Below are 144,179 nucleotides of genomic sequence, written 5' to 3'. Positions count from 1 at the left end.
TAATTCTTTGCTAACTGGCCTAACAGGTTTCTTGCTGAAGGTAGGGTAAGGTGATCAGATATTACCTAGGAGATAAGAAATTTTGCCAGATTATCGAGGGTGATGAGTTATGGAGTATGGGGGATTCAGGTGAAACCAATTTAGTAGAATTCTTGCTGAAACTGGTCTCTGCAAGTATGGAGATGGAAGGCCAAAGTTGGGCCTGGTCCAGTAGAGGGCTCAGAAGAGTCTGACTAATTTTTGGTCAGGGAAGGAATCTTTGTTACTGGTGCCCCTTATATTCACAGGATGGCTTCAACAACTCCAACATTCCTATCCAGAACTGGTAGCCTTCAGGGGAACTTAAGAAAGTGTCTCTTTCTTGAGAGTCTTTTTTAAGTGTGAGGAATGTTCTTCTGGAAGTTCCCATCCCACTTCTTTCATATCTCAACAGTTGGATTGAATCTTTTGCCTATTCCAATTAATAACCAAAATGAGAAATGTATTACCATGATTGACTTGGACACAAAATCATGCTAAGTCAACCAGTAGAACTACCAGGAGAAGCATGCTTTTTTTCTAGCTTTGAATTAGAAATCCTATAACCTTTCTATACTGAATTCAAAATTCTCTTTTGATTACTAGGTTTAGTGAAACTCTACAATGACATACTTGGTAATAATATGATTTAGGTATAACACATTGGCAGTTGGCTCCTGTACTCCCCAGAACCCCCACTCTCAAGTTGAATGGGCTAAATTCTTATCTTCTGGGGGAGGAGGAGGGATGCAAAGTGTAGAGAAGGGCAAGATTGAGTGGAGATACCCAGGTATTTTTGGAAAATGGAGATAATAGTCCTTACATTCTCATTATTCTTTCCACTCAATCTCTTTACAGCAGGCTGATGAAATGGGTACCAAACAATCAGGGTATTCCTGGAATTACTGCCACTCAGCTGTCAATTCTAGCTGGCCATAGAGTTCAAATTGTCTCTACTGAAATTTCAAGTGGAGTAGAAAATGACAGCGAGTTGGTGACAGGCTACAAGTACAACCAGGGTGGATTTAGAAGACACAGCCAGTTTTCTATGAACTTCTGATTGGCTAGACAGGGTGTAGCCACTCCTTGCCATTGCAATGATCTCACAATAATGCAAAATGCATTAGGTTTCACTTATTACAAGTTTTATTGCATTTAGTTTCTAGTCATCATATTGGTTGTGTGGTGTTGTGGAAAGAAGACTGACTGCTAAAGCATAGTTTTTCCTCTAACTTGGGGACATTATTGACTCTTCCTATATATAAGAAATTCTGAACCAGGTGAGAAAGAAAGTAGTAGGATAGAAGAAAGAGAACAAAGAACCAGGCACAAAGTATAGAGGCTATAGGACGTTGCTCCAGGGAGATTATCACAGAGAAAAAAGACTTTATTTTAGACATTCTTTCCAAATAATCATAATTAGTAAGAAAGAAAGCTTAATCGACCATGTCTAAGATTTTATTTTACTTTTTTAAATGTTTATTTTTGAGAGAGGGAGAGAGAGAGAGAGCATGAGCAGGGGAGGGCCAGAGAGAGAGAAGGAGGCAGAGAATCTAAAGCAGGCTCTGAGCTGTCAGTGAAGAACCTGATGCTGGGCTCAAGTCCACGAACCATGAGATCATGACCTGAGCTGATGTCGGACACTTAACGGACTGAACCACCCTGGCTCCTCAACCATGGCTAAAATTTTAAAGGAAGAAGAATTTCTACCAAAGATAAAAAGCTGTTTAGGTATGGACATGAATAAATTAGCTTGGATAAGCAGTTAAATAGAAAAGAAACTTGGTAATAAAGTGCCATCTTTGGTTGATTTATAGCCAAATGTTCTCAATTTTCTCCATATTTATTTTCAATCTTGATGAAATATGTGATTTTTACACTGTTGCAGAATAAATAGAACAGAACTTATGGTACATAATTTATGTAGCTGATTTCATATGTGTGTGTATTTTTTAGAGTTTTAAAAATAATTCTTCTAAAAATAACTTCATTGAAGTATAATTTATGGCATAAAATTCACCTATCATAAATGTACAATTCAATAATTCTTAGCAAATTTACAGAATTCAGAGTAAAATTTACTGTGACTCAGTTTGAGAATATTTTTCTCACCCACTAAAAGATTCTTCAATGTTATTTGCAGTCAGTCCCTCCCCTCCTTCCCAGCCTTAGGCAGTCATTTATCTGTTCTCTGTAAATTTGCCTTTTCTGGAAATTTCATATGAATAAAACCATATAATATGTTTGGCTTCTTTCACTTAGCATAGTGTATTGGGTGTTCATCCAAGTTGTAGTATGTGTCAGGAGTTCATCCTTCTTTATTGCTCAGTAGTATTTCATTATATACCTAGCACATTTGGTTTTACCATTTACCAATTAATCAACATTTGTATTGTTTCCACTATTTGGTTATTATTGAATAATGCTGCTATGAACATTTGTATACAAGAGTTTGTGTAGACATGTGTTCATTCATTTGGGTATATTCTAGTAGCGGCATTGCTAGGCCATATGGGAATTCTAGGCTTACCCTTTTAAGAAACTGCTAAACTGTTTTCCAAACGGCTATATACTATTTCACATTCTTACCACTAATGTATGAGTGTTCCAATTTTTCAAAATCCTTGCCAAAATCTACTATTGTCACTTTTTTTTGCTTAAAGTCATCCTATATTTTTTAAAGAACTTTTTAAGTTTTATTTTTATCTTTGAGAGAGGGAGAGAGAGAGAGAGAGAGAGAGAGAGAGAGAGAGAGAACAAGGAGTTAGGGAGGGGCAGAGAGAGAGAAGGGGACAGAGGATCTGAAGCAGGCTCTGTGCTGAAAATGGAGAACCTGACTCGGGGCTTGAACTCATGAATTGTGAGATCATGACCTGAGATGAAGTCAGAAGCTTAACCAACTCAGCCACCCAGGCATCCTTGCTTAAAGTCATTTTAATGTGTAGATGTGGTATTTTACTATTGTTTTATTTTGTATTTCCCTAATGACTAATAACATTAAGAATGTTTTTATTTGCTTATTAACCATTTGTAATATTTTCTTTGGTAAAGTGTTTATTCAAATCTTTTGAGTACTTTTAATTGGGTTATTTTACTTCTTATTAAGTTGTAAAGATCTGTTATGTATCTTTTCAGACATGTAATCTACACATACTTCCACCAATCTTGTCATTTTTCTTATTGGTAACTTTTGAAAGCCAGTTTTTAATTTTGATGAAGTCCAATTTGTCATTTTTTTCTCTTATATATCATGGCTTTTGATATCATATCAAGAAATCTTTCCCTAATTTAAGTTTTCTTCTTTGGTTTCTTCTGGAAGTTTTATAACTTTAGCTCTTACAATTATGTCTATGACCTGTTTTTATTTTCTCTTCTCTTCTCTTCTCTTCTCTTCTCTTCTCTTCTCTTCTCTTTTTTTTGGTAAGCTTTATGCCCAGCATGGGACTCAAACTCATGACCCAAGATCAGGAGTTGCATGCTTTACCGACTGGGTCAGCCAGGCATTCCTCTATGATTTGTTTTAAGTTAATTTTTGATTATGGTCTAAAATGAGGATCTAAATTAATTTTGTTGCAGATGTGTATCCATTTGTCCCAGCAACATGTGTTGTAAAAAACAAAAAAAAAACCCACAAAAACCCATAATGTTCCCACTGACTCATTTGACCATAATAGTTGATAAACACAATAATAGAGTTTATTTCTGGACTCTGAATTCTTTTTCATTGATTTATACATCTATCTTTACACTAATCACATTGCCTTCATTATTGTTGTTTTATGGTAAGTTTAAAAATTAGGTTTGTATAAGTTCTCCAAATTTGTTCTTTTAAAAAGGTGTTTTGGCTAGGGGCGCCTGGGTGGCTCAGTCGGTTAAGCGTCCGACTTCAGCTCAGGTCATGATCTCGCGCTCCGTGAGTTCGAGCCCCACGTTGGGCTCTGGGCTGATGGCTCGGAGCCTGGAGCCTGCTTCCGATTCTGTGTCTCCCTCTCTCTCTGCCACTCCCCCGTTCATGCTCTGTCTCTCTCTGTCTCAAAAATAAATAAACGTTAAAAAAAAAATTAAAAAAGAAATAAAGAAAAAAATAAAAGGTGTTTTGGCTATTCTAGGTCCTGTGCATTTTCATATAAATTTTAGGATCAGGCTATTTCTTCAAAATGACTTCTGGGATTCTGACTGGGAATTCATTGAATCTATAGACCAATTTGTGAAAAATTACCACCTTAACAGCCCATGAACATGAAATATGACTTCATTTATTTAGATCTTTAATTTCTCTCATAATGTTTTATAATTTTCAGAGCATAAGCCTTCCAGTTCTTTTGTTAAACTTATTCCTTAGTGTTTATTTTTATCGATTTTATTGAGAATGAAATTATTTCTTAACTTCCTTTTTGGATTTTTTTTCTAAGAAAACAATCAGAAGTAAAGTAGTTAATTTTTGTATATTGATCTTATATCTTGTGACCTTGTTAAATTTATATATTATTAGTTCTGATAATCTTCCTCTCCTGTCCTCCCCTCTCCTCTTCTCTCTCTCCCTGTTCCCTCCCTTCCTTCCTTTCTTTCTTTCTTTCTTTCTTTCTTTCTTTCTTTCATTCTTTCTTATACCTTAACATCATATTATCTGTGAACAAAGATGGTTTTACTTCATTCTTTTCTATCCATAGTCCTTCAATAGCTTTTTCTTGCCTGATTGTGCTGGATACAACCTATTGTATAATGTTGAATAGAGATGATAAGAGTTAATATCTTGCCTAGTTCTTGATCTTGGGGGAAAAGCATTGTCTTTTTTTTTTTTTAATGTTTATTTAATTTTGAGAGAGAGGGAGAGAGAGAGCACGAGTGGGCAAGGGACAGAGAGAGAGGGAGATGCAGAATCTGAAGCAGGCTCCAGGCTCTGAGCTGACAGCACATAGCCTGACATGGGGATCAAACTCACAGACTGTGAGATCATGACCTGAGCTGAAGTTCAACACTTAACTGACTGAGCCACCCAGGTACCCCAATGGTCTTTTACCATAAAATATGATGTTAGCTGTAAGTTTCTCATAGATACATTTTGCCAACATGATTCAGTTCCTTTCTATTCCTAACTTGAGAGTTTTTATTGTAAATGGTTGTTGGGTTGTCAGACACTCTTCTGGTACCTATTGAGACAATCATGTGTTTTTTGTCCTTTATTTTATTATATATCCATTAATTGATTTCTGGATATTAAACCAACCTTGCATTCCTGGGACAAATCTCATTTGGTACTGGTGTGTAATCTTTTTTATATGTTGCTGGATTTGGTTTGCTAATATCTTGGTAATGATTTGTGCATCAGTGTTCGTGAGGGGTATTAGTCTGTAGTTTCTTTCTTTAGATGTCAGTGAAACTCCTTTTTTACCGCTAGCCCTGCCCTGGTAGAACTGCGTCACTGGTAGAATTGGGAATGGTGGAGAAGATACAAGAAGCCTTAGGTAAGAACACCAGTCTTCCATGATTCTTATAAAGTTCAGTATTTTCTTTTTTCTGAATATGTACTAATCTTTTGTTTGGTCAATTTCCAGAGCCTTGAAATGATTGTTTCTGATAATGTTGTCCAGTTGAATAGTTGTTCTTGGGGAGAGGATTTATTGCCCTCTTCTCTACTCTGTAGCTGGAGTTCCATTACACGTTTTAGATGGGTTTGCCATGTTTTGAAAACTGATGGATATGTGTATATGAGACTGTAATAAGGAGTTAATGAGACAAGTGCCTCTGATTTTCTGGCAATTGTTATTGAGGAATATGTAATCAAAGCAACTTCTGAAGTCTCTATTGCATTGGGTAAGAGGGCTTTTATGTCTCATTCTTTTTTTTTTTTTTTTTTTATCAGTTGCTTCAATTTTAAAACTTATTCCTTGAACATATTCCTGGAAACTTAAGATATAAAACCCTTCTCATGAGCACTAAAAATTTTCACAAGGATTAAAAAAAATCACTTCAAGATCTTGCCTCTAAGATTAGCTAGACTTTGGGTTTATAGGTATCCTTTCCTTGTGACCAAAATCAATGGATGAGATGAATACTTTGTTGGGAGGAACACTTTTCCTCTACAATTTTAGGTCTTAGTGTTTAGGGCCTGTGAATTAACTGACAAAAGACAAATTAACTAGAGAAAAGTTTATTAAACATGCAGAAGAGAGTAGCTTGCTGAATAGTTAGGATTAAATGTTTATATGCCAGCTTAATGGAGGGGTGTGTGTGTGAAGAAAGTAGGGGTTCAAATGCTGGAAGGTTCTGAAGATGCTTGTTTACACAAATTTTTTTTTGGAATTTCTTGGTGCCCAAGGTCAGGTTTCTCTCTGCCTGGAGACCTCCTAGAGATGGGGAGGCAGTTTGTGGTAGTTGACTCTTGTAAACTCTACAAAGCTTTCTCTTTTCTTTTCTTCTCTTTTCTTCTTTCTTTCTTTCTTTCTTTCTTTTAAATCAGATAAGATGTTTCCTTTTCATGAGCTATAGTTCCAAAGTTTTCACTTTGATATCATTTTGGTAGGTTTTTGGTCCCTTCAACCTACTTATTGGTTTTACACAGTTGTTGTTTTTAATAAATAAGAAATAGCAATTAGTAGAATCCTAACAGTGGCTAATGTGGAAATAAAGATTAGGGAAACATAGATTTGACTTTGGAACTTACCTAGGATGGGTTTTTGATATAATTTACTATAGTTTTTTTCAATTCTATTTGATTATACCTCCTTAAGTACCCTGGAACTCTTCAGAGGTTATGTTGAGGAGTTTGGCTTTTATTTGATGACACTACAGAATCAAATGTTTTTATCAACGAAGTGGCATGATAAGAGTTATCCTTTAGAAAGTTAATTCTTCTTTTTTTATGTTTATTTATTCTTGAGAAAGAGAGAGAGAGAGAAAGAGAGAGAGAGAGAGTGTGAGTGGGGGAGGGTCAGAGAGAGGGAGGAGGCACAGAATCCCAAGCATGCTCCAGGCTCTGAGCTGTCAGCACAGAGCCTGATGCAGGGCTCGAACTAAAGAACTGTGAGATCACAACCTGAGCCAAAGTCGGAGGCTAACCAACTGAGCCACCCGGAAAGGTAATTCTTAAGAGTAATAATGTGTGAGAGGGCACAGAATAGGAAAGTTGGAGATTAGAAGGCCAATTAAAAGTTATCAGCAATAATCCAGGTCAGATGGTTCTTGAATTTTAGCACACATCAGAATGACCTAGGGGTCTTGTTAAAAACAAATTGCTGGCCTCACTACCAGAGTTTCAGATTAAATAGATCTGGGGTGGGGCCTGAGAGTTTTTATTTCTAACAAGTTTCAGGTGATTCTGATGCTGTCAGTTCACTTTGAGGACCAACTGGTCCAGACAAAGGAAATAAATCCTTGAACTAGAATGCTGGTTATAGGCTCAAAAGATATCAGAATGGGAGAATCTGCATGCTCCAGTAATTAATAGGATACGGAGAATGAAGGTGGTAGTTCAAGATGATGGAATTCAGACTTGGATGTTTGGTGGTTCTCTTAATGGAAGTAGCTGTAGCAGGTAATTTGGAGAGGTAGGTTGATGATGAACTTATTTTGGACATAACTGAATTTGAGATGCTAGAAAGACACTTAGGTGGAGTCTCAGTAAACATTTGGAAATATGGCTTCTTATCTGTGAGAGATTGGGGTCATAAATGGAAATCTTGAAGCTTTCACATTAGAAGTGAACTTGAGGCTGAGGGATTGGTTGAGGCTATCATGGGACTCAAACCCTCAAGCCAAGAACAGAATTGTGGAGATTCTTATCTTCTGGAGGTGGGAGAAATAGGAAACAGGGGTGGCCTGGAGAGCGCAGCGTTACAGTGTGGGAAGGAAGAAGAAAGTGTCAACAACAAGCCACCAGGATCCAATTCTGCAGAAAAAGAGGCGTGTCTTCCAGTGTCATTAGATTCTGTTACGAGGAGGTAATGGGTGACCTTTAAAGGAGAAATTTCAGCAAAGTGGAAGGGCAAAGGCAAGGTTATAAAAGTTTAGGGAGTGAGTAGATGGTTACAAAGTGAAGATCATTAGTGGCACCTTGGGTGGCTCAGTCGGTTGAGCGTCCAACTTCGACTCTGGTCATGAACTTGGGGTCCCTGGGTTTGGGCCTGCATTGGGCTCTGTGCTGACGGCTCAGAGCTTGGAGCCTGCTTTGGATCCTGTGTTTTCCTCTCTCTCTGTTCCTCCCCTACTTGCACTCTGTCTCTCTCTCTTTCAAAAATAAAGACTAAAAAAAAAAAAAAAAAATTAAAAAAAAAGTGAAGATCATTAGATCTTTATAAGCAAATATGAAGTTGAAACTAATGGGAATTCAAAACAAAACAAAAAAAGCAATCCTGAAAACTCAATAGGACTTCAAACATGCCACTCCTGGACAATGAAAACTAACTCCATACTTCTAGGGAGTTTGAAAAGCTGATATTTGGAAGTTTGGTGAAGCCAGAGAAGACTTGTGATTAGCAGCAAGGTGAGGGCCAACAAATGGTAAGGAAGAAATGGAGCAGTGGTTTAGTAAATACAAATTCCATTGCATGCACAGAAGTAAGAAAGGTGGGAGGAAAAAAAAAGAAAAGTGGGGAAAGAAAAGGGACCAAAATGTGTCACTGAAGGGTGTGTATTTATTTTATTTTATTTTATTTTATTTTATTTTATTTTATTTTATTTTATTTTAAAGTTTATTTATTTTGAGAGGGAGAGAGAAAGAGTGCAAGCAGGGGAGGGGCAGAGAGAGAAGGGGATAGAGAGAGAGAGAGAGAGAGAGAGAGAGAGAGAGAGAATCCCAAGCAGACTCTGTGTTGTCAGTATAGAGTCCAACGCAGGGCTCCATCTCACTAATGGTGAGATCATGACCTGCGATAAAACCAACTAAGCCACCCAGGTGCCCAGAAGGGTGTGAATTTTTAAGGAAATTTTAGCAGGGACATTATTGTCCTATCTGGTTACTTAATCACCTGGTAATAAAAAAGATGGAATTTTCATATTGCCAGAATTTACTCATATATGTATCTGATTCTTTTTTTTATAATTTAAATTTTTTTAACATTATTTTTGAGAGACAGAGAGAGAGAGAGAGAGACAGAGAGAGCAGGGGAGGGTCAAAGAGAGAGGGAGACACAGAATCCGAAGCAGGCTCCAGGCTCCTAGCTGTTAGCATATAGCCCAGAATGGGGCTCGAACTCAGGGACATTGAGATCATGACGTGAGATCATGACCTCAGTCGAAGTCGGAAGCTTAACCGACTGAGCCACCCCAGGTGCCCCTGCATCTGATTCTTTCTTAATCACACCTGCCAAACTTAAATAACCAGCTATTTTTACCACCAAAATGGGTTTATTTGGGAATAGCAGAGGAATTGCGATTCAGGATGCACAAAGTATGGCAAACTGAGGCAAGTCTGGAGGTTAACGGAGAGGAAGTCTACTTTATAGAGAAAAGGAGGAAGTTGGGAAGGGCTACTTTGAATGAAGTTCATTGGAGGATATAAACAAGAGTTCAGGGTGGTAACTGTTTCCTGTTGGTTGAGTTGTGGTATTTTCTTACTGGCCATGTTTATTGCTGGGCAAGGAGAAAGTCTTCTTTCTCCTGCTGGGGTAGTAAAGTCAGCCTCTTCTTGTGGGGGTCTGCAATTGACCTTGAGTGATAGTGGTGCAAGCTTCCACTGCTGTGCTCTGGATTCCATTTTAAATGAGTTTTTCTTTATTCAGTTTCACAGGCCAAAAATTAATAGCACTTTCTCTCATCTTCAAGTGTAGTTCACAGGAGTCTAAAGTGTGCAACTGAAATATTTTATTTTCTTAGTATCGTAAGTGTAGTGATATGATGCCCCTTTGCAAATGCCACTGCTATTTTTATTGAAAATACTCTGGGTTTGGGACTAATGAGAATGGTGGGGATCACTCATGTAACTCAGTGAAAAAGGAGTGCAGACACAGATGTATACAGAAAGTACTTTCGTCACCATTTGTACTCCCTTTCCCTCTTTTAGGTTGTTTGAATAAGTAGTTAGAAACATATGTGATTTCGCACCAGACCTTGTGATTCTTTTTTCTTTTTTTTCCAGGCACAGAGAAATTTTTTTTAGCTGAACTGTTTGCTTAGTGTACATTAAAGAACTGATGTTCACAGTATAGCTGATAGCTAGTGGAAATGAAATAATCTGTATTGACACATTTGGAAGTTTCACATCTTTTTCCACTTAACATGCTAACGTGATAATTGCCAGACTGATGATTTTTCCAGTGACACATCTCCCTTTGTCAATATTTAGACCTGTGTATAGAAAGCTTATTTAACACACCTGGCTAATTTTCACTTCGTTTAAAAATAAATGGAACATGTTTAGCTCGCAGGGTTAGAACAAAAAAAGAAAGAGGTTTCATAAATAATCTCAAAACATGTTTTTGACAATAAGAAAAAATATATAAGAAGTAATTTTCTTTATTAATGGTATTTGATCAGATTTAAAAATCTTAACTGAATTATGTATTAAGATAATTTTATGGATTTTGAGAATTTTTTTTTCCCCTTAAAGAAAGTTCTTTGGAAACTCAAAAAACTCACTTGGAATATTCAAATGGGATACTCTGATTGGGATTTTGCAACTTTGAAAGGCCATTCCAGAGTTTGGTCAATTTGTTATTGTTTTGTAATCTCCACTTGTAATCAATCACTGGTGCATCACCATGTCCACCAGGCAGAAGAATCTTGGTCTTGATTTAGTGTCTCGGATGATTACAACTTATTGTAGGGTAGCTAGCTTTCCTGGGATATGCTCAAAGCGACCCATCTTCTCTAAGACTCCTGGTGAATCACTTAAGAAGAAAAAGCATAAAAGCGACCCAACTCAAAGTACATTGTTTCTGACTGGGTGGGTGGTCCATGTTTTACTCATTTTTCCTTTGGTTTGGAAAGCAGGTGTTTCAGTTTAGCATATGAATCCCTTTGGTAGCCACTTCTGATATCCCCCAGGTCTCTGTGAGGCTGATAAAGTGGAGGGTGCTAAGGACAGGAAATGCTTATTTCAAAAAGCTGGGGAGAATGGAGATCCTAACCTGCTTTCTGATTGGTTTTTCATTGGCATGCTTTTGAGGGTTTTGATGTTCTTCTCACTCCTTCTTCTTCCCTTTTCATAAAACATAATTGCTGTTTAAAATGTTAGCCTAGCTTTCTTTTGAAAGTAGAATTGAACTGACAGTAACTGGGTTAACTGTATTGCTAGATTTTTCTGGTTTCCAAAGAATGCTTCAAAAGTGTGGAAATAAAGCTCTTTTTCTTTTTCTTTTTTATGGCTAACAACTTCCCAGCCTTCTAATTTGCTGTCCTGTTACATTGGAGTTCATTATCTTTGTATTACAGTTTAGTCATTCTGTTTGAGTTTCCATCCTTTCATTCGTTCCTGAATTCTTGCTGAAAACGGCAATAAAAGTAACACAGCTGAGGCTTGCATACAAACTGAAGACATAATGAGAACAGTACTTTCATAGGAATTCTATCCTACATCATGGGTTTTATTTCAAACATTTAGAATGAAAGGCACGCTTTAAGTATAGTGAGATCTTTTTCCTTCTCTTACCTTCCCTCCTTCCAAATTCAATTATACAACATGGCACATAATTTTCAATTATACAACATGGCACATAATTTTTATCTTGCTTATAGAGTATACATGGTTATATAAAACCTCTGAAGATTTGGAGTAATAGCCCAAGAAATCATTGAATATGATGGGTTTTGTTGCGTCAAAAAGCAATATATTGCAACGCCAATGTTTTAAATTATAGAATAAAGTTGTAATTGCAGATCAGAGATGAATGGTTAGACTTGGATAGTCGTTCCAGAAAGTTAAGTAGAAAAATGACTATTAATTGGTATTTGCAAGCAGATGCAATAGCTAACTAAGGCTAGCCATAGAATGAAGACCATATAGTAAAATGTCACTACTTATTTGATTCAGAATATCCCATGAGAAGAGATCCTTCAAAATAGTGCCCGCCATTCTTTTTGTGACCTCATGGCAATGAAACCAGATAATTAAAAATAATGTACGCTTTAAAGTAATATTAATATTCCCCTTAACTATGTGGGATTACATTTTTAAAGAGAAATAGAAGTTCCTGGCATTTCTAATTAACAAGACCTGGTTTTATATTGCCTATTTTGGCAAAATAAGTTTGGCAATAAAGCTATAAGCAGAGACTTTTAGAGAGTTGACTTTAAAAAAAAATTTTTTTTACATTTATTAATTTTTGAGAGACAGAGACAGACAGAGCACAAGCGGGGGAGGGGCAGAGAGAGAGAGGTAGACACAGAATCAGAAGGAGGCTCCAGGCTCCAAGCTGTCAGCACAGAGCCTGACGCGGGGCTCCAACTCATAAGCTGTAAGATCATGACCTGAGCTGAAGTCAGACGCTCAACCGACTGAGCGACCTAGGCGCCCCTTAAGAGTTGACTTTTTTAAAGATTTTATTATTTTATTATTTTTATTTTTATTTATTTATTAAAAAAATTTTATGTTTGTTCATTTTCAAAAGACAGAGAGAGACAGAGCACAAGTAGGGGTGGGCGGAGAGAGAGGGGGGACACAGAATCTGAAGCATGCTCCAGGCTCTGAGCTGTCAGCACAGAGCCCAACATGGGTCTCCAACTCACAAACTGCGAGATCTTGACCTGAGCCGAAGTCGGATGTTCAACTAAGCCACCTAGGTACCCCTTTATTATTTTTTTTTTTAAAGTAATCTCTACACCCACTGTGGGGCTCAAACTCACAACTCTGAGATCAAGAATTGTGTGCCCCACGGAGTCAGCCATGTGCCTCTAGGGTTGATTTTTTTTTTTTTTTTTTTTTTTTTTGAGAGAAAGAGAGGGATAGAGAGAGCCAGAGAACGCATGTGTGTGTGTATTTGTGTGCAAGTCAGGGAGGGGCAAAAGGAGAGCGAGAGAGAGAAAATCTTAAGCAGGCTCCATGCCCAGAGCACAGGCTTATGGGGGGCTCAATCTCATCAACTGTGAGATCATGACCTGAGGCAAAATCAAGAGTCAGAAGCTTAACCTACTGAGCCACATAAGGGTCCCAAGAGTTAATTTTTTTATTGGAACATCACAGGTCTGGTAATTAGAAAATGAAAATGAAATAAAAACAATCATTTCTAGAAGTGGGTAGTGAGTAAAAAGAATGGCATAATTTGAATGAAATAAATTACATGTCATACATGGTGTTTTTCTTTTTTATTTTTTTTATTTTTTTTATTTATTTTTATTTTTTTTATTTTTTAATATATGAAATTTACTGTCAAATTGGTTTCCATACAACACCCAGTGCTCATCCCAAAAGGTGCCCTCCTCAATACCCATCACCCACCCTGCCCTCCCTCCCACCCCCCATCAACCCTCAGTTTGTTCTCAGTTTTTAACAGTCTCTTATGCTTTGGCTCTCTCCCACTCTAACCTCTTTTTTTTTTTTTTTTTTTTTCCTTCCCCTCCCCCATGGGTTTCTGTTATGTTTCTCAGGATCCACATAAGAGTGAAACCATATGGTATCTGTCTTTCTCTGTATGGCTTATTTCACTTAGCATCACACTCTCCAGTTCCATCCATGTTGCTGCAAAAGGCCATATTTCATTTTTTCTCATTGCCACGTAGTATTCCATTGTGTGTATAAACCACAATTTCTTTATCCATTCATCAGTTGATGGACATTTAGACTCTTTCCATAATTTGGCTATTGTTGAGAGTGCCGCTATAAACATTGGGGTACAAGTGCCCCTATGCATCAGTACTCCTGTATCCCTTGGATAAATTCCTAGCAGTGCTATTGCTGGGTCATAGGGTAGGTCTATTTTTAATTTTCTGAGGAACCTCCACACTGCTTTCCAGAGCGGCTGCACCAATTTGCATTCCCACCAACAGCGCAAGAGGGTTCCCGTTTCTCCACATCCTCTCCAGCATCTATAGTCTCCTGATTGGTTCATTTTGGCCACTCTGACTGGCGTGAGGTGATATCTGAGTGTGGTTTTGATTTGTATTTCCCTGATAAGGAGCAACGTTGAACATCTTTTCATGTGCCTGTTGGCCATCCGGATGTCTTCTTTAGAGAAGTGTCTATTCATGTTTTCTGCCCATTTCTTCACTGGGTTATTTGTTTTTCGGGTGTGGAGTTTGATGAGCTCTTTATAGATTTTGGATACTAGCCCTTTGTCCGATATGTCATTTGCAAATATCTTTTCCCATTCCGTTGGTTGCCTTTTAGTTTTGTTGGTTGTTTCCTTTGCTGTGCAGAAGCTTTTTATCTTCATAAGGTCCCAGTAATTCACTTTTGCTTTTAATTCCCTTGCCTTTGGGGATGTGCCGAGTAAGAGATTGCTACGGCTGAGGTCAGAGAGGTCTTTTCCTGCTTTCTCCTCTAAGGTTTTGATGGTTTCCTGTCTCACATTCAGGTCCTTTATCCATTTTGAGTTTATTTTTGTGAATGGTGTGAGAAAGTGGTCTAGTTTCAACCTTCTGCATGTTGCTGTCCAGTTCTCCCAGCACCATTTGTTAAAGAGACTGTCTTTTTTCCATTGGATGTTCTTTCCTGCTTTGTCAAAGATGAGTTGGCCATACGTTTGTGGGTCTAGTTCTGGGGTTTCTATTCTATTCCATTGGTCTATGTGTCTGTTTTTATGCCAATACCATGCTGTCTTGATGATGACAGCTTTGTAGTAGAGGCTAAAGTCTGGGATTGTGATGCCTCCTGCTTTGGTCTTCTTCTTCAAAATTACTTTGGCTATTCGGGGCCTTTTGTGGTTCCATATGAATTTTAGGATTGCTTGTTCTAGTTTCGAGAAGAATGCTGGTGCAATTTTGATTGGGATTACATTGAATGTGTAGATAGCTTTGGGTAGTATTGACATTTTGACAATATTTATTCTTCCAATCCATGAGCAGGGAATGTCTTTCCATTTCTTTATATCTTCTTCAATTACCTGCATAAGCTTTCTATAGTTTTCAGCATACAGATCTTTTACATCTTTGGTTAGATTTATTCCTAGGTATTTTATGCTTCTTGGTGCAATTGTGAATGGGATCAGTCTCTTTATTTGTCTTTCTGTTGCTTCATTGTTAGTGTATAAGAATGCAACTGATTTCTGCACATTGATTTTGTATCCTGCAACTTTGCTGAATTCATGTATCAGTTCTAGCAGACTTTTGGTGGAGTCTATCGGATTTTCCATGTATAATATCATGTCATCTGCAAAAAGCGAAAGCTTGACTTCATCTTTGCCAATTTTGATGCCTTTGATTTCCTTTTGTTGTCTGATTGCTGATGCTAGAACTTCCAGCACTATATTAAACAACAGCGGTGACAGTGGGCATCCCTGTCGTGTTCCTGATCTCAGGGAAAAAGCTCTCAGTTTTTCCCCGTTGAGGATGATGTTAGCTGTGGGCTTTTCATAAATGGCCTTTATGATCTTTAAGTATGTTCCTTCTATCCCGACTTTCTCAAGGGTTTTTATTAAGAAAGGGTGCTGGATTTTGTCAAAGGCCTTTTCTGCATCGATTGACAGGATCATATGGTTCTTCTCTTTTTTTTTGTTAATGTGATGTATCACGTTGATCGATTTGAGAATGTTGAACCAGCCCTGCAGCCCAGGAATGAATCCCACTTGATCATGGTGAATAATTCTTTTTATATGCTGTTGAATTCGATTTGCTAGTATCTTATTAAGAATTTTTGCATCCATATTCATCAGGGATATTGGCCTGTAGTTCTCTTTTTTTACTGGGTCTCTGTCTGGTTTAGGAATCAAAGTAATACTGGCTTCATAGAATGAGTCTGGAAGTTTTCCTTCCCTTTCTATTTCTTGGAATAGCTTGAGAAGGATAGGTATTATCTCTGCTTTAAATGTCTGGTAGAACTCCCCTGGGAAGCCATCTGGTCCTGGACTCTTATTTGTTGGGAGATTTTTGATAACCGATTCAATTTCTTCGCTGGTTATGGGTCTGTTCAAGCTTTCTATTTCCTCCTGATTGAGTTTTGGAAGAGTGTGGGTGTTTAGAAATTTGTCCATTTCTTCCAGGTTGTCCAATTTGCTGGCATATAATTTTTCATAGTATTCCCTGATAATTGTTTGTATCTCTGAGGGATTGGTTGTAATCATTCCATTTTTATTCATGATTTTATCTATTTGGGTCATCTCCCTTTTCTTTTTGAGAAGCCTGGCTAGAGGTTTGTCAATTTTGTTTATTTTTTCAAAAAACCAACTCTTGGTTTCGTTGATCTGCTCTACAGTTTTTTTAGATTCTATATTGTTTATTTCTGCTCTGATCTTTATTATTTCTCTTCTTCTGCTGGGTTTAGGCTGCCTTTGCTGTTCTGCTTCTAGTTCCTTTAGGTGTGCTGTTAGATTTTGTATTTGGGATTTTTCTTGTTTCTTGAGATAGGCCTGGATTGCAATGTATTTTCTTCTCAGGACTGCCTTCGCTGCATCCCAAAGCGTTTGGATTGTTGTATTTTCATTTTCGTTTGTTTCCATATATATTTTAATTTCTTCTCTAATTGCCTGGTTGACCCACTCATTCGTTAGTAGGGTGTTCTTTAACCTCCATGCTTTTGGAGGTTTTCCAGACTTTTTCCTGTGGTTGATTTCAAGCTTCATAGCATTGTGGTCTGAAAGTATGCATGGTATAATTTCAATTCTTGTAAACTTATGAAGGGCTGTTTTGTGACCCAGTATATGATCTATCTTGGAGAATGTTCCATGTGCACTCGAGAAGAAAGTATATTCTGTTGCTTTGGGATGCAGAGTTCTAAATATATCTGTCAAGTCCATCTGATCCAATGTATCATTCAGGGCCCTTGTTTCTTTATTGACTGTGTGTCTAGATGATCTATCCATTTCTGTAAGTGGGGTGTTAAAGTCCCCTGCAATGACCACATTCTTATCAATAAGGTTGCTTATGTTTATGAGTAATTGTTTTATATATCTGGGGGCTCGGGTATTTGGCGCATAGACATTTATAATAGTTAGCTCTTCCTGGTGGATAGACCCTGTGATTATTATATAATGCCCTTCTTCATCTCTTGTTACAGCCTTTAATTTAAAGTCTAGTTTGTCTGATATAAGTATGGCTACTCCAGCTTTCTTTTGGCTTCCAGGAGCATGATAAATAGTTCTCCATCCCCTCACTCTCAATCTAAAGGTGTCCTCAGATCTAAAATGAGTCTCTTGTAGACAGCAAATAGATGGGTCTTGTTTTTTTATCCATTCTGATACCCTATGTCTTTTAGTTGGCGCATTTAATCCATTTACATTCAGTGTTATTATAGAAAGATATGGGTTTAGAGTCATTGTGATGTCTGTATGTTTTATGCTTGTAGTGATGTCTCTGGTACTTTGTCTCACAGGATCCCCCTTAGGATCTCTTGTAGGGCTGGTTTCGTGGTGACAAATTCCTTCAGTTTTTGTTTGTTTGGGAAGACCTTTATCTCTCCTTCTATTCTAAATGACAGACTTGCTGGATAAAGGCTTCTCGGCTGCATATTTTTTCTGTTTAGCACACTGTAGATATCGTGCCAAGCCTTTCTGGCCTGCCAAGTTTCAAAGGAGAGATCAGTCACGAGTCTTATAGGTCTCCCTTTATATGTGAGGGCACGTTTATCCCTTGCTGCTTTCAGAATTTTCTCTTTATCCTTGTATTTTGCCAGTTTCACTATGATATGTCGTGCAGAAGATCGATTCAAGTTACGTCTGAAGGGAGTTCTCTGTGCCTCTTGGATTTCAATGCCTTTTTCCTTCCCCAGTTCAGGGAAGTTCTCAGCTATAATTTGTTCAAGTACCCCTTCAGCACCTTTCCCTCTCTCTTCCTCCTCTGGGATACCAATTATGCGTATATTATTTTTTTTTAGTGTATCACTTAGTTCTCTAATTTTCCCCTCATACTCCTGGATTTTTTTATCTCTCTTTCTTTCAGCTTCCTCTTTCTCCATAACTTTATCTTCTAGTTCACCTATTCTCTCCTCTGCCTCTTCAAGCCGAGCTATCGTGGTTTCCATTTTGTTTTGCATTTTGTTTAAAGCGTTTTTCAGCTCCTCGTGACTGTTCCTTAGTCCCTCGATCTTTGTGGCAAGAGATTCTCTGCTGTCCTGTATACTGTTTTCAAGCCCAGCGATTAATTTTATGACTATTATTCTAAATTCACTTTCTGTTATATTATTTAAATCCTTTTTGATCAGTTCATTAGCTGTTGTTATTTCCTGGAGATTCTTCTGAGGGGAATTCTTCCGTTTGGTCATTTTGGAGAGTCCCTGGCGTGGTGAGGACCTGCAGGGCACTTCCCCTGTGCTGTGGTGTATAACTGGAGTTAGTGGGCGGGGCCGCAGTCCGACCCGATGTCTGCCCCCAGCCCACTGCTGGGGCCACAGTCAGACTGGTGTGTGCCTTCTCTTCCCCTCTCCTAGGGGCGGGATTCACTGTGGGGTGGCGTGTCCCGTCTGGGCTACTTGCACACTGCCAGGCTTGTGTTGCTGGGGATCTGGCGTATTAGCTGGGGTGGGTAGGCAAGGTGCACGGGGGCTGGAGGGGCAGGCTTAGCTCGCTTCTCCTTAGGTGATCCACTTCAGGAGGAGCCCTGTGGCAGCGGGAGGGAGTCAGATCCGCTGCCGGAGGTTTGGCTCCGCAGAAGCACAGAGTTGGGTGTTTGCGCGGAGCGAGCAAGTTCCCTGGCAGGAACTGGTTCCCTTTGGGATTTTGGCTGGGGGATGGGCGGGGGAGATGGCGCTGGCGCCTTTGTTCCCCGCCAAGCTGAGCTCTGCCGTCCGGGGCCTCAGCAGCTCTCCCTCCCTTTGTCCTCCAGCCTTCCCGCTTTCCGAGCAGAGCTGTTAACTTATGACCTCCCAGACCCTAAATCGCGCTTGCTGTCGGAACACAGTCTGTCCGGCCCCTCCGCTTTTACCAGCCAGACTCGGGGGCTCTGCTTGGCCGGCGAGCCGCCCCTCCGCCCCGGCTCCCTCCCGCCAGTCCGTGGAGCGCGCACCGCCTCGCCGCCCTTCCTACCCTCTTCCGTGGGCCTCTAGTCTGCGCTTGACTCCGGAGACTCCCTTCTGCTAATCCTCTGGCGGTTTTCTGGGTTCTTTAGGCAGGTGTAGGTGGAATCTAAGTGATCGGCAGGACGCGCTGTGAGCCCCGCGTCCTCCTACGCCGCCATCTTTCGGAACCCTCCATGGTGTTTTTCATACATATTATACAGAATATAATAAAGTTCTTTTTTTTTAAATTTTTTTTAGAAATCGTCAATTTCTTCCAATTAGGCAGAACCATGTGGCAACCCAAATTATCATTACAAAGTTGTTTGGTGGGCAGCGTATCAAATAAACGGAATGAGGTTATTTAATATTTAATGGCTGCAGGAAGATATCAGCAACCATCCTTCTTAGGGGAGGGTGAGTTTTTTCAAAGAAAAACAGAATACCTGAAGTCCTTTGAGTACTGTTTCCTCTGTCCTGGAAAAAAGCTTAGAAAAGCCACGTTTGGATGTTTGATCTTTCATTCTAGCTACCCTCTCCACCAATCCAAATGTTCATTGTTTAGATGTTTAGGGTTGACCATTCTGATTCCTTCAGTTCATTTTACATGTGTAATTTTTGGCCCAGTTAGTTCATGCTCATTTTATAGTTTAATCTTTTAATCCTGTAACTAAAAATTATAGTATCACCAGAGGACCTTTAAATGTCCATTTCTGGATCTCTAAGAGATATCTTTCAGTGGGCCAGGGGTAGGGTCTAAGACAGGTGACTCTGTCACAGAGATACTAGAATAACCCTTCAAAAACCATTGTTAAAGAGTATTTTCATATTTAATTTTTGAATACGTAATCTATTTATATGGCTCAAAAATAATGATTCCAACTCCACATTTGTGTCATTTTCCACCCCTCAAAGGGTAACCTTTGTCCATCGTGAAGTAGACACCAAAATAGGATTAGATGTGCAGGTCTGATATCTGGAAGGAGAGAGAAGGAAAGAGAATTGGGATTTCAGAGTGTAACGCAGTTCCATGAAAGACAAGCAAGGCTGGTGGGGAGTTTCTTGTACCAGGGACCCTCTGACTTGCTGGAATGGGTTTGGTTGGACATTGTCTGGGAAGTTGGCCTTGGCACAAACACGGTGGTAGAGCCAGAGGGCCCGCAGCTAAGGCCATATGTCAGGTATGCTCCCTGCAGCAGCAGGTCTGAGTGACGGACTTATTGGCTGCTACACATTGTTATTAGTTTCTTGTGAATGGTTTCCAAGTATTTTTTTTTTTTTTTGTACATATAAGGAAAGTTCTATTTTTCCATTTTTTTTAACACAGAAGTTAGGATTTTAAACACTTTTGTGCATTTTTCCACTTGGGTTTTTCATTTAAATGTTGGAGATCTTTCCACAGCAGTACATTCAGAGTACCCTAATTCTTCTTTTACAGTTGCCAAATGTTCTACAGTATGGCTGTACCATGGGTTTTAATTTTTTATTTTAACCAGTCATCCCTGATGGATATTTAAGTTGTTTCCATTCTAAATAGTGTTGGGGGAATAAACTTGTACAGACATCATTTTGCACATTTGTGTATGCAAATGTACATATATGTACATATATGCACGTATACAAATATGAAAAATGCAAAAATGCAAATTTATATGTAGGATAAACTCTAGAAAGGAACTGCTGGGTCAAGGATATATATAAGTAATTGTGACAGGTGTTGTCAAATTGTTCTCCATAGAGCCTAGAGCCCATAAATAGAGTTATACCTATTTATATTCCTGATGTATAGAGTTCCTGTTTCTCCATAGCATTGCCAATTGAATGTATTTTCAAATGTCTGAATTTTTGCCAGTATAAGTGAAAAATTGAATCTCAGTGTAGTTTTATTTTGCATTTGTCATCTTATAAAGAATAGTTTTGAAGATAGGTATTTAAGAGTCATTTGTATTTCCTTTTCTGTGATCTGGCTGTTCTTATACTTTGTTTTTCTATTGAATTATCTTTTTCTTACTGTCTTTCTTATTTTTCTTATTCTTTTTCTTTATGTGACTTAAAAAATATATATATGATTAGTCCATTATCTGTGATATGAGATGTGAATGCTTTTTCAAGTTTCTTGGTTATATTTCTACTTTGTGTATATAATGTTTTACATGTGGGAGGAAAATACATATATACATAGTATATACATATTTAAAGAGTTCTAAATTTAGCATCTATTTTGGGGAGGGACTTCAGGATTTTTAGTAATAGTTAGAAAGGCCTTCCCTACTTCAAGTATGTAAAGGAATTCTCCCAGATTTTTATCTGATACATATGTGATTTCATTTTTTACAGTGAAATCTTAAAGCCATTTGGTCTAAAAGTGTGCGGTATGAATACAGCATAGTATTCTCTCCAGATTTATCCCAATTCATTTAATGAGCTATCTTTAATCCAAAGATTTAAGGTATCACCCTGTTATATTTCAAATTATGCTAAATTCCCTTATGTATCTGGGTCTCTTTCTATTAGTTAAATTGTTATATCTATTTATTCTTTTAAATTATTGAGACTTTATAATGTGTTTTAATATTTGGTAAGACTAATCCTCATAGCCCTTCCCTTTTATTGGTTTCCTGACTATTCTTATTTATTTTTTCCAAATGAACTTAGATTTCAAAGATCAAACAAACAGCAAATAACAAAAACAAGAAAAAACTTGATGGCACTTTGTTAAGATTCTGATAAATTTATACATTAACTTATGAAAAAGAAAAACTTACGAAGAATGACAACTTTAACACATTGAATGGTTGTGTAAATGAACATAATATAGTTTTCTTTTATGTTCTTGCCAATAATCTTATCTGTCTCTTTTACAAACTCTTGAGACATTTCATTGTAGTTCCCAAATACTAAAAGTGATAACAGATCATTGACATGTTAAAATATAATTTTCAAAAAGGCTAAATCATGACTCTTATGGATATGTAGAATGAAAACAGGTCAAAGAGGTGCACTTGGGTGGCTCAGTTGGCTAAGCATCTGTCTTCGGCTCAGGTCGTGATCTCACAATTTGTGGGTTTGAGCCCTGCGTCGGGCTCTGTGCTGACAGCTCAGAACCTAGATCCTACTCCTGATTCTGTGTATCCCCCTCTCTCTCATTCTCTCTTCCCCTCTCTCTCAAAAATAAATAAACATTAAAAAAAATTTAAAAAACATGTCAAAGATTTCATTCATCTTGGGGTACCTGGCTGGCTCAGTTGGTACAGCATGTGACTCTTGATCTTGGGGTTGTGAGTTCAAGCCCCATGCTGGGTGCAGGGATTACTTAAAAAAATAAAATTTGTCTTTTACTTTATCTCATAAGTTAATAAGGGGGGCGCCTGGGTGGCGCAGTCGGTTACGCGTCCGACTTCAGCCAGGTCACGATCTCGCGGTCCGTGAGTTCGAGCCCCGCGTCAGGCTCTGGGCTGATGGCTTGGAGCCTGGAGCCTGTTTCCGATTCTGTGTCTCCCTCTCTCTCTGCCCCTCCCCCGTTCATGCTCTGTCTCTCTCTGTCCCAAAAATAAATTAAAAACGTTGAAAAAAAAAAATTAAAAAAAAAAAAAAATAAGTTAATAAGGGAACCAGTTAGATGTTACATTAGTACAAAGAGCTTTGAGAAGCTAGGTACCTATAGGAAATTTAACTGATTGCCAGATTAGATACAAAATTAGTTAATGTCCAGTAAGATCACAAACCTTGAGGTCATCTGTTTCATTGGACAGAAGTTTATTTGCATATTTATGGAACAAAACACCTACATGTTAACCTCTGCCCCTACAGAGGTAGAAAATAACCCACAGTATAAAGCCAAGCCTAGCTTTGCACTTAAAGAATACCCATCTCCTTAGGCTATTTCCAAGTTTTATACATTTTTTTTCCTGACAAACACATCATTAAATAAAATTGTTGGAATTTTTAAATTAAAAATTCATTTGGTTGCCTTTGTTATTATTGTTGTTGTTGTTTGTAGTCAGCATGGGTAGTCCCTTCTCTTGGAGGATTTGTTTTTTCTTACAGTGAAATCCTAGTGATATTTCTGGATAAACAAGTTAAAAAAGATATTGCCTCAATTCAACAAATATTTATTATGTTGGGCACTGTTCTGGGTTTTGGACACAACATTGAACAAGACAGAGAAAGCTCTCTGTCTTCATGGGCCTTCTTATTTATATGGGTAAGATGGAAAATAGCAATAAACATAAATAATTAAAAGGCATAGTATTTAAGAGGTGATTAAAATAAAAACAGAGCAGGGTAAAGGGCATCAGAGGTGTGAGGAGAAGTGTTGTGAGTTGCAATCTTAAACAGATTGGTTAGGGTAGGTTTCATTAAGAAGATGATGACATTTGAGCAAAGGCTTGAAGGAGATAAGGGAATCAGCCATTCCGGGGTAGGAGCATTTTTGGCAGAAGACACAGCAGTACCAAAGTTGAAATAAGAGTGTTTGCCAGGCCTGTTTGAGGAACATCAAAAAGACCAATGTGATAAGAATGAAATTAGTCAGAGGAGGTCAGAGGCCATATCACTTAAAGCCTTGCAGTCCATGTTAGAATATTGTATTTTATCTAGAGTGAAATGAGCAGATGAGTAACATGATCTGACATATTTGAAAGGATCCTTTGGCTGTAGTCGTGAAAACAGACTTAGAAGGGAATTCAAAAATGGCACAGGGAAACCAGTTGAAAAGCTGCTGATATAATCCAGGAAAGAGATTTTGGTTACTTGGACCATTGGGATAATAGAGAAGGTAAGAAAAAGTTGGATTTTGGATATTTTTTTGAAGATATTACCAATATGGTTTTCTGGCAGATTGGACGTGGTGGGGGAAAGAAAGGAGTAAAATATGATTGACAGATTTTTGGTTTGGGCCACTGGAAGGATGGAGTTGTCATCAAGTGGGATGGAGAAGGCTGTGGGTAGAACAGGTTTGGTGGAATAAAATCGGGAGGTCAGTTTTGGGAGCTGTTGTCTTTGAGATGGCTATTAGACTTCTAAGTGGAGATCTTAAGTAGGCATTTGGGTATATGAATCCTAAGTTTGGAGGTAAGGGCTGTGTTGAAGAAGTAAACTTGTGAGTCACTGGATGACAAAAAAGGATTTAAAGCCAAGATACTGGAAGAAAAATTATAGGTAGAGACCGAAGGATTGCGCCCTGGGGCCCTCCAACATGAAGGAGTTCCTTTCTTGAAAGGACTAAGCAACTTGTGTTGGGTGGTATCAGCTTAGATTTGATCTCAGTATCAATAGCAAAAACATAGTTGGGATTTTTAAATGACCTTTTTTTTTAAAGTTTATTTTTTTGAGAGAGAGACAGAGAGTGCAAGTGGGAGAAGGGCAAAGAGAGAGGGAGAGAGAGAATCCCAACCAGGCTCCTTGCTGTCAAGTGGAGCCTGATATGAGGCTCGATCCCAGAAACCATGAGATCATGACCTGAGTTGAAATCAAGAGTCGAATGCTTAACCAAATGGGCCACCCAGGAGCCCATATACCCCCTACTATTGACTAAAAGTTAAATCAAACATTTGTTGAATCAAATCCTTCTGTAATCTCAATAAGTAAAATTCTAAATGAGCAATTAATACATGGTTCTTTAAAAATAAACAATATTTTAGCATTTGGTAATAAGCCAAAGAAGTTAATATCTCTTATAGAGAAACATATATTCTGTTCTCGGTTTCATTTACATCATATTAAGCTTCTTAGGCTCATCAGAGAAATATATTTGATATGCATTATATACCTTGACCTTTGGAACTCATTGTGTAAATGTTACACAGGTTCACAGATGCAATTACAGCATTTTACTCTCTATGATATTTGATAGGCTTTGCAAAAAGAGCTGGTAGTTAACAAACACTCTATTATTTGTACCATATAATTATATGGAGGGCGTGGACTGTCTTTTTGTTTTTTTTTTTGTATGTGTGGTCTATATACAGCTCTCTGATTTGATCAGGTTGAATAGCATTTGAAAGAGAGCCAAGCATATTCTGGGGATAGCAGGCCGCTCCTGAAAACAGCTTAGCACTTAACATGGGAATTTTTCTTCTTCTAAAAGATCACTGTTTTCTGAAGCCCATCAAGACATAGTGTGGCAGTTCTGAAGGCCCCCTGCTCTCTTATGGGTTGGCTTAGGGTTTTCACACCCCAGTTTTACTTATTCCTTCTGTTTAGAAACATGACTTTCAAGTCTGAAAATTGTCTTCTTTTGCTATCAACTGAAAACTTTGTATACCATAACTTTATTTTTTAGAGATCACAGCAACATGATTAAGACAAATCACAGAGATAAAAATGGGGGAGAAAGCATTTCTACTCCATATGAGTAAAATATATTCTATTCTACTTTGGAGTCTTCATCATAAATTTTATCATATTAAAATCCACAGTGATGTTAGTAGTCAACTATTGCGCAGCCATACCTGTTCTGAGCATATACTGAATAAATTTTAGGGCTAAATTCCTTACTGGTTTGAACAGTATAAGCTCAATTTCTATAGTTGTCTATCCCTTTACCCTGTGCTATGGACTGAATTGTGTGTCTCTCCAAATTCACATATGATTCCTTAACTCCCACTATGACTGTATTTGAAGATAGGGCCTAGATGGAGGTAAATAAAGGCTAAATGAGGTCACAAGAGTGGACCCATAATCCTATATGACTGGTGTCCTTACAAGAAGAGGAAAACTCACCAGAGCTCTTTCTTTCCACAGAGAAGAGGCCATGTGAGGACATAGAGAGAAGGTGGCTATTTACAGGCCAGGAAGAGAAGTCTCACCAGAAACCAGCCCTGGTAGCAACCTGATCTTGGACTTCTAGACTCCAGAACTGTGAGAAAATAGATTTATGTTGTTTAAGCCACCCAGTCCATATATCTTATGGCAGCCTGAGCAGACTAATACACTCTGCTTCATTTTTCCTTGCAACACTTATAACCACATGATCTGTGAGTGATCATATATACATTAGAATGTAAGCTGGGACTTTTTGATTTGTTACTGTGCCATTGCCTGGCATGTAGTAGGTGTGCAACAAATATTTGTTGGATGAATGAATCAAATGTCTAGGGATAAGAGATCATAAGCAAAGAAACAAAACATCACATTTGTTAACACATGGTATCTGATCAACATGATTACATTTACCATATAATTGATCTTCTCTTCTCCTCTCCCCTCCCTTCCCCATCCTTTTCTCCCTTTCCTCTTATTTTCTCTCTGGTCCTCTCCTATTCTCTTCTTCTTCTTTTTTTTTTTTAGTTAAAAAAAGTTTTGTTTTTTTAAAATGTTTATTTATTTTGAGAGAGAGAGAGTTCAAGCAGGGGAGAGAAGTGGAGAGAGGGGGAGAGAGAGAATCCCAAGCAGGCTCTGTGCTGCCAGCATGGGGCACCATCTCACAAATGGTGAGATCATGACTGAGCCAAAATCAAGAGTTGGACGCTTAATTGACTGAACACCCAGGTATCCCTCTCCTGTTCTCGACTAATCTCATTTGTCCAATCAGATGGTGTGCCCTTTTAAGGCAGCTACCTTGTCTTTATTTGGGTTTCTCAAGAGTAGATTGTGAGACAAGGAGTGATACCTTGCAGAAAATACCTGTAGAGAAATAGGGAAGTGATTCAAGGAAGGAAAGGCAGCCAATAAAGGATGTGGTAATAAGCTAGCTACCTCTGTGGGCAACTGGAGCTAATCCTGTAGTGAAACTCTGGAAAAGGGTTTAAAACACATGTTGCAAATTACCCCATCTGAGGGGTAAGGTAGCTGGGTTAATTATTCATCAACTTTCAAGAGTCATTGGCTTGCCACTCTAGGCAACATGGGTTTTCTACAGTTCTAGGAAAAAACCTCAGGTACAGAGGTGCTGATGCTGCTGGCAGCTAGAAGTCTTCTGATGAATTGGGAGGGTCTTAGGAATATGGGTGGGACCCTCGTGGTGTCTGATACAATCCTCATTCATTTGTGTGCAGACCAACTGCTAGTAGCACCCAAAAATGTATTGCCACAATATGAAACATCACATCTTTCTTGTCTTACCAACTATTAGGGGGAATACAGTTCCCTTATTCATCTCTGGTTGCAGAAAAATAGAACTTTATCCCTAAAAAGCAATGAAAATAGACCTAAAACTTTCCTGTCCCCAATTCATTTAAAACCACTTCATTTTTTATTTTCATACACACCTGCAAAATGTATCCCAATTATCTATAAATATTTATGGGATAGATGGAGTATGCTGATCTCCAAGTTAATGGTGATGGGATCAAACTTCTGGGTTCCATGGCCCTGGTTTGACCTCCCATTTAGGCATTGATGTTTTCTCTTAAACTCAGTACTGGCATTTTTCCAACACTGGGTGTTATTCAATATGAGGTTTTACAAAAAACTCCACCTCCTTTTATTTATTTTTTCTTGGACAAAGCTTTTAAAAAATGTTAATCTATAGATCCTCCTCCTCCATAATTACACTTGCCAGAGGAGTAGGAGCCAAACAATTAAATTCGCCATAGGTGTTGGGTGTAATAATTCCTCGTGAATCAGAAGATTAAGCATGGAAACAACAAATGGAACAAGATGGTCTAAGCTCTGTTTTTCCTGTAGAACAGCAAATAGTTGCAAATCAAAAAGCGGTTCTCCTTAATTACCACTGTATGAGGCAGTGGGCTAAAAGCAGGCTCATTTGGTAATGTTTTCTGTGTGGCTACAGTATGTATACACAGTGTAGGCCTTTATGCACTGTCTAATAGACAATATTATATACTAGGGTATTGCTGACATTCATTTTACGTGGAGATACAACTGGTATGCCCAGGACACTGGCCTCCAAGCTGTGTGTGCACAGAACTAAAGGAACAGTTTTACTTGCTCAAGCCAGGCAAGACTATTTATATGTAAACACTTTCTTCACAGCTTACAACATGCCCTGCTAGGTTAAGGTCCAGGATCAGGACAGGTTGCAGTCATAGCCTGTAATCTCAGGGAGGCATGCAAACTATAGTTTGTAGCAAGCTTTACCAAATTGATATGATTTCCTCTGTCTTTACCCTTGAGTCAGTTACCCTGCAGACCTGGAGGCCTTTGGGTCACGAACTCTGGTATCAGGAATTAAAGAACTGATGTAGGAAAACAGAGCTGCAGTGTTCTATCCCCTTTTTGCTCCCCAAATTAGACCTGCTTGTTTGCTGAAATTGGTCAAACAGTTTAATTAGTGTTTCATGTTTGTTATTTCTTTTAATCAAAGTTTCAAACAGAACAAGGCAACAAGCCAGGCCAGTAATGAGTCTCTTTCACCAACTCTTAAGTTAAATACTTGCTGAGATTCCCATTCATTTCCCAGGGATATCTCATCGTTGATGTACTTTCACTTATCATCAGGGTTATTGGGCACTGCTTGTAAGTGCATACTAATTGGCAGTAGGTGATGTATATATTTATGTTAATTTATAGTTATATATAGGTACCATTAAAATATGCATTTTTTAAGGGAGAAGAGTTGAACGTTTTTCTGATGGAATTTGTGAGATCGCGAGGGCCATCGATGAGGAAAAATGATTCACAGTATCTACTGACTCATGTTTGAAAGCCCATAAATTAACCCTCTTACTTTTATAAAGTTCATTTAAGACATAATAAGCAAGGATATAAAACAAATATTCTCTGAAAAAGTGCTCAAGTATCTAATTACTTGAGTTCCCATAACAAATTGAGAGGCTTAAGAGAAATGTCAAAGATCAGGTCAGCTTGGCAAATGGATTCATTTTGTTTCATCCAAAATATTGTCCTACTTTTAACTGCAAATGTGGATAACTTAGGCAGCGTTAAAGAAATTATGCAAATCCTAACTGCAAACAGTTTTCCTTTTAATTTTTTTTACATTTAGACTAACTGTAGTAATTATTTGAAAACCTTCTTGAATCCCACACTTAATAAAAGGAAATTATATGCAAACAATGAAAGAGAATTTCAAAGCAGTAAGTGAGGGTGATGCTGGTTTGCCTTCAGAGCCTAGTGAACTGGAGAAGAGTTCATTTCTGATCTTCCTACTTTCAGTATCACAACCTACTGAGGTTTTGGCAGCTCTACAAAGAACAGCAAAGGGAGCAAAGATGAGTTCCTGCATCTTTGCATCGAGATGAGGTACTCGAGGGGCAGGCTGTGAAGGATGAAGGGTCACAGTCCACTGAGTGGCTTCAACAGCCATTTCAGCTTTGTAGGTATACTAGACACAATAGAATAGAGGATTAGAGAAACTAGAATTGGAGATTTTGCCACCATATCCCATCTCTGCATTTTGTTGGCTGTGTGACCTCACCTCTCTGAATCTCACTTTCCTCATCTGTATGAGGACAATACTACAACCTATGTCATGTGATTGTTTGGAGGACTCAATGTGTCAATATATACAATGCAAAGCCCTTGTAATGGTGTCTGGCACGAATCACAGGCTATGTGCCCCTTATTATTATATGGGTTGTGACTTTTAAAATGTGAACTAATGAAAGTATCCAAACATACCCCTAGTTGGAGCTACTTTTTGGGAGTGAGTAGTGTCTATGGCTAAGTGTAATGATCTGTTAAGGGAAGGCTGGGCATTTGAACTCATCTTGGTGGGACTTGGGAGGGGCAGTAGTGTGTGGTTTCTGAGTCAGGTAGATCTGGGCTTGGAGAGAGGCTCTGCTACTAATGGGCTGTGTGACACTGGGACAAGTTACTTAAACTCTGTAAACATCTATTGTCTTCATGTGTAAAATGAAGATAATACTAATGTCCACTTCAAAGATTCTTGTGAAGATTACATGAAATTAGGCATAAAAAGCATTTAACATTAGTACCTGGCATAGTCTAAGTGCCAGATAACGTAGAGCATTGTTTGTCACCCTCAGTACTATTGACATTTTGGGTCAGTTAATTCTTTGTTGAGGAGCCTATAGGTTGTTTAGTAATATCCCTAGCCTCTACTCAGTAGATGCTAGTAGCATCCCCTGCTAATTGTCACAACCAAAATACCTCTAGACATTGCCCTGTCTCCTGGAGGGCAGGAGGGAATTTGCCTGTGGTTGAAGGAGAGGAAGTGTATTAAGAAACAGGGATATCCAAATATGATTTTCCTCTTTGACAAAGCCAGCCTGCTGTCAATAAGAGAGGAAAAGGGAAGGGTGAACTCAAAGGAAGCACTTATTGTGTCCAGTTTGTCCTAAGTTCCTGGGGACTCTCTAGAGGTTGGTAGGTAAGGATGTTTTATATCTCTGCTCCTCTCACTAACTTTCTTAGTAATTGATGGGGGCCTCCTGATTACCCTTCCCTTGGTCCTAGAGAACATCCCTCACTAGGGTAAGGCCTGCTGAATAAACCTGTGCCTTTTATCTCCTCCAACAAAGCAAATTGCAGGAAGCAGGTAAGGAAATTGAAGCCATATCTTAAATTTTCAGGCTAATTTCATTTGGATTTGCTAACTCTTATTTTTTAAAAATTTTTTATTTTTTTAACTTTCTATAATTTATTTATTTTTTATAATTTACTTCTAAGTTAATTAGCATATGGTGCAACAATGATTTCAGGAGTAGATTCCTTAAGCCCCTTACCCATTTAGCCCATACCCCCTCCCATAACCCCTCCAGCAACCCTCTGTTTGTTCTCTATATTTAAGAGTTTCTTATGTTTTGTCCCCCTCCTTGTTTTTATATTATTTTTGCTTCCCTTCCCTTATGTTCATCTGTTTTGTATCTTAAATTCCTCATATGAATGAAGTCATATATTTGTCTTTCTCTAACTGACTAATTTCGCTTAGCATAATACCCTCTAGTTTCATCCACATAGTTGCAAATGGCAAGGTTTCATTCTTTTTGATTGCCGAGTAATACTCCATTGTTATATACCACATCTTCTTTATCCATTCATACATTGATGGACATTTTTGGGCTCTTTCCATACTTTGGCTATTGTTGATAGTGCTGCTATAAACATTGGGGTGCATGTGTCTCTTCAAAACAACATACCTGTGTCCCTTGGATAAATACCTAATAGTGCAATTACTGGATCGTAGGGTAGTTCTCTTTTTAACTTTTTGAGGAACCTCCATACTCTTTTCCAGAGTGGCTGCACCAGTTTACATTCCCACCAGCAGTGCAAAAGAGATCCTCTTTCTCTACATCGTCGCCAACATCTGTTTTTGCCTGAGTTGTTAATGTTAGTCATTCTGACAGGTGTGAGGTGGTATCTTATTTTTTAAAATAAATGTTTATATATGTATATATATATATATACACATACATATATATATATATATATAGAGAGAGAGAGAGAGAGAGAGAATAGGGGAGGAGCAGAGAGAGGAGATAGAGAATCCCAAGCAGGTTCCACACTGTCAGCACAGAGCTCGACATGGTGCTCTATCCCACAAACCATGAGATCATGACCCGAACCAAAATCAAGAGGAGGATGCTTAACTGATTGAGCTACCCAGGCTCCCTGACTCTTTTTTTTTTTTTAACTTTAAAAAAAAGCTTGTTTTTGAGAGAGAGCGAGAGAGAGCAAGTGAGTGTGAGTGGGGAGGGGAAGAGAGAGAGGGGAACAGAGGATCCAAAGTGGGCTCTGCACTGACAGTACAGAGCCTCATTCAGGGCTGAGCTGAAGTTAGATACCTTACCGACTGAACCACCCAGGCGCCCCAGGGATTTGCTTACTCTTATTAATGTTTCTTTATTCCAGGTACTAATTTATAGCCTAATAGGCTATCTGCTTTTTCTAAACAAAGATGTAAAGATTTAAAGAATAATATTGCATAAAATGGAATTAAATGGCTTTATTCATATATTCAACAATATTTATCAAGAGTTTACCATGTGCCAGGCACTGTTCAGGAGGTTTGGGATACATCAGGGATCAAAACAGGCAAAACTCTCCACCCACCTTTTAGGGCAGTAATAGCCCCAATGAACAAGGATGTGCTACTGGCCAAAATACCTCAAACCCAATTAATTCCCTTTTTTTCTTTCACCTCCATTCTGCTCTCAATTTTCTTTCTCCTCCAGGCTTCCTGCTTTTATTTCCATACCATGGAAAAGAAATGCAATAGGTGAATTGAATACGACTGTATGTAACTCCCAATCTTCTTTGCATCAGTCGTAGGCTCTCAAGATGGAAAAGAATCATCCTGTCTTGATCAAAATATGTTTGCTTCTGGGTTAGGAGCCTGGTCATTACACTACAGGCTCCAGGGTGCTTGAATCTCTGTGATTCTCAGAATCACGGTTTCAAGGATTATAAATACTGGTGAACCCTCCTCTCTCCCACCTGTGTTATGCAGTCTGTATGGGTGAGCCAGCCCTTGGGTTGTTTCCCACCCAAACTCCTTCTGCTCTAGCTATTCTATGGCTTAATAATAATAATAATAATAAAAGACAGAGCAAAACATGACCTCAGTAACCAGGCCAAACTCTGGGGATAAGATTCTGGACATCTTGGAACATTAATCTCTAAGGAATAAGAATATTCTTGTAGGGAATGGTCCATTATCTTGGATCAAAAGCTTGTCTACTTGTCTGTAGGTTGGGTATTAAATGTAATGAGAACTGGATTAAAAAAGAAAAAGATAATTATGAAACAGGCCTTAGACTAGACTTCCTGTTTGTGAGAATAATGCCTATAAATTCATCACTGGTGTGTCAAGCAAAAATGGCCAGCATTTCAAAAAACATCAATGGGAGGAGAGTGTTTGAACCCCAGGTTTGGGGTGGGAAGAAAAGAGAGATGAAATTGGCGTTTGATTTTATGTTGAGTCCCAGTTTCTGGGCTTTTTACTTTGACATCTTTTTTAATGATAACATTTACCTAGCACAGTCTGTAATGTACTACAGTTAGAGACTGTCCTTTTATAACTTGTCTAGAACACTGAACTAAAAGGTACTAATGAAGTTTTTCACTCTACATTATCCCCCAACAGAGTAAGCACAATTCTCCTTTCAAAAGGGCTGTTAGCTGACTTGGAAAAATTGGTAAATAATACTGAGTATAGGGATTTCTCAGAATCATTTCCTCTGGGACATCTTCATCTTTTCCATAGTTCTCTAAGTCAGTTTAAAAACACTATTTGATCTTATAGTCAGCCTCTAGTAATTAGCCACATGTGGTTATTCAAACAGCCATTGAACTTTGTCCATGATTGTGCCATATTTTGGGATTATTTCCTTCACACTTTAATTAAAGGGAAACATGTTTAGACAGTCTGTAGAGGAGGGAAATGTGTATCTTTAATTTTTTTTTTTTTTTAGCCTTTTTCTTTCTGTGACTCATCTCCTCTTCCTTCTCCTAAATCTTTAAGAAGTCAGGCTTTACTTAGCTCTTTGCAGCAAAGCAACATTGTCCAGGCAGAGTTTATACAAGAAGATAGGCTTCTGTGAGCAGAGGGAATGGTATAAAGGGTGTGCCCCCTATGGGGAGCGGGCAAGTCAGATTTTTCAAGTTAAACAGATATTTGCTGCAGTAATTACCCTTTATCATTAATGACAGGCAATTGCCATAGCAACTGGCTGCCACCTGTCTCTCACACACCAGCTCTGTATGCTCTGAAACAAAATAAGAGAACACTGCAGTCAGTTGTGTAGCTACACGTCTGAGGAAGGAAGGAAACTCTATGTTGATATCAGAATCTAGCTACTGGTATGGATGGTTCCTTATGTTCATAAAAGCATTCGATAACAATAAAACTTAAGAGAACTTGAGTTTTTGAACAAATGAATGAACAGTGCTGACCTAGGACAGCGTAATGGGTAAGGGTACAGATCTGGAGTTGGAGAAGAGTTTGAATCCTAGCTTCTCCACTTACTGGCTGAGTGACCTTGGGCAAATGGCTTAACCTCCCCCTAAGTATCATAGGGTTAAACTCCTAGGTTGTTGAAAGGATTAAACTGGAGAATGTTTGTAAAGCACTTAGCCCAAGGTGAGCACTCCATCAGTGGTAGCTAAAAACAGCTACTGCTTGGCAGCAGGTGACTCGAGCACATGGTAAGTGCAGGACACATGGCTCCTGTTAACTTAGTAAATTTGATTGCTAGTGGACCGCTGCTCCGGGAATCCACGTCTTCATTGCATGCTCTAAAAGCTCTCCCTCCACTTTGTATGTATGGAGGCATATGCACAGAGGCACGTAGATGTAGCTTTTGAATAATATAATTTTGATCTCTACATTTTAGAAATGTCTTCTTGATACCCAAGAGTTCAGCAGGTCATTTACTCTTTCTAATGACACTGCATGTAGACAAATCTCTGAGACAGCTGAAATTGGTTTTTTCCTTTGAATCTCCTTGATTATGTCTCAAACCTCTTTAGCACTCCTCCTTCCCCGAGCCTTGGCTTGGTGCTAAGGCCAATTAGAGACGTTAATCACTCCTCGCCCACAGTGGAGGCATGCGTCTATCTATCTATCTATCTATCTATCTATGTACCTACCTATTTATTTAATCATTGGGGTAATGAGGACATGCCAAATTTTCTTTTTCTTTGACCTCTGTTAAAGAAAACCTATTCAATAACCAGAACCAGCCTGATAAGGTGTGCATACAAACCTCTTTCCCTGCTATCTATCATATGATCATAATATAAATTAAGATTTGTCCAAGCTTACACATGTTGCAGTGTGCAATCTAAAAATCACACGTTTCCTCCTTAACTAGTAATTGTTTGAATGCTGTTCTAGGTATTAGTGACCTAAAGCAGGATTCAGGGTCATTCTTAGTACCTAGGTGTCTATCATCGAGCATATTTGAATTCCATGACTTGCCCCCTCTTAAAGAACCTTCCACTGTTTGTTTTCTGTCTAAACTCACTGCTCTTTCTCAGTGCCGGCCTCCCCATTTCCCTTCTGAATTGCTGCGGCAGTCTACCGGCTGGCCCCCTCCTCTCCTATTCATCTTCCACACTGCAGTCAGCATGATTTTATAAAATGCTAATGTAATCATGTTACTGTCCGTAAAAAAGAACTTTTAGTGGGTTTCCATAACCTCCATGATAAAGATCCTTCACCATCTGCCATCACCTCTCTAGTCACATCTTCTATCGTTACTTTTCTCTAGGGATGCCAACTTACACCAAGCTATTCCATGCTTCTTGCCTCAGCTAATACCCTTCATCCTTCTTCATTCTTCAAAGTCCTGCACAGCTGTCATCTCTTCTTGGAGGGTTTCTCCATTTCTTTTCCCCCTAAAGATCATAACTTCCTCCTTTGTACAGTTCTATATATTGGTTACAATATTATTTATTTGAAAAATATTTAATTCTTCCTTATTAGGCTACTTGTGTTTCACAGGTAAGGTATGGGGTTTCATTCATTTTCAATACCCTTGGATCTGGTAATACCCTTAATAAGGTTTTTTATTGATGTAAAATACATATTTAGCATTTCTATGGATAGGTCTTTTAAAAAACAGTGCTAATGAAAGAGCTTTACTGAAATCATGTTTTTGTATCATTCCTGGATCCTCATATAGAATTCACAAAATTATACGCTTGTATCCTACTCTGAAAATAAAAAATATTAATGTTCTCTGTTTCTCATAATTAAAATTATTTCTTTATCTGATAACATGCTCATAAACATTTTATGTGATAAAAAGGCTCACACAATGTGAAAAAATTAGAATATAAAATTGTATATCCAGGAACTCCAAATTTAGTAAAAAAACAAATATATATAAGCTTAGAGAAAAAGGCACACTATATCAATGAGTGTTTTTTTGGGGGGGGGGTGGAAGGATTATAGATAATTTTTGTTTTCTTGTATGTTTATATTCTAAATTTTTTGCCAAGACCATGTATTTTCTGATCAGAAATTTTTTTTAATGTAATCGACATGGATGTTAAGTTACTTTTCCACAGAAAGATTACCTAAATGTGCTCATTTTTGTTACTTAGGACAGAAGGTAGGGAAATGTTTTCAATTGTTTATCCATGTTCTTGATCCCCAAACCATTCCCTTTTGCTATGGGATTTGAACTTTATTGTAGGTTACAAATCACTATTTCCACTAGATGTCACCAAACTACTGACAAAAGTAGCTCATATGCTCCGTGCATATGCAAATACATAGGTATTATAAAAACATTAAACATCCCTTGTATTCAGTATTCCTTGGTATCACACAAAGCATTCAGAATTTGAAGAATTAGTAAGAAAATGCATATTACATAAGGTCTGGCCCCTTACATAACAAGTGAGGGCTTATATGGATCCTCTGGCTTTATTTAATCTATATTTTATTAGCTTCTTAATATAAATGTGAAGAGAAAATTGGTATCAGGGGCCTTGCTTAAATTTTTTTTTATTATTTCTAGATGATTTCAAGCTCCCTTTTTATATAATAACGAAGTAAAAGAAGGTCAGAATCCTGAAACTCCTTTCTGAAGAATACTTTTTAACCTAATACAACTTTTATCATTCAGAATGAGTAGCTCCTTGGTTAACGAGTAGAGATATCTTTCAGTATTAGGATTCTTTTCAGAACATTTTAATTTATTGTAAAGCTGTTTGCAGCTCACTTTATGTTTAAGAAAGCAAAACAAGTAACTTTTCCTTGAGGAATGAAATAAAGCATCTCTAATCTAACAAAGGCAGTTAGAAAGCCACGTTTCTTTAAATGTATGAACCTATTTACTCTGTAGGTTCAAAACTGGTCTTTTTAATGATTGGCTCAGTTAACAACTAAAGTGGGGGGTTGGAGAAAGCTTGTTTCCAATCATTTCTGCTTGGGAATGAAAATGATTGGCCAATCAAAAGACATTTAAATTAGTCAGTGAGATCTTGGAAAGAAATCCATGTACTGTCTCCTACATTACTGCTATCTTTTTAAAGTTGTGATGCATTATTTTTCTTATGCTTTACCATGGGATGACAAGGAATAACATAACAGTATATAAACCAAAAACTCTGACAAAATTTCTCAGATTTTTTCTTTCTCTAAAATATTTTTTTAATTGTTACTCTTTTAAAATAGCACATACTAATCTTTTAGTCTTAATGATTTTTAACTACTGTCTATTTAAAATTTCCTCTGTCCCTTTTAATGGCTATTGTACCATATTAATATTCTCAGTGTTAATTCAAAAATAACAGAGCACTACTGATGATAAACCTGGGTTTATCTATGGGAAGGTAGTCACTCTTAATTTCAAAAGGAGAGAAACCGAACCAAACCAAATCATCCTACACATACATATCTTAGATAATTTTGGAAGCACTTTTAAAGAAAAAGACATTGGTCATCATATTTCAAATGTTATCAATCCAAAGTAAATAAATATGCATTTCATTATGGATCTTAACTTTCACTAGCTGAGGAATATTAGGGTTAGCACAACAAATTTTTATTTTGTTTTGTGCAAAAATTATGAATTACAAACACTATGGATATATATATCATGGTAGGGAGAGTAACGTCAGTATTACAGGATTCTGGTTTCTACAAGCATTCATCAGTTACAACCTGAAACTTGTGTGGGTTGTGCCCTGAACACTGTTTTGCTGATTACACATATACAGCTTCATTATAGAATAAAGTCAGACCTATGTTAGATCCTCTTGCAATACTGTAATATGTAACCGTAATTTAGTTCTGCTGCTCTAGGCATCTCCTTCAAATTTTTCTACTTGAACCTTTCACATGAAATATTCATCTGAGTCCCTCTGATATGGTGACAAGCCTCAACTGTAAAGTGGAGAAGCTGTTTTTGAATGTCCTTCTCCAGATATCTGGATTTCCTTTTCTATAGTACTTGAAAAATGAATAGCTTCCATCAGCTATATATAAGACCTAATAAACTTATGCCCTTGCCATGTTTTACAATGTTAGTATTCCGTTCCTGTGGCCACCAAAACTTCTCTATTTGAGCTCCAGAGAATACTGCATTTACTCTAATTATGCTATTTTCATATTCCCTGCCTCCTTGCTATAATTAATTACTGAATATAGGTAGAGACAGGATTTTATTGGTGGGCCCTCATCCATGAAATTACTCTGATTCCTCAGAGTCTAAGACTGCAGCTCTTCATCTTTGGAAATGAAAGTTCATTTTAGGGTGGGTTAATTTCTTTAAAAATATTTGTAGTAATTTGCTGCAGTTCTTTAACTTTCCATATTTTAAAGAGTATTCCAGGGCAGATTTGCTGTGAAGGAGTTAGGTTTTATAAATGAAAGATACTAGTATCCACACAATTTGGTGAAAAAGAAGTCCGGCACTAAATTTTATATCATTGTTTGCTTTGGGAGTCAGCCATGAAAATTTGCTCAGCTCATTGCTAAAGGATATCGAAACACATTTCTTGCCGACATGGCGTCATCTGTGGTGTGGATAGAACCTTCATGCTGACAAATACTGCATACATGGCTGTTAGAGCCAGTACGCACTCCTGATGATTAACTATAAAAATGTTTTTGACTCTGGTTGCTGACAAGAATGACAATGCTTTGGCCAGACTGGCCTCCTTCTGGACACCAAAGGATGTTCCAGTCTTGGTTTTACCATCTGGTTTCAATACAAGCCAGGAACGATGGAAAGAAGAGAGAGAGTCTTTTAAAGAGGCAGCAATAGACCAATTCTTCTGGCTGTCTCATCTTTCTTTGGTAAATGAAAAATGCACTTAGGCTTGGAGAAAAAAGCAACAACTTCAGAAATTTTATTTTCTAGAACAGATAGAGGTGTTTTGAACATCCTCATAAGGCAAAGGAATCTGTGTGAGTCACAAATAAGTTTTATGTGGAAAAGACAGTTAAATGCTTATATTACAGAGCTGAAGTTTAGTATGCCTGAAGGGAGACCAAGCATATATTTTATAGGAATCATTTACTTCTAAGCAAACTTAAATTTATTCACCTGATGTAACAATACCTAGTTCAGCAAATGATAATAAAAGCAGTAATAATAATAATAATAATATTTCTGTAATCCTTTCGATTTCCAAAAGGCATTCGACTAGATTATTTCCTTTAATATTCACAAAAATTTTCTACTACAGGTATTATTTTTATACCTTCAATTAACACACAAGGAAACAAATTCAGACTAAATTATTTATCCATGGTCACACAGCAAATGGCAGGGGTGGAGGGAATGGAGGAATTCTAATTCTGGTGACCTGTCACAAAGTCCCTATACTTTCCACTACCTCAGATTGCATCATTTCTTCATGGCAACATTTTCATTGTTCAAGGAAAGTCAGGTTAATTCTATGACTACAACTTAAAGAATAAAATACTCTTTTTTTAAATTTAAGTTTTATAATTAAGTTTATTTATTTATTTTCAGAGAGAGTCAGAGGGAGCTGGGGAGGGGCAGAAAAAGAGGGAGAGAGAGAATCCCAAGCAGGTTTCACTCTGTCAGTACAGAGCCAGATGCAGGGCTCGAGCTCATGAACCATAAGATCATGACCTGAGCAGAAATTAAGAGTCAGACATTTAACCAACTGATCCACCCGGGTGCCCCAAGAATAAAATATTCTTATTCCTCATGTAATTTGCCATGATTTTGCATGGAAGACTTTTTTTTTTTCAATGCCATGGGCTATTTTATCAATAAATGATGAGAAGTTGAATTGTGTAGGAAGTATGGTCCAGGCTATAATTGACTTGTGTGGGAAAGTACAGATAAAGCCTGGTATGCTGGAGTTCAAAAGGGCTTATTTGGACAGTGGTGTTGCTTGAAAAATGCATGAAACAAATCCCTACATTTCTCTTGTCTCAGTTGCTTCTTTTCCCACTCCTCATATCTGTAATGTCCTTGCCTCTATGCAAACTGAATTGTTCTTTCATAAAAAGGAAGAGAGTAATGATAGAGATAAAAGATAAACCTATCTCTATTTAGTATAGTAACTGACACATAGTAAGTAACGTATAGATGTTTTTATTTCAGAGCCAAGATTAAACCCTGACTATTCCTTGAAGCTTTCTTTGGAAATTCAGACCCATAGCTTTCTCCTTTCTTTGAATTGCTACCATACTTATTGATGATCCAGAAGATAATTTTTAATAAATTAAGTTTTAATAAATTAAGTAATAAATTAAATTACTTAATAAATAACATTTAATAAAATTTTATTTGTCCTCCTGTTGCTATATGCATGTTCGTTTTCTCTTTCCTATCAGATTATAAATTGATTGAGGTTATAAATCAAGAGTTATATTTTTATTATAAAGTCCATAATGAATATGCTGGTATTTAATGATGTTTTGAACAAATTCTTGTTGGTTACTTAAAAATTAAGACATAGAGATATGTGAACTAGCAGTCTTATTTAGATACAGAAGGACAGATTTGGGAGTGAGGATGGGTGAAGGTAGAGAGGAAGAGAGAAGGAAAATGACTGACCACCTGTATTATGTAACAGGCATTCTGCTAAGTCATCAAATGTAATCCTCCTAACAACCCTATCTTTATTTTATATAAGAAGAGAAAAGTGATGTATGATAGCATTTGTTTTCTTATCTGAGGCGTGGGGTAGGTGGGTAATTGGGAACCATTCTGAGAAAAGCTGGATATAGATGTACCAAGAACTACACAAAGCCAAAACTACATGAAATCAAGCTTAAGAGAGGCTCTTTACTAGTATCATTTGTCTTTTTCACTTTGAATGCTCTTTTCTCAGGAGCATTGGCTTCTAGGTCTCAGTTGCTAAATTTCTTGGTGACCCTCGACTTTTCCTTGAAGAACTTTCTGAGGGCCACCTTCTTCAAACCTTCACTTGGGCCTGTTGGTTTTGGGCTGCTCACTAAGGACAGCAAGAGACAGGAAAGCTGTTTAGCTCTGCCTTCATGGGTTTTCATGTTGGTACCCTCTTTGGAGGCCACTTCCAGCCCCTCTGTGGGCATTTGGATCAAGGAGAATGATATGGAGTGATAACATAATGTTTACTTTTGGTCAAAATGGAGCAGACCAACTCGGTTCCTGCCATGCAGGGAATAGATACCAGGATGGAATTTGGCATGTGTGGGCAGGTACCAGGATAAACTATTTGTCTTTGTTTCACTTGTTCTTCCCCCAAATCAGCAGAAAGCCTGGCTAGTTTAGCAACAATGCATCTTTTAATAATTATCAAATATTATGGATAAGTTATAAGGCCTCTGAGCTTGTTTTGATGGGTGATGCCTTTAAAAAATACATTATAGAGTCACAGGATTGGAAGGAACCTAAAGAACTCTGGCATTGTGAGGCAAAGACTATAGAGATCAGTGGTTATCAGGATAGAACACATACACTACCTGTGTCAGGAATGGTGTTGGTTGGAAGGTGGTAAATAAAGATTAGATTCCTGGGCCACAAATGGAACTTCCTGAATCAGAATCTCTGCAAACGGAACACAGAAATCTGCATTTTAAAATACGTTCCCTAGATGAGAACCACTGCCATTGACTGTGAAGCCCACTTGTTCTATTTGCCTGCAGTGGTGACCTCCAGAATTGATGACAAGGAGGGCCTTGTCTCTGAAAAGGTGGTGCTGTTTTTAAAAAAACAAAAAAACAAAAAAACCAGATGTGCTTATTCATATCAGAAGGAAAGGTATAGATATTCACTAAACAAACAATGATTGGAGCATGTGCTGTGTATATGTCCCTGTGATAGGTACCCACATGAAACGAGACCTAGAACTCCTATTGATGACTTCACAGGTTAATTCTAGATACAAACCAACACATACCTTATTACAGCATAATGTGATATTGCTATTGGGAGTTGTATACTATGAGGGCAATTAGGCAACATGGGTCAAGGACCTTAAAAATGTACATTAACAATATAATTTCATGTCTATAAATTCATCTTTTTTCAAGTTTATTTATTTATTTTGAAAGAGAGAGAAGCAGAGAGGAGAGGGAGAGAGAGAATCCCAAGCAGGTTCTGTGCTGTCAGCATAGAGCCTGATGCAGGGCTCCATCTCACAAACTGTGAGATCGTGACCTGAGTTGAAACCAAGAGTCAGATGCTTAACTAACCAAGCTACTCAGGTACCGCTATAAATTCATCTTAAGGAAATAAGTATAGGTAGCTAATTAAGAGCAAACTAATTTATTTACCATGAATTCACATGTACTTCCTCACTGGATGCTCTTAAAATCCCTAGGAATTAGGTCAAATTATCTGCCTTTTACAGATGAAAGAACTAAAGCTTTGAGATGTTAAGAGATTTATCCAAAATTACACCATTAGAAAGTGACAGGACCCAAATCTCCCTCTGCTGGGCACCAAACTTTATGCCCTTAACCACTGAGCTTTATCCTTTCATGAGTACAACTGCATGGATAGTTATGGCAGAGTGGTGTTTTAATGTTAAAATGAAAATATCTTAATTTTCAGCATCAGGGGATTGGTTAAATAAATTATACTATGGCCACATAATAGGATAACATATTCAGATATTCAAAATTGCACTAGAGATAGTGTGTCCTAGAGATAATTTAAGCCAAAACATGAAATATTTTCAAACAGTTCATTATATGTTATATATGTTTCAACGTAGTCATATTAAGATAGAATTACAAAATTGGAAAGCTGATAATGTAGCCAGAATTAACCAAATCATCCTGGTCTCCCACAGTGGAGAAGTTCTTGATCACCTGAATTCCACCTGTCTCCAATGGAGGCGCTAAATGCCATGGTGGTACAGAGAGGTAATTATAAATAAAGAATTGGGTTCTTGTCAATCTAACCTAACTGGATTCCTGATATTCTCCAAGGGCCTCGCTTAGTAGAATGACTCTGACTCTGAACCCTGTTTGACTGAATGAAGGATGATGAAAAAGGATATGTCCAAGCCCAGGACATCATCAGTGGTCACCTCGACTACCAGAGTGCAAATTGTATCTGACCACCAGAGCCAAGAGCTGATCGTATAATGGGTTGTCAGGTCAGTATATACCTGGCCTTGCTGTCTAACTGTGTACAAGATTTTGACATAAATGCTGGGAGTATGCTTTATTAAGCTCTCTAGTGGGCCAGGAAGATACTAACATTTAAAAATTCAGAGGTGCCTGGGTGGCTCAGTCAGTTAGGTGTCTGACTCTTGGTTTCTGCTCAGGTCATGATGTCACAGTTTGTGAGTTTGAGCCCCACATCAGGCTCCGTGCTGTCAGTACTGAGCCTGCTTGGGATTCTCTCTTTCCCTCTCTCACTGCCCCTCCCCTGCTCTCTCTCTCTCTCTCAAAACAAACAAACAAACTTAAAAAATTAAAAAAAAACAAATACTTAAAAAATTTTTTAAATGCAAAATACTGTATTTGTAAAATATAAAATTAAGTAAGAAGCTGAGATACTTATGGTATATTCTCAATTTGCTGGAATTTAACTACTTAGAGCCCTCTGTTAACTGATGTGCATGTGTGTGTTCACTCATGGGATCTCAGCAATATTATGAGAAAGAAGTGATTGATAATCAGTAAACTTGTGTCAGGACTAGAATTTTTTTTTAATATCAAGACAAAGGTATATTCCAAGTTCAGCTGATCTTTACCAGGGATAGAAATTGTTTTATATATTTAACTGAATTATTTGCATTTTTAATTTCATGGGTTAAAGGAGAAAGTATGTACTACTTAATGCTGAATTAATCAGACTATTAAATTAACATTTCAATTCCATAACCATTCTAGATAATGGAAGGTTTTTTTTTTAACAACTAAAAAATACTTTATTGCAGAAAAATGCTGTTATCTGAGCTTTTATTTATTTTTATTTATTTTAAGTTTTTATTCAAATTCTAGTTAGTTAACATATAGTGTAATATTGGCTTCACGAGTAGAATTTAGTGATTCATCGCTTACACGTTAACACCCAGTGGTCAAAACTGGACAGCAACATGCGGAAGAATGAAACTGGACCACTTTCTTACACCATACACAAAAATACATTCAAAATGGATGGAAGTTTTATTATCCTAGCCAGATTCATTGTCTTACCCACATCTGTTTTTAAGAAATAAAAGAGGGAAAACTGAGAACAAACTGAGGGTTGATGGGGGGTGGGGGGGGTAGGTGATGGGCATTGAAGAGGGCATCTTTTGGGATGAGACTTGGGTGTTGTATGGAAACCAATTTGACAATAAATTTCATATATTAAAAAAAATAAAAGAGGGATATGAGGGACTTACGTCTCAGGTATTATCAACAGACAGTAATTCTATCAGATAATGCCTCAGTCTTTTATTTTCCTCTGCCTGTGAAGACTGTATATATGTGTATACATAAATACATGCATCTCCTTGTTGTCAAGAGATAAACATATTTAAATAAGGACATACAGAGCTCCCCCTGTAATTGTAAGCTGCAACAGCACTGAACTTTCTGTGACTTAAGACGAAGCACTTCATTATCCAAGTCACATTATCATCTGGAAAGAGTTGGCTGTGTTTAAACTGTGCTTAACTGTATTTAAAATGAAATACAACATATTTACATGTTCTCCCCTACTTTATTATAAAGTTTACACTTTAAAATTCTTAAATAGAAAATGTTTCCCAGAGCTAAGATTTGTATGTGTTCCTTTGACTTAGCTGCAAGAATCAATCAGATCATGTTAAGGTGCACAATAAGGCTCTTTTTTGAAGACTGTTATTAAATATACATAAGAATAGACACTTTTTTAGTGTTCAGAAATAAAGAGAAAGAAAGTGCTCTGTGTTTTTGAAGATTGAAATCCTTCAAAGCTCTTTAGTGTGCAAGAAAACAAAAGGCTATTGTAAACTGAAGCTCTGAAACAGCGACAGCGGCTAAGTAATTAATTGCTCATTCATGAAAGAGAAAGTATAAGTGAGAGGCAAAAGTTAACCCCTCGAAATGAAGTGTGCAGTTAACAAAACAGATACCAGCTTCTCTGTTTTTAAACATGATGATCCGCTTTGTGCTGCGGTTGCTCTGTTTTGAGGACTAGTGGCAATGGTTGATGTCACCACACCCATCTTGCAAAAAAAAGACACCAACATGCATCTAAAGACTTAATTTTTTCTCTCAGAGGAAGAGCTTGGTGTTGATGGTACCATATTGTGAAAGCCAAGCTAAAGGAATATTCTGTAACTAATGTCTAACACTTTTAATACAGTATATTGATGATGATCTCTATGATTAGAGTACCTAATTAAAATATATATGAATGTATGTACCCACATATATGGTAGAAATAATTAATAAGCTTCCAGGAAGCTGTGAACAAATGCTGGAAATTGAAGACTATGTAGGATTTTCTCTAAAACAGTCAAATTAAGTGATCAATCCTATTTAGAAAGGCTTTTCAATGTATTTCATGCCTCAGGGAATCTTGCTCCAACCAAGAACTGTGGCTGGTAGCTACTCTGCCTACATTTGCAACAGCTTGAGCTATGCCATCTCACAGGGTTTAAGGAAATTGCTGCCAGCATAAAGCAAGTAATTCCCTCCCTTCGGTCCTCAAGAATTGCAGGAATCTATAATTTCTCATTATCAAACCGTCTGCTCTATACCATCCTGCTGTACCTTCGAACTGTGAGCCTTATTCACAATCACCTTTTTGTCTTAAGCGCAGGTGTATATGTATTTTGATGTGACAAAATCACACCTAGTTGTCAGCAGTATAACATCTTCCTAAGGTGATGTAGAGAAATCTAAAGCAGATTGAAGGGTGCCTAAAAAGTTCTCATCATGTTAAATATTAAAACCTTGAATGATTTCACTTTTAAAAGTTCACACATTTAAGTTAGTTGGAAAATCAAGTACCTACTTGGGTTTCACCCAAAATATTTGTTCGCTTTGTCCAAAAGAGCCTAAGGCACTGTTTCCTGAATTTAAAACTCAGAAGCCATTTTTCCATGAAAACATTGTAAAAAGTGGTTATGGAGTTTCTTGGTTGACATGTGAAGGTAATTATTATCTTCAATAATATATCTATGAGAAAATGTATTCAGAGTGCCCTAAAATGTCAGGGCAGGTCATTCTCCCCATCCTAAGTCAGAGCCCTTCCTAGTCTGCAACCACAGGACTTGGAGTGTTGGGGACTGAAGGCACCAGTGGTGGTTCCTGTCGCCAGAGAAGAATTTTTAGCAGGATAGGGTGTTGAATGAGCATGGCTATGGGACTGGAACGGGAGTCAGGGGGCTGAGATGCCCAGGGTGATAGGGATGATAGGAAATGGCTGGGGGAAATGATACCCCCCAGGGGCCTAAAGTTCTGACCTCATCTTCACCAATCCCCTGTGCATGGCAGAAAGTGGGGGGGGGGGGGGTGCAGTGGCAGTGGTTTTCTCCCTCTGAAGGGATAAGAACTTTGTGGTAGCAGTAACAGCAGAGGGAAGGGGAATTCCTATTTTAGTCTAGATGGGGTCCTATTTGCATGTGTGGGACATAAATAAGCTGGGGACCTGTCTGTGATAAGTATTTTTTTTTATCTTCTTAATTCTGGCTGCAAATGATCAGTGATACCTAAGAGAAGTTCTTATAAAAAATAAAAGATTATGTGAACATTTGTTCAGTGAACAAAAAGTTATCGAAGGCTTATTTTGTATAAAACACTGGCTATCTTAAATTCCTTTAAGAACTAATTGGGTACAAAGCAATGTAGTAGATATTTTAAATGGCAAAGTATATCCTAATGGCAATGTTTCTTAACTCCAGGAGCTTCCAGTAGTGGGGAAGTTAATATTCTCTACCTTATCTGATGCGAATTACTGTAACTGTGAGGATGTAGAGAGAGCATGGTAAGCCTTTAGAGGATGGAGAGGTCACTTCTCCATAGAGAAGTTGGAGAAGGCACTATGGACATAGTGGTGTTTGAACCATGTACTGAAGGATGAATATGACATAGATATAAGGTAGGATATTCCAGTCAAGGTGTAAAATGAATACTTGGATTAGGTTGTTTTCAGTGGGAACAAAGAATAAAGCATAGAAGTGAGAGATACGAATGTAGAGTCTATAGGTCTTAGCAGCTGGTTGGATAAAAAGAGTGAAAAAATGTTATGATTTTTGAGCTGGAGTGATTGTGAAGATACTAAGATTGTGACAGATAGAGAAAACATAGGAGAAAGTTTGTATGCTTCATTTAAGTCAAATTGAGACTGAGCAAACTTTTCCGTCTATTTAGGTAGACAGGTGCAGCCAGCAGTAAGGAATGAAGGACCGGAGCTGTGGAGAGATGCTGGGGCAGAGAGTTTCAAGTCCTACAGAAATCAGGGGTTGGATAAGATCACCAACAGCTCCAGATGGTAAAAGGATCAGAAATACATCTTTGAGGGGGATATCTTTCCTTTACGGGACAGGAGGGGGGAAAAAGGTGTTCAGAGAGATGAGGAACAGGGAATTACAAGAAAATGTGGTTATCATTACCACAAAACAAAAAGATTTAGTTTCTTGAGCACAAATAAGAATCTACCTCCTAGATTAGTAGCAAGAAACTTTTTGGTAACTTTTAAGAGAAGAATTTTAATAATGTGATGAAACTGGGTGCCAGATGGCAAGGGTCAGGGAGCAAGACTGGGTCAGGAAATGGAGGCTGCATGGAAAAGGAAAGAAAGAAACCGTTTCACTGTGAGAAACACTGTTGTAGGTCAAGGGACAAGACAGAACAAAATGCAAATGTGAACAGGTTGCTGTCCTACACAAAAATATTCCGTGGCTGCTTAAGGTTTAAAAGATACAGTTCCTTATTTTTTCTTAATGTAGATTTTCTTTCTTATTGAGATATAATTCATGTACCATAAAAGTCTCAATTTTAAAATATACAATTCAGTTTTCAGTATATTCTTAGAATTGTACAACCATCCCACTAACTGATTCAGAATATTTTCATCACCTTCCATCAAAACTCCATCCCGGTTAACAGTCACTCCCCATTCACCCCTCTTCCCAGCTCCTCGCAACCATGAATCTACCTTCTGTCTCTATGGGTTTGCCTATCCTGAATATTTTGTATGTAAATGGAATATTATAATGTATGCTTTTTGTGTCTGCTTCTTGCACTTAGCATAATGTTTACAAGGTTTACTCATGTTGTGGTATTTATCAGTACTTCATTCTTTTTTATGGATAAATAATATTCCAATGCATGAATACACTACATTTTATGTATTTTTTCTTTGCTTGGTGGGTGTTTAGGTTGTTCCTATCTTTTGGCAATTATAAATAATGCTGTTGTGAACGTTTGTGTGCAAGTTTTTGTGTGAACGTGTTTTTATTTCTCTTGGGCATATACCAAGGTGTGGTATTGCTGGGTCATATGACAACATAAACGTATGATTAACATATGATTAAGCTGTTTTCCACAGTGGGTGTCCCATTTTATATTTCCACCAGCAGTGTAGGATGGTTCTGAGTTCTTCACATCCTTGTTAACATGTTATTATTTATCTTTTTGATTAAAGCCATATTAGTGAGTGTGAAGTAGAATCTCATTGTGGTTTTGATTTACATTTCCGTGATGATTAATGCTATTGAGCATCTTTTCATGTGCTTATTGGTCACTTGTATATCTTACTTGGAGAGATGTCTATTCAAGTACTTTCCCCAGTTTTTAACTCAACTATTTGTCTTTTTATTGTTGAGTTGTAAGAATTTTTTATATATCTTGATATTAGATGCTTAATGGATAAATGATTTACAAATATTTTCTCCCTTTATGTGGGTTGTCTTTTCACTTTTTAGATAGTATCCTTTGAAGTTCCCATTGATGGGCCATCTAAAGACCTCCAGATCTGCTCCCAATCGCTCTTCCAGTTTTACCTTTCTTGAGCTCTCATTCTACCCATTCTAATGAGATGCATTCATTTTCTATTTTTTTTTTTTAATTTTTTTTTCAACGTTATTTATTTATTTATTTATTTTTGGGACAGAGAGAGACAGAGCATGAACGGGGGAGGGGCAGAGAGAGAGGGAGACACAGAATCGGAAACAGCCTCCAGGCTCCGAGCCATCAGCCCAGAGCCTGATGCGGGGCTCGAACTCACGGACCGCGAGATCGTGACCTGGCTGAAGTCGGACGCTTAACCGACTGTGCCACCCAGGCGCCCCTCATTTTCTATTTTTGAAAACAACTAAGTATGGTCACCATGATAATGCCACTCTCCCTATTCCAAAACATTTCTCATTTCCTCTACAACTCTCTCAATCCTTGGTATCCTGTAAAGCCCTCCTCAAATTCTGCCTCCTTTTTGGAATCTTCATTGACTGACAGTCTTAGCTTGGGGTGCTCCCTTCCTTTAAATTCTTGCAGTCAGTACTTTCTGTTGTTGCTATCAAACATTTGGCACTTAGCATAGGATTACATTGTCTTATTCTTAACAATTTTTTCAGCATACATTTTTACCCAGATGAAAGTGGATCTTTTGCCTTGCATATTTATGTTTAAATGTTTGTCTGAGAGAGAGAGAGAGACAGAGAGAGAGAGACAGAGAGAGAGAGAGAGAGGTTTTTATTTAAATTTGTTTTGGGAACAGCTCTGTAATTTACCTTTAAAACAATGACACATGATTGGCACTAAATCAATTCTCTCTCACACAAATTCATATTTATTCCTGATATTAAATATGTTTAGCAAACTACCTTTCTTCAATAAAAATAAACATTTGCAGTTTAAGTTCTGAATGTGATTCTCAAAGAATATTGGTAGGAAAACTGATTCCACAAATTTTAATACTCAAAATGGATTTACTGCAATTTATTAATATTCTTTTAATTATATTTATTATTGCATGAAAGACAATTAGGGAAACATCTGAAAACACAGTTATTTCCAGTGTTATGATGAGGCTGCCTTTCTGAAAGGAATATTATAGAAATCAACCATTAATGTGGAGATTGGAAGAACAATCTGAATATGTGATGGCTTCCAGCAGGAATACTGAGAAAGGAGTGAAGATTAAAACTAGGCCATAGTCCTGGAGGAGCAGGTTATGGAGGGTTTTAATTTTGTCTGACTTTGTCTAAAATGGTGGGAGATGTCACTAATAAATGATACTTAATCCATGGATAAATATAGAGAAAGGAGCAAAGAATAAAACCTGAAGTGATCAAGAATCACATCAGAGAAGGATCAGAGAAAACACACCCCCTTTCATATTTCTTTTCATTAATCAATTTATTAATTTTATTTTAGAGAAAGAGAGTGCACAAGCAGGGGAGAGGGCAGCGGAGGGGAGAGGGGGAGAGAGAGAGAGAGAGAGAGAGAGAGAGAGAAAGTATTTTAAGCAGGCTCAATGCTCGGTGCAGAGCCCAACGTGGGGCTCGATCCCACAACCCTGGGATCATGACCTGAGCTGAAATCAAAAGTCAGATGCTTGACCAACTGAGCTACCCAGGTACACTTCATATTTCTTTATTTTAACTAGAAAGGTAAACTCTCATGTTGCATCTTCACATTGGTGATGGAGAACATAATATTGTCTTTTTCTCCTTCCTGGAAAATTGTCATGTTTATGTTTGGGATTTAAAGCAGAAGAAAAAAATGGGAATTGGATATTTACTTTCTCTGTAATCCGTCTCTACCACATTAAGCAAGAGGTTTTACATATAGCTGAGGAGGCCATGTACCTGCCAAAAGAACTCAAGGCCAAGATCTTGGTATAAATGACAGATAAAGAAAAGTATTTATCAAGATAGTTTCCCTACTCGCTCCCCTGCCATTCCCTTACCGAAGGGGGAAAATAAAAATTTTCTTTGGATGGAGTAAGAGAAAGTGGGGTGTTAGACAGAAAAGCAGGGATCTACAGGTCACTGAGCAGGGACCCTGCCTCCTGCCATCTCCTTAGGCAGACTCTCAGGGCAGAGGAACCGAACCTCTGACATACCTTGCAACCTGAGCAATGAAGATGCATGTCTTATCTTCTAGGAAGTGTCTCAGCAAATGACAAAGCCTGGAATTCCTTATACTCCTGGTGTGGTATAGCAGCAACAGAATGCCTATGATGACAAGATTATGTCAGGCCTGAAAAGAGTCTGAGATAATCCACCAAAACTTGCATTTCCCAGACCAAGAGTAACCTGCTGGTATTGCACATTTTCCTGGTCCCTGAGGGAGGTATGCAGAAGTCAGTCAAGGGAGAGTAGGCAAACCCAGAGACTTCACAATAGTAACAAAGAGATGCTATAGTGGAAGGCAGATTGGAGCACACAATTCAGGAGTAGTGGTATATCATTGATGGTTGTCACCATGGAAGGAGATGATAACTGAGGACTAGATGTATTATATGAACATCCCAGAGGATGTCATGGTAGACAGATGCTAGGTGATGATTAGAGCTCTTCCCCAGATGCATGGATAATACAGAAGCACCTTAGATTGTAGACGTTCCTCTAGGGGAAAGAGGAGGAAGGGAAAGTTTATCTGTAACTGCCTAGGATTACATTTCTGTCATGGAGGGAGCAGTAGTATACTGGTAAATGTTTAATAGCTGGTTGTCCTGCAACAAAATGAAACACAAAAAAATTCAAATTTATAATATTTGATGATTTCCATGGAGTAAGTACTCCTACCACAGCCAATTTCAAACTACCAACCTGATGTCACAAAGTATGAACCTGAGAGATGAAAATAATCCAGCTTTTGTGTTTGTACAAACCCATTCTACCATATTACTGGAGGAGTGTGTCTGAACATAAAGTGAGGTGTTACAGAAGAAATTAATAAAGTTATAATTTTTACACATTCAAATACAGGGGTTGAAAAATTGTAGCTGTTTTAAGTGATTGGATTAAATCAGTTTTGATCATTGCTTTCTTGGTCATTAATTTCACATAATACTCTTAAACTTCACTAGCATTTGGATTAGTTTTTCCAGATTATTTGCAAAGGGAGAGCAAGGGGAGGTATTTATTCTTGCTTGTTTTCCCTTCCTACTGCTTGATTGTACAATGTGATTATTGCTTCTTTAACCATTCTTACCATCTTCAAAGGAAACTAAAGTTTCTAAATATTTCTGAGGCTAAGAAAGGGTCATAGCAGATGTTGGTGGAAAGAAGCAGAAAGGAGACAAGATAGGAGTGTGCAGTTAGAACAAGGCAGAACAACATTACTTTTGGAGGGACTGTGGGGCTGCCATATGTTGCCAGTTTATGATATTCTAGCCTCTCAATTCCTTAGGAAAGAGACACCACCTATGTCCCAGGAGTTCCTTTTTGTTGAATAGCCATATGATTCCTCACACATTTAACAGCATGTTTCAAAAGTTTTTAAGAGCTAAAATGGATTGCAGTAACCTTTCAGCTCTTTATGATATCCAAGGATTTAGTTAATAATAGGGTTCCTTAAAGAGCGAGTCTTCCATGGTGATGTTTTTCCATTGACATGTTAGAAATGGGAAAGCTAGAAAAGAAGATGCTTAGTTAAATAATGAAAGTGGGTAGTGAACTTTATATATACCCTCTGAGAAAGTAACATTATTTCTCTATCATATTTGACCATATTAACAGGAATAAAAGCCTAATGTGTGATAATAAAAGGGTAATAAAAGACAATTGCATATTTATCAGGAAATTAGTTGTGATGACTCATATAGCTTCTCAGTTATAATATTAAAAATACACCCAGGATTCCTTATAGGATTACTATAAAAGCTGAATGAGTTAAATTTCTCCAGGCAATTTTCAGCACTAAGAAAAGAGATGCCTTTTCAAACTAATGACTATTTCATAGATGCAGTAGAGAGATATTCAGCATCTGTAATTCTCTTTGGCCCAAGAGTGAAGAGATAAGTAGTAATCATGCCTTCAAGGTAGAATTCATAATCAAATCCTTAATTAAACTCAATATGGAAAGTCCTTAATAAATATCAAAATCTGACTATCAGATTTTCTGGCAAATATTTTTATGCTGTGTTCAGTATCTACTAGCTGAATATCACTGTGGAAAGAATTAAGCCTTTCTTTTTATTTAGGGGGTACTTGGGACTATCAATGTCACATTTAAATGTAGAAGCATCCTATATTTTAATAACACACCTTCCTATTATCCTATTTTTGCTTTACACATATTTAACACTTTTCAGAGGAATTTCAATTCATTTTAGTATTTTAAAATTTATGTTCATTATTTATTAAGTGAATATGTGTGGCTCATTCTCTCTTCAAGGAGTTTTTAATCAACTCTCTTATTTGTTCAGACCAAAACACCTCATGGTCTTTCTTGGCTTCTCTCTTTCATACCCCACGTCTGTCAGCAAATTCCATCAGCTCTACCTCCAAAACGTATCCAGAATTCTATCAATTCTTATCTCTCCTATTGCTACCTTGGCACCAAGCCAACCACACCTATCACATGAATTGTGATAATCTCCTACCTGGACTCTTTGCTTTTACCCCTGCCCCAATGCAGTCTATTCTCAGTATGCAACCAGAGGATCCCATTCAAACAAAAGTCAGTTCTTGTCACTCCTCTGCTCAAAACCCTCCAATTGCTTCCCAGCTTATTCAGATAAAAGCCAGATCCTTTATAATGATCTACAAGGTTCTTCATGATCTGAATACCGCCATCTCTCCACTCCCAACATCCTCTACTTTTTGACCTTATTTCTTGTTTCTGTCCCACCCCATCCTCCACTCCCACCACCTCATATTCTGTCTTCCAGACACACTGACTTCCTGGTGTTTCTGGAACATGCCAGGCATACTCCCAATTTAGACTGCCCCTGCTTCCTCTCCTATTTATCTTCATGGGGAGATCCCTCACTCCTATAGGTCTTTATGTTGAAGTTATGTTCTTCATGATGCTTTCCCTGGACACCAGTATCTAAATTTCAACCCCCTCCCTGACATTGCATATCTCCCTTTTTTGCGTTATATTCTCATTAGCACTTTTCAACATTTTACATATTGTATAATTTATATATTTACCTTGCTTACCGTATCTCCTCTAAGAGAATGTAAGTTCCATGGGTGCAGAGATTTTTGTCTGTGTCATTTTTGTATCATCAGTGCCTAGAACAGTTGAATAAATATTTGTTAAATGAATGAACAAAATATTTCATTTATGTGGATTAACCTTTATGAAACATGAAAAAATATTTAAATGGTGCAGGATTACCTGATGTGCCTATATTGTTCTGAGAACAATGAGAACACGCAAAGGACAAGTGCATTTTTTTTTTTTTTTAAATCCTTGGAAGGCAGTTTGAATTGCTCAATTAGGACAAAACATCATCTTCCTGATACCAAGTACACACGTTTCTAGAAAGAAGAAGGGTGTCAGATCCTGCTTGAAACGTGGAATAAATCTATGATAACCATCTTTGAGTTTGAGATCCCTTGAAATTTGGTGAAATGTTTGGAAATTAGAGTAGACTACTAGAGAGGCAGCATAGTATAGTGGTTAAGAGAGGGGCTCCAAAGTGAGAAAACCTGAATATGTATTGGGGTTTGGGGTGCTATATCTATGACAATTTTGGCAAATTGTTAAATTCACTCATCTCAGTTTCCTCATCAGCAAAATGAGGATAATTATAGCACTGCTTTAATAGGGTTGTTCTGAATATTAATGAATTAATTCATATAAACCACTTAATGCAATGCTTGAACATAGTAGGTGCTCATAAGTTGGAATTAGTATTTTCATCATTATTATTTTGACTCTAAGCTCTATGAAGATCAGGGCCATCAGGCAAATCAAGGGACAATGTGCCCTGGAAACCAGAGTCAGAGAAAGATATTGAATTGGAAATGGATCCCTGGCATCTAAGGTAGAAGCATGGTAGGGGGTTGGGGTGGCAGGGGATAGTTTGGGGAACATTTCACAGTGGGGGGTTCTGAGGCCAGATGGGTTTTCCGATAGTCATCACAGACTGTCAGGGAGAGGATGGGAGGGGTGCATTCCAAAGCCCCTAACTTGATTTTTCCTGAATTTCCAATATTCTGTGTCATTTTTGTGTCAGCAGTGCCGATATCCCGGTAAAATGGTGAAACAAAGGGAGTGAGGTCAGAGTAGAGGGTCAACTGACAGCAAAGGAGAAACAGTGTTTTTTCTGTGACTGGATAATGCTATTTAGTAGGAGAAATGCATAAAATATTCCCATTAAAAAAATAGAGAAACTGAGAAACTAAGAAGTAATGTGAAATAAAGAAGAAGATACAGTCAAATACCCAGATGACGCGCCAAAATTCTATCACCCATTTGATGTTTTTGAATATCTTGGTATCTAGCATTGTGTAGGTAAAATATCCAGCTGCTTGTCTAAATTTCTCATTTTTCATCCAGATGTTTCCATTTCTTACTGTACGTGGATATATTTAATAATATTTATAGTTTAATTAGGCACTTATGAAAGCAATTATGAAGTTTGATTGGATATTCATAGTTTTGAAACTATAAAGAATGGCATAAAATGTTTGTACTGCTATAATAAAATTCTATTTTTATTTTGCAAAGATGTACTTGATTTTTCAATAGAAGAAAGAACTTAAAAAATTCAGTGTAATAACAAATTTGACACATCTGTTCCCTGTACAGAATCTTAGAACTGTGGGGCTGGAATGCACTTTCGGTCACAGACTGGCTATGACCGAGGACCACCTCTGTGAGATGAGAGTTTGGGCAGGGGAAATCTGAGATTTGTATGGAGCTGACGGCTAGCTTCCTGAAGCTTTTGTCAATTAATCTTCTTTCAGAATCCATCTTCATCCTTTTCCCTCAGGCCAATCCTATAATATTTAAAGTCAACTTTCCTGTTCTCTTACCTTCTCCTTTGCTCAGACAATATATCTTTTTTCCTGCTATCATTCTTCACGTGATCTGATATTGAAATGATGTTCTACCCTAATCACAATCTTCTGTACATACATTTCTGTATTTCAATTTCCTGAAAACTATAACACAGTAATACATACAATACTTTCCCTGGAGTGTGACCAAAACAGAATAAGGGAACTATTACTTTTCTTATTTTGAACTCGTTGGATATGCATGCAGTCCACCTATTCACCAATGTTTCTGAAGTTACATTTCAATGTTGATTTCTATTATTTGATGTTAATCAATACAGCTAGATTCTTTTCATGTGAGTGGGTTTTACTTTCTATTCCCCATCCTATTTGGGGGCTTTGGTTGTACACCACCATTGAGAATGTGTTATGACTTTTCTTCCTACTACATTTTATCTTGTAAGCTTCTGTGCATCATTCAGCCTGTTCAGAAGTTTGAGTTACCATCACTGTGTCAGCTGAAATGTCAAAAAACAGGGTTTCTATGTCTTTTATTTTTTTTAAATAATTTTATTATTATTTTTTAATGTAATTTATTGTCAAGTTGGCTAACATACAATGTATACAGTGTGCTCTTGGTTTTGGGCGTAGATTCCCATGATTCATCACTTACATACAACACCCAGTGCTCATCCCAACAAGTGCCCTCCTTAATGCCCATCACCTATTTTCCTCTTCTGCCCTGTACCACCCCCTGATCAATCCGCAGTTTGTTCTCCGTATTTAAGAGTCTCTCATGGTTTGCCTCTCTCTGTTTGAAACTATTTTTTCCCCTTCCCTTCCCTTCCCCCATGGTCTTCTGTTAAGTTTCTCAAGTTCCACATATGAGTGAAAACATACGATATCTATTTTTTTACAAGGCATTTGATTAAAATTTGAACAAAAAATAAGCTAGACCTATAGTATATCCTTGGAGATGTCTCTTTTGGCTGATATCAGTGAGGATAGTCTTGGAACCATTCTTTGGTTGTAATCTCTGGAGGAGATTGTATTTATTCAGAGTCTGAGGAAAAACTTTGGAAATAAATAGATTTTGCTGTGGAGCTTACTTGCTGTTAAGCACCTTCAAGGTTTCATTTATTGCTAAGAATTAACATCTAATTAATTTGTTAAAATGTTTCAACAACAGCAAACAAAGTAGGTAAAGAAAAAAGCAAAAAAAAAAAAAAGCAAGAAAAAAAAAAAAAGATTGGTTGTTGCCACGTGCAAGAAGTGAAGTTGAATTGTGCCCTGATTAATTGATTAAGGATGGTTCCTGTGGTGAATAATTAAGTTCAATAACTGTCAATATAATTTGCAATCAATTATCACTTATAAAGCCAGCCTATAGCAATCTCAGTTTTACATGCATCCTAATGCAATTGCCACATTAGGAAGCACTACTTTCCACTTCTTTCATAATGTCCTTTATTCAATGAATCATATTTGAAACCTCTCACTTTTTTTTTTAATTTTTAAAAATGTTTTTATTTATTTTTGAGACAGAGAGAGACAGAGCATGAACAGGGGAGGGGCAGAGAGAGAGGGAGACACAGAATCTGAAACAGGCTCCAGGGTCTGAGCTGTCAGCACAGAGCCCGATGCACCGCTTGAACTCACAGATTGTGAGATCATGACCTGAGCTGAAGTCGGATGCTTAACCGACTGAGCCACCCAGGTGCCCCAAAACCTCTCACTTTCTATTACACAAGGTACCTATCTTTCACCTTCAGAAATTGCCTTAAAGTTTTTTCTTTTTTCTAGAAAGTGCACTGTGATTAGTGGTTGTAGTCAGAGGTCATCCAGCCTTTGGTAGATTGAATTTCTCACAATTTATTCACTTTCCTGTAGAGGTATTATGCATCCACATCTTTGCCATGACCTTATGGTAGGTTAAGGATATTTTCCTGCCCTCTGATGTTGGGACTTTGTCATGTGACTTTTTTTGACCAATGGAGTGTTAGCAGACATTCCATAAGCAGAGGCTTGAAATGTGCTCATGTTAGATGGTCTTGCCCTCTTGTGCATCATCATAAGAGCTTGCCCAGGTTGCTCCTGCCCTTTTAGTCTGGATTCTAGAATGAACACTATGGAACAGAATTTAGCCCAACCTGCATCAGAGCTCAGTCCAGTGAGACCCACATCTGGAAGTGAAGTCATCTGATGAGCCCATTTTAGATTATCTGAATCCTAGGTGACTTGAGAACTCATGAGCAGGAGAATAAATGTTTACTGTTACATGCATAAGCTTTGGGGCTGATATAAAAAAAATGCAGCAATAGATAACAGCACAGCTTTTCCTATCAAGTACTATTTGTTAATTTAAGTGGGATACTCATTGTCTACCCTATCACCTAAGTTTTGTTAACAGTTTATCTAGTCAGAATTTAGCTACCAGAAATCTCACTTATCTGTAACGGCAGCCAAGAACTAGAAGAGATAAAAAGGTTCGCTGAGTGGCCAAAGTAGATAAAATGTCCACACACGAACATTCATACATTTATTCAGAGAAGAATTCTTCAGACACTCACTCAGGTATATTTATTCAAATTTTTACATTCAATATAAAATCTTTGTTAAAATCGTGTCCTAATCATGACAGTGTGTAAGAAGCAGTGTAAAAGTGAGACAAAGGCTGTTACATCAGGCATAGGAAAGGAAATACAGAGACAGCTTATGGCTTGATAGTAAGTGGGGAAACATGACAAGTATAGTAGTTGGGGATTTTCAGTGTGGGGCCAGAAAACCCACCTACCTTTATAGGCCCTGAGAGTATCATGGCTTTCCAGACTGGCCTCCAAACTGAGGTTCATAAAGATGAATACTTTGGGGCATAAGGTAGCATGCGAAGGGTAGAAGAAACATTGGACTCATTTGCAACATCTTTCTGGAACTTTTTTTTTTTAACTTTATGGTAAATTAAAGTAGTAGGACTACAATGATATAAAGCAAAATACATTATTCTAAAAGTGAAAGAAAATACAATCAAGATATCCAAATAATGACAAAATATACTCACAAAACCATTCAAGTGAGAGAAAAATGGACTCCAGAGGAAAAGCTGAAGTGCCAGCATGAATAACAGGCCTGCTTCCAGATCCTTTGGGTAAATGGAAGATAAGCTTACTCTTTGGAAAGCAAATAGCACAAAGAAGTCCAAGTGTTACACACAGCAAGGACTCAGAAATCAGCTAGAAATATCATTCAGATCTTTATGGGAGAGTTTTAGGGGCAAACTAGAAAAAGTCTGAAGATTTAAAAAGTTCTTGATATATATTCTTGGATTGACTCTCCAGACTAGTTTTACTATTTTATACTACCCAAACTCATCAAAATATTATGAGAATGCTAGCTCCCCCAAAGTCACTAACTGGGAATTAGTTTAAAGATCTAATCAGTTTAAAGATCTAATAATCAGTTTAAAGATCTTTGCCAGCTTCTGGCTTTTAAACAAAAACTCAGTTGGAGGAGGTATAGTCTTCCTCATCAACCTATGCTCTGAATTGTTGCCCACCACCATGGGAGCCTGGAGTTTTACAGAGCATGATCTAGAGAAATTGGCCTAATTTGTGCCATCTTGGGGAAGTCTACAGTCAGTCCATTGGAAAAGAGATTTCCAGAGAGGATAGGTTCATTTGAATGAACATTATAGTGATGTATGGTGGTGGAATAATCTGACATAATTTGAACTTTTGAATAACCAACCACAGTACAATGTTTGAAAAGCTGTAAAAAAGACTTCCTCACAATTTGCAATTGAAGATGGAGACTTTTATAATTCTGCCCCAAAGTGTTCCATTTTAAACATCTTATAGGTAAATAGAAGGAAATAGCATGTATTTAAATTGGATTTGTTCTCAAACCTGTTTCAACTTGAGCAATTGCTGCAATAAAATTTCATTTAATATCTTTGTTTAACTGCCATTGGTAAAAACCCTACATCTGAAGCTATTTCTAAAATTGAAGATTGAACATAATTGATATTAAGTACCATTAAGCTCATTATTGGTCTTGTAAAGATATTTCTATATTCTCTGGAACGGATATCATCTCAGGGAAAAGAAAGTTAATCTCTTATGTGTTTCTTCAATTCTATTCATCAGTCTATGCCATGTAATATGCTACCTGCTGAGTACTAGAAAAATGATGAACAAATCCAGTACCTGTCCAGAGGTGAGTGGCATATGTACACATACACAAATAATAATGCATTGTGTAGTGTTATAATAGACACACATGTCATATAAAGTGCTTTGGAAACACAAATGTTAATAATTTTGCAGTTATAGTAGGGGGAATGGAGTAAGAAACACTAGGGAAACTAATAAGAGTGGCATTTCATCTGGGCCTTATCGATGAATAGAGGTTTGTCAGATAAATAAGGAGGTGAGGAGTTTCCAGGTAATGGGAAGTGTCTGTCCAAAGGGATGGAGGTCAGAAAATTCAGGGAACAGTGTGAAATTTAGTGTGCTTACAGATAGAGTGGCATGAACGGGGAAAGCCTGGACAGGAGTCTAGAAATACCAAAGCTGTGGTCAGGCTGTGAATTGCATGTTTATTTGTCTGCTGAATATTGAGTTAGAATGTACTCCTCATTCAGGGTGCTTGGGTGGCTCAGTCAGTTGAGCATCTGACTTCGGCCCAGGTCATGATCTCACGGTTTGTGAGTTGGAGCCCCATGTCAAGCTCTGTGCTGACAGCTTGGAGCCTGCTTCAGATTCTGTGTCTCCCTCTCTCTCTGCCCCTTCCCTGCTTGTGCTCTGTCTCTTTATAATAAAAAATAAATAAACATTAAAAAAATTTAAAAAGAGAATGTGCTCCTCATCAAAATCCTAGAGTTGTAGGATAAGCTCTTACTTCATTGCGCCTGTAAAGGATTGCATTTTCTTTCTTCTAATATGTATATAAAAAATATATATGTATTTAATATACATATATATGTACTAATACTTAGTATGAAGGTAGCATTTCAATTTGCTAGATTTTCCTTCTTTTACTAAAGTTATGATTTTGAAAATAAATTTGAATACGTTTCTTTCCACCAATATTTATTTGTACCTGATTTCTAAAAGAAACATTCAGTGTATGGATCTATAGAAATGTGTGTGATTTTACTGAAATATATATTTCTACAGAACCATAATCATTTCTTTCAGATCTTTCCTATTCCACAATAAAAAATCCTTAAAATGAATGACAAGCCAATGGTGTAGTATTATCTCTACTAGGGATTCTTAGATATTGTTTGTCAGTGTTTGAATAGTACATTTTTACATGGGAACAAGCAAACTGTGGGCTCTTAACAAAGAGCATCTCAGAGAATCCTTTGGATGATGATGAATTTTATCTTTGTATATAAGGTTATGCTGGGTGATTTCTAATGCATCTTTCTCTTTCTGCCTCTTTTTGTCCTCCTTCTCCTTACTCTCTTTACTTCTCTATTTATCTGCAGGGTGGCCATAATGTCTGATAGCATACTAACTATATTTTATTATGTATTACAATATCAATAAGACCTTTTATTAACCTATGTCTCCAGACCTGCTAGCTAGTCAGAGCTTGACTCTGCCCTGGCCACATTCTCTCAAAGTATTTTCAGCTATATGTCTAAGGGTAGGTGCTATATATTTCTATTGGCTGTTCTATGCTCTTCTGGCAGTGAACTAGAATACTCTGCATAGTGTATGTGTAGCTTCTCTCAGTGTCCTAGGTATAGCTGTGACCCAAAAAGGAGTTGCCAAGGGTGCACTCCCCTCTTTATGAATACTCTCCAGGTGAGGCTACCACTAGCTCATATGGCACCTTTGTAATATTTGAAAAAAATGCCCCTTCTTCTAGATGAACATAATTCAGGGGCATGGATTGGGATGGAATACAAATTAGGTTTGGAGTACCTTGTGCTGAAAACAGACTACATGATTTAACATGATGACCCTGTCTCCATTACCTAGTGCCAGGTATCCTCGGGGCCCTAATACTTAAGAGAAAAATCCCATTGCCCACTTTTGGCTGAATACCTATTACTTATACAAGTATAAAAGTTATTAACACACTTACCAATATGTATATTTAATATACATATATATATATGTACTGATAGTATGAAGGTAGCATTTCAATTTGCTAGATTTTTCTTCTTTTACTAAAGTTATGACAAAACTTTGAAAAATTTCACCCCATCTGTTTCTAATATTGATTATTCTAAACCAGAAAAGAGAGTGTGAATTCATGAAATATCTTGGTCAGTAAAGCAGATGGTCTTAAGAATCTATAGAAATTCAGTTAGCATCCAAAAGTCCAGAGGATGAAGACTTATGCTGCCTGGCTAAGATGAGAGGGAGAAAATGTGCTCAGAAAGTCATATAACAATACTAATTTCAGGTTTACTTCTGTTTCACATTTTCCCCCCTCTTTGTGATAGGCAGAATAATGGGACCCCAAAGATCTCTAACCTCTGGAACCTGTGAATGTGTTAACTTTCATGGCAAAAGGAATTTTGCAGATGTGATTAAGGTTAAGGACTTTGATTTGGGGAGATTATCCTGGATTATCTAAGTGGGCCCAACCTAATTAAATGGATCCTTAAAAGAACCTTTCCTGACTGAGTTGAGAGTCAGAAGGAAACATGGCTATGAAAGAATGGTTAGAGGGCAATACGGTGTTGCTAGCTTTGAAAATGGAAGAAGGGAAAATGAGTCAAGGAATGCGGCTGAACTCTAGGAGCCAGAAAAAGCAAGGAAATGTATTCTCCTCTAGACCCTATAGAAGGGATGCAGCCTTTCTGACATCTTAATTTAATTTAATTTAATTTTTAAAGTGTATTTATTTTGAGAGAGAGAGAAAGGCAGGGGGGGAGGGGGCAGTTAGAGAGAGAGAGAGAGAGAAAACCCAAAGCAGGCTCTGAGCAAACAGTGCAGAGCCCAATGTGGGGCTCAATTCCATGAACCATGAGATCATGACCTGAGCCCAAATCAAGAGTTAGTGGCTTAACTGACTGAGCCACTCAGGAGCCCTGTGGCATCTTGATTTTAGCTTTGTAAGATCCATTTCAGAACTCTAACCTATAGAACTATAAGATAATAAAGTTATATTGTTTTAAGCAACTAAGTTAATAGTAATTTGTTACAACAGCAGTAGAAAACTAACATTTTATGTGCACGGTACTAAATTACATATTGCAGGTTTATATTTATTTTGAGATACATCTTTCAAAGATTTTATGGCACTAAAAATCGAGATTCTTTGAATTTCAGTGCATCAAAGGACACTATCAACAGAGTGAAAAGGCACCCCACAGAATGAGACAAAAGTATCTGATAAGTGGTTGACATTCAGAATATATGAAGAATCCCTATAATTCAACAAAAATAACAAAAACAAACAAACCCCATTAAAAAATGGGCAAAGGACTTGAACAGACATTGCTCCAAAGAAGATATGCACATTACGAGTGAGCACAGAGAAAGATGTTCAACACCATTTATGATTAAGGAAATGCAAGACAAAAATCACGAGATAGCACTTCACACAGTCAAGCTGTCTATTAACAAAAAACCCCCCAGAAAACAGCAAGTGTTAGTAAGGATGTGGAGAATTGGAATGCTTGTATATTGTTGGTAGAAATACAAAATGGTATAGCTGCTATGGAAAACTGTATGATGCTTCCTCAAAAAATTAAACACAGAATTACCATGTGATCCAGAAATTCCATTTCTGAGTATATACCCAAAATAACTCAAAGCAATGACTTGAACAGACATTTATACACCTGTTCATAGAAGCATTATTCACAATAGCCAAACTGTCTATTGATAGATGAATGGATAAACAACATATGACATATACATACAATGGAATGTTATTTGGACTTGAAAAGGAAGGAAATTCTGCAACATGGTTGAACCTGAAGACATTATGCTAAGTGAAATAAGCCAGACATAAAAAGACAAAAATTCTATGATTCTTCTATGAGATAGAGTAAACTTCTATGAGATAGAAAAAACTTCTATGAGATAGATAAAACTTCTATGAGATAGAGTAGTCAAATTCAGAGTCAGAAAGTAGAATGGTTATTGCCAGGTGTTGGGGGGGAGGAAAGAATGGAAAGTTGTTGTTTAATGAATACAGAATTTCTGTCCGGGAAGATGAAAAAGTTATGGAGATGGCTGATGGTGAATTCACAGCAATGTGAATATTCATAAAGCCACTGGACTATATACTTAAAATCATCAATTTAACATATATCTTACCATAATAAAAATTAATATACTTTGAGTAAAAGATACAAAATGAAATTAGTCCAGGCATGTTTGAGAAATGGTAAAAAAAAACATAGCAAGAGAAGGGGTCTTTGTAGAGCATTGGTTCTCAACTAGGGGAGATTTTTATCCCCAGTGGACATTTGACAATATCTGGAGACATTTTTGGTCTTCAGAACAGAAGTGTTGCAACTAGCATCTAGTGGGGAGAGGACTGGGATGCTGATAAACATCCTACTATGTACAGGACAGCCTCCCACAACAAAGAATTACCCAGCTCAAAATGTCTGCAGTGCCAAGGGAATCTTTTCGCTAAATATTTAAGCAACTAAGTTTATGGTAATTTGTTACAGCAGCAATAGAAAACTAATACACATTTTATGTGCACAGTACTAAATTACATATTGTAGGTTTATGTTTATTTTGAGATATGTCTTTCAAAGATTTTATGGCACTAAAAATCAAGATTCTTTGAATTTGCATCAAAGGACACTGTCAACAGAGTGAAAAGTGAAATCACTAGTGAAATATCACTAAAGATACTGGGTAATGTGGTTGGACAGAGTTGGAGGGAACTGATGAGAAATGTCTTAAATGCTAAGCCAAGAAGCTTAGAGTTTGTGCAATAGGTAATATATTCTATAAGGTGGGAGAAAGGGGACTTAATGGTAATTGAGAAAGATTAATCATGGGAGAATGAGTTAGATGCAAGGAAGCATTAAAGGCAGGAGACTAGGCAGTTGTGGTAATGTAGTACAATGTGGCAAAATCTATAATGCTCCATGTTGTTGCATGTGACAGGCACTTTTCTTAAGGGCTTTACATGGATTAACTCATGGAGCCCTCATAAAACCGTATTTCACAGAAGAGAAAATGAACAGAGTTAAGTGTGTGCAAGGCTGGTAAGGAATGGAGCTGGGCTTTGAGCCCAGGGAGTCTGTGCTACCTCCTTTTCTATGTTGCACTTTTTTTTTAATGCCTAGTTACATCTTTTTTTCTGTCAACTTGGTTGCAAAATTGGGTTTTCAGTTAAGTAGGGTGAGGGGATCATTTAGACTTCACTACCTCCTTTCTAAGTAGATTGAGCCTGAGGAAGACTGAGAAAGCTGGTAAGACTGAGTTTTAGAAAATTGCTGGGAGGGAAGATTAGAATTAAGAGTGGGTGAATTAAAAATATAGGTTGGAGGAGGTGAATAATCAGTAAGAGATTGCAATTTCTCACCCACTAGCTCTCAAATTCTGACTCTCCAAAAGCTTCAGCAGGCTGTAGATGCCATTCCACTGACATGCATCAAACTTGAAAAACAGAATCTAGGCCAGGATTGTCACTCCACCTCCCACTCCCCAGTAACATTCACTCATCCCGAACACTTCCCACTCAGTAATCTTTTCCCATGAAAAGAAAAAAAAGATAGCCATGCCCTGCTGTGATGGCCTTGTGTGAGCTTGTTTAGGGAGTGGAGGGGTCTGTGTTACTGAAGAAGGAGACAGGAGAGGGAAGGGGCTCTTTGTTTCAATGAGAACAGGTCACATTCACTGTTTGCTGGCTCTTTGCAATCAGTATTGCAGTTTGCCATAGCTCTGAAGATCTGGAAAAGACTGAAAAGCTGCTGGCCCAATTAGTATTTATCCCTGAAGAGGTTTAAGACCAGGAATACAGCTGTTTTAGTCTTGATTCTATCTCTAATAAATTCTGTGATCTTGGGCAACATTACCATATTCATCATTATTTTCCTGGCTGCTTTTGCATGTAACATCTTCTTTCTTTTGATATTTGTAATAGGCTGCTGGAGTAGGTAAAGCAGATATTACCATTTTTTTCTGATAAGAAAAATTGAAGTTTCAAAAGGGTAAGTGATCTACTTAGGGTCATCCAGCTATCAGGTGACAAAACTGGGACATGAGTGTGATTCAGTTCGACTCACTTCAAATCCATTTACTTCTCCAACTTTACGTGCATAAGTAGTATCTGGAGACTTTACTAGAACACAGATTCCTGGGACCTACTCCAAAGTATGATATGTGTAATACTATAGAATAGTACTGATGGTATCTATTGCTGTAATAGCTCTATTATCTATAGTAATTTAGTAGGCCTCGGGTGAGATCTGAGAATCTACGGTTCTAACAACCACCCAGGTGATATTAATGGAGCTGCATTATGGGCCATTTTAAAAGTAGAACTGCTTTATACTATACCGATGAACCTCTTCATACCTCAGTTTCCTGATCTGTAAAAAAGGGATGGCAATAACTGGCTTTCTTTATCTCTCAGAATTGTTACTGGGATTATGGTGAATTAAAAATGGCTAAAACCACTTTGCAGGTGTTCCTATAAAGAGAAACTGTCTATCTCCTTACCTGCTGGATCGGGGCTGGCTTGATGACTTGCTCCAACAAATAAGATATGGTGAAAAGTGACATGTGACTTTCAAGCAAGACCATAAGTGGCTTTGCGGTTTCTACTCCTGTTTTCATGGAACCCTGAAGCCACCATGTGAAGAAGCCCAGGCTAAACCTGGTGGTGACAGAGCCCCAGCTGATGACCCATACATGAGTGAGGCTATCCAGTATCATCCTGTCAGCTAAATGAAGCCACATAAGGGAGCCCAAGAGAGATCAGCAGAAGAACTGCCTCCTTCACCTACAGGATTATAAGAAATGATAAATTGTTGTGCTTGAGATGCTTTGTTATGCAGCAACAGAGAACTCAAATGGGGATAAAATGGATAATGATTATGAAAATATTTTGAAATTACAGTAATGCCTCTGCAAATTCTCTAAGAATAAAGCTTTTTCATAATAAATAATAAAACAAGCTGTACTAAAAATTAACAAAGCAGATAAAAGATTTAAAATCAAGCAACTAGAATAAACATTGAATAAAAATGAAGACATACTAATAAAAATAGATAAATGAGCAAATGAATAGGAGAGAAGAGGATTTTTCTGTCCACCAGTTAGTGTAGAGGGAGTAGTAGAGTTGGAAAATAAGTATTTTGCAACTACATGGTGAAGACTGATTATAGCAAGAGTCATCAGTGGATGCTAAATCTAGGGAGACAGTTTGATAAAGATGATGTTATTCATGCAATAACATAATAATGATTGTTATTCATTGAAAAAGGAAAATCCTTAATCACACAGTAGGAAATCATACAATACCATCACTGGGGAACCAAAATTAAAATCGCCAATTGGTGTTGATGATATTATGTACCTCTGGATGTGATAACATGAGTAGGGCACATCTCATGGGATGTATGACTTCCAACTCATGAGGAAGCATTAGAAAAACTCAAATTGGGGGATAGTCTATAAAATAACAAGCTTATGTTTTTGAAAAATTAAAATGTCATGAAAGACACAGAAAGATTGCAAAATTGCTTCAGGTTAAAGGAGACTAAAGATACATGACAGCTAAATGTGGTACATGATCCTTGATTCTATCCTGTGCTTGAGGAGGAAAATGCTTTAAGGGACATTATTGAAACATTTGAAAAGATTGGAATATAGATGGCAGATTAGATAAAAATCTTGTATTGATGTTAAATTCCCTGAACTCCATTATTGTACCGTGGCTGTAGGAATATTCCTGGCAGTAGGAAGTGAACATGATGTATACATTCTACTTTCAAATAATTTAGAAAAAATACATCACACACATGCACATACATGAGACAGACAGCGAGTGAATGAGCATGCAAGAGAGAGATGATAAAGCAAAATAGCAAATGTGGCAGAATGTTAAAAATGTATGAATTTTGATAAAGTGTCTATGAGAACTCTTTAAGTTATTCTTGCAACTTTCCTGTGTATTTGAAGTTATTTTGAAACAAAAAGTTATAAAAAAATGTATAGGTGATATGCATATATATTTTTTAGGTTAATATATTTTTCATTTCCAAGTGAAGGGGAACTTTTTGTGAGCTTCATACAGGGAAGAAAAAATAAATTATTGATGGATTTGACCACATTAAAAAAAAAGCTGTACAATCGGCAATATTAAATGACAAGATACAGGCTAGGGAAATATTTGCAATAGAAACGATATAAATCTATTTAAAGTTGTAAATATGAAGAGCTTATACAAATCACAGTAGATAAATAAAGAATATAGATGCATGCATGGGAAGGGATATAATATGCCCTGAGACCCAGTAGCCTCAGATCATGGTGCTCTTTTTGTGATGATGGAGGAGCTGTGGTGGGAAGGGCACATTTCCTCAGATATCCCTTGCACTGGTGCTGAAACTACCTGCCTTCTGAGCCCACTTTCCACTCCTGAAGAGCTACAGGTTCTCTGCAGACATCTTGACTCTGCTAACACCTGGCAATCTATCTGGCCATCTACCTGTTGGACCATTCTTGGATTGCCACCTCCAAGCAGCATACACCATGGTGGTCTCCTGCCTCCTGTTTACAAAGGTTGCAACAAAGGATCCAGGACCCATGATGTTCACACCTGTCAGCACTGGAGGCCATAAGTGCTCACTCTGCTTTTCCTACAGCTGGTAGCCCCATCAGGCTTGGTTCAGGGCAATACCTGATGAGGAAGCACAGGCCTGAGAAGTAGAGATTTGTCCCAGAGCACATAGCTGGTAAGTGGCTGAGCCCCTGTAGAACCCAGGATGGTCATCTTCAGAATGTGCGCTCAGTCCCACTGTGTTGCATCATGAAATAAAACATCCTTTCAAAGGGTGCTGCACTCTTCCTAGTCATTTCCTGGCTTCTCCATCAGATTGTAATCAGATTGTCAAAATCCATCCACCTTGGTTCTCATCTGGGAGATGCCTCGGATCACACACTCCCCTTTGTCTCCCTCTCTGTGGGAGAAATCACCAGCAAAAGGGTCAGCATTCGAGGTCACAGTGTGGGGAAAGAAGGTAGAGCCACTCTAGTGGCCAGCTGTCTGGCCAGGGCAGTCAGGTGAGGGTGGAGGAGACTTTTGTTGGATTTATTTTTACATCCTTTGCAGAACATGAAAGAAAACAGCTTGCAGCAGTGCTACCATTTACGGAGTTCTTCCTACATGCTAGATTCTATGCCAGTCACTTCACATGTGCTGTCTTATCTTCTTGAGCCCTCTCTACCATCCTGTGAGGTGTGGCTTTCCAAGCCCCAAGTTTTAACAGAGGGGTGAGGATGAGAAACTGGTACCTGAGCCAGAACTTGAGGGCATTCTTGCCTGTTTCCAGTTGGGATCTCCCCAGAATCCTGGCTCTTCTAGGTCATGGGATCTGAGGCCTTCATCAATTATCCTTATGACAAGCTGTAAATAAAATGGCAAATAAAGCTAGAGGACCCCGTCTCTCCTGGTGGCCACTCCTCTTCCCTCTGAAGGAAGAATCTGAGCTAAAAATAATTAGCATCAGAAAGGTCTCCATTGAGCCTGGTTCTGCCTGGAAACTAATGGGCCTGGTGCTTTCACTCCTAGGACACTGGCCTTCCTCTCCTCTCCTGGGTACTGGGAAAAAGCACTTTAACCAGAGCTTTTTCTTTCCTCTTGGGTCCTGCCATCTCTACTGCCTAGCATTTTCCACAATCAATTAGAAAGATGTCAGGTCCCACCTGGAAGGCAAGGCAAGGCCAGGAAGCTACTGGGGTGGCTTTTTATCTCTCTGACTTGCCTCTTTCCTCTTTGCTTTATCATCAGCACCATAAAAGGTAGGCAGGGGTGGCTAGAGGGGTGTGGAGTAGCCATAGGGTCTCAAAATTTTTTCATTCTCAGATGAAAAGAGGGGGAAAAAGACTAAAATAGGAGTGCCATTCTTGGGAAAGAGTAGCTTTGCTTGTTTTTAAAGGCACTGCATTTCTTTAGGGAAAGAAGAGTAGCCAGCTATTGCTTTAAAACTGGTTCTTATAGGGGTGCCTGGGTGGCTCAGTCAGTTAAGTGTCTGACTTCAGTTCAGGTCATGATCTCACAGCTTGTGAGCTCAAGCCCTGCATGGGGATCTTTGCTGTCAGTGCAGAGCCTGCTTCAGATCTTCTGTGCCCCTCTCTGTCTGCCCCTCCCCCCCCCAGCTCCCTCTGAAAAATAAACAAACATTAAAACAACAACAACAATAACAACAAAAACTGGTTCTTATAGAGGAGGCTGGGTGGCTCAGTTGGTTGATTGTTCAACTCTTGATTTTGGCTCAGGTCACGTTCCCAGAATCCTGGGATTGAGCCCCATGTCGGGCTCTTCACTGAGCTTAAGCCTACTTGAGATTCTCTCTCTCCCTCTGCCCCTTCTCCCCCATTCACTCTCTTCTCTCTCTCTCTCTCATAAAATAAAAACCAACCAACCAACCAACCAACCAAACCAAAACTGGCTCTTATTAGCCAGGAAACTTCAGCCTCATCTCTGAGCTGAGGTTTAGCTCCTGAATGGGTAGCTAGTGACGCTGAGTAAGTTGTAAATGAACATCTTGCTGGGAATGAAGGACTATGGGAGGGTTAAGCGGGAGCAGTATGTAAAGTAGACAGTCTAGTGGAGAGTGAGAAGCACTGGGGTCTGGGTATCAGAAATGGGGCAACACTGGCTTTTTAGAGAACCCTGTTCTGTGCTGGTTTTGTTTAAGAATTTTTCCAAAGGCAGTGTAAGTGTTGATGATTGTCAGAGCTGGATAATGCATCCATTAGGGTTCATTAGAACATTTTTTTCTAATTAAAAAATATAGTTAAAGTTTTTCAGAATAAAGCCTGTTTTAAGCAATTAAAAAATAAATATACAAACAAGACTATTCAAAAAAAATAAAGGAGTGGTGCCTGGGTGGCTCAGTCAGGTAAGCACTGGTCTCTTGACTTTGGCTTAGGTCATGATCTCACAGTTCATGATTTCAAGCCCTGCATTGGGCTCTGCACTGACTGTGTGGAGCCTGCTAGGGATTCTCTCTCTCCCTCTCTTTCTACCCCTCCTCTGCTTGTGTGCTCAGTTTCTCTCTCTCTCAAAATAAATAATTTCAAAAAAATAAAAGGAAAAATACTAACCAATGTTAAAAAATTTCCCCTTATAAGTAATACAAAAATGCAAATGGAAAAAAAGATACCTTTTCACTTACGAGATTAGTAAAGATGTAAAATGATAATATTCAATGCTGTCAGGGATGTAGCATGTTGAGCACTATGCTGATAACTATGACAATCTGTACAATGTGGAAAGCACATATAAAAAATTTCAGGGGTGCCTGGGTGGCTCAGTTGGTTAAGCATCTGATTTTAGCTCAGGTCATGATCTCACGGCTCATGAGTTTCAGGCCCACATCAGGATCTGCACTGAGAGTGCAGAGGCTGCTTGGGATTCTCTTTCTCTCCCTGTCTCTCTCTGCCCCTCTCCCACTTGCATGTGCTCTCTCTCTCTCAAATAAACTTAAAAAAAATTTTTTTTTTAAATGTGTTCTTACTCTTGATGCAGTAATCATATCCTGTGAATTCATCCCATGGAAAGAATCAGAAATCCAATGATTTATATCCAAAGATGTTCTTTGTAACATTGTTTATGTTATTGAAAATCTGGATAGTCCAACAAAAAGTTAAGTAAATTAGGTCACACATGATTTTTGCAAAATGTTTTCAATAACATGGGAAAATTATTATAATACATTGAGCAAAATAAAAGCATACACTTAAAAGACTAAATGGAAATAAAACAAAATATTAACTGTGATCCACAAGTAACAGTCCCAGGAGGACACAGATGGCACACCCAATAGGGTTTAGCTGAAGAAAGTTTAAAGGGATGATTTATAGAGGTGTGGGAGGGTTAAGAAACCATCCAGGGACTTAGCAACAGAGGGTGGTGTGACCAGCCTTAGTCCCAGGCAGGCAAAAGCAGGGAACAGTAACCAGAGCTGAAGCTGGGGAAGATCCTAACCTCCCTCTTTTCCTATCCTGTGATCTGATATCCCACTAGGCACAGCATATGTGAAACCTGGTAATGCTGTCCTAGAGATCAGCCTTCTGAAGCAGAGCAGGGCAGAAAATTATGGAGAGTGGATCTAGAGGTCCAAACAGAAATTAACCAGCACAAATATTATCTCTAGTTGGAGGATTGTGGGTGTTTATTATTTTCTTTGTATCTGCTAGTTTATGAAACTCCTCACCCTGGGGTGAACACCCACTGCCCACAGAAGGAGTTTGGAAACAAAAGGCATGCAGTTTACATACTATGTTGTCTTACACAAGCTATCATGTTAAAACAATTTAAAATGTAAAATTTGTGTTAAGAGGCATATGCTTATATTTTTCTAAGTTACTTGTTATAACATTCTTCAGTAATTAATCTCTCTCCCTCCCCATAACTCCTCTTTTCTGATTTTCTATATTGTTCTGCTTTTTCGTACATGATTTGTGTATTTATTAAGTAAACTTTTTACAACAAAAAAATCTCAAGGACTGTTTGCTTTATGAATAGCTATGACTGCATAAAGCACGGTACTGTCATAGCAGCACGGAACTAACAGCTTTGATTTGGTCAAGGTCAAGTAGGAGAAAGGCAGGTCACTTCCTCGTCAACTCCATAGTTGGGGAAATACAGTTCTCAGAATGTCCATGGTTATTTTAGAGGTAGAGAAAGATTCGATGTTGGTGGGCCACTGCTTTCCTTTATCTATCTACCTATTATTTATTTAAAATGTTTATTTATTTGTTTTGAGAAAGAGAGCATGTGTGAGCAAGAGCAGGGCAGAGAAAGAGGGAGATAGAGAATCCCAAGCAGGCTCTGCACTGTCAGCACAGAGCAGGGCTCAATCTCACGAACCGAGAGATCATGACCTGAGCTGAAATCAAGAGTTGGTTGTGCTTTACTGACTGAGCCACCCAGCTGCTCCGGCTTTCCTATTTTTAGAACCACTGTGACTATAATGCTTGTTTTGTCTAGAGCCGCCCTTCAAACTGGTCAAATGTTCATGCCCTATAATTTGGGAGAACAACTATAAGATAAAACATTCAAATTGATTTCAGCTGAGTTTAAGAACATATTATTGGAATACTTTTATTTGAAATGTGTTGATTTTATATAAAGTAACTGGTATGAAGCAATGAGTATATTTCAAAATATGTCTTTTATTGAAAAAATGTTCTTCACAAGCCCTAGTATTAATTTAATCAGGTAAATCTGATTTTTATTGTAGACATTTTGTGTTTGAAAAGCAGTCATATTTGAGGTGTGTAACGATATATCATTTTGGCCTTGACAAGCTAATATGAAAAAAAGATTTTAAAAGAAAAAAGGTATTTTATTCACTTAGAATTTTGAATAACTTTTTAAAGTATAATTTGAAATGATTAAAATAACTCATTACTTGCTAAAAGGCTTGGGTCATGTGTATTTTGACTTAAATTATTTTGCACATTGATGTTAATTTTGATCATTTGCTCACTATCGAGGCTTCTCTGTGAATATTATGCAGCAAAGCCATTAACAACACAGATTCCAATTCAGAATGTTAAAATTCATTGAAACATTGTATGTGCATTTGGTGCATTGAGAAGTTCAGTCACGATCAACCTGTCATGGCTTATCTCTTTGGAGAAACACTAATTTTCTCAAATGGTTTGGCCTGTTTGTGTCAGGAACCTGGATTCCAAACTCCCTTTGAATGCATCTTTCTAAGTTTTAGTTCTATTTAATCGGGCATCGTTTTGAAAATATTGTTTTGGAATAAATTAGATAAAAGAGATGCTGATTTCCTCCCTTTTCATTTTTTCATGTTATCACATGTATTAGTTCTGACCTTATCATTCATTCATCTAACTCTAATCAATAACTTAAATAAATGTGCTGACATAGTGTTTATCAATTAGCTCAACCAATAAAATACTTTTTTAAAGACACAGCATGTAATTAATAGCCATAACTTATGTATTATCTGATAAACATGCACACAAAATCAGAATAAATCAAATGTCTCATCTGACTTCCACAAAAACCATGTAAAATTGCTTAGTTATCAACATATTAAAAAGGTAAAAATTTAGCATTTAATTTTATAAATAGATCAAAATAGAGACCTCTAATAAAAATTAATATACTGAATTTGAACACTGGCTAATTGAGTTAAGGATAAACCCAATGAAGAATGAGCCCAGTTATATATGTATATGTGTGTGTGTGTATAATATATGTGTATATATGATATAATATGATATGATATAATATAACATAAATATATGATGTGATATAAGATAATATAAATTACTGCCATTTTGCCTTTACTGAATACTTACTTAAGAACACTAGACTTCAACACTTGCAAAAAAGACCAATGTTGGAGCCTATACTTGAGAATGCCCATATATCACAAACATGTACAAAATACATTTAGTAAGAAATACATCATGGAAAACTGCCACTAGGGTCCAGTGCTTAACAATAGCAAAGCAAATTACATTAGGTTTTAAGTCCTGAAAATAGTCATCTATAGCTTCATGTTCCACGTCTGGGTTCAAGGATGCCTCCTGAATCCATGGCTTTACCCTTGGATTAATTCTTCCTTCATTTCCTTCCAGTGATGTCTGTTTAATCCAAGTTGGTAGTGTTTCTGCTGATATAACATTCTCAAAAACCTTGTTGGTCTTTTGTGTACTTCATAGGGATCCAAGATATCACACAAGAGGGTCTTCTACAAATCTTTCTTGGATAACCCATCTTCATTCTGGACTTCTGTTGAGATGGTTGCTTAGATCCATGAGTTAGTCGTATGTCTAATCTCTTTACCAAAAGTTTGTTTAGCCACACCATTGGTGTTCTCTCCAGAAGACCCTTTCTCATCTTTTGCTCTATGGGTAGTTTGAGAATATTCCAAATCATCAAGTGCTGGTAACTTATGCTTAAAATTTCCTTCTTCAATATATCTTTTCCCTCTTGCATTTCACAACAAGCAGTAAGGAGAAATTAGCCTGAAGTTTTCACACTTTGCTTGCAAATCTTAGCTAAATATCCAAATTCGTTGCTTTTAAGTACTACTTTCTACCCAACACTAGAACAAAAATCAGCCAAGTTTTCGACACTTTATAACATGGGTTGTCAGTTCTCAAGTGTCCAAAAACATATTCCTCATTTCCTCTGATGACTTCATCAAATCACCTTCAATGTCGATCTTTCTACTAACCATTTCTCCCCACAACGATCTAAGCTTTTTCTATCATGCATCTCAAAATTCTTCTAGCCTCTATCCATTACCCAGTTCCAAAGCCACTTCTACATTTTTAGGTATTTATTATAGGAGCGCCCACTTCCTCAGTACCACGTGTGCATTAGCTTCTGAGGGTTCTGTAACAAAGTACTATAAACTGGCTAGCTTAAAACAACAGAAATTTATTCTGTCACAGTAATGGAGGCTAGACGTCCAAAATCGAGGTATCAGCAGGGCTGTGCTCCCTCTGAAGGAAATCCTTCCTTGCCTCTTCCTTAGCTTTTGGTGTTCCCTGGCAACCTCTGGCATTCCTTGCTTATAGCTACATCACTCAATCTCTGCTTTTGTCATTATATGGCTTTCTTCCTTATGTGTCTTCACATGGCCTTCTTATAAGGACACTAGTCTTTGGATTTAGGACCCACCCTAATCTAGTATGATCATTTTAACTAATTACATCTGTAAAGACTATTTCCAAATAAGATCATGTTCTGAGATTCTGGATGGACACGAATTTTGAGGGGGCACTTTTCAACCAGAGACTCTCAAACATGTTAAACAGCCTAACAATGCACAAAATCAAAACTGTTCATTGTAGTGTAATTAGCAGTAAAGTGAATTAACAGTTGTTGAGTGTCATAGATGCTTATGAGAGAAATTAATTCAATGTTCCTGTAAAAATAAATTTTACATGTGTCGTTCAGTTTACTTCACCTTTAGCATTGTATTTTTAACCTCCTAGTTGGGCCCATTTTCTTAATCTATTGTAGAAAGACTCAAGCTGGAAAAAAAAGTTGGAGGGGAAAGGTATTTTTAAACATTTTTTAAATGTTTGTTTGTTTATTTATTTATTAATTTTTTTTAACATTTATTCATTTTTGAGAGAGCATGAGCGGGGAAGGGGCAGAGAGAGAGGGAAACACAGAATCCGAAGTAGGCTCCAGGCTCTGAGTTGGCAGCACAGCACGTGATGTGGGACTTGAACTCAGGGACCATGAGATCATGACCTGAGCTGAAGTTGGAAGCCTAACTGATTGCGCCACCCAGGTGTCCCTATGTTTATTTATTTTTGAGAGAGAAAGAGAGGGAGAGAGCACGTGCACAAGTGGGGGAGGGGTGGAGAGAGAAGGAGACAGAATCCCTGAAGCAGGCTTCAGGCTCTGAGCTGTCAGCACAGAGCCCAACACTGGGCTCAAACCCATGAACCAGGAGATCATGACCTAAGCAAAAGTGAAATGCTCAACTGACTGAGCCACCCAGGTGCCCTGGCAAAGATATTTTTTTATTTTTGTTTGTTTTGATTTATTTTTTGACTCTCCTTTTATTGTTCGCTGCCCATCTCTCCTCTCTTGAAGTGACTGTCATATTTATGATTCTCCATCTCCTTTTAGGTAGTTTATTTCGTATTTGGGAAAATTCTTAACTTATAAGTTCTGCCCACCTAAATTAGAATTCCTAGGTCCCTTGCCAATTTCCTTTAACCCTGAACCAGAAATTCTAGTCAGGCAAGGAAAAAAAAAAAGGTATGTAAACTGGAAAAGGAAGAGTAAAACTATCTGTATTCACAGATGACATGACGATCTATGTTGAAAATACTATGGAATTGACAAAAAAGTTACTAGAACTAATAAGTAAGTTTAGAACAGTTGCAGAATACAAGGTCAATATACAAAAACCAATTGTATTTCTATATACTAGTAGTAAACAATTAAATTAAAATAATTTAAATTAAATTGAAATTGAAATTAAAATAGTACCATTAGGGTGCCTGGATGCCTCAGTCAGTTAAGTGTCCAACTTTGGCTCAAGTCGTGATCTTGCAGCTCGTGAGTTCGAGCCCCCAGTTGGGCTCTGTACTGACAGCTTGGAGCCTGGAGCCTGCTTCAGCTTCCGTGTCTCCCTCTCTCTCTGCCCCTCCTGCTTTCACTCTGTCCTAGTCTCACTCTCAAAAAATAAAACATTAAAAAAAATCCAAAACATTCATCATAGCATCAAAGATATTAAATGCTTAGGGATAAATTTGCCAAAATTTGTATAAGACATGTACAGTGAAAACTACAAAACACTGTTGAGAGAAACTAAAGAAAGCCTAAATCAATAGATAGGTTTACTGTATTCATGGATCATAAGGCTCAACATTATTAAGATGTCATCTATTCCCAAGTTGATCCATATATTCAACGGAATCAGAATTAAAATCCCAGCATTCTTTTGACAAGCTGATTCTAAAATTTTATAGAAATGCAAAGAACCTAAATTAATCACAAATACACACACATGCACACACACCATGAAAAAGAAAGTTTGACTACTAACATCATCTGATTTCAAGATTTGTTATTATAAAGCTACAATAATCAAGACAGGATGGTATAGGTACAAAGATATACATATAATTCAATGGAATAGAATAGAGATTCCATAGATAGACCTAAATAGGTTTGGTCAAATAATTTTTGACAAATATACTAAGAAAATTCACTGGAGAAAGGATGATATTCTCAACAAATGGTGCTAGAACAGGATAGCTTATGCAAAACAGTGAACCTCTACCATGATCTCATTCTATATACACAAATTAACTCAAAATGGGTCATAGATCTAAGATATAAGAGCCAAAATTATAAAATTCCTAGATGAAAACATTGGAAAAAATGTTAGTTAACTTGGATTTGGCAAAGATTTCATAAACACTACACAAAAACCATAAACTACAAAAGAAAAACTAGAACTTTTACTCTTTGAATGACTATGCTAGGAAAATGAAAATCCAAGCCACAGAATGGGAGAAAATATTTGCAAAACATTTTTCTGCCAAAGAACTTATACTAAGAATATACAAAGAAAAGTTACAACTTAATTATATTAAGACAAATAGCTCAATTAAAAATGGCAAAATATTTGAACAGACACTTCATCAAAGAAGATATAGAAATGGCAGTTAAACACACAAATATATGCTCAACATCACTAATCAATTTGGAAATGTAAATTAAAACTATAATAAGCACCCAGTTAAATGGCTTAAATTAATAATACTGACCATGTCAGCTGTTAATGAGAATCTGGAGTTACTGGAACTCTTATAGACTGCTTATGCTAACGTAAACTTGTGTAGTGATTATGGAAAACAATTTGGCAACTTATCAAAAAGTAGGATATACATATATTACTTACCCAGACATTCTACTTCTATGTATTTACCCACAAGAAATGAAAGCGTACATCTGCACAATGACTTGCACATAAATATCCATAGGAGCTTTATTTGTAAAGGCCCAAATTGGAAACAACCCAAATATACAACAACAATGACTGGATAAATGTATTATGCTATATCCATACAATGGAATACTATAGAGAAATAAAAAGGAATGAACTATTGATACATAAAATCCCATGGATTAATCTCAAAATTACTATGTTGAGTGAAAGAATCCAGATAAAAAAGAATAACTATAATTCCATTTGTATAAAATTCTGGAAAATGAAAACTAAAGCAAAAGAAAATAGATTCATGATTTCCTGGCACAGAGAAATATGAGGGAGGCGGAATGAATTACACAGGGTATAGAGAAAGTTTTAGGGGCTAGAGATACGTTCATGATCTTTTTATGGTAATGGTTTTATAGGTGTATACATATGTCAAAATGTATCAAATTATATACCTCTACTATATGCAGTTTACTGCACTATCGATTTACAACTTACTAAAGCTGAAAAAATTACAAAAACCAAAGGAAAAAATAAAGAAATTCTAAAAGAAGAATAATTCAACTTTTTGTTAAAGATGAGAGCTGAGATGATGTTTGCATTCATGATTTCATACTTGTAAAGCACTGGGAACAGCCAAACTTAAAAAGCATTTAATACACATGCTTACCATTCTTATTATTAAAAAAAAGCCTCAGGCACTTTAATTTAGAAATGAGCAACAAAATAGAATAGCTTCCATTTTGTTCGCTTGTGTCAAAGGTGTCCTGCTTTAGGGGACATCAGTGGTTGTCAGGGTAAACTCCTGACAAAGAAGTGGCAGGGTGATGGTGCAATGGCAATCTTTTTAACTTTAGACCTTTTAGCCTCAAGTCTGTTTTTCTAGTCTTCCCTGGCAAGTAACCTAATGTCTTTTAATATATTAATTACTGGCTTAACATAGTAAGAGTGGATTCTAATAACTGCAGCCAAACACCCCCATTAAAACCCCTCAGAAAAAAAATTGCAAAAATGAGACATCTTTTTTTTTTTTTTTTTTTTTTTTTTTTTTTAGAAACATTGGAATTTGCTTTTACTCTTTTGTTTTAGGGAGAGAGGGAATCTTTTTTTTTGGGGAGGGGGAGGGGAAAGAGAGGGAGTCTTTACTTAGCTAAACATTTAATCAACAGGCTTAAAGACATTTGTATAGTCTGTACCTCCCCCTACTTAATTTTTTTTCATTGTTACTTTACATAGAAATCTGTATTTGGATTAAAATAGAGGCATGTGGGTTGGGTATTCACTGGATTTTTCATGAAAAGATTTTGGGTTCTCAAAGTGTAGTGATTTTGGGAGTAGTGGAGAGGTGGTAAGGATGGATGAACTTAAATGTAAATGATATTAATGAGAACATAAATAACATAAATTATGACACATCTTGATTTTATTGTTTGTTTAAGATAATGTCAGATGTGACTGGTCTATTGAACATCACATACCAATTTTAGGCAAATGAGTTTTCACTTGATTGGGAAGTTTTGCTTAAAGAGGTAACCTGATTTTCATACTCAATTTTCATTTTAAGGATGATGCCTTTGGGCAACAGATACCCTTAGTGGAGGTTAGAGCTATGTGTACTGACACAGAATAGTATTTGTGACAAGTCTTTAAAGCAAAGGAGTAAGACAGAGTAATGTGGATAGTATAACGCCACCTGTATGTTATTTGTATATATATATATGATATTACATTATTTATTTATTAGAGAAATTGAATCAGAGAGCGTTTGGACTTTGGCACACTAAGCACAGTGGAATGCTGGGGTGAGATACTCACTGAAAGCACAGAGTCTGGATAAAAGTTTTTTATAATAGAAAGGGAGAAGACCTACACAGCCTCTTCTGTTGCTAAGCTCCAGTAATATTGGCTGCCAGGTGTATATATGCCTGGCAGAATATAAGAGACCAGTTCCTAAGAAAAGATCTGTGAATATTGATATTTGGGGGTCTCCTCAAGAAAAGTCTGGATTTCTGAATAATCACTCTGAGTTAGCTTTTTATTGTTTCACTCTAAAATATCTCTAGACATGTTGCTGTCCAGTTTTCTCAACACTTGAAGAGACTGTCCTTTTCTCATCGGATATTATTTCCTGCTGTGTCAAAGATTAACTCATCATATAGTTGTGGGTTTATTTCTGGATTTTCTATTCTGTTCCATAGGCCTCTGTGCCTATTTTTGTGCCAGTACCATCATTACAGCTTTGTGGTATAACTTGAAGTCCAGAATTGTGATGCCGCCAGCTTTGCTTTTCTTTTTCAAGGTTGCTTTGGCTATTCAGGGTCTTTTGTGGTTTCGTACAAATTTTAGGATTGTTTCTTCTAGCTCTATAAAAAATGCTATTCGTAGTTTAATAGGGATTGCATTAAATGTGTAGATTGCTTTGAGTAGTATAGACATTTTAACAATATTTGTTGTTCTAATCCATGAGCATGGAATGTCTTTCCATTTCTTTGTGTCCTCTTCATTTTCTTTCATCAGTGCTTTATAGTTTCAAAGTACAGGTCTTTCACTTCTTTGGTTAGGTTTATTCCTAGGTATTTTTATGGTTTTGGTGCAAATATAAATGGGATTAATTCCTTGGTTTCTCTTTCTGCTGCTTCATTATTGGTGTATAGAAATGCAACAGATTTCTGTACATAAACAGACATTTCTCCAAAGAAGACGTACAGATGGCTAACAGACACATGAAAAGATGCTCATCATCCCTTACCATCAGGGAAATGCAAATCAAAACTACAATGAGATATCATCTCACATCTGCCAGAATTGCTAAAATCAACAACACAGGTATTGGTGAGGATGTGGAAAAGAAGGAACACTCATGCACTACTGCTGGAATGCAAATTGGCACAGCCACTCTGGAAAACAGCATGGAGGTTCCTCAAAAAGTTAAAAATAGAACGACCCTATGATCCAGTAATTGCAGTAGTAGGTATTTACCTAAAGAATACAAAAACACTAATTCAAAGGGATGCATGTACCCCTATGTTTATAGCAGCATTATTTATAATAGCCAAGATATGAAAGCAGACCAAGTGTCCATCAACTGATGAATGGATAAAGAATATGTGGTATCTACATCATCTATATCTATATATCTATCTATATATCTATCTATATCTGTATCATCTATATCTATTTATACATACAATGGAATATTATTCAGCCATAAAAAGAATGAAATCTTGCCATTTGCAATAACATGGATGGATCTGGAGTGTATAATGATATGTGAAATAAGCCAGCCAGAGAAAGACAAATGCCATATGATTCCACCCATATGTGGAATTTAAGAAACAAAACAAATGAAGAACAACAAAGAGAGAGAGAGAGAAATAAAAAAAACCCAGACTGTTAACTATAGAGAACAAGCAGATGGTTAGCAGAGGAGACCTGGGTAGCGGAATGGTAAAATGGGTGAATGGGATTAAAGTACACTTATCTTGATGAGCACTGAGTAATATATGGAACTGTTGAATCACTATATTGTACACCTGAAGCTAACATATAACACTGTATGTTAACTACACTGGAATTAAAATTAAATTAAAAAAATTAAATAAAAAAAGTATGATAAATATTCCTCCCTAATGATAAGAAAGACAATCATCTTGAGACCATGAGGTCTCAAACAAGTTTGAGAAAAAAGCCAACATACAGAGGATGGAGTAACAGAGAGAAGGAAAAAACCTGAAAAATCATTGACAATGCTGGTCTGTGAACCAAACCAAGAATTGCCCCCTACCCCTGAATCTCCTCTTATATGAGATCATTAAAGCTTTTCATTATGGAGGCTATGTTTCGGGTTTTCTTTCTTTCTTTCTTTCTTTCTTTCTTTCTTTCTTTCTTTCCTTCTTTCTTTTTCTTTTCCAGTAGAAAGCATCAGGACTAATACACTAGGATTTGGAGTTTCAAAGACCTAACCCCTGAAATACTCAGGGCATAAAGTTTATGCTAACAGATTTAGAAGCAACAGTCAAAGCCAGCTTGATAACAGCTGTTTCTGGGAGGCAGATTGAGAGAGAGAGAGAGAGAGAGAGAGAGTAAGAAAAAGCTAAGAAATTGGTATTTCCTGGGATGAGGTCCTACTCAGTGCTCAACCCCTGTCCTAATCTCAGGATGGAAAAGGAACAAGAGAAATTCCTGAGAATTTCTCTCATGTCTCCTGAGAGAAGAAAGTAGTTGAGAGAAATCAGGTCGGTTTGTTGTCTGGATCAGGAAGGTGCAGACATTTGAATGTACACTAAATGGAGACCAGGCAGGAATGGGGAATCACAGAGATGCAGCCTGGGCAACTTGGGACCAGACATGTCCCATGCCCTACCTCCACCAGCATCAGTACTTTATAACCTGCCTGGAATCTATACACAACTCTTTAGGGAGTAGGGGAATGGGTAAAAAACCTGATTGATTAACTTTAGTTTCTCACAAAATGAGAGCTAAAAATAGAAACTTTATAAAAATAATAGTGTCCAGACCTGAGATTATGTTTTGACATATATACTCATTACTTAATTAATTTCTGATAATAATGATATAATACCTGTTTTCACACTTAAGAAGCTCACAGTCTAATAAGCAAGACAAGCAAATAAATAGTTAACTCTGATATATGAAGTGTTTGATAGGTAAATATTGAAGATGATATAATAGCACAGAGCTGGAGTGGGGAGTACAGCTTGAGCTCTGTTTTGAAGGACAAAAAACAGTTAACTACAGGTGCTATGGGGAAATGGTGAGTTCTGTTTTGGCCTTGTTTCATCTGAGGGATGACTTTCATTTGTTTAAGATCAAGGAAACTTGGACATGTCTGTATATTAAGAGGAATGAGGCAGCAGAGAAGTAGAGAATGAGGAGAATGGCTACAAATGATGGTCTGAGAGCCCTGGGGAGGGAGAAAAGAGACACAGATCACAGGCCCAGAACTTTGCTTTTGCCAGATAGGAATAGTGAAAATACATACGCACACAGGAAGAGGTGAATAAAGTTAAGAGTGTTCATGCTTGGGGCACCTGGTTGGCTCAGTCAATTAAGCATCTGACTTTGGCTAAGGTCATGATCTCCCATTGGATCCCAGTGTTGGGCTCCCTGCTGTCAGCATGGGGTCTGCTTCAGATCCTCTGCCTCCCTCTCCCTCTGCCTCTCCCCTACTCACACTGTCTTTCAAAAAACTAAATAAACATAAAAAAAAGAGTGTTCATGGTTGATGCCTTTTATTTTATGTGAGAAGTAGAAGTTAAGGGTCATTTTTTTGAGGGCAAGAGAGACAGATTAAGGATTTAAGGAGGGGAGTTACATGGCCAGATTTGTATTTTAAAACACTCTGGCAGAGATTCAAAGAATGAATTAAAGAGAGAAGATCAGAAAACACTGAAGCTGAGAGATCCATTAAGAGATTATTAGAATCATTTGGGGGAAAAATCATGAAGACCTGAATTAAGACTGACAAAAGGGAATAAAAGGAATGGTCTCCATAGATATTTATAGGCCAAGTTATTCTTTTTTTTATTTAAAAAAAATTTTTTTTAACGTTTTATTTATTTTTGAGACAGGGAGAGACAGAGCATGAACAGGGGAGGGTCAGAGAGAGGGAGACACAGAATCTGAAACAGGCTCCAGGCTCTGAGCTGTCAGCACAGAGCCCAACACGGGGCTCAAGCTCACGGACCGCGAGATCATGACCTGAGCTGAAGTCGGCCGCTTAACCAACTGAGCCACCCAGGCGCCCCTAGGCCAAGTTATTCTAAAAAGTGCCTGTTTATACACAAGCAGTGAAAGAGAGAGAGGAAAGGAGGGTGATACCCAGGTCTAAACATTTGGGTTATTTGAAACCTCAGCAGGAAGGAGAGGTTTATGGGAGAAGATAATGAGCTTAACTTTGAACACTGGAATAAAAAGATATTGATAAAGTTGTGGATTTAGACAGAAATTGATGTAGATATAGAAGGCAGTTGGATCTGTGGATCTGTACTTTAAGAGGGATGGTCTGACCCAGAGAGAGAAAGTGAGGAGAAATGTGTTCCATGAGAGTGGTGGTTAAAGCAATGGGTGAAAATGAGATCAACTTGTATGAGTATGTGAAGAAGAGATTTTATGTCTTTCTTTTTAGTCCATTCCTGTAGTTCACCAATTTGATAATCCTACACTGTCTTCAGTGATTCCTAAATGTGTATCCTACATTTGCACTTTGAGTTAACATTATTTTCTCTCATTTAGTGTTCACAGTAGTCAGGGAAGCCCTGAAAAGCCCACAAAGGCCATGGAACTAAGATCTACTATAAACATGACATGGTTTATTATTATGAATTCATTAGTGATAGTTGTACAGTGAAGGCTTTAAGACTACCAAATAAGTATCTATCTCTTTAGTAGCAGAAGCCTACTATGTTAAGAATGAACATCCCCTTTTGTCAATTCTGACACTAGTTATAGCATAGTGGACAAACTTATGCAATTCCTTGTTACCAATTTTAATACTCTCATTATGAATAGAGTACAACGTTTCAGTTTGTGCTTTAAAATCATCTTACATACGGAGATACATATACATGTGAAATTACCAAAAATGCCTTTAACCCATTTTAATGCATATATTACAGTGCACAAAATGAATGTATTTCCATTTTTCTCTACAGAAAGGCAAACAGTCTTTTTCTTGTAGTATCTCATAAATGACCTTAGTACTGACCCAAATATAACCTACTAATTACCCTCTGTGTACCTTCCAGGCCCTGATTAGTTGTATTTAGCATTTGTGTGAGACTGTGATTCTACTCTGGAAATCTTCCTTATAGCTTGTAATTCCCGGTGGAAAAAAAAATTGCTGTGACCTATACAGTTGGAGAAAAGAAAACACAGCTACACTCTTCCAAAAGCAGAACAAAGCAATGAAATAACATACCTTTCACAAGGGACTTGGTGTTATCTGAAACCCTATAATCCACATCCCATTCTGCTTCTTCAATAGGTTGGATGATTTCAGTGGGCGGGTTGGAGAACTAATCAATTTTGAAACAGCATCTGCAAAAATAGATAATGTTCATCTAAAGGGCAACCTAGTCATAAAGCCCCACTGGGATGAGTAAATAAACACACGTCTTTGTATAAGGGGGATCCCCTAGATGGAACTGCAATGCAGTATTGGCAATGTGGTATTCCATCAATACCATCAAAGGAATTTATCAAGCACCAACATTAGGATGAACTATGTGATTAAACTGACATGGTTCTTGAACTCCTAGACTTTATAATGTATTCTAACTTCTGCACCCATAATGGAACACTTAAAAACCTAGATCTCACTGGCTCCTAATCTTTTCTCCCCAATTTCTTTTCTCCTATGTGTCCTATGCTAGTGAAGGAATCCAAGGCATCCAAGATTCCTCTCTGTCACTTCCTGTAGCCAATTCATCTTTAAGGCTTATTGGTTCAACCTCCTAATTATGTTTTGAACCATTCATTTCCCCTCTCCTTTATCTCTATAGCCATTGGCCTCTTTACTATAACTACTGCAATATCAGTTGTCCTGAATCCTCTTCTCCCATCTATTCCCACACTGCCACTGGAGTGATCCAACTTTCAAATCTTGGTATATCACTCATCTGTTCAAAACTCCACAAATGTCTCTATTCATTTACCATCTACTTTCTTGATATTCCTACTATTTTAAGTCTCAATTCAAATATGACTTTTAAAGGATTCTCAGAGTTAGTCACTATTCATTTAGTCAATATTTATTAAGCACAAACTTCATGTCATACATGGGGCTAGCATTGGAAATAGAGCAGGGACATAATCCTGGCATCACAAAGTTTACAGTGGTAGGAAAGACAATGAAATAACATGAAGTATGATGAGTATGGTGAGGAACTAATTTGGGTACACATAATAAGAAGAGAGGGGCGCCTGGGTGGCTCCGTAGGTTAAGCATCTGACTTTTGATTTCTGCTTAGGTCATGATCTTGTGGTTTGTGGGTTTGAGCCCCACATTGGGCTCTGCAATGATAGAGCCTGCTTGGGATTCTCTCTCTTTCTGTCTCTCTGCCCCTCCCCACCTCTCTAAAAAATAAATAACTAAACTTAAAAAAAAATAAGATAGAGCTCTAGGGATCCCTGATATTTATGGTGTAGAGGAAGTTCTTCAAAGAACTGGCCAATAAGGTGAGAGAGAATGTGTTGCCTTGCAAAGCCAAAGAAAGAAAGTATTTTAAAAAGAAAGAATGATTAAGGATATCAAATTCTGACGAGGTCTAGCATATAAGGACTGAAGATTGCCTTGGAATTTAGCAGGGACACTTGAAAGCAACTTTGGGGGAGTGGTGGCTGCAAGAGCTACCCTAGAATGAGTTGAGGAATAAGAAGTAAAGAAATGGAAACAGCAAATGTCAAAATTTGGCTGTGATGGAGAGAGGAAATTTGGTTAAATGGGAGGGAATTGAGGGTTGAAGAAGACATCCCTGAAAAGTTCCATGTAATTTGTGAGTATCTCATAATAGAAACAATTATCATCTTATATAATATTGCTTAGTTTTCTATTCCAACACTAAAAAGCAAGACATGCATCCTTCTATCTTTATAGCTCCAGCTCCTGGCACAGGTGCAGGTACAAATAAGCACTCTAAATATTGGTTTAATAGCTGATTATCTAAATGAGTGATTTGCTTTAACCCAAATATGAGATTCATTCTTCAATTATCATCTTCTCTGACTTGTCTCCACATTTCTGTCAACTTCCCTTCCTGACTTGTAGTCACAAGAGTCCCACAAGCTTCAGGCCTTGGACCCCTGTTCTCTCCTGTGTATGCTCCTTCTCTAGGAGCTCAACTCATATGGTTTCAGCAGCTGAATCCCAAATCTATCCCTCAACCCTATAATTTTACCTTTCTAGCTACTTCAGGGTCCTTGATGCTTGACTGCTTTACCAGTGCCTGGAACTTACCACATATGCAACTGTACTCATTACTATTCCCCCCTTTAAGTCAGCCAATATATTTTTCCAATTTTACGAAGACTTTTTACCTATAGAGATATTTGAACGTTGTTATGTTATGAATGCTGTGTTCCAATCCTTACTTGTTCAGATGTGCTTATACATGGCTAGATCCAAGTATAGACATTCCATCCTCAAAAAGGGCAGTCTTCTACTACCCCAAAATAATATGGGCATTATTAATAATGTTCCATCAACACTGTATACTAGATGTTTGCTTGACAAATTACAACTCTAAATTCCTGGCCCAGTGTTTCACCTGTGGAGTAGACAAGCTGTTGACATGGTTATCTACTATGAAATAATCCACCAATAGCAACATTAGATAATTTATAGCTTTTATTTACTTTTCCTAGTCTTTAAACTGAACTGGTTAAAGTCTTAGAGTCATGGGCTAAAACTAAACAGTCTTAACATATAGATACCTTGCCTGCATCATAATATTTCTGCAAAAATTTAGATAGAGAAAATTTCTCTGAACAAAGCAGTTAAAATATTCATTGGGAATATTTGCTTCTTATTCATGTGATGCCACTTTTATTGTTTTTTAAAATTTACATCCAAGTTAGTTAACATATAGTGTAATAATGATTTCAGCAATAGATTTTAATGATTCATCAGTTACATATAACACCCAGTGCTCATCCCAACAAGTCTCCTCTTTAATGCCCCTTGCCCATTTATCCCATCCCCTTACCCAAAACCCCTCCAGCAACCCTCAGTTTATTCTCTTTAAGAGTCTCTTATGTCTTTTCTCCCTCCCTGTTTTTATATTATTTTTGCTTCCCTTCCCTTATGTTCATCTGTGTTGTATGTTAAATTCCACATATGAGTGAAGCCATATGATACTTGTCTTTCTCTTACTAATTTCACTTAGCATAATATCCTCTAGTTCCATCCACATTGTTGCAAATAGCAAGATTTCATTCTTTTTGATTTCCAAGTAATATTCCATTGTATATCTGTATATACCACATCTTTATCCATTCATCTGTCGATGGACCTTTGGGCTCTTTCCATACTTTGGCTATTGTTGATAGTGATACTATAAACATTGGGGTGCATGTGTCTCTTTGAATCAGCATTTTTGTATCCTTTGGATAAATATCTAATAGTACAATTGCTGGGTTGTAGGTAGTTCTATTTTTAAGTTTTTGAGGAACCTCCATACTGTTTTCCAGAGTGGCTGCACCAGTTTGCATTCCCACCAGCAGTGCAAAAGGGTTCCTCTTTCTTTGTATCCTTGCCACAATCTGTTGTTGCCTGAGTTGTTAATGTTAGCCATTTTGACAGGTGTGAGGTGATATCTCATTGTGGTTTTGATTTATATTTCCCTGACGATGAGTGATGTTGAGCATTTTTTCATGTGTCTGTTAGCCATCTGGATGTCTTCTTTGGAAGAGTGTCTATTCATGTCTTTTGCCCATTTCTTCACTGGATTATTTGTTTTTTGGGTGTGGAGTTTGGTGAGTTCTTTACAGATTTTGGATACTAACCCTTTATATGATATGCCATTTGCAAATATCTTCTCCCATTCTGCCAGTTGCCTTTTAGTTTTGCCGATTGTTTCCTTCACTGTGCAGAAGGTTTTTATCTTGATGAGGTCTTTTTATCTTGGTAAGTTTATTTTTGCTTTTGTTTCTCTTGCCTCTGGAGACATGTTGAGTAAGAAGTTCTGTGGCTGAGGTTAAAGAGGTTGTTGCTTATTTTCTCCTCTAGGATTTTGATGGTTTCCTGTCTTATGTTTAGGTCTTTCATCCAATTTGAGTTTATTTTTGTGTATGGTGTAAGAAAGTGGTCCAGGTTCATCCTTCAGCATGTCACTTGTCCAGTTTTCCCAACACCATTTGCTGAAGAGATTGTCTTTATTCCATTGCATATTCTTTCCTGCTTTGTCAAAGGTTAGTTGGCCATATGTTTGTGGTTCCATTTCTGGGTTCTCTATTCTGTTCCATTGATCTGAGTGTCTGTTTTTGTGCCAGTACCATATTGTCTTGATGATTACAGCTTTGTAATATAGCTTGAAGTCCAGAATTGTGATGCCAGGTTTGGTTTTCTTTTTCAGGATTGCTTTGGCTATTCAGGGTTTTTTTGGTACCATACAATTTTTAGAATTATTTGTTCTAGTTCTGTGAAGAATGCTTGTGTTACTTTGATAGGGATTGCATTGAATATGTAGATTGCTTTGGGTAGTATAGACATTTTAACACTGTTCTTTGAATCTATGAGCATGGAATGTTTTTCCATTTTTTGGTGTCTTCTTCAATTTCTTTCATAAGCCTTCTATAGTTTTCAGTGTATAGATTTTTCACCTCTTTGGTTAGGTTTATTCCTAGGTATTTTATGGGTTTTGGTGCAGTTGTAAATGGGATCAATTCCTTGATTTCTCTTTATGCTGCTTTATTATTGGTGTATAGAAATGCAACAGATTTCTGTGCATTGATTTTATATCCTGAAACTTTGCTGAATTCATGGATCAGTTCTAGCAGGTTTTTGGTGGAGTCTTTTGGATTTTCCATGTGGAGTATCATGTCGTCTGCGCATAGAGTATCATGTCATCTGTGAAAGTCAAAGTTTGACTTCTTCTTTATTTGGATGCCTTTTATTTCTTTTCCTGTGGTTGATTTCAAGCTTCATAGCATTGTGGTCTGAAAGTATGCATGGTATAATTTCAATTCTTGTAAACTTATGAAGGGCTGTTTTGTGACCCAGTATATGATCTATCTTGGAGAATGTTCCATGTGCACTCGAGAAGAAAGTATATTCTGTTGCTTTGGGATGCAGAGTTCTAAATATATCTGTCAAGTCCATCTGATCCAATGTATCATTCAGGGCCCTTGTTTCTTTATTGACTGTGTGTCTAGATGATCTATCCATTTCTGTAAGTGGGGTGTTAAAGTCCCCTGCAATGACCACATTCTTATCAATGAGGTTGCTTATGTTTATGAGTAATTGTTTTATATATCTGGGGGCTCGGGTATTTGGCGCATAGACATTTATAATAGTTAGCTCTTCCTGGTGGATAGACCCTGTGATTATTATATAATGCCCTTCTTCATCTCTTGTTACAGCCTTTAATTTAAAGTCTAGTTTGTCTGATATAAGTATGGCTACTCCAGCTTTCTTTTGGCTTCCAGGAGCATGATAAATAGTTCTCCATCCCCTCACTCTCAATCTAAAGGTGTCCTCAGATCTAAAATGAGTCTCTTGTAGACAGCAAATAGATGGGTCTTGTTTTTTATCCATTCTGATACCCTATGTCTTTTAGTTGTGGATGCCTTTTATTTCTTTATGTTGTCTGATTTCTGAGGCTAGGATTTCCAATACTATGTTGAATAACAGTGAATGTGAAAGCACTTTTTAATGAGCCAGGCATATTGCCTCTATATTAGATAACATAAAGACAAGCAATGTTTCATATATAGATCATATAATTTTTATCAGGATTATCTAAGGTTATCTAGAATCCATCATTTTATTTTATTTTAGCTAAATGTTATCTGAAAGAGGAATTTAATAATTATCCTAAAACTTAAGATATTCTTTTTTTTTTTTTTTTTTTTTGAGAGAGAGAGAGAGAGAGAGAGCGCACACACAGGCATGAGCAGGGCAGAGCGGTAGAGGAGAGAGAGAATCCCACTGGGCTTGACCCCAAGACCCTGGGTCATGAACTGAGCTGAAAACAAGAGTCCGATGCTCAACCAGCTCAGTCATCTAGGCAACCCTCATAAAACTTAAGATATTCTTTCAAAAGTTTCCTCATTTACTGTGGTTATGTATAGTTTGCAGATAATTCATATTTAGACAGAAAATAATCATTGTTCAATGGGGGGTTTATTGACATACAGTTTAAGTTTACATGTATTAAAATTTTTCAGCCTACTCTGACAAATTTAGAAATAAATTCTTCTGTGCTGGTTAAGTCTTCTGGGACCAAGATAGAGTTTGAAACACAAGAAATATGCCAGTGAAAGATAAAAGGGACCTGGGCATAGGCCAAGTTTAAATGTACTATATAAAAGACAGAGGACATGCCAGTTATCCAGATCAAAGAATTTGGAGAGAAGGAGCCAGTAAAGATTATGCAGAGGCTAAAGCCACCCCTTGGCAGCCATTGACTTAGGCACAGAGTGGTTGTTCAATTAATACTAGCTCATTTGAAACTTAGTTGACCAACAGCAGAGTTAAACATATGCAAGGTTACATGTAGTCTCTTCTGCATCATAAAGCACTTTTGAGCACTCTCAATTTAAAGAAGGCAATCTGAGGCACAATTCTTGGATGGAGCCAGGAACAGAGCCCAGAGCGCTTGCCCTCCAGTTGGTGATCCTAACCCAGTGCATTTATTCTCCTCCCTATCCCCCTGCTCTAAGCTTGATATGTGTTGAATACACTCAGTAGTTCTCAACATGTTTTTTCCTTACAGTTCTTTATTAGCAACATTCATTTAGGTTTTGGACTCTTGTCAAATGTAATGTGAATGGAGTCCAGATGCCTTTTCTGAACTCAACAGAACAAGAGGAGAGTCACAGAGCCCATCTTGCCACAATCAAAACTAGTGCTTACAACAACACCCACTGTTGGTGACAGGCTGTGTGGAGCAGGGCCAGTGCTGATCTAGCAGTATATGCCAGCTCAATGAGTCAGAAAAATGTTTTAGATGTGCCAGGTTGTTCAGAAATCCCCATCAGTTCCTGGGCAGAATAATTGCTGTGTTCCCCAAGAGCAAGGAATTGAGATGAGACGAAGCAACATCCCTAGGATGGCGTATGTCATTTACATCTCTTGCTGGCAACAGAGGACTACTGTTTTTAAAAGGGTACCACAGACTTTCATGAAGGGTTGCAAAGGCTGGGGTCGCTAGCAGCAATTCAAATGTACAAAGATAGAGGAAGAAACAATTGTGGGTAAGATTTCAAGGCAGACAAAAGGATTAACAGCAAAAGGATTCAGGGTGTAGGGGGACGGATGATTATCATTTGCTGTGGGTTTAGCAACACTGACATGTTTTTATGAATATTTACAGGAACATTTGGAAGCTGTGTCTTTTGCCCACACAGCCTCCACCCCCAGCCCTCTTGGTAGGAACTGCACCATATTTAATGAGGCCGGGGGTGGGAGGGGGAACCAGGTCCTCGTTGCCTTCAGGTTGCCATCACTGTGCCTAGTTGCCAAGACTGCTGTGGGCAAATGGAAGCGAAGAAAAGTTCAAAGAAGAGAAGCCAGGCTTGGATTTCTCTGCTTGTAATGGGAAGCCTGGTGATTAAAGTGAATGAGAAGTGAAAGAAATGGTAGTAAAAAGACACGGAAGGGATGAAGGGAGAGTCTCAAAAGATCCATTTTGATGCCAATGTTCTTGCCTTCTTCAGTAAAGAAGCTTATCAGCATCTCTCCATAAGTTAAATGAATCATTAACAAAATCACACCAGTTCTCAATTTTGACAAATCTGCCTCCTATCCCTCCTGACTCCTGCAGTCTGGCATTAGTTCACTTCATTCTACTACAATCTCCACCAGAGGAGATTTCTTTCCACCCTGATTTCCCAAATTTCTATCCCTTTCAGTATTTCTCTAAGTATGTATTTAGGTAGAAGAGAACAGCAGTCAAGAGCACAGACTTTGAAACTACACTGCCTGCATTCTAATCTGAGGCCTAGCAACCTGGGAAAGTTGCCTGGTCTCTTTAAAGTTCAATTTCTTTATCTGTAAAGTGGAGTTGATGATAGATAAGGTTCACCTTCAGTGACAAAGCAAGGAAAACACTTGGAACATAGTAAGAATTCAATAAATGTTAGTGTTATTATTACAGACTATCTTCAACTTCCATACAACAGTCATCTAGCATATGACTCATGCTTTCATACATCATACATTGATACTCCTAAAATGCTGAATATCAAACATCAGCTGACTCACTATGTTGTCTAGTTAATCAGGACAGTTGACTACCAGCTAGTAAGAGAGGACAGGAAGTTGCAATGTATAGACACCTGTGGCAGTATTAACCCCTGAGCTGATGCAAAGCAAACTTTCTGGCAGATCTATGTTGTCTCTTCCAGTCAGATGCCATAATTAGTCAACTAGAAAATCATGATTGTGTTTCTTTTCTAATAAAGTTATTGTTTTCTGTAGCATTAATATTCACATTGTTCTGAAATTTCAGGATAATGTGCTTTCATGTGAGTTTTTTTGTTGTTATTCATTTTGCTGTTTTCCACCTTTAGACTTACTTCAATTTGGAAAAATTTCTTGTTTTTTGCAATTCTACTCTACTATTTTCTCTGTTCTTTTTTTTTTATTTAATTTTTAAAATGTTTTATGTATTTTTGAGAGACAGAGACAGTGTGTAAGCGGGAGAGGGGCAGAGAGAGAGACACACAGAATCCAAAGTAGGCAGGCTCTGAGGTGTCAGCAAGAGCCCTACACAGGGCTCAAACCCACGAGCTGTGAGATCATGACCCAAGCCGAAGTCAGAAGCTTACCCAACTGAGCCACCCAGGCATCCCTGTTCTTTCTTTTTGAACTTAGATACAGACCTCTTGGATCAGGCCTCTAATTTTTTTTCATTTATTTCCTATTACACATTTCTTTGTCATTTTATTTTCTGGGAGATTTACTTTCTGGGGTATTTTATTATTTTTGGTACAACTGTAAACAGGACTGTTTTCTTCATTTCTCTTTCTGCTGCTTCATTATTAATGTATAGAAATTCAATGGATTTCTGTACATTGATTTTGTATTCTGTGACTTTACTGAATTCATTTATCAGTTCTAGTAGTTTTTTGGTGGAGTTTTTCAAATTTTCTGTTTATAGTATCATGACATCTGTAAATAGTGAAAGCTTTACTTCTTTCTTACCAATATGGATGCCTTTTAAATCTTTTTTGTTGTCTAATTATTGTGGCTAGGACTTCCAGTACTATGTTGAATAACAGTGATGAGAGTGGACATCCTTGTCTTGTTCCTGGCTTTAGGGGAAAAGCTCTTAGTTTTTCCTCATTTATTATGATATTAGCTGTAGGTTTTCATATAAGGCCTTTATTATGTTGAGGTATATTCCTTTTAAGTCTACTTTGTTGAGGTGTTTTGTTTTTTTTTTAATCATGAATGGATGTTGTGCTTTGTCAAATGCTTTGGCAAATGATCACATAGTTTTTATTCTTTCTCTGAATGATGTGTTGTATTATGTTGATTGATTTGCAAGTACTGAATCACCCTTGCAACCCAGAAATAAATACTACTTGATAGTGAATGATTTTTTCAATGTATTGTTGGATTTGGTTTGCCAATATTTTTTTGAGGATTTTTGCATCTATGTTCACCAGAGATATTGGCCTGTAGTTCTTTTTTTGTGGTGTCTTTATCTGGTTTTGGTATCAGGGTAATGCTGGCCTCATAGAATGAATTTGGAAGTTTTCTTTCCTCTTCTATTTTTTGGAAAAGTTTGAGAAGAATAAGTATTAATCCTTCTTTAAATGTTTGGTAGAGTTTCCCTGTGATGCTGTCTGGTCCTGGATCTTGGTTTATTGGGAATTTTTTGATTACTGATTCAATTTCATTACTGGTAATTTGTTCAAATTTTCTATTTCTACCAGTTTCAGTTTTTGTAGGGTATATGTTTGTAGGACTTTGTCCAATTTGTTGGCATATAATTTTTCATAATTTTCTCTTACTATCATTTGTATTTCTGTTGTGTCAGTTGCTATTTCTTCTCTTTCATTTCTGATTTTGAGTCCTCTCTCTCTCTTTTTTTGATGAGCCTGGCTAGAGCTTTATCAATTTTGTTTATCTTTTGAAAGAACCAGCTTCTGGTTTTATTGATCTGTTCTATTGTTTTTCAGTTTCTATATCATTTATTTATGCTCTAATGTTTATTATTATTTCCTTCCTTCTGCTGGTTTTAGGTTTTGTTCATTCCTATTTTCTAGCCTTCTTAGATTAAAATGTCAGCTTTTTTGAGATTTTTCTTGTTTCTTGAAGTAAGCCTGTATTGCTGTAAACTTCTCTCTTAGAACTGCTTTTGCTGCATCCCAAAGATTTTTGGACCATTGTGTTTTTATTTTCATTTGTTTCCATGCAATTTTTGATTTCTTCCCTGATTTCTTGTTGATGCATTCATTGTTTAGTAGCATATTATTTAGCCTCCATGTATTTGTGCTCTTCCAGATTTTTTCTTGTCATTGATTTGTAGTTTCATAATGTTGTGGTCAGAAAGGATGCATGATATGATTTTGATCCTTTTGAATTTGTTGAGACTTCTTTCGTGGTCTAATAATGTGATACTTTCTGAAGCATGTTCTGTGTGTACTTGAAAAGAATGTGTATTTCACTGTCTTAGAATGGAATGTTCTGAATATATCTGTTGAATCCATCTTGTCCAGTGTGTCATTCAAAAACCACTGTTTTCTTATTGATTTTCTGTTTGGATGATCTGTCCATTGATGTAAGTAGGGTGTTAAAGCCCCTACTATTATTGCATTACCATCAATTGGTTTCTTTATGTTTGTTATTAACTGGTTTATGTATTTGGGTACTTTTAGCTTGGGTGCATAAACATTTACAATTGTTAGATCTTCTTGTTGGATTGTCCCCTTTATATAGTGTCCTTCTTTGTCTCTTGTTATGGTCTTTGTTTTAAAGTCTATTTTGTCCAATATAAGTATTGCTACCCAGCTTTCTTTAAACATCCATTTGCATTATAAATGTTTCTCCATCCCCTTACTTTCAATCTACCTGCGTTCCTAGGTCTGAAATTAGTCTTTTGTAGGCAGTATACAGATGGGTCTTGTTTTTTAATCTATTCTGTTGCCCTATGTCTTTTGATTGAAATGTCTAATCTATTTACATTCAAAGTAATTACTGATAGGTATGTATTTATTGACATTTTGTTACTCATATTGTGGTTATTTTTGTAGTTCTTCTCTGAGCCTTTATGCTTTTACTCTCTCATAGTTTGCTGGCTTTATTTAGTGATATATTGGGTTCCTTTTTCTTTATTTTTTGCATATCTATTACTGGTTTTTGATTTGTGGTTACCATTAGGTTTGGATATAACATCTTATGCACATAGCAGTCTATAGTAAATTGATAGTCATTTAAGTTTGAACCCATTCTTTATTCCTCTCACCTCAACCCCATATTTAGGGTATATTGTGTGATATTTTGTATCCTTTTACTTTGTGAATCCCTTGACTGATTTTTATAGATATATTTATTTTTACTGCTTTGCTTACTCCTATTTATGGTCTTTTATTTCCACTCAGAGTTCCCTTTAACATTTCTTGGAAGGCTGGTTTAGTGGTCATAAACTCCTTTAGCTTTTATTTGTCTGAGAAACTTTTTATCTCTCCTTCTATTCTGAATGATAGCCTTGCTAAATAGAATATTATTACCTGTAGATATTTTCCTTTATACTGTGAATAGATCATTCCAGTCCCTTTTGGCCTACAAAGTTTCTGCTGAAAATCTGTTAATAGACTTATGGGGTTTCCCTTGTATGTAACTGTCTTCTTTTCTCATGCTGCTTTAAAATTCTTTATTACTACTTTTTGCCATTTCAATTAATATGTGTATTGGTGTGGATCTTGTTGGCTTGATTTTGTTTAGGGATCTCTATTCTTCCTAGATCTGGATATCTGTTTCCTTCTGCAGATTAGGGAAATTTTCAGCTATTATTTCTTCTTCTGCCTCCTTTTACTTGTCTTCTTCTTCTGGGATCCCTATAATGCTGATGGTCACTGACTTCCCTAAGTCTATTCATATCTTGTATAATGTTTTTTCACCTGCCCAGCTTGATTACTTTCCATTACTGGTCTTGGGGTCACTATATTCCATATAGTATATTTTTTAAATTTCATTTATTGTGTTCTTCATCTGTGATTGGTTCTTTTTTATCTTTTTGTTAAGGATTTCACTGATGTCCTCCACTCTTTTCTCAAGTCCAGGGAGTAGTTTTATAATCATTACTTTAAATTCTCCATTAGGCATATTACTATATCCTTTTTACTGAGTCTCTTGCTGTGGTTTTGTCCTGTTCTTTCATTTGGGACATATTCCTTTGTCTTTTCATTTTGTCTCTCTGTGTCTGTTTCTCTGTGTTAAGAAAGTCAGCTATGTCTCCGGCTCTTAAAAGCAATGGCCTTATGAAGAAGAGGTCCTGTAGTGCCCTGCAGTGTGGTATACCATGTTCCTCAGAAGCTGGTAATTCAAGGGGTGTCTCCTATGTGTGTTGCATGCATAGGTCATCGTCCTGATCAAATTTTCGTTCAGTCCAGCTGCATGCAGAGGCTCTCTTTGCCTGTTGTGGCAAAGTGTTAGGTCTCCAGATGGGGTGGAGCATGCAATTTTAACAAGGTGTGACTCAGGCTTCAGCAGTGTCAGCTGCCCCCCCACCACCATGAGGACTGAGGCTTCACAAAGCATGCAGGTCAGGAGACAAGGTGTTGGCAAGGTTTGCACAGGTCTTCTGGGGGAGGAGGCCCACAGCACTGGGACTGAGGCAAAAGTGACTGGAAAGAGTGGATCCACCAAAGTGTGAGGGGGTGAGGCTTGATGTAGAAAGTTAGATAGTGAATGCTGGCGTAGAGGTGGCTCCTGCAAGTTGGCCATGTGTTTATGCTAGGAGATGGGGAAGGGAGATGGTGCCAGCCAGTTCCTTTGTTCCTGGAGAAGTTCCTCAGCAGTTCCTGCCACTCCATGATGTGCTCCAAAATGAGTCAACTCCTCTCCCTTCCGTATGTCCCAGGTATTTTTCAAACTGCTGCTTCTAGGCTTTATCTCCTCAAACTGTTGTGTTGTCTCTTTAAGGGTGGCGACTCTGCTTCCTCTCACCCTCTGGGCTCTTCCAGATCTGAGTCCACTGACTTCTAAAATCTCAGGCTTTAAGTCCTGTTGGTTGTAAGAACTCACGAAATTCAGCCCCTCTCACTTTCAAAGCAAAATGTTATAGGGGGTTCATCTTCCCCATGTGGATTCTCCAGTTTTATAATCTATTTCTCTCCCTTCTCCATGCCCCTGGATCTCCCACTCCCCGCCCCAAGTCTCTGCCCTTCTTACCCACTCTATTTTTAGTTGTGGAGTTTGTTCTGAAAGTCTTTGGGTCATTTTCTGGGTTATTTATGCTGATGTGTTATCTAGTTGTATCCATGGGACAAGGTGAGCTTAGGGTCCTCTTACTGTCATTTTCCCAACTTTGCCCTCAATCTCATATTACACTTTTAGAATAAGAAAATAAGATACTGGAAGACCAAGTCATTTATGGTGTGGTATGTAAACTGTTTCCAACTCTAGCAAACAGGGAAATTAAATGATCAGGGCAATTTCAATATAATAAATGACAGTAGCATAAAAAATATTTCTATATTTGTCCTAAATTTGGAAGTTATGTATGAATGACATTATTTAGTTGGCTTAAATAAAACATCTCTGCAAAATACACATATTAATCACATGCTATATATATATTGGTAATACATAATAGTCAACAAAATCATCAAAGAAAAATTAAAAATAAGGGTAAGAACTTGTCCAATATATAATCCCAAAGCTTAATGCACTAGAAACTCATGCTTCTGTGTAAAAGTTCAAATGTCGTATTTTAGCTAAGATGATACTACACTGGTTTTCTGGTGAAACCTTTTTCTGCACCTTCTGCATCACCCTACTTTGGTTATGATAAACTCAACCCCACTTTAGCTCACTACAAAGCATTTTATTTACATTTTTTTATATCTCTTAGACTCATCTTTACCTCTCTGATTATAAACTTATAGGTTGCCAGGCCAGGTCCTATAGCATCCAAGAATCAAAGCGTCTGTCTTCATAATCATGTCGAATCCCTGGATAGCTGTATATTTTACTCCAGAAGGAGGAGATTGTTTATATCTGGCTCTCATCCTTCCTTAGTTTGCATTATAACCAGAAAATTATGTATTCTTGAGTTGAACCAGCTCACAAAATAACAAATGAGTAATGATACTTGGCTCTTGTTTTCCTTTTTTAATTTTAAAGGACATAATGTGTGTTATCTCAGAGAATGTCAGTTTGCTGATTCAAATTTGGCCATGTGGTTGAATCCAGCTGCCCTTTATAACTCTACTTTTTATATATTTGAAATTTCTTTCACATTCCAAATAGCATAAGTGAATGCATTTTCAAGGCCAAAATTGGCATTCCTCTTGGATTTTTGTTGAGAACTATTCCACTCAGAATGAACTTCTTTAGGCCATGACCTTTTTCTTCCCATACTCCACAGCCTTAAAATCTGAGGCATATGGGATCTCTACATATTACCTGCCAAGGAGATTGTCTAGCTAAAAATGAATTCAAATGCGTGTATTTTTATAAAGTTTCAAAAATGAGCTTTCATTTATTGGATTTCTACAGCACCTTTCTCCAAAGACTCAATGTGTCTTAAACACGCTACAATATACTTTAAACAGGTGTTTCCAAATTTGGCATTATATGTGAGAAATACTGCTAAAATTATGAATTCTAACTGTAAATTACTGAAGGAATGAAAGGAAGTTTTAGCAGCATTTAAAAATTATGTATATATATATATATATATATATATATATATATTTTTTTTTTTTTTTTTCCAGGCTTGTTAGCTCTGTCAGAACCTCTTTCCATGAGAATTTCAGGGTTAGCTTTGAAACAGTGAATGTTACCTATAAATACAGGCACTTGACTGTTTTGCAGTTTTCTTGTTTGCAAAGGATCTGATGTTTCCCTTGATTTCTAGAAATACAACAACAGCTATTTTTGTCCAAAAGTCAAGCGACAGACCCAACAGTTCTTGGATGTTTATTAGGTCGGACTTATAGGGGTTCCCAATTCTTTTGCAGTTAATATGCTATTTCTTTTATTTTTGCTGTCAGTGGTGAAGCAAGATTGAGCACAAGGGAGTTGTCATCAATAAGCTCTTATTCCCTCAACAGCAGAGGGAAAAGAGCATGAGGGTGAGGGAGGCAATTACTATCCTTCTCTTCTTAGATGAGGAAATAAACACATTATAATCTTTAAGTTAGAGGTAATTCAGAAAGTCAGAGTCAGGCAATGCCTTCCAATTTAGAGACATTTTCTCTTTCTTTGCCACTCCTTCTTCAAACTACAACAATAATAAAAGAAACCCCATAATCAAAGAACCAACTCCGACCTCCCCATCCTAGAAATCCCAAATTGTGGGCTTCAGTTGCATTCTGCCCTGTTCTTTTCTTTCTTCTCTTTTTTACTCAGGTGGATTGCTTTCAGCTGGGGCAGTCTTCATTCCACATGAGCTTTGAAATCATATCCCTGGATCTGTATAGAACGGCAGTGGTTCAAAGTATTAGTAGCAGCCTTCCATAGTAATGCTGCCATTAGATCATTATGACTATTCTAAGGTTCTGCCTGTGAGCATGGCATGAATTTTATATTTGGAAATAAAATCCTCCCGGGATACCACAAAGCTGCACGCCAGCTTTGCCCCTTCTTGAAGGCCATTAGGATTGGCTGCCCTGCCTTGGTCTTGTGTTTCGCAGGAATAAGTCCTGCCGTGTTTGTTTCACATAAGAACCCCTTCAATTTGTTTATAATGATCTGAATGATATTATTAGGTGAACAAAGCCACTCAATGGTGACATTTATTAACCAGTCATATCATCTGTGTTTAAATCTCATATTACATTTCAGGGAAATAGTGTGAACCTAACTCCAGCATAACTTTTCTTTGGGGACCATTGCTTTGTATTGAGTTTGAAATAAAATAGAAGAACATAGAGAGCAGGTTTTATTTCCAGGAGAGCATTTCACTTAAGAGGTTTACACTGAGCCAGATTATGTATAGAGGCCCACAGAAATGTAGATGTTGGAAATTTTCAACCTAGTGCTGGCTATAGGTCTTTCTGGATGAGTTAGGGAGTATGGTTCATTTTTAAAGGGGGGTATGGGAATTGGAATGAACAGTGCCATTAAAGTAGAATAGAGGTATAAGGAAATGAATGGAAGAAAATCATGTCTATAAAAATGAACTCTTTGTACATGAGCTTGGAGAGTGATGGGTTTCTTATAATTCCTCCATGGGGATGAGTGTGCATGTATGGGATAATGCCCACTGTCTGGGAAGAAGGTATGCAGATATCACAGACTATGGTAGGTATGTGGGTAAATTACGATGTAGAGAAATTAAAACATGATTGAAGAATGACAGTCTGTTTATGTGAAAGCAAGAAAGGATGGCATGTGTATATGATTTTGAATAATAATGGAATGATATACTTTAAAAGTTTATTGTGGAAAATCTTAAATATTACCCAAGATTAGAAGGAATAGTATAATGAACCCTCATATACCTATTGCTCAACTTCAACAATGAACTCATGGTCAATCTTGTTTTACCTTTACTTCCCCTCTCCTCTATTACTGTTGTATTAAAGATACCATGTCTTTGCATCCATAACTATTTCTGTATGAATAAAAGATAAGAAATTTTAAAAAATCACAAAAATGATAACATTATCATCCCAATAAAAATAATAATTCCTTACTATCATCAAATATCCAGTCCGCATCCCAATGTCTCTGTCTCCTATTTTTTTTTAATATGAAATTTATTGTCAAATTGATTTCCATACAACACCCAGTGCTCATCCCAACAGGTGCCCTCCTCAATGCCCATCACCCACTTTCCCCTCCCTCCCACGCCCCATCAACCCTCAGTTTATTCTCAGTTTTTAAAAGTCTCTTATGGTTTGCCTCCTTCCCTCTCTTTAACATTTTTCCCCCCTTCCCCTCCACCATGGTCTTCTGTTAAGTTTCTCAGGATCCACATAAGAGTGAAAACATATGGTATCTGTCTTTCTCTGTATGACTTATTTCACTTAGCATAATACCTTCCAGTTCCACCCACGTTGCTACAAATGGCCATATTTCATTCTTTCTCCTTGCCAAGTAGTATTCCATTGTGTATATAAACCACAACTTCTTTATCCATTCATCAGTTGATGGACATTTAGGCTCTTTCCATAATTTGGCTATTGTTGAAAGTGCTGCTATAAACATTGGGGTACAAGGACCCCTATGCATCAGCACTCCTGTATCCCTTGGGTAAATTCCTAGCAGTGCTATTGCTGGGTCATAGGGTAGATCTATTTTTAATTTTTTGAAGAACCTCCACACTGTTTTCCAGAGTGGCTGCACCAGTTTGCATTCCCACTAATAGTGCAAGAGGGTTCCCGTTTCTCCACATCCTCTCCAGCATCTATAGTCTCCTGATTTGTTCATTTTAGACACTCTGACTGGTGTGAGGTGATATCGCAGTGTGGTTTTGATTTGTACTTCCCTGATGAGGAGTGACGTTGAGCATCTTTTCATGTGCCTGTTGGCCATCTGGATATCTTCTTTAGAGAAGTGTTCATTCATGTCATGTGCCCATTTCTTCACTGGATTATTTGACAGGAAACCATCAAAACACTAGAGGAGAAGGCAGGAAAAAACCTCTCTGACCTCAGCCACAGCAATTTCTTATTTGACACATCTCCAAAGGCAAGGGAATTAAAAGCAAAAATGAACTATTGGGGCCTCATGAAGATAAAAAGCTTCTGCACTGCAAAGGAAACAATCAACAAAACTAAAAGGCAACCGACTGAATGGGAAAAGATATTTGCAAATGACATATCAGACAAAGGGCTAATATCCAAAATCTATAAAGAATTCACCAAACTCCACACCTGAAAAACAAATAATCTGTCTCCTATTTTTTATGATTGGTTTGTTCAAACCAGAATGTCAGCAAGATCTGCACATTACCAAATGATTGTTATGTCTCTTAAGAATCTTTTATTTTTTTATTTAAACAATTTTTTATTTATTTTTGAGAGAGAGTGTGTGTGTGCAAGTTAGGGAGAGACAGAGATAGAGGGAGAGAGAATCCCAAGCAAGCTCCACACTGTCAGTGCAGAGTCTGATGCAGGACTCGAACCCACAGACTGAGATCATGACCTGAGCTGAAATCAAGAATCAGATATCAACTGACTGAGCCACCCAGGTGCGCCAAGAATCTTTTAATCTGTAAGTTATACCTCTATTTTTCCTTGCAATTTATTTATAAAAATTGGGTCATTTTTTCTGTAGAGCTTCCCACATTTTGGATTTTGTTGATTGCATCTCTTTTTTATTTCCTGTGGAATAGTAGTTAGACTAAGAGGCTTGATATGATTCAGGTTTGATTATTTGACAAGAATACTTCATAAGTGGTATAGTGTATTTCCATCAAGAAACACATAATGTGTGGTTTTTATTTTTTGGGATGTAAGCATCAACTGATGCTTATTGCCTAGATCTATTATTGCATTAAGGGTTTGCAACATGGAGTTTTCTTCATTTCTTTGCTAGAAAATATCTATAGTGAGAAACTTTTCTTTAACAACTATTATTTTTCCCTGAGGCATAGTTCTTACAAGAAAGTCAAATTAAATATTTGTTTCTCTTTCTTTAGGTGGTCTCCTAATACTCTCTCTGATCATTGAGGTTTATTTCCTTTAGTACCACTATGAATGCATTGATTTTAACATATGTGATCAGTTTCAATCTATAACAATAATTAATAATAATTAACTATAATAATATAATAGCTATAAATTATTGTACTGTTAATATATTATTATATTTCATTTTATATATGATAATAATGGTAATACTGATTATTATTATTTGATGCTCAAGCTGTCCCACTTTTGGCTAATAGGAACCTTTTCAAATTGGCTTAGCATAGTAGCTTCTGAGAACTTTCTTGCCTTTTGACATAACTAGATATCCCAGTCTCAACTTGTACCTTTCCTACACAAGACCTGGAATTAACCATTTCTTCAGGAAGTCTTGATTTCTTTCAGTGGGAAATGGAAATTAGGAGTGTTCATCACTTTTGGTTTGTGGTTTGTTTGTGGAATGGTTTGCATTAGGGCTTGCCAATATTTCTGATGTACATAGTGCTTGTTCAGCTCACATCTGTTCAATGGCATTATTTACAATTGAATCAGGATGCTTTGTGTTGTAAGAAACAGAAAATCTGACCTAAGCTAACATGAAAAATAAGGGAATTTTCTTTCCTCTTTGTTTCTTTTTTTGTAGCTGAAAAGTCCAGAGATAAGATTAGGTTCAAATGAGGCTTCCAGTTTCTTTCTGTCTCTTCCATATACCTTTCTTAATGTTGGTTCTATTCTAAGACTTGCCCTCATGCTCCTGAGGTGGCTGCCATCAGCTCCAGGGCTGCATGCCTCCACATTTGCATCCAGCAAAAGGCATCTTTGTCTCTTCCTTCCCAGAAATAATTCTGAGATTCACTCTGAATGAAAATCTTTAGTTAGGTCATGTGCTCAAGGCAGAGCCAAAAACTTGTTAGATGGATGGAATGTGCTAATTGGTTTAACCTAGATTACATATTCTACTCCTGGAGTTGGAGATAATAAGAGCCTCTCTGAAATGACTTGAATCTTCAAACAGAAATTGGGACTGTTGGAAAGGAAGGGAGGGAGTAGATACTGGAGATGGTCCAACAAATATCCATTATTGCAATATAGTATTTTTTTCTTTTTTCTATCCATCTATCAATTCAGCTATTCGTGCTACCCTAGGCCCTATTTTAAGCATTAGGGAGACAAAGAGGAGTAAAGAATAATTTCTGGTCTTAAGGAATCTGTAGACCAATATAAGTAGGCATATTATCCTTTCAATAACCATAAAAGAAAGCTACACGGGTTACATTAAAGTCCAAGGAATGAAGTAATAATTTCTATTAGGTAGAGGTCTTTCCAATGCAAAGATTTCATGATTCTGTGGTTATATTATGATAGATTTGCTATTGTCCTTGGGACCTACAATGGAAGACGCAAACACTGAAACATCATAAAAATACTATTTCTTCTCAATGGTGAATTCATCCAGAAAACTCACATCTCTAGCATAAAGGTATCAGGTGTATAAGAACTACTCTCTGGATTAGTTGGGAGAGATATGGTTGGAAGAGACAGAATATCAGTGTTCTTTCAGAGATAAGAGAAAGTTGTGTTGTTAATGAAAAGCTGTTTGATCTTTCTGAGCTGGTTCAGATATAATCAGAACATTATATATTTTTAATTTAAAAGAAAACAAGGTGCCAAATCGAGATTGTTACTTTGGGCCGACCATTTATTCAGGTGTAGTGTTTTGGATTATAATATAAAATTTCTTTACCACACGAATTATAACAGAGCAGAATTTGCTAAGTGAATACCTCTTAAATCCCTTCCAGGCAAGTCTCATTTTAAAGAGCAAAAGGTATACCTTGTCGAGAGAGAAGTCCCACAGCAGAATCTCTGGTTTGAAAGTCACAGACACAGTGATGAGATCATCAACTGAAAAATAAATTAAAAATACTCTGATCCCACTTGTTATGATGAGCATTGGCTGTTATATGTAAGTGATGAATCACTAAATTCTACTGAGATCAAAATTACACTATATAACCAATTAAAATTTAAATAAAAATTTGGAAGAAAAAAATAGCCTGATCCAACCTGCATACATGGTATGGCAAGAAAACAATTAATTTAAAGCCTAACATACCTCCAATTTCTTCTTCTTCTTTTTTTAATGTTTATTTACTTTTCACAGAGAGAGAGAGAGAGAGAGAGAGAGAAAGAAAGAGAAAGAGAGTTCAAGGGGCAGAGAGAGGGAGACACAGAATCTGAAGCAGGCTCCAGGCTCCAAGCTGTCAGCACAGAGCCCAATGTGGAGCTGGAACTCACCAACCTGTGAGATCATGACCTGAGCCAAAGTCGGATGCTCAACTGACTGAGCCACCCAGGCGCCCCCTTCCAATTTCTTTAATACTATTATTAAAGACACTTTTCTATTTTGTCAGCTGGTGTGAGAGTCTAGTAATAAATTACAATAACAATTTATTCTATAAAATATCAACTTAATCTTTTAAACCCATGGAGTGTCACCTATGTTTTTTAATTATTAAAGTGACCCTTGCATTCCTTTCACAACCTACTTTTTATCATTAAAATGTTTGGTACTTGTTAATTGACCATATCCTGCCTTGGTCTCCAATTCCTCCTCACTTTTATTACCAATTTCTTGGAGACCTATCACATTGTACTGCAGAAGGCTTACTGTGGTCAAGTTTGCCTTGGAAAAGTGTTTGGGGAAAAAACAAACAAACATCCAGCCCAAACCCAACCATCTGTGCTGTTTGATGGGGCGTTCCTGATGCGAGCATCAGTCCTGGCTGAGAGTTACCATAGAGTACAATTGTTTATGCTGTGCCACAGTGTAGAGCAGACAATACCACACAATCAAAGCCTTCACACTCAAACAGACATCACACTCTGTAATTATATTTGTCTGACAGATTATTATAATTGTACATGGCAGGTAGTGTAAAGCAGCTCCTTTTTACAGCTTAAATAATGTGGCATATTCTGCATACTCTAAATCAACCTTGCAGAAGGTAAATTATGAAAGCTAAATGCATGTTGAATGTTTTTATTTACTCTTTTAGTTAGCATCTTGTGTGGTGCTAGACAGCAAAAGAGTATTACCTTTTTTTGTCTGGTAGTATTTCATTTAACACTTTGTTGTACAAAATTCCTTTCTGGGTGTCAACTTCTTTTATTTTGGTATACTCAGGGAAACTCCAGCAATGATTATTTGTAAGGTTTTTCCCCACACCCAAAATGACCAAATAGCATGCTAAGTCACCATGAAGATAAAATGCATTTCTTAAAAAACAAAACCTTATTATAAACTCAATTATATGGTTCCTTTTTGATAGTCTTCTGAACTAAGGAAATGCTTTTGGTAGGGTCTTCTAGTGTTCACCATGTCTGATTCTCCTTTTCTTCCAAGCATATGAAAGGATTACATTGCTCTAAGACCTTGCAATTAGATGGGGCCATGTTGACTACCTTTTGCAATTGGTTGTGGGTAAAACTAATACATATCATTTCTAATACTGATATATGCTTAGCAGTTGATACCCTCTAGTGCCTTCCTACCCTGCTAGTGACTGAGGAGTCTGCATGTTGCAGAAGGGGTAGCTGTTAGAAGGTAGTATCTTTGTCAGCCCTAGTCCCTGAGTAAATGAAGCTGAGACACTGCCAGGTTTTTCATTCATTAATTTAGCCTACCCTGATTGATACAGAATTCCTCAATATTTGATTTGTCTATGTTGGCCACATTTGCATTTAGATATATCAGTCTGTTGTTGTTTCTATACTGTGATTCTCCTCCATAAATATACATGATGAAATACTAAAAGTTACTTTACACGTATTAACAAGTGCTGGCATTGTACTTTCTTTACATAGTCTATGGTTAATCCTCATAAAAATTTATAAGATGAGATCATTCAGGTTAAAGCACTGTTCACAATCAGTCCTGTCTAGGGGCACCTGGGTGGCTCAGTTGGTTGAGCATCCAACCTCGGCTCAGGTCATGATCTCACAGTTAGTGAGTTTGAGTCCCACATCGGGCTTGCTGCTGTTAGTGCAGAGCCCAATTTGGATCCTCTGTCCCCCTTTCTCTGTCCCTCCCCCCCGCCCCAAACCTGCCCATGAACTCTATCTCTCTCACTCTTTCTCTGTCTCTCAAAAATACATTAAAAAAACCCCAGTCCTGTCTAGCTCCAAAATCTATAGCAGTTCCATTTCTTTTTTTAAGTTTATTTATTTTGAGACAGAGAGAATGAGTGCATACAAGCAGGGCAGATAGAGGGAGAGAGAGAATCTCAGGCATTTTCAGTGTGGACCTGATGTGGGGCTCAAACTCACAAACCAGGAGATCATGACCTCAGCCAAAGTTGGATGCTTAACCAACTGAGCCACCCAGGCACCCGGTTCCATTTTACTATGCAGGCTTATATCATTTTTTCCCTGAAATGGAGAAATGAATTTAAAAATAAATATGAAAAATAAAAATATTTCTATTTCCCAACATTTTATAGTGTTCTATTTATTTATTGCCTGGATTGATGTGTGGGGTTAGATGCTGCATAGGCAAATCTTAAATAGCAAAGCAGTGTCTTCAGAAACTTTTATTCTAAAAGGACATGAAACCGACATAAATGCATTCAAATAAAATGGTTGACATTCCAACTGTGGAATATTATCAAGTGTGCCCATGAACTTCTTGGATGTACTTTTAGGGACTGAAGTCAGTCTTATATGTTCATATCTAGGTGTTAATAGTGACTGGCAGGTCACATGTTCTAACTCATTTATGACAGTTGCTGCTACTGAAGTCTTCTTCAACATTTTCCTGATGACATTTTCCTGATTTTTCCAAGTTTTCCCACTGTTCTAGCTCTTTATTTAGAGGATAACACTCACTGAGTAGTTTTTAAAAACCAATTTATTTCTAATTAATTCACAGAGACTACCCTATTCCAAATTGTTTCTGAAATACATATCAAAGTATAAAAAAAATTCCTTGTTCTGCTTATTTATTTCACTTTCCATCTGTCCCATTTATATGAAGCTTCCCTAAACTGCCAATATCTCTTTTATGGGTCTCTGCCCCTACTATGGATCCTTACCTCTGTAGCCTGATTAGATTATAGACGGATCTTTAATTTAAGGGGAATTAGTCCATAGGCAGCTAGACATAGGTGATTTGGGCCTGCCTAGAAAGATGATCTGGGCCAATCAGATTCATTTCGAAGAGTTGAAGATTAAGAAATTAAAAAACTAAGCTAATATCAATGGTAACCAAAATGGTAGTATTTACCTGACTCACTGATTTTTGTTGAGAAGCAAGTATTATAAACTTCATCATCAGGGAACTTCCTGCAATGTGAGAGTTACCAAGGTAACATAAAATCAAGGAAGGGATGGTCTTACTAAGAGAAGAAAGCTTTAAGACAGAGAAAAAATATTCTATGGAAGATAAAGCAACAACTTAATATTCTGTGAAGTATTAGATCTTTTTATGAAGATAATCTCCATTGTTCTGGGTTATGGAATCCACTAAAGTATTACCAGAACCAGAGAAACAACCTAGAAAGTGGTCCAGGAAAGCATCTGAGAAGATACTCAAATCTATAATTTTTGGCAGAAAATGAGCAGTCTGGTAGCATATAGTTATAGTTCATAATTTTTCTAATAGTTTGGAAATTTAACTTTGACCCACCTATGGAGATTAAATAATTTGGAGAAAAAAATGTCTATTAATGTTAGAAATTATAGACAGGTACCTTTTACATGTGCTTGATTCAAATATCTTTATCACCTGCTTTAAAAAAATTGTTCAATTGGAGAAAAATCAACAATTGCTCACATTTAATTTGATAAGCCATCAAAGAAAGTTTAATATTTAGAGGTATGGGGGAACTGTACTAGATTGAGAGTCAGAAAATCAGGATTCTGGGTTCAGTTCTGCCTAAAACTTTCAGTGTGGCCTTAATAGTCATCCATTCCTGGGGTGCCTGGGTGGCTCAGTCGGTTGAACGTCTGACTTTGGCTCACGTATGATCTCATGGTTGACGAGTTCGAGTCCAGCGTGGGGCTCTGTGCTGACAGCCTGCTTCGGATTCTGTCTCCCTCTCTCTCTGCCCCTCCCCCGCTCATGCACGCGCGCTCTGTCTCAAAAATAAATATAAACATTAAAAAAAAATTAAAAAATATTCATCCATTCCTTCTTTCAAGTATTCATTTAATTATCTATCTCCAACCAAGATGCTTGGATTTGAATTCCATCCCTATTACTTACTAGCCGTGAGACCTAGGCATATTATTACTTCATCTCCATTTCCTCATTTGTAAATGAGAATAATACTACTTATCTCATAAGACTGTTACATTAACTACATAAATATGCTTAGAGCAGTACCTGACATACAATAAGGTTTGGCTAGGGCTGAGACTAGGGTGAGGCAAGAGAGGTATCTAGAGGTTCAAATTTAAGGAGGTGCTTTACAACTCTGAAAGAGCAAGCCTCCTTAAATTTTGCTTCCCTGGTGCCTCTCCTATCTTATTCTAGTTCTCAGCCTATGTTAAGCTATTACTATTCCTTCATTTATGTGTACTTTATTGTGAAAAGGTGTAAGGAGGGTTTTGGTATGCACACAAAAACGGAAATATTTAGAGTTTCTACCGTATCAGTTTTTGTGAAGACTGAGATAATTCGCATAAAGAGATTAGCATAGTATCTGGCATGTAATAGATCCTAAATAAATGTGAGCTTTAAAAAAAAAAAGAAGGTGATGGACTTGGTAACCTCTAACATTGTCTCCTACTTCTAAAAATCTGTATTCTAAGATCTAGCTAGTTAAAATGTTTTGATTATTGATAAATGCTTTGAAGAAAGGTGGCACCAACATTTAGCAGTATAACTCTGTGGGGGTGGGATCATTACAGAATAGAGAGAAAACATGTTCTTAGTCTTCAGGGGCTTGCAATCAGGCTGAAAAAAGGCAGGTGAATAAGTAAAACATATTCTCATACATATGTAACAACGCTATCTATATCCAAATACACATTCCATGGGGAATGGCATGCTGTTGAGATGGAACTCTTTGGAAAGCTGCTTTATCTTCCAATCAGTCAGGAAAGATTTTGAGAAAGAGGCCAGCTTTGAGTGTTCTTTGAAGTATTCACTAGAAAAGGGCCATTGTTTAGTTTGATGGGAGTTTGGGAGGGTGTTCGAAGGCTGGGAGATAGAATAGGTGAAGTCTTAGGTTTAGAGCTGAATCACTGAAGAAATGATAAGGTAAAGGTAGACATTTTAAAAAGTGAAATGATGGGATAAAGGAACATAGTTTAGCTTGAGGATAGCCAAGAGAGATATTGGATGATCTTGATGGGTAGGTTCTAAAACTTAATGTGGAGGTGATGGGACCCTTAAAATTTGTTACTATAACTGCCCATCACACTTACCAAGATGAGTCTCTTGCATAACATATCTATTGGCCGTTATCTAAGGGCCACAGAAGTATAGAACTGCTGAAAATCCTGGTGATTTGGCTAAAATTGGTATAGATTACATTTCTGTCAAGAGAGATGTGTTAGAATTTATGATTAATTAACTGGTCAACAAGCTGAAAAAGGTCTACATGCTACTCAAAAGTAGGGTGACATCTTTTTATAACATAAATTAAGTATTGCTTCTGATATTTGAGGAAAATATAGGAAAAACAAACATTTCCTAGTGGCTTTGACTTTGAAGTAAAGACATACCCAGTGTAGATGCTTAAATATTTCTTCCATGGCTCATGGCATAGAAGTTATACAGTAGGTGCTCAATAAGTACTTGGTGAATGAATCAATAAATAGATGAGAGTTGTCTTTGGATTAGGTGGAAGTAATTGGTGCAGTGCTTCTTAAGTGTGCATATTATTTCATACACTTATTCTAAGGATGATGTTGCAGAAACAACTATATACAAAGTACACAATACTGAATTGTAGAAGTAAAATGTTAATTGAAGCAGATACAATTATTTTGACAAGTCTGGAGACAAAAGCGATGTTTTGTGTAATATATCTTTAAAACTAAATGGAAGTCAATAGAAAAGTTCAAGTCACTAAACTCACAAAAGCCAGAGGCTTTAAGAGCTACAAAATGTCACACGAGGAGTGCAGATGGACAGGCTTTGGTATTCAAAAAGAACTTGCTATAAGTTCAGTACCATCTTAATTGGGTTCTCCAGGCAACCTAAATATCCAAGAATAGGCAACACAGTGTTCCTTAATGGAATACTATATGGCTATTAATGTGTTACTGTAGTTGGAGAGTATTTAATCACATGGAAAAATGTTAAAACATTAAGTGGAAAGAGAAATACCAACTTAAAAATCAGTTTGTTTTAGATTCAAACATGTACAGAAGAAGCCTGGAATAATAAGATCTAACATCAGTAACAAGGATCATTTCTGAGAGATAGAATCATTGATTTTTTTTTTCCTCCATGCTTGTGTATATTTTTGAATTTTTTAAAAAACAGATCTGTATTTTAACAAATATTATGAAATTATTTCTTCAACTAAAGAAGAGACCAAAAGCATCTGCTCATAATGGGGACAGGACTCTGTTTCAATACTGAACTCAATGTCAATATCCAGCTGTCTCTGATCTTGAATTTACTTATGCCGATGATTTTCCCTTCTGCTTGCTGCATGGATTTAATGTTTCCTGCTATTTTAATACATCCATGTCCTACCGTGTCCTAAATTTCACTTCATAAACTAGATTTATGAACGAGATGACACACTTGCTTTTTGGTACCTGAGCTTATTTTTGTTACTATGAATATTCAGGAATATGGCTCATAGTGGCCCCACTCTGCCCCATAAACTTCAATAGGACAAAGACAGTTTCTGGAGCGATAAGGTCATATGGTCTATGAGGACAGTACCTTTGCTGATGGATGGGATAAAAGACAGAAAAGTCAGAAAGAAGACTATTATCTGAATTATTTCTGATATGACCAGGGCCTGTAGAAAGGTCAAATTAGGCTGTTTAGCATTTTAAAGGAAATGATTTGATTTGTTTCCTTAATACAGTGTAAGTACCACTGTCAACACATATAGTGTTTTAACATTATGAGCTTATTAAAATAGTAAATCTGTGGAGAACATTCAAATCTTCACACAATTATGCTTGAACCTAACGTACAAGTGAAAATAGGCAATGGTAATAACATCATACAATACTGGAGACAATTTCTCAGCCTGCAGGTACAAAAAATGTTACTGATTGCCTGAGCTCTGTGCCAGCTCCTTTTTATCTGTCTGCTTGCTGTTTTTCATTCAAATTATAACACCTTTTCCTGCAAGATAAATTAACAGGTTTTTCTCCCCCTAGTTTTAAGTTTAGATCCTTCGAAAAGCTTAACATAAAGTAGAGTCATTAGGCTTTGGTAAGAGGCCAAATTTAGGCAAAGCAGATACAAAAATACTTCATGTAAAATAAAAATTCAAATATGGGATGCATGCATGGAGCTGCCTGATTGCTGTATTTATGAGGGCCTGCAGGTTTGTTTTAATTTCTTCCTGCATTCATGAATCCTTGTTTTTATTTTTTTGCCATCCTTTCTCTTACTGTAGGGGGTTTGTATTTGGCTTTCATTTCCCCTTCCTGGCCCTTTTTTTTTTAATGAGGAAATTAATTTTTTTTCTTACCATTCACTAGAAGATTTTTTTTTGAAAGGTAAAACATGTCCTCTATTCTTGAGTAATCATTAATTTATTAAGGCAGAGTTCCATCTTGCCTGAGATATAGGTGAGCATCTTGGTTTGGAGGCACCGAATGAGGACTGAGAAAAAAGAAAGATGATAGATAATGACAATCTGGAGCCTGTTCAGAGACATCCGTGACTTTTAAACAGGCATTGTCTTTAAAATGTATCCAGGTGGGAGAGGCGGTTGGGAGGTAAATGGTATTCCAGGTGGAGGACATTTCAGTACTTTTCCTGACATTTTAGTTGAATATGCTTTATTTCTGTAAGGTTCTAAGACATACATGTGCAAGTCAATAACCACTATTAAATATCCACTATGTGCAATCACTTAGTGTATATGTATATATATATATATATATATATATATATATACACTATATATACACAGTATATATACACTATATATATATATATATATATATATATATATATATATATATATATATATATAAAATCAAGATGCATGGTCCTGCTTTCAAGGTGTTTCTGATCCAGACACGTTTAATACCATATCATTACATAATACTTTACAGACTTAGTCATTTGATTCTTACATTAATTCTAAAATGTAGGTAAAGCAGATACATAGATTTTCAACTTATAGATGATAAGAGTGGGTCTCAAAGGATCACACAACTACTAAGTGGCAGAGTTGAGACCTGATTTTTTTTTTTTTTTTTTGAGAGAAAGAGAACGAGACAGCATGAGTTGAGGACAGGGGTAGAGAGAGAGAGAATCTTAAGCAGATTCCATGCTCAGCACAGAGCCCGATGCAGGGCTTGGTTCCACAACCCTGGGATCATAACCTGGGCTGAAATCAAGAGTTGGATGCTTAACTGACTAAGCCATCCTGATGCCTTGAGCATCCGAGTCTTGATTTTGGCTCGGGTCATGATCTCACAGTTCCTGAGTTCAAGGACAGAGCCTGGTTGGGATTCTCTCTCTCCCTTCTCCTGTTCTCTCTCTCTCAAAAAAATAAACACACACACACACACACACACACACACACACACACACACAAAGAGTTGCTCAATTGACTGAGCCACCCAGGTGCCTGGAGTCAAATCACCTGATTTTCAGTCCAGCTAGCTTAATTAATTATTCTTACCTGGGATGGGGTGGGAATGAGGACTACTAAGGGAATATTAAAAGATGCTGATGGCTGGTGCCTTCACAAGTGCTGGCATGCATTCTTAGGGTCTGGATAACTACCCTCTCTTCTAGAACAGACTACTGAGGAAGGCAAAGTGACGTGGGTGGGAGGGCAGTCTCAAAAATATAAATATTTAAATATATATATGCATATTTTCTCAGATGTTTTTGGTATTCCTGCTCAACTGACCCAACCAATTAAGAAGCACTGAGGTCAACATTTGCATGAGGAAAGAAAAAAAAAATAGAAGCCAGGGTAGAGTAAATGCCACTTGGGTAACAAGACAATAAGAGTGCTGTGAATTCAGGGACTGGAAATCTCACTTCTAACTCATGTGGTCAGGAAAGTCTTTTACAACAAATTGGGCCTTAATAATGGCTAAGAGGAAGGTGTGATGCAGGGAGTTCCTGAGACTAAATACTGAGAAAAGCTCAAACATATTTTTCTCCTGAGTGCTACTACATGCTAGCTATTTAACCTTAGGCAAGTTTAACCTTAGACAATCTCTCTGAGGCTCATTTTTCTCATCTATAAAATAGGGATAATAATAACCATCTCCTTGGAATGTTGTGGGGGCGGGTAAATGAGAAAATAGATGTAGATGACTCGTATAGTGTCTTCTCAACACTTTGCTCAACAAAGAGGCATCCCCCTTCCCTTCAAGTTGTCAACAGACTTTTTCTATTTTTTGGAAAACTTTCTACCTTTTCCAATCTTAGCAGTGTCTCCCCATCTATGGAATCTGTCTCTCCTTGAAAGCCTCTTTTAGAAGTTACATCCTCTAAGAAGTGTCAGTGTTTCTCTCCCTGGGATGCAATTTTTGTCCTTTCTGAATTCTCTTAGGGGCTTCTCACTTCTGCTCTTGCCCTCATTCCACTTTGTTTAGCGTTGCTTTATGTCTCATCTGCTTCCTACTTGAAAACTTGTCTTTATATTGCTGCAATACCTAGCACAGGACCTTATTTTATTAGCTTATGAACAAAATTTGGACAACCTGAATGCAAGAGTCTTGAGGTTCCTTTTAATTCTGGCGTGATCAGGCCTGGGCCCTAAATTAGTTCCCTTGAGCTGGGGACTTGCTCCAATCACTTGGGATTTTTCTCTAATCTGTAACAGTTACACTAATCGGATTTAAAACTGACTAAACACTTTTAATATAGCCTGCCAGAGGTATGCATTAAAATTTAACACTGTTTCCTCTTTGAACAGAAAGAAAGTGCTTATGGTGTGATTATATAGGATTAGAATTTTTCATTAAAATGGGTTTTAAACACTTTGGCAAAGTAAAAGGCAGAATCGTATTTAATGAGTTTTAAAGGTAGTGAAAGCAAGCAAAGTTTAACAGAACCGTTTCCCTGCCTCACATAAAGCTCCCCTTTCACCTCCATGTATCAGGCCATGCACAAATCATGGCCTGATGACTTGTAAAGCACTGGTATTTGCACAGAGCAACAGAAGACAAAGAATGTTATAAAACGAAGGAGAGATTATACAGAAATCTAAGAGCAGATCGGAATGCTTCGCAGCCTCAAGTTTGGAGAATATCTGAATTATAACTAAAGTGATTTTATAGACTCCACACTGAAATGAGGCGGTATTTTGTGGTCTGTAGTCATCCTAAGAAGCTTACAGCCTGGATTCCTGAAGAAAGCCAAAGGTCTGAGAATTTAAAGTTGGTTATTGGGATTTGGCGTTGTCTTGTCCTTGTGGCTCGCAGTGGTAATGGGTGCCTAGGGCTTTCCCTGTGGGGCATAGTGCTTATGGAGGTTGGCAGATGTGGTGCCATTTAATACCGCCCACATCACCACATGGCAATGCAGAAGCCACAGAATACAAAGCCCAGGTCTCTGGAAACAGGAAATCTAGCCAAAATATTTAACCAAGTAATTTTATCACTGCCTTTGAAATGGCTATGGTATGCATTTTAGTTGGGTTCAGGAGCACACATATCTCAAATAAAGGACTTGGGTTGAAATAAATCTACCTCAGATCTGTTTACCCAGCGAGATCTAAAGATTCAATTTTCTAAGCATTTTTGAAATAAGAGTTGTTGGAATTGGGGCAAGGCAGCTCAGTGGCAACAGTTTAAATTTTCTCTGATGTGAACTTTGATAGGAGCAGAGTAGCTATTGGAAATGTTGTGTGTACATTCTCATTTATGGCTAATTAGAAGTATTTTTGTGACTGAATAAGGGGAAATGTGTCATGGGTGTCAGCACATTGCATTGCACACTTAATAAGAATTGGCACTAAAGCCACATGTATCATAGTTGCAAGCAAACTTTGATGAAGACACAGTTTTAGAATTATTGTATGTACATTCTCATTTATAACTGATTAAAACTTTTTTATCTAATATCTAGGAATATGACAAGAATGTCAGCAATATGGACAATACTAACAGTTACATCTCAATTAAGAAAATAGGCCACCAACATGAATCTGCACACTTCTTGAAGAACTGGGATTACCAGGAACCTGGGAAGAGAATCCTTCAGAGCCAGTCCAGAAACCTGGGAGGAGGGGGACGTTTGCCTTGTCCCACCAGCATCCAAGTGGAACATTTGGAACTATTCTGTTTCTTTCCTTTCTTCCGTTCCTTGTCCCTGTCCTCCTCCTTCTTTTTCTTTCTCCTTCTTTTCTCTCCTCCCTTTCTGTCTCTCTCTCCTTTCTTTCTTCCTCTCCCTTTTGTTTTCCCTTCTTTCTGGAAGCAGAAGCTGCTGACCTACAGGAGCAGAGTGGCTGTGTGTAAATGGCTCCCCAGGCCATGATGACAGTGAAGGCTATCTTTTCTCACTGCATAACCAGAGGTGCATCTAAGTCCATCAGCTATTTTTCTTTTCAATGAATATCAAGAAATAATACTAGCTAACTTGTATGTAGCATTTACTATGTTCCAGGCACCATTCTGAAAGCTTTACCTCTATTTCCCTTTTAATTTTTTTAACAGCCTAACGAAGTAGGTACTATATTATCTTCATTTTACAGTTGGGGAAACTGAAGCCCAAAGAAATGAAATAACCTGTCCAAGATCACACAACCCTAAGTGACAGAACTAAGATTTGAATGTAGTTATCAGGCTCCAGATGCTGTACTCTTCACCACTATGCCACACTGCCTCTTTATATTTTGTTTTAAATCTACAATTATTGAAAAACTTAAAACAAGAAAAGTGTGAGGAAGAAAGTAAAAGTCTACCTGAAATCCCACATTCCAGAGATGATGATCATTAGCATACTGGTGACTATCCCTCTTTCATCTGTCATAAGCACATACTCATATTTGTATGATTTTACCTGAATGGAATAATATGTCACATATACGGTTTTTAAATAAAGACCTCTTTTTGTTTAACAAGGCTCCTCTCCTCTACTTCCAACCCCCAAACACATTTAACAAACTAGCACATATCCTTTTAAAAGTTTATATATATATTCATAATATATTAATATAATACAATAAAAATAAACGTTTACATTTTTATACATTTATAAATAAGTATATTTACATACAGATATAGAAATTTTTGAGGTTTTTTTGTTTTTTTACAAAATAAGATATTACATAAACTGATCTGCATCTTCCTTTTCTTAACAGTATGTTTTAGAAGTTTCTAACATTAACTGGATTGGTTTACCTCGCTCTTTTCAATGGCCATGTATTATTTCATTGTATAGTCATTTTTTTAATGGTTATTTTTGAAAGAAAGAGAGAGAGAGAGATCGTGAGCAGGGGTGTGTCAGAGAAAGAGGGAGACACAGAATCCAAAGCAGGCTCCAGGCTCTGAGTCATCAGCACAGAGCCCTCCGAACGCCCCCAAACCCTCCCTACTGAGGGAGGGGGCTAAGAGGGGATTGGAGGGGGCGCAAACTCACAAACCTTGAGATCATAACCTGAGCGAAAGTCGGCCGCTTCACCGACGGAACCACCCAGGCTCCCCTTGTCTTTTTTTTTTTTTTTTTTTTAGTTTATTTATTTTAAGAGAGAGAGCACTGAAGCAGGGGAAGGGCAGAGAGAAGGAGAGAGAATCCCAAGTTGGCTGGGTGCCATTTCCCCACAGCCGGAGGCCGGCTGCAACTCGAGCGAACAGTGAAATCAGGACCTGTGCTAACATCAAGAGTCCGACGCTTAACCGAATGAGCCACTGAGGCACCCCACTGTATAGTAATTTTCACACATTCCTCCAATAACAAAATTCTGTTAATATTTTCCTTCTATAGATAGTATTTTACCCTGGTTTTCCCTCTAAGGCAAAGCCTGAGACAAGGGGTTGCATGCCTGTCATTCATTAGGGAAGTGATGGAGGATGTCAGGACTGAGACCGGAGACAGTCAAACAGAGAAGGCGGGAAAGTCCATACAAATGTGCTTCGCTGAGTTTGCGCCCACTGTGGGCCTGTGGGTTCTCTCCGTCTGAGGGGTGTTACCGACAGAGCCGTAGAACTCCGGGCGTTTAAGCTCCAACCCATCTCCCCGGGACTCAGGAATCGCCCCTCAGGGCCAACAGCCGGACCTTCACAGGCTGCGCATGCGCGGGTGTAGAGCCCAGAGGGCAGATGGGAAACCGGCGTGGGCCGCAGGCGTGGTCCTGCTCCTCCAGCGCTGGCTGCTCACCACAGCGATGGCTCTAGTGAAAAGTGGTCTGAGAGGAGGTGAGGATTCCGGGGCAGAAGGCCACACCTGCTTTCCTCTGGCTTTCCCCATCGTGGGGGTCGATGGTCTTTACGCAGGGTACGACCTCTTACCCTTTGCCCTTAGAGTCACAATGATAGTAATATGGCTTGTTATACAACTTTGTGTCAGAACCCTATACGGTACACTCCTGTCCTTGTAACAGTCATATCAGGTAAGTATTTTACATAGGGGAGGCCCAGAGAAATTATGAGGGAGAACCATTTGTACCCTGTTCTCTTTGAATTCTCAGTTGTTAGCACAATGCCTGCTGCTTAAAGAAAATTCAGTCTGTACTTGAAGAGAATGCTGTTGAAGTAACTTGCTCACTAAGTTACACACCCATGGTGTGGCAAATCCGGCATTGAAACCCAGGACTTTAACCTCCAAAACCTGTTGGACGTCTTCTGTTAAGCCAGTATAACCTAAGAATTTTGTAAAACTTCTTGCACTTTTTATTTATTCATTTTTTATTTTTTCACCAATACCCTCTTTGTTAGCTTCCTCATGTTTTTAGCCTATTACTTTTTTATTCTTTAAAAGTTTATTTATTTATTTATTTATTTATTTATTTATTTATTTAGAGAGAGAGACAGCCCAAGAGAGGGAGAGAATCCCAAACAGGCTCCACGCTATCAGTGCAGAGCCTGAGGTGGAGCTCCATTTGAGGAACTATGAGGTCATGAGCTGGAATCAAGAGAGGATGCTTAACTGACTGAACCACACAGGCACCCCAGAACTTCTTGCACATTTTAAAGCGGGCCATGCAAAATTGTTCATCCTAAATTTTTGGAAAGCTTATTATTTAATAGGAAAATACTAAACATTTCATAAAATTGAAATAAGATGAAGATAGGCTGCATTTAATATACTTAGGTCATGTTTGTGTTCTGTTATAATAAAAAGAGCTTTAACTAGTTATGGAATAGCATTCACAGACCATAAAGTTTTTATTTGTAGATTTTATCCAATTTGTCTTGAAAATCTTGAAAACTTTACAGCTACCTGTAAAGGAATCAGCATCATATCCTAAACTACTTTGGTTGTTTTGAATCCAGAATATTACAACAATGGCCAAGCTTCCCCCATACAGAGATATGGGACATAAAATGGGAGAAATTGGGAAGCCCCGGGTATAAGGTACAGCAATTAATCATTAAACAGGGACTTTTACAAACCAGTATTTCCAGTCATTCTTTGATTTGGCTCCTGGTAGGATTCTCCTCCACCTAGCAAGGTACCATCAAAAAGTTTAGGATGGATGAAGGGGTACTTGTATTTTGAAAAGCCATTGTCTTCTTGGATCTCTGAGCCTCTTTAAAACCTCTTGACTACACTTCCCTGAAATATTTTCTTTTCCTGATTTTCTAGTTGGCTTGTTATTTTTTAAAATATATGACACATGTTAATGACAAAAAAAATTAAGCCATATAAAATTACAAAGAATACAAAAAGCAACCCAAATCCCACCACCCAGATAAAAGATTGTTATCCTCTCCCTTAACTTCTATATGACATTGCCTTTTGGTTATTCTTCCCCGCCCTTCCTTGTGTTTTGGCTAATTCCTCTTCTTCCAAAATATAATTCCCAAAACAAAACCTATGGGTTGGATATTATCAATCTCAATTTACAGATTAAGAGACTGATCTCTCCATGCCAGCAAAGAGTTCTGTGTTCTGTGATTGTCGGGGTAAGTCTGAAATAAAAGGTTCATAAATGTCTCTTCTTTAAGCTTCTAGAGATATTAACCTGCGTGTGGAAGGTCAAGGATTAGCACATCTTTGTATAGAATTCTGGGATGGGATTCTCTTGAAGGAAGTTTTCTCTTCAGCTTTTGTTTTTGTGTCAATTGAACAATAAACCAAACAAACCAACAACAAAAACTTTAGTATAGAAAATAAGCACATCCATAGTAAATTACTTCACTTCAAAAAATACTTTGACCAAATGTAGTTTGTGCATAAAACCAAACTGACTACTTGTCAAGTCTCCCTTATTTCTCTCTCTTGGGTTGTTTTTCTTATTGATTTCATTTCCATGAAAGTATATTATGGTTTGACAAACTGTGGATACTCAAAAAAGTGCATTATGTTTCCAGAATATGCTGTCTTCTTTCTCACAGTCATTTAGAGTATACTTTGAGATACATATAATTAAATAGAAGAATGAAATTATATTTGGAAGCCATTAACTAAAAGTGCCTACCTTTATGTCTTTCGCCATAATTCTTAGGCCTTACAACAAAGAATGTGTTTCCTTATCTACCTGGGAGCAGGGTTTTCTTCCGAAGTGAAGAGATTTACCTTCTGACTGTTGAAAATAATGTGGCAGCTCAGGAAATTAAAGGGAAAAACAAAGCGTAGGCTCAGTGTGTTTGGCTTACACCTGGGTTCCAAGTGGCCCATGAATTATGAGATGCTAATATACTAAAAGATTAATACTTTGTTAACAGTGTGTAATCAGTTGAGAAGACTTGCTCCACAGGACAGCACACCAGTGTTTGTCTTGCAGAAATGGTATCAAGTCACAAATTAAGAGCTATTTGGGGAAAGCAGCATGTTTTTCCCTATGCTTGAATGCGTTGAATTGGGCTAGATAGAACAGCTTTCCATCTGTGAGTGCATGCCAAAAGTCCAGGAGCCTTAAAAACTGAAGTGGTCCATCTCAGGCACCTACATGCCTATACATGTTCTCTTCTGCTGTGTAAACCACCACTGCAAAACAGCTACTATATTATTATATCTCATAATTTTGTGGATCAGGAATTCAGGTACTTCTTTTCCCTGTGCTTTGATTGGCATCATTGGTGACATTCAGCTGGTCTCTGGGATGACCTGGAGGGTTCAAGACAGATTTACTAACACGTTTGGGTCCCTTGGCTGACTCAGCTGGGTCCCTCTCCCTGTGGTCTCAGGGTATCACCATATGATTTCTCCATGAGAGTAGTTGGGACTTCTATGAGCTGGATGCTATCAGTTGCTTAAGGACTTGGCCCACAAATGGGCTCAGCATTATTTCCACTGTATTCTGTTGGTCAGAGCAGTCACAGAGCCCACCTAGAATCAAGGGGATGGGATAGACATCTTGCCTCTTAATGGAAGGCATGTCAAAGAATTTGGCCTGATCTTTATTTTGCCTTAATACATCTCCCCCTCCTCCCCCCTTGTCAAGATCTAGGAAGAGGGAAGAAGGAAATTATCAGGGAAAGGAGTTCCAGAGAGATTCTTCACCTGGTCTGTCTCAGCCTGGAGAGAGGAATGGAGGCCTTTAGCACACAGGTGAGCTCCAGATGCATATTTAACTTGGGAGATAAAGTACCCAAGTGTCCTCTGTCAGCCTCCTGGTAAATTAGTCTCAGCAATGCTAGATACAATGAATTGAGATTCCTCAAGGTACAAAGGCTGTGATCTGTTTCCTCAACTTAGAAGGCCATGTGGCCCCTTTGTGGCACCTAGTGACTAGGAACATGGACATACAGCTTCAGGAAGAGCTTTCCACCATAAAGCGATGAACATCCTGGGCTTCATCTTCCAAAGAGGAATTGTTCCAAGGTGAGAGAGAGAGAGAGGATCAGTAGAGCAGGACACGCACACCAGTTGCCTACCTCTTCCTCTTCTTCTTATTTTTTTGAATGTATTTTTTTAATGTTCATTTTTGAAAGAGAGAGAGAGAGGGAGGGAGAGAGAGAGAGAGAGAGGACAAGTGGAGGAAGGGCAGAGAGAGAGAGGGACAGGGGATCCAAAGTGGGCTCTTTGCTGACAGCAGACAGCCTGATTCGGGGCTCGAACTCTTGGACTGTGACATCATGACCTGACCCGAAGTTGGATGCTTAACTGACAGAGCCATGCAGGCACCTGCCTACCTCTTCTTAAGAAAGAAAATGGAGTTTGGGGATGAATTCTACTATTTTGCTTCAAGATCAGTTTGTATCAAAATATGAGAACAGAGAATGTTAAGCGAAATGTGTTAGTATGGTTGGTACAAAAATGTCACTTCCCTATTTTCTGATAAAGTGCTTTTTATAGCATTGGAGTTGAACGTGTGGGTTCTAGTGGGGCTGGAAGAGTGGGGTCAGACTGCCTGGGATTGAGTTCCAGCCTCAAGAGTTGTAGCAGTGGATAACCTTGGGTGTTCCTTGATTTTTTCATCTATAAAATGGAAGTAATAATAGTATTAAATAACAATAATGGTAATAATAAATACTTCATAGGCCTGATGTGAGGATTAAATGAAATGATGCATGGAAAACCCTTAGTACAGTGCCTGATGCTTATTAGGTGATTACCACATAAAAATATTCAATAAATGTCAGCTTTTATCACTATTATTATAGCACTAGCCCCCACTCTGGTGATGGAACATGAGGGCACTGGGGGACTGAAGAAAGGGAGGGATGAAAATCCAAGTAAGACTTCTCATTCCTTTCTCTCTGGTTATAGTCACTGGGGTATAATGTGATCTATAAACGCTTCTGTCTGTTGACATGCCAGCAAATGATATGGCTCTCTGATCTCCTTAGATTTTCAAGCTTAATGAAAGGGCCCAGGTGCTGGAGGCTCAGAGCACAGAGAGAGCTGGGGGCTGCAGGCTGTCCTGGCCTTTACAAACGATTGCCACTCTAATAAATAAAGCATTCACTCAGAGAGTCTGAAAGCCAGGGAGCCACATTGCGTGCAAATCCAGATCAGTGGCTAGAGCTTCTTCCAGGTTGAAGCTAATCATAACTGACATGTTAGAGTAAAACTACTTTATAAAATCAATATTAAATTTACAACCTTTGACATCCTGGGACATCAAAGATAAGGGGGAAATAAGCCATAGAGTAAACAGTCCTCCAGCTATGCCATCTGCTCATGGAGATGGGGAGATGTGGGAAATCAGGAGCCTGAATCGTACACTGTTAGTCTTGTTTTTGTACCAACTTCTTGACATCAATAAAAACATTAAAAAAAAAAATCACACAGACATTTACACACAGAGAAGAAAGAGAAATAACCAGGAGAGTTCCACCAATCTAACAGACTCCCAGAATCATTCCAGAGTGAAGTGATTGGATTCCTTATCTGACAGTGAGACTTGATTTTCCTGGACAGTGGGATGCTGCAATTATGGGGCAAACATCACTTTGTGAGGCTGGCAAATCCCCTGCTGAAAACGCTAACCTATCTAACCAGGGACCATGCTCTAATAAAAGTCTGCACCTCTCTAGTAGGTCTCCCTGTATTCACTGGGATTCAAATATAGCAGAAAGGGATACTTGGAAGCAGAGTAAAGCTATAAAGGTCATCACAAAGTGAGAATGTGTTTCTCTGAGTGCTCTTCAGGGGGTACTAGCTCTCAGCTGTTCAAGTATGGGGTGGAATTCTTACCTCTGGAAAGAGAACTTTAAGTTTGACTTCTAGAAGCAGAATCGCCTTAGTCTTACCAGGAGGAGTCATTCTGGGACAGAAGCTACAGCATCCAGCATGGGCAAGATAATGAAGGACTTCTTAGCCCCTTGCATTCAAAAGCATTTTGTCCCAAGAACTGGTCAGAGAGTTGTGTCACCTCCACTGTGGTTCTGGGCACTGGATTTATTGTATAAATTTGGAAGTACTCTAGGAAGGGTGGAGTGGGGAAGGCCAGGCCAGGCAGTTCTGCTGGTCTAAACAGACTCTTCTGTAGTGCTTCGTCTTTTGGGTCTTGGTGAAATGTATGAGTGTGAATGTGGGAGCCTGTGGCATAATAGTTGAGAAAAACAAATGTCTAATTAAGGCTGGTGTGTGTAGAAAGTGAAAAATTACCCCAGCATATAAAACAATTTTGTTTTTTTGATTAGGGTGTAAATTCCATGAGTTTCTGGAATGGTGTCTGGCACAAAGAATGTGGTATTGGGTGCGCGTGCGCGCGTGCGTGTGTGTGTGTGTGTGTGTGTGTGTGTGTGTGTGTGTGTGTATAAAAGAATTAGAATTCCCAGGGGGGTCCTGGGTGGCTCAGTCGGTTTAGTGTCCAACTTCGGCTCAGTTCATGATCTCGCTGGCCGTGAGTTTGAGCCCTGCATTGGGCTCTGTGCTGACAGCTCAGAGCCTGGAGCCTGTTTCAGATTCTGTGTCTCCCTCTCTCTCTGCCCCTGCCCAACTCATGCTCTGTTTATCTCTCTCTCTCTTCAAAAGTAAATAAACTTAAAAAAAGAAAAAATAAAAGAGTTAGAATTTCCTAGGTAAATTGTTGGAGGAAACTAATACTCGTTTAGGGCTTAATCTGTGCCAGGCACTAAGGTAAACCTTCTGCATATACTTTCTTACAACACTTCTGTATTGGTTTCTTATTGTCCCTGAAACAAATTACCACAAACTTAGTAGCTTAAAACAGTACACATTTTTAATCTTATAGTTTTAAAGGTCAGAAGTCTGACACAGTTCTCAGTGAGCTAAAATCAAGGTGTCAGCAGGGTTGTGTCTCTGAAGTCTCTTTTGTCTGTACAGTAACATGCACAGATTCTGGGGTTTAGCATGTGGACTTCTTTGGTGCCCTTATTTGGTCTACCATAACCTCTATACAGTACATATTATTTAATTTTTTTTAAATTTTTATTCATTTGAAAAAGAGAGAGAGAGAGAGAGAGAGAGAGAGAGAGAGAGAATGTGTGAGAATGCAGGGGAGGGGCAGAGAGAGAGGAAGACACAGAATTCCAAGCAGGCTCCAGGCTCTAGGCTCCAAGCTGTCAGCACAGAGCCCGATCGATGTGGGGCTCAAACTCATGAACTGTGAGATCATGACCTGAGCCAAAGTCGGATGGTCAACCGACTGAGCCACCCAGGAGACCTAGTATACAGTAGGTATTATTAACCCCAATACAGAGATGAGGAAACTGAGTCTCAGAGAAGTGAAATAACTTGCTGTAGATCATACAGTATCTGACAGAGTTAAGACTCCAGCTTAAGTCTGTCTCCAAAGCCCATGCTATGTCATCTCAAGCTGTAAAATAGCATGCTGCTGGATGGGATTGGGTTTAGGATATGGTGAGGTGGGAGGTGGAATAGAAGCGTGAAGAATTCTCACAAGAGGTTGGACAGAGAATTGGAATTGAATTCCATTGGAAATGCTCCCTTAGAAGAAGAAAGAGATTTGCATTTGAGAAAAAGAATAAATTCACCTCTGAGGGAAAAGTTAGTTTAGGGGCAGAAAATCAAGTCTGTGACTTAGATGGAACACCACCTTCTTTCCTAGGGCCTCAGGAACCTTAGAAATCCCATATCCTATGTTGTCCTCTACCCACTTGGAAAGAGATTTACTACACCACTTCCTTCTAAATTGTAGGGACTCAGTGTGCTACCCCTCCCAAGAATTTTGCATGTAAAAAGAGTATGGTATTACCCAAAGGCATTCATAGAACCACTGAATTTCTTAGTTTTTTGAATTGAAAAGAAGCTGATGAGGGCAATATAGGTTGGCATTTGTCATCATGAGCTAAATTAGTTTGTTTTGGTAATAGTAGACTTTTTATTACTATAGCACTTGAGTCAGAGATATTTAGCACATGAGAGTCTTCTAGGTGCCAGTTGGTTATCACCTATTAGTATGCTTGAGGAGAATAGTACGTGGATAATAGAAAAATGAAAAAAGATTGGTATAAAATTTTAAAAAATTGTACTGGATATTTGTTCATAACATGAAACCATTAGGGAACATACATGATTGTATGAAGAAAGGTGGTTTGGGGAATTGGGTTTGATGGGGGCCTTTGTCAGAGATTAGGCAGGGAGCTACTGTAATAGCTGATGTCCAATCCCTTTTCCATTTTTATAAGGAAAAAAAATGATAAAAACCAACCTTTCTGAATTTCATTCTCTGGTGCTAATAGGACAGAACAGCAATGACATACCACAAAAAATAAGGATAGGATTTACAAGTGAACCAGATGGTTCTCATCTCATCTCACTGAATTGTTATCCTTTGAAGATTTCCTTTTTGTAGATTACAAAGAGAATGTAATCACTTTAGGAATCCCCAGAGAGTTTCTTAATGAACCCTACTTACATTGTGTTGACACTAATAGTAAGTATAACCATGATCTTCGAATCCCTATGTGTGAGGCAACGTTATTGAAATTATAGCACAGGCCAGTAATTCATTTAAAAACATACTTTTAAAAGTGAGCTTTATGCTGACCAAAGCCCACTTATACCAGTTTCACTTACAAATATGAGATAGTATATTAATAATGAAATGAATATAGTTTAACTCATGAAAAATAACATTTTACTGTCAAGTTTTGCACAGTTTAGTCTCATATCAAATTAAGAAACTAAGTAAACCAAACATTTATATGACTGACTCATACTGTGAAAAAAATGTGATCACAGCTTCATATCACAAAACTATTAAGTTCTGTTCAAGTAATTTCCTCTCAGCATTTCCTTTCCTCACTTAAGGTTTCCTTCTTAACCAAAAAGCATCAAATTAGGAAGCTTAAATGACTGAAGTATTAACACTCTCAGGAAAAAAAATGATTGCCTTTCAGAATGGGGGAAAAACCCCTCACTAACCTATCTTCCAAGGTAAACAGTTATGAAGTCCCGAGAACAGAGGGGTTGTTGTTGTTGTTGTTAACGTTCTTTTCTAATACGTTGATTTTCCATTTGAAGTTTCTTTAAAATTAATCCTTTAAAATCATTTCCAGCAGTGAGCAATTCAGCAAGTTGAGAGAACAAAATGGCCAGACCTTTGTGTCCTTGAAGATTGGATTTAGAGTAGAGGGATTGTATTGAGGTAACTTTTGCTGTTTCGAGTATAATAAATTGTAACTTGTGTATGGTACAATTAGAGTTCCTGTGAACAAATCCAACATTTCCCTCTATGTAATCTGTGTTTAATTTGGTATGCCTAGTTCATTTTCACTATATCTCTATTTGAATACAAATGAAATTTTGTAATATTACCTATCTTTTCAAATTTTATGTTTATTCATGTAGACACAACCTCCCTCCTACACTCCTCCCCCCACACCCACACACTCAGCAATTTGTTAAGTAAGTGTATATTAAGGTGGAAAAACCTGTAATGCTCTCATTCTAGGTATAAAACATATTTTTCATGGAGCTTGGGCCTCAGTCTCAAAATTCTTCAAAATACATTGCTCTAGGCAGCTATTACCAACTAATTGAAGTAGGCATCTGAGTCAAAACCTTCATCATCACTGGTTAGTTCATAAAACAGAGCCTGCTTTAGCTATTTTTAGCATAAAGGGATATGATAACAGGGAATTAGGTGCTTACAGAATTGCTGGAGGACTGGAGGACAAACTTCCAGCAATGACTCGCAGAACACTACAGAACTGAGCCTCCACTTATGCTGCTGCAACTGGAAATGGAAGGAATCAGGAAGCTGCAAATGAAATTCTGTAGTTCCAGAACACACTGCTGTAGTTGTAACCCAGGGATCAGAAAGCTGGGATCTGGAAGCCACCACCACCCCCTCTCAACACACAGGAAGCTGCTAATTGGACAGGGAACACAGAATATTCAGAATATTACTGTTCCTACCATTGATGCTGCTGCTTCTTGATATCCAGGAAGCTGGGAACTGGTACTGGACATAAAGCTGAGAAACCCCATGCTTGCCACCTTTCAGATCTCATCTAAGTGATTTAATTGGAGAGACTTAATTTGTATCCGGAATCCTAGCTGCAAGGCAGCCTCAGAGATGTAGTTTTCAGTTCAGGAAGACATACAAAGTCACAATTTATGCTGAAGGTATATGCTTGGCAAAATCTTGCTCTGTCCTTATTGGACCCTCACTGTAGGGAGATGCAGAACTTGTATACAGAATAACAAGAAGATTTAAGGAATGGCTTTTCTTAAGGAGATGCCAAGATGCTATGGGATTTGATCCCTAACTTCTACTTAGAGGACACAAGTAATGATAATTATAGCTTCTTATATTTAATTTCTCCTTTCTCCTTAGCAGTTCATTTTGCTTAGGAACTTAATTCTAGTTCTTGAGCAACTTGTTGCCACTGAATTACTTAAATCTTTGCACCTGCTGATCCTGCCTTTCCCTCTTGCAAGAAAAGAGAGTATTTCCTATCTTAATTTCTTACCTGGATTAATAGGGACCAGCTCTGTGTATTTCATGTGGCAGCTTACTATGCTAATATCCAATTAATTGTCACTTCATTTAGGGTGAAAAGAAAATGTATATAAATATATTATCCAAATATTATATATCTACGTATGAAATGTGCTCTTAATGTTAAGTTGATAGCCACATCCAAACCCTCTTGAGAAAAAAAAATTGATTCCTTGGGAAACCAAAGAGTACAAGTACAGCACTCAAACTATTTTGACTCTGTAATCCATCCATCATGGCCGTGTGGGTAAGTTATCTAACTTTTCTTAAGTACCCAAAGCTTTATGTACTAACATCTTTCATTTGTATAATATCCCACAGAGTACTTGTTTCTCAAGGCATCCTTATACTTTGAAACCAAGTCTTTAATGTATCTAATGAATATGAAATGTCTGAAAACAAATACCCAGAGAATATAATTTGATATGCTAAATGTTAAGAATTTAGTTTCACCTTTGCAATTTTTAGAATTTTTAATTAATTATTTATTTTTTGAGAGAGAGACAGAGAAAGAGAGAGAGAGAGAGAGAGAGAGAGAGCATGTGCATGTGAGTGGGGGAGGGTCAGAGGGAGGAGAGGGAATCCCAGGCATGCTCCATGCTCAGCACGAAGCCCAACATGGGTTTTGATCTCACGACGGTGAGATCATGACCTAAGCCGCAATCAAGAGTTGGATGTTTAACCGACTGAGCCACTCAGGTGCCCCTCACCTTTGTAATTTTATATAACTGGCAGAGGATAGTTGTGTGACTTCAGCAAATTTCATGTGTGGGTTTTTATCTTAAAGTGTAATGTTTGTTTAGATACTTCAGTTTAACAGCTACTTTAGATCAACTGTTCATTCCTATGAAATATATTTTTTTTCTAGGAAAAACTTATGTGTAGGAAGAGCATGACCCTGAAATTGTTATTTTCTATCATAGCTTTCATTGTAATAAGCTCAGTGCCATGTTTTCACAACCATTCCTTTCAAGGCTGTGTCAAGTGACCATTTCCAACCCTGCCTTCTCTCTTTGTTGTCACTGTGAGAAGCTTCCTCGTGGTTTCTTTTCACCTGCCACATCTTGCAAGACTAAACTGCATTTCACTAGGTTCTAACATCTAATCTTGCTTATCACATACTTTGCTTGCAGGGTAAGCACAATGATATGTTGCATATCATACCTATATCCTTTCAAAGTGACTCCCTTTTGGAAGCAGGTAAGGGCCAAGGGAGGCTATCCACTCTTTCTGACCCTAAACTAATTGATATGAGAATAAAATACATACTGCCTTGTTTAGGCTATCAGGCTTGTGTGAAAAAAGGTACAATTTTTAAGCCTAGGGAAGTTAGAAAGCACAATGGAGGCAATCTGAAAATTTTTCACAAGGCAGGGCTAGGCCTTGAATATAAAAGGTAAATCATAGAATTGAAAAAAAAATCTTTCAGGAGTACTTATATATTAAAAAAAGTGTGTGTTATTTAAGTTCTAAACTATTATGTCTGCTCTGTCACTACTTCTTTGTGGGGGAAACTCCACAAAGAAAGTGACTCAGGTAAGTTACTTAGAAAAGTTCCTTTGCTTTCTTTTTTTCATTATGTAGAAGCTTGTTCACGAGTACTTTCTAAAAAAAATACATGGTGCATATAAAGAAATAGGCAGGATATTTCTAAATATGGCTAAAGTTTAGGTCAGAAGTCATTTGCATCCAAAAACCCTGTAAGTGCCTGATTCATTTAGTTGATAGAAATGAGATTCTGGGAGATATAATGAATGGATCAAGGAGTGCTCTCAGGTGAAAGTTTCTGATGGGTTTTAAGATCACATCATGCCCTACTTTTTGGTCTCTGTTAATAATCTGTTGTGATGTACAGCAGGTTCTGGTATGCAGAGTAATTCAAGTGCTCTTCTGTTGGGCATATGGTGCTTTTAAGAACACCCCAAGGGTTGATTTGACTGCTCCGGTTGATAAAGGATGGCACAGTGGGAAGGAAGAGAACAAGCTATGGATGGTGCGTGGGTTTCAGGAGAGGAAGGGATTCATCTGAGAGCAGAGCTGCTGAGAAAAACAACATGCAGTGACTTAATTAGAAAACTAATTTTGCCGTCATTTAAGTTGAATTCCTGCAAGTGTCATTACTTCTTACGGTAAAATTTAATGATACATAAATATGTGCACATGTGTATATAAAATATGTATATTATGCACATGTATGTTTATATATGTAAGTATGTATGCATATATACATATATGTTAAACAATAAAGTCATATGAGGCAGCAAAAGGACGAGATTTAACCTCAGCTGCTGAACTAGGGACAGGTGAGATATTTGAAAAGAGCAAAAAGGAAATAACTCTAGAGGAAACTTTTTGACTAACAGTGGAGAATCTTCCAGGAAACAGCTTGGTACTTGTTCTTTACCCCATTTAAAGACAGCGAAAATAAAACATTCTTCTCATAGTAATATCTAAAGATCTCATTCATTGGCGAAAGGAGTGATTTTGCATATAAAATTTACAGGAAAAGCTTGCACTTGAAGAATGTTATGCCACCAGAATTTTCTGTTACAGAAATTTAGGTAAGAGTAAATAGGATCAGGAATTGTCAGAACAATAGCAATATGGCTGACCATGTCTGTGCAGTTGTAGAAAGCCCTGATGGCAAATTTGAGTAATTATGGGCAGAGAGCCCAAGAACTCTGCAATCAGGAAGTCAGCTCTGATACAGAAACTGACCAAACACCAATAGTATGGAACAGAGATGGGGGTCTCAGAACCTTACAGAACTAAGAGGTCAAGGAAGAATCTGCTTAAAGCAGGTCCATGATAGACATTAACTAGCCACGTTCAGCAGAGAGTTTTTGAAAACCGTACCTGTCCATCATATGGCCTGTGAATCAAATTAATTGTATCTGAAACTGGGTTGTAGTTCACCTGAGATTTTGAAGAAAAAAAATTGTTTTCCCTAATTACCTAATTTCTCCATCCTAACCAACTGACACTCAGCTAAGAGCTGGCTGCTGCTGGGTTTTACACAGAAGGCTTAGATCAATAATTGTAATTGAAGCCAAAGCCATCAGTTATGTACTTGTGAGTTGTTCAGGTTTAAATCCATACTGTCTTATCTTGAAACTTGGATATTATAAATGATTATGAAATGAAGTAAAGTTAGCAGAAATAGATCTTTGATAGAGACTGCCCATGCTTGAGTTGAATTCAGTAATCACTGGACTTACTAGCTAAATAATTAAGTAAGTAAATGTCCTCTACTACTCAAGACATGAGTGTGCTCCTAGCCCAATAGCACAGAGAGGAGGAAGGGGGAATGCTAGGAATAGCTCTAAGGATTTTTCATGTATCCCTTCTTGTAAGGCCCCGAGACACCTACAGCATAGATTCTCACCTTACAGACAAGGAATTTGAAGCACAGAGAGCTTACTTAACCAAAGTTCTACAGTTAAGCAAAGACTATAGCCAGCTCTGTGAACCCATGATTCTAAAGTCCATATTTTTAGTTATGCCTGTATATTTTTCATATGTAGTTGCATATATATATTTGTTGCATTTGTATGGATTTATGAATATTTCCTACACCTTGCATGGTTAATTTATTACTGTGAGTTCAGATCTTCTCAACTATAGCATAACATTAAAATATGTTAATAAGATTATCAGTTAAAAATATGGTACTCTATGTAATATTTTGGTCACCTAGAAAAATATAAGTTAAAAGAACTCAAGTAAATTATTTAATGAATGATTATTTTAGGGAGATAGGATAATGGGTGACTTTGGTTTATCAGTTGTACTTTTTTGTATTTCCTATTTTTCAACAATGATCACAGGTCACTTTTTTTCTACTCTAAGCCAATATTATTAAAAAAATAAAACCATGAGGTATCATAATAGAAATCTACCTAAAACAGGCAGATCCAAATATAATATGTAATGCCTTTCTTGAATATCATTAGTAAACCAAGAAAGCACATCTTGCTTTAGCAGTGTTCCTTTTTCATTCCTTTTTGAGTATTTACCTCTTAAATTTACTTGGTCAACTTTCTAATTTTTAAATTTATTTCAAAGACTTTTGTAATCAATTTAATTTAAAATACCTGCTTGGAACAATCTATGTAGAAAGCTCAAAATGGTAGGTGTATATTTGGGCCCAGTTGTGAATCTAAAGCTGAATGTCAAAGAAATAATAATTAGACCTGCTAAAAGACTTTTGAAAGTTATACATATGTGGTATTCCAAAGAGAGGCTGTATAGTACAGTCATTAATGCAAGAGCTCTAGGGCCCGATGGCTTAGGTTGAATCCTAGTTGCAACATTGCTAGGTGTATAATCTATGGTAAATTTTAAAATCTTTCTGTGGCTTAGCTTCTGTGAGACTGGAATAATAGTACCTATACCTTATAAGTTTGTTGGGAGAATTAAGTGAGTTTTATATACAAAACACTTTAAAATAGTGACAGATACTTCATAAGCATTCAATAAATGTTAACTGTCAGTTAGCTCCGATGGGCATATATCACACTAAGGAAAAAACTAGCTCACAGATTTCTACAAAGACTTGTATTATATAAAAACTAACTAAATAAAAAGTAGATTTTCTCACAGAATACAAACCAATGCTCTTGGAACGAAATAACTTGAAAGCACAGTATATAACATGTTTGAACTCACCTGATATCTGTGTCTTATCTCCAGGCAGTGGTGTCTCTATAAGAAGTTTGTCCTGAGCTCCAAGAGGTTATCCTAAAATTGCACTATGCTGTCCCCCTTTTCTGTCAGCTAAGCTGCATTGGTTATCATGAAGTTAGTTTTACATCCTCCCTTCCTTTATTTTATCAGTAGGAGAATGTACAAAGTGTGTGGGAAGAGTGTAGGCAGCCCGAGGTTTGGCCTTTAAATGCCTAATAATAATAGCTGCCAATAATTGAGTACTTTACCATGAGCCAGCACGGATTAAAGCACAGTCCAAGAATTAATTAGTTTAATTTTCTCAGTAGACCTATTATAGATATGTATATGATAATGACATATATTATTGCTTCTATTTTACAGATGAAGAAACTGATCTCCAGAAATTAGTCATTCAACTAATTAAGAATTGGAGCTGGGATTAAAATCCAGGCTGTCAAAGGTAAGTCTGGCTTTTCTATCAGCTCCATCTGGTTCAATAATGAACACAAGTAATAGAAAAAATGAACATAGATACTGACTTCAGGCACAGAGGGATGATACTCAAAATATTCACCAGCTGGTTAACTCAGACACTAATTCTGACTAATCAGAATGGATGCCACTGGTGAACAACTGGTATGGCTATACTGGTGTGAACTGTTTGAATACCAGCTCTGATTTTTTGGGGGAAGAATGATTAATTGGCAAAATATATCACTCAACATCTCCAAAAAGAAACTTGATTAAATTACAAAGAATCAGTAAAGACTATATCAAGTGCAATATGTAGGTGAGTTCATGCTCGTGGCATACACTTTACTCAACTTTCAGATACTCATCAGCAAAATGGCATATTTTAAAGAAGTTGGAACTGTTTGCCTGTGTTATTGCCCCAAACAATGCTCTTTGATTTTTGGTATCATAAGCCAGTGGTGCCCAGGCTCAGGATGGAAAGAGTGGTCTTGAAGTGGCCCTACCTTTCTCTAAATCCATTTTACTACCTGTCTAGCGAGAGTTAGAATAGATTTTTAAAAATTCATGTCATTGATTTGGCATCTATTTGGTATTATGTAGGAAATAAGATAATGAGTTTAATGTTACCATACTGAATGGCTAAAAATACTGTCCACCTAGAATCAGATGATAAATAAGTTAGGGGCTCCTATTGGTGGACTTTGACACATAGGTCCACATTTAGTGCTCCCACTTTTACTGTCTTGCAACAACAGTACATACATCTCTTACTAAGGTTTTCTCCTATCTCTCCTAAAGTTAAGAAGCCAATTGCCCTGGCATTTATAGCCTTAAATGTAATATTAAGTCTTAAGAGAAAAAATAGCTGGGTCCTGGTTCTGGACTTGCTTCTGATAAACCTTAGGCACGATGGCTACTGTATCAAACAGTCTCTACCCTGGAGTGCTGTGGGAGGATTTACTGAAATCAAGCACATAAAGCCACACTTCCTTTTTGAAACAACAAGAATAAAATATTAAAATATTTGGAATTCCTATATGCTCTTGATTCTAGAAAGGTTTTGAAAGTATCACAGCCAAAAAAATTACTTATTTAAGAAAAAAGTTTTAGTTATCATTATTTCCTTGGAGAGTGGGTCACTGTACTGAACATGTCATGAACATGACCGCTAAGTAATTAAGATAGCCATCATGATTTGCTTTGCTGCTGTGTGTCTCCTCTCTATTTTGTCTGCTCAGATTTGTATGTGGGGGCCAGTTGGGCAAGCCCCCCAAACCCTCATCCTGTCATCATAAGGAAATTATATTTAGGATCTGAGAAGCTTGTTCTAGGTACGTTTCTTTGTTTCATTAAAGATTTTCCCATTCAGATTTTTGGTTCCCAAATTTTTTTCCCCCCAGAATGTTTATTTATTTTGTGTATGTGTGTGTGTGTGTGTGTGTGTGTGTGTGTGAGAGAGAGAGCTCAAGCAGGGGGAGGGGCAGAGAGAGAGGGAGACAGAGAAGGTCAAGTAGGTTTTGCACTGCCAGCTCAGAGCCTGATGCGGGGCTTGAACCCAGGAACCTTGAGATCATGACCTGAGCCAAAACCAAGAGTTGGAGGTTTAACTAACTGAGCCACCCAGGCTGCCCCCACCCCCCAAATGAGTTTTTAGTAAAGTAACAAACCCCTGCTTTTAAACTTTCTTATTCTTCTGGCTAGTTTTCTCTCAACTTGTCATTTTACATGGAAACTTGTAGAGGTTTTGGTTTCTGACATTTTCACCTTCCAGGTCACAAAGCACCAACAACCACAATAATCTACTTTACCTAGACTCTAGCAACAGAATAATTATACTTTTTTTTTTTGGTATTACTTCTCTATGTATTTTAAAGTCTTGAATTTCACATTTTGAATGCTCTTTTTTTTTTATTAATTAAAATTGCTTTGGGCTTATGTGGATGATGATCTGGGCTTACCTAGGGTATAACATGCAATGAAAGCAACAAACAACAGGGGAACCCGGAGGGACTGAACAAAGGCCAGAAAAGCTCATAGAAGATAAAACATAGGAAAGTGCACTGGAAGCACTATTTAATTTTGTTAGGTTCTTGGCACCTGGTTTTTCATTAATACTGTTTCTTGGATTTTGAAAGAAATCACACACATTTTTGCTCTAGGAGCACTTAGAGCAAGAACAACATCACCTATTTCTAAAAATATTTCCCAGTGGATAAACTGTTAAGAAAACATGTTTATATTCACACTTTGAGTAGAAATATTTACTATTCAGACTCTGTGCTTGAATTTTTTTTTTTTAAATCAAGTCACTAAATTGACTTTTTGTGAAATGATGACCAAAATCAGGGTCCTGGGTCACCACCTTTATAGCCAAAGCAAATATTCAAGGATTCCAGAGCCTTGAAAAGGCTCCACCGAAGCAGCTTACATTATACTGTTTTGTTTGGTTTATTCAAAAGCACAATATTTCAGGAAAAGAACATATTAGAAATTAGTTCCTAAAAATCCGAAGGGAAATGAATATTTGATGGTATATTGAAGCTTTATTGAAAGACTCTTGTATTCATTAAAAAATGAGCTCAGACAATTCTAGTTCTATGGATGAATGTCTGAGCTGACGGGCTTAATGTCACTATTGTTTTTCCCTACTCAAACTTACTCATATTCTGTGTATATTTTATATAATGCTTGTTCTGAAAATAATTTTTGGGGAGGGGGCTTAGAACAACACAGTTTTATTATCTTATTTTGGGGGGCCATTTTTCTGGAGGTCAGAAGTCTGAGATGAATCTTGTTGGGTTAAAGTCAATGTTTAGCCTTCCTTTTGTGTTCTTTCTGGAAGCTCTAAGAAAAGATTCCATCTCCTTGCCTTTTCCTCCTTGTAGAGGCCATCTGCATTTGTGGATTTGTGTGCTGCCCCCCTTCGACAACTGTATCACCTGTACTATGTTTCTGTCCCCACACCTCTTTGTCTGCCTTGGACCCCCGCCAGACTCCGTTTCATAAGGACAATTTTTTTTTTGAGTGTAGACCCGATATTTAGGAGTCTTTAAAATAAGGTAACTTAATGCCTCAGCTCAGTATGTCTTTACCAGGTATTAATCAACCCCATATTTCATGTTCTATCAAACCTACCTTGAAACTTTTGACTTCTTTTGTAAATGATCCAACTTCAAAATAGGAGAATTTACCTATTCTTGTGTTAGAAATGAAGGAAAACATTGTAAATAATTTTGTTTATTCTTTTGTTGCAACTTTTAAGTAGGGTTATTTAGAATAGGGTCATTTAACAAACACACTCTTTTGCAGTTATTTTTGTTTTTATTGTATTTGCTGTTTATTTGTTCATTGTCTAGCTCATTCAGTGCTGCCTGATGATAAACCTTTATTTCATTTCATTTGCTGTTATGAGATTATTTCCTAGGATGATAAAACCAAAGGACTTGAGAGGCAAATACAGGTTCATAATCTAGCCTACTTTGTGACACTCAGCACCTTCATGCGGTTCCTAGGTAACAAGCTTCTTGCAGAGAGTCATTCTTGTTTCCAACACCTGTGGTTGGGGTGGGGCAGGGCTCTAACACAGCACAGGCTGGTCAGAAAATTAGAAGCAAGTCACTGTAGTTAGTCATCATTTACTTTTTGTGTTGTTTTGGGGGAAGAATTTTGTTTCAGTTTCACAGCTTTAGAAAAAGGATGATATATTTCTGCATTATGTAGCATAGAGAACCTGTTGTTGACATAGTTTATGTTATTGCCTAAACTATTTATGCGATATTTATTATTTAAAGTTTCAGATAAACTTTAAACTTAATAAGTTATTTAAAACTTTATATGCTTCCTTATATTATTTTTTTCTTAAGACCGGATTACACCAGAATTTGTGCTAAGTTCTGGGAAACAGGTGGAATGTTCCTTTACTGGTTTACATATCATTTGAAAATAAATTTCTGAAGGAATGAATACTAGACTTCAAGATATCATAAACAGAACCCTTTATGATGTTTTTAAATGGCAAAGGTCCACTCAATATGTTTTCCTTCATTCTTATACTTTCCAATCTCTTCTTCTCCCCTTCCTATTTTGAGGCCCAAATTGAGGCTGTGGAACAAGGAAAATAAGGATTGGATTAAGTGTTTAGCAATACGGCTTCAGCACTCCTTGTAAATACAATAATAGACAAACAGAGAGACAGAGGTCCCAATGGCTACTTACCAGGACCTCAGCCATTCTTATCAAGCAATGCCAGAAAATCCAGAAGCACAGTCAGTATTCTTAACTAGTCACAAGAGCCACCAGAAACAAGCTTTCAGATCTTTTCTTCCACTTCTGCTTCTTTTCCTTTTTCTCTCCATTCCTCATTTTTTTGGCAGGTGCTCTTTATTTCCCTTATCCTGTTCTGGCTACTTTGCAGGTTGCTTGAGTTGGAAAGGGTTGAAAAAGGTCAAGGTGAAATTTGGAGAGAGAGGAAATGAAAGGGATAGTCAGAGACTAGGAAGAGGTAACTGGAAGAAACACAATTCATGAGTCCCTCTTAGGCTTTGGGAGAGTCCTCATCAGGGAGGAAAAAGTGGCTTCACTCTGTGGAGCAATTTTAGTTAAGACTTTGGGGGTAGCAATAATTGTAATGTTTGGAAATCATTGGAAATATTCTTCATAAAAATTAAAATACTATATTTTTGTATATTAATATGACAAAATGTGATAAAAACATCTATTATGGATAGGGCTAAATGGCATGAAGTCTATCATAACATAAGCACCAGAGATTTTTTGACTAATCAGAACAAAAAAAAATTAAAGGGCCTTAATAGGACAACATAAGTCTCACAAAAAAGAAATAGCTTAGAAGGATCAATAATCCAAGCTATTTTTATGCTGTCAATTCAAATTAAGAGCAAAAATAAAATGAAGTATTTGTGTTAAAATACATCATCGCAAAGAGAAAATGATTTACCTCCTGATTCCTGGCCCTCCAGTAACATGGATAGCATTAGCTTAGAACTTTGCTTCTTCTTTTTCTCTCATGTCTTTTGATGATATCTGAAACTTAATAGGACCTTATAATGAGAGAATAATTTACTGATGGTGAAACACTTTTCATTTCACTAAATAGATTTGAAAATAGAAATTCACTAGAACTGATAATTTCAGGGATCCTGATGCCAGGAATGGGTGACATCAGCCAGGTTTTTGTGTGAATATCTTCAATGACTGTTCAAGCTTTTGGGGTTTAGCCAAAACCAAAACATGTTCTCCATGCTGTTGCATTTTACATTCTGGATGCTTTGGTTAGCATGACTACATGCTCTATAAAAGAAGTAGAGAAGGCAAGGGAAAATCCAATAAGGGAAAATAAAGTACTTGACCACCGTTCTCTGTGTGGTCACATCTTCAGAATGTCTGGAAATCATAGAAATGTCAAAGCAAAATTAGGGTGAGGAAATCCAGGCAATGTGGGGCCTCCTGTGCATTGTGGGTAATGATGTTTAGTGTCAGTCAATAATGTATTGAATGAGAGAAATGAATGGCCAAGCCAGGACACAAGCTTGTCTAACTCACTAAAGCAGCTTTTTGTTGAACCAAATGTCTAGAACTATAGAGAAGTGAAGGAAATAAATGTAAGACATGGTATCTTCCTTTTAGATATTATCTACCTCTGAGGATTTCACCTTCTTTTTGGGGTTTGCTTTCTTGGCTTGATTTGATTTTCTCCCCACTTTAAACAATCCCAATGTATTTGATTTATGGTAGTAGTAGCAATACTAGTGCTAAAGGACCATTTTTCTAAATGTAGTTTATTAAGATAAAATAATAAATGCATAATTATTTATAAATACTAAATGTATTTATCAGGATATTAAGGATGATTTCACAACACATCACAGCTTTGCAATAGCCTAAATCTTCACATTATGTGGGTGTGAAACTGAACTCTCAATTTGAGGTTTGAAAATGGATTTGAGAAACATGGGATGTACTTTTTCCCAAGCACGTTGTTATTTCATCTGCTCTTGCTGTGCATTATTTTCCTGATTTAAAAGGACAGCCTTCCATTGCTTCTATGTATTTTATTTCATAGGAAGACAAAGGAGGGAATCAAAGGGAATGTTCCTTGGTGAGGAAAGAGTTTGTACCCCTTAAATGACTTACCATTAGTGATTTTAGGAGTTTTGAAAGTACAATACATGTTTTGAAATGGCTGCCCTGCTCCAATAACTGCTTCCTCCTCTCAGTTCTTTCAATTGCTGCTAGAATCTCAAACACACGGAATTGATCACCCTTTACGTGATCTCCAACTGCAAGTTATGTGATTAAATAAGACACTACTTACCTTACAGCTTTGAAGTAGCATTTTGGAATTTGGGAGGACTCAAAAGGGAATTATGTTAGATATGGCTACTATGAAAAATTCTGCACAGTCAGAATGACAAGGCTGTAATGCCAGTGAATCTGAGTTAAGAGTTCACATTTATAGAGAGTCAAACACCTATCAAGAGATACCCCTGGTTCTCTATGGTTAAAGGCATCCTATTAGAAAGTTATATTTAAGTCAGACTATGCCTTGGGTTTGAATAGCCACATTATTTGAGACTTTTTATTCCCTTACTTGGTCAATGTGCATTAGAATGCATTTTGGAGTTACTTCTCATATTGAATCATTTAGCAGTGTAAACCTTTTCTTCTGTTAGGATAACATTGAAACTTAATTTTTTTCTTTAGGATGTGTAGTGTCCATAGAAGAAGGTAAATAATGCACTCTGTATGAATTATAAGCCAATTCAAAGTCATGTCAGTTCAAGTCAAATCCCATTATTATTCTAAGCAGATAAAGTGATAGGGTGGGCAGATGGTAGGTCCAAAGACTATAAAACCTTCAGTGTGAGGAGCCTAGAGGGCTTATAAATAACTAGAGAAAGTAAACATTTTATTCATATAACAGAAAGAAAAAAGAAGGAATAAACAGAGTGGAATACAAAATGGCTCATCCACATAACTTTGGCTATAGTATTGTGTACACTGGTTGCTACTTAAGTTTTGATCACAAGAACACAGCCAGGAATACATATGAGCTCTTTGGACCTGTGCAGGAATTTTGATAAATTACCTTCCAAACACCTGATCAGAAAACTTTGTTATTGTAGCCTTAGAGGTAAAAGCCAGATGAGGAACTAAAAAGACCAGAAAAGAGCCCTGAGTGGATGGGGGTCGGGCCTAGTTGTGGATGCAGAATGAGGTTAATAGCAGAATGCCCTGGAGATCTGTACCAGAAAAGATTTTGGTTGTTTAATATATTTATTAACCATTTATAAGATGAGGTGAATAAAGGAATGATATTATTCGATGACCCTAAATTTTCAGTCCAATAAGGACCACAAGGGACTCCAGCAAGACTTAACAAAACTAGGTAATTGGACAATATGATGAAGATGAAATTTGAAACAGGCAAGTGTGAGGTGATGCACATCTGAAAGAACAATTTAAGCTAATCATACACAGTGATGGATATTGAATTAGCCCTAACCTTCCAAGAAAAAGATCATGAGCTTTGCTCAATGTGCAGTGGTGCTAAAAATAAGTCACTGGAAAAGGAGTGAGAATAATGTGGAAAATATTAAGGTGCCATTATATAAATTGACAGCATATCCTTGTCTAGAATATTATGTTGAGTTTTTGTCACCTCATCATAAAAATGGAATGGAAGAAACAGATAAATGTGCTGAAGGCCAGCTAAACTGATTAGAAATATAGGATAAGCTTCATTATGAAGGGTATATTTTTATGTCACATTTAAAGACCTCCTGTTGCAAAAATCCTATAGTGATATAAAAGGCATTTCTGACTCTTAGCATCTGAGGTATGCCTGTTAAAGAGAAAGTAAGCACTCATATTTTTGCACTGTGGTTTCTAGAGTTGGGTAATCAAGACATTTTTATCTTTAAATAGTGTCTTGAGTTTGTTGAAGGTAGTATAAGTTGGTAGTATCTTCTAAGAAAAAACCTATAATGTCTTTTCAGAAAACACCTCTTATCTGGGCCAGATCTGATACTTGTCTGTGCTTCACTTTTTTAGTGGTAATTGGTATTCGTAATGATAATTCCAAGTCATTGCCTGATTCTTAAAACAATTCCATAATTAAAAAAAAAAATCCAAAACTAAACAAACAAAAAATACAAACAAGTTTAGTTCAGTATAGCTGAATAAATAAAATTTGACCTATTTTCCTAAAGCTTGGGCATTTATTTTTGGTCTACTAATTTATTAACCATAATATTTATTTACTCAGCACATTCCACCATTGGCCACCAAAGATAAGTTATTATAGTTGTTTTCTAGTCTCTGTTTAGCCTCCAAGTTCCATCCAAGTTAACAAAGAAGGAAAATGAGATAAAGATAAAACAGCAAATCATACTAAAAAAAGGAAAGGTCAGGCACTGCTTCTCTTTTCTCTGGTTGCCTGGTGACTTTTGAGCAGGGAGTGGAGGTGGAGGAGTGAGGGTTTGAATTTACTTTGAAGGAGGACTGAGAAATAATGTGCAAGATGAGCTCTAAAAGAGCAGAATCTAATACTTGGTAGCAAGATTAATAATCAAGTTGGGCTGAGTATTGACTGAAGAAATATAGCTACTAAGAAATAAGTTTCATGATGTGTATACTAGCTTTGCTCATGCTTTTCTTTCCTGGGAAGTCTATATATATAACAAGTAACATCTGGGGAATGGGTTCTTCCAGAATGACAAAGACCCTTTAATGCTTCAGAGGATAATCTCTACCAGGATACAAACCCCAACAGTCCTTTCCATAATCTAGATGAAATGTATTTCAACATTTGTTCTTGTCTTTAAAACATCATCTATGTTTCTCTTATACAAATAATGAAGACCAACCAAATGAGAACTAGCAAAATCCATTTATTCAGAGAGTATTATAGTAGGGAAATCAGCCACTTATGTCATTTGGATTTTGGCAGAGACTTAAAAGGCAGGCAGGGGAATGGGAAAGTTTTAGAGTGGGAAAAAGGGAAGACTTCAAATGTGCTCTAATTGAAGGCTGTTAAAGTGGAGAAGCTGTAGGTGAGCTAACTAGAAGTCAGGCATTCTATGTTATTGGTTAGGGGCACATATTTGTCTTTTCCTGGTTGGTCTTAAGTTGGTAGCAGGAACAAAAATTAGAGAAGCTGTCAGTTATTCTTCAAGACCTGGATGTTTGGGGCTGACTGTTACAGGGTTCATTGTTTGGTTTCCTGGACTGTTAATAGAGATAGCAGTCTGACTACGACAAGTCTTGACTTGTAGGAGGCTGGCTATTGTAGATAACAAATTGGTTTCCTGGGCAAGTTGCTTCAGGTTGTGGGTCAGTGTTCTATTTTTATATATGGTCTGGTCATTGTCCCTTTGTGTATTCAGTCTCTCACTGCATAAAACAAAAAATGAAGTTTACATTTTCAGAGAATTGAACTCTTAAAAGTATTATCAGACTTTGATTTTTTCATAGATTTTTAGTTTTCAAATGCCTGAAATAAAACATCACCAAGTAAGAAAACCTTTGGAAGTCTCAGAGTATG

At 37.4% G+C, this 144,179-nt stretch overlaps 1 long non-coding RNA gene across 2 annotated transcripts; it reads right to left on the bottom strand.

Annotated features, from left to right (window-relative positions):
* Positions 1 to 33,081: 33,081 nt before the first annotated feature.
* Positions 33,082 to 119,406, bottom strand: LOC132669510 (uncharacterized). Of its 2 annotated transcripts, XR_009606132.3 has the most exons (7): positions 119,118 to 119,406; positions 105,640 to 105,710; positions 85,252 to 85,370; positions 53,882 to 53,965; positions 50,842 to 50,953; positions 41,304 to 41,388; positions 33,082 to 33,624 (listed from the first exon to the last, which is right to left on the bottom strand). It is a non-coding gene; the product is annotated as an uncharacterized LOC132669510 (long non-coding RNA). The 2 variants fall into 2 exon arrangements; XR_009606133.2 differs by lacking the exon at positions 50,842 to 50,953.
* Positions 119,407 to 144,179: the final 24,773 nt, after the last annotated feature.

Source organism: Panthera onca, chromosome B3 (assembly GCF_046562875.1).
Source record: "Panthera onca isolate mPanOnc1 chromosome B3, mPanOnc1 haplotype 2, whole genome shotgun sequence".
NCBI classification, from domain to species: domain Eukaryota; kingdom Metazoa; phylum Chordata; class Mammalia; order Carnivora; family Felidae; genus Panthera; species Panthera onca.
This window is presented reverse-complemented; position numbering and strand designations above follow the sequence as displayed.